Source organism: Lucilia sericata, unplaced genomic scaffold, assembly GCF_015586225.1.
Source record: "Lucilia sericata isolate MDLA Ls3-8-SP2 unplaced genomic scaffold, ASM1558622v1 Contig000720F_arrow, whole genome shotgun sequence".
Taxonomy (NCBI): Eukaryota; Metazoa; Arthropoda; class Insecta; order Diptera; family Calliphoridae; genus Lucilia; species Lucilia sericata.
In genome coordinates, this window is record NW_023994721.1 from 51,623 (window position 1) to 195,801 (window position 144,179).

The 144,179-nt window shown below is 31.7% G+C and overlaps 6 protein-coding genes and 2 non-coding genes across 8 annotated transcripts in view; 5 read left to right on the plus strand and 3 right to left on the minus strand.

Annotated features, from left to right (window-relative positions):
- Positions 1 to 13,887, plus strand: part of LOC119607624 (protein real-time) — a 41,037-nt gene extending 27,150 nt beyond the window's left edge. Inside the window, 7 exon segments of the mRNA XM_037961621.1 lie at positions 3,197 to 4,156; positions 4,223 to 4,301; positions 4,304 to 4,480; positions 4,550 to 4,671; positions 12,261 to 12,564; positions 12,635 to 12,735; positions 12,792 to 13,887. Coding sequence (XP_037817549.1) covers positions 3,197 to 4,156; positions 4,223 to 4,301; positions 4,304 to 4,480; positions 4,550 to 4,671; positions 12,261 to 12,564; positions 12,635 to 12,735; positions 12,792 to 12,983 — 1,935 coding nt within the window. The 3' untranslated portion in view covers positions 12,984 to 13,887.
- Positions 13,888 to 16,385: 2,498 nt separating this feature from the next.
- On the plus strand, positions 16,386 to 23,954 carry LOC119607623 (peroxisomal acyl-coenzyme A oxidase 3). Its single transcript, XM_037961620.1, is given in 6 exon segments — positions 16,386 to 16,712; positions 21,362 to 21,990; positions 22,059 to 22,815; positions 23,120 to 23,557; positions 23,627 to 23,650; positions 23,653 to 23,954. Coding segments are annotated over 6 exon segments (2,214 nt in total). The 5' UTR covers positions 16,386 to 16,433; the 3' UTR covers positions 23,740 to 23,954.
- On the minus strand, positions 19,378 to 19,505 carry LOC119607636. The gene has a single exon (XR_005231746.1). It is a non-coding gene; the product is annotated as a U5 spliceosomal RNA (small nuclear RNA).
- On the plus strand, positions 20,359 to 20,555 carry LOC119607635. The gene has a single exon (XR_005231745.1). It is a non-coding gene; the product is annotated as a U2 spliceosomal RNA (small nuclear RNA).
- Positions 23,955 to 25,469: 1,515 nt separating the features above from the next.
- On the minus strand, positions 25,470 to 29,057 carry LOC119607630 (protein adenylyltransferase Fic). The gene is made up of 5 exons (XM_037961627.1): positions 27,975 to 29,057; positions 26,812 to 27,158; positions 26,539 to 26,742; positions 26,325 to 26,462; positions 25,470 to 26,271 (listed from the first exon to the last, which is right to left on the minus strand). The coding sequence occupies exons 1-5, from the start codon at positions 28,566 to 28,568 to the stop codon at positions 25,956 to 25,958; spliced, it is 1,599 nt and encodes a 532-aa protein (XP_037817555.1). The 5' UTR covers positions 28,569 to 29,057; the 3' UTR covers positions 25,470 to 25,955.
- A 15,242-nt stretch (positions 29,058 to 44,299) lies between these two features.
- LOC119607627 (tiggrin) lies at positions 44,300 to 62,764 on the plus strand. The gene is made up of 5 exons (XM_037961624.1): positions 44,300 to 44,522; positions 55,282 to 55,673; positions 55,743 to 57,880; positions 57,947 to 62,299; positions 62,374 to 62,764. Exons 2-5 carry the CDS (start codon positions 55,328 to 55,330, stop codon positions 62,443 to 62,445), a joined length of 6,909 nt encoding a protein of 2,302 aa, XP_037817552.1. The 5' UTR covers positions 44,300 to 44,522; positions 55,282 to 55,327; the 3' UTR covers positions 62,446 to 62,764.
- Positions 62,765 to 66,553: 3,789 nt separating this feature from the next.
- LOC119607633 lies at positions 66,554 to 94,132 on the minus strand. The gene is made up of 4 exons (XM_037961630.1): positions 93,115 to 94,132; positions 74,306 to 74,408; positions 74,167 to 74,252; positions 66,554 to 68,303 (listed from the first exon to the last, which is right to left on the minus strand). Exons 1-4 carry the CDS (start codon positions 93,201 to 93,203, stop codon positions 67,523 to 67,525), a joined length of 1,059 nt encoding a protein of 352 aa, XP_037817558.1. The 5' UTR covers positions 93,204 to 94,132; the 3' UTR covers positions 66,554 to 67,522.
- A 34,198-nt stretch (positions 94,133 to 128,330) lies between these two features.
- Positions 128,331 to 131,938, plus strand: LOC119607634 (putative uncharacterized protein DDB_G0291786). Its single transcript, XM_037961632.1, has 2 exons — positions 128,331 to 128,597; positions 131,588 to 131,938. The coding sequence occupies exons 1-2, from the start codon at positions 128,460 to 128,462 to the stop codon at positions 131,705 to 131,707; spliced, it is 258 nt and encodes an 85-aa protein (XP_037817560.1). The 5' UTR covers positions 128,331 to 128,459; the 3' UTR covers positions 131,708 to 131,938.
- Positions 131,939 to 144,179: the final 12,241 nt, after the last annotated feature.

Genomic DNA, 144,179 nt, shown 5'->3' on the forward strand with positions numbered 1-144,179 from the left:
CGAGCGAGCGAGCAGCGAGCGAGCGAGAGCGAGCGAGCGAGCGAGCGAGCGAGCGAGCGAGCGGAGCGAGCGAGCGAGCGAGCGAGCGAGCGAGCGAGCGAGCGAGCGAGCGAGCGAGCGAGCGAGCGAGCGAGCGAGCGAGCGAGCGAGCGAGCAGCGAGCGAGCGAGCGAGCGAGCGAGCGAGCGAGGAGCGAGCGAGCGAGCGAGCGAGCGAGCGAGCGAGCAGCGAGCGAGCGAGCGAGCGAGCGAGCGAGCGAGCGAGCGAGCGAGCGAGCGAGCGAGCGAGCGAGCGAGGCGAGCGAGCGAGCGAGCGAGCGAGCGAGCGAGCCGAGAGCAGCGAGCGAGCGAGCGAGCGAGCGAGCGAGCAGCGAGCGAGCGAGCGAGCTGAGCGAGCGGAGCGGAGCGAGCGAGCGAGCGGAGCGAGCGAGCGAGCGAGCGAGGAGCGAGGAGCGAGCGAGCGAGCGAGCGAGCGAGCGAGCGAGCGAGCGAGGAGCGAGCGAGGAGCGAGCGAGCGGAGCGAGCGAGCGAGCGAGCGAGCGAGCTAGCGAGCGAGCGAGCAGCGAGCGAGCGAGCGAGCTGAGCGAGCGAGCGAGCGAGCGAGCGAGCGAGCGAGTAGCGAGCGAGCTGAGCGAGCGAGCTAGCGAGCGAGCGAGCGAGCGAGCGAGCGAGCGAGCGAGGCGAGCGAGCGAGCGAGCGAGCGAGCGAGCGAGCGAGCGAGCGAGCGAGCGAGCGAGCGAGGGCGAGCGAGCGAGCGAGCGAGCGATGCGAGCGAGCGAGCGAGCGAGCGAGGTAGCGAGCGAGAGCGAGCGAGAGAGCGAGCGAGCGAGCGAGCGAGCGAGCGAGCGAGCGAGCGAGGAGCGAGCGAGCGAGCGAGCAGGAGCGAGCTGAGCGAGCGAGCGAGCGAGCGAGCGAGAGGCGAGCGAGCGAAGCGAGCGAGCGAGCGAGCGAGCGAGCGAGCGAGCGAGCGAGCGAGCGAGCGAGCGAGCGAGCGAGGAGCGGCGAGCGAGCGAGGAGCGAGCGAGCGAGCGAGCGAGCGAGCGAGCGAGCGAGCGAGCGAGCGAGCGAGGAGCGAGCGAGCGAGCGAGCGAGCGAGCGAGCGAGCGAGGAGCGAGCGAGCGAGCGAGCGAGCGAGCGAGCGAGCGAGCGAGCGAGCGAGCGAGCGAGCGAGCGAGCGAGCGAGCGAGCGAGCGAGCGAGCGAGAGAGAGAGCGAGCGAGCGAGCGAGCGAGCAGCGAGCGAGCGAGCGAGCGAGCGAGCGAGCGAGCGAGGGCGAGCGAGCGAGCGAGCGAGAGAGCGAGCGAGCGAGCGAGCGAGCGAGCGAGCGAGCGAGAGCGAGCGAGCGAGCGAGCAGCGAGAGAGCGAGCGAGCGAGCGAGCGAGCGACGACGAGCGAGCGATCTGATCTACTAGCAGCTAGCGATAGCTAGCGAGCTAGCTATCGAGCGAGCTATCTAGCTAGCTATCTATCGATCTATCTATCTATCTATCTATCTATCTATCTATCTATCTATCTATCTATCTATCTATCGATCTAGTCTATCTATCTATCTGATCTATCTATCTATCTATCTATCTATCTATCTATCTATCTATCATCTATCTATCTATCTATCCCACAACCACAACACTAACAGACTACCAACTAGCCCTACGGGTTACCCAACTTCATTCCATTTCTTCTGAAACTTTGAAATAAATCTTCTTTTAAAATTCCTATTTTTTATTATATATATTTTTTCTATGTTTTATGACATTTTCTCAAGAACAAGTAGCTGTGGTTAGTCGCCGTCTTTGCTGTTGAATTTATTTTGAAAAAGTGAAAAATAAATTATGAAAATGTCCTTCACCTAACCCTGTAGGAGCTTTTTCTTCAATGGCATTAAATAAGACTTATCACATTACTTTAAGTGGAAAACAATAATGGAAAGTATATCGAATAAATAAAATTACACTTAAAAATGGGGCTGAACTGAGTAAATAATACAAATGGTAATAGGGTGGAAACATAGGAGGTGATTTCAAAAAATCTCCATAAAAATTTTCGACAGATAGAGTATACGTCCGTAAACTAGATCGTTTTACGACCGATATTTCAAAAAAATTCTTAAAGCTTTTCATATTCAAATCTTCTATTTGCGTGCAGATAACTAAATATTATACATACTTTTTCACTACCCTTTTGGAATTTTAAACAATTCTTTTCAATGTTATTTTATTTTCAATATAAACAAATACATGATTCTATTTTAGAATTAAGCAAGTCATTCTAAAAATATTGAATAATGAAAAATTCAATTTCATACAATTTACACAGTCATTCTAATATACAAACAGTGGGCCGTAACATATAAAAAAATCGTAATTTTAAGTTCAGACCGCAGATTATAGTCTGTACTATTGTCTGAACAGTTTAAAGAAAAAGCTATAGACTAGACTATAGTCCAGATTATAGACTAGACTATAGTCCAGATTATAGACTAGACTATAGTCCAGAATATTAACCAGACTATGGACTAGACTATAATCCAGACCTTTAGTCTGGATTATAGTTGGACTGTAGTCCAGACTATAGACTAGACAACAGTCCAGACTAAGGACTAGACTATAGTCCAGAATATAGACTAGACTATAGTCCAGAATATAAACTAGACTATGGACTAGACTATAATCCAGACTAAAGATTAGACTGTAGTCCAGACTGTAGACCAGACTACAGTCCAGACTAAGGACTAGACTACAGTCCAGACAAGACTATACTGCAGTCCAGACTAGACTATACTCCAGACTATAGAATAGACTATAGTCCAGAATATAGAACAGATTATAGTCCAGACTATAAGTCAGGCTATGGACTAGACTATAATCCACACTACAAACTATTGACAAGCCTACAGACTAGGCTTTAGAAACCGAGCTTTTACTTTATATAGTCTTTAGAGGCTAGACCATAGTCCTGACTATGGTCCAGACTATAGTCCAAGCTATAGTCCAGAGTATAGTCCAAGCTATAGTCAAGACTATAGACTATAATCCAGACTATGGACAAAACTATAATATACACTACAGACTATTGACAAGCCTACAGTCTAGGCTATAGAAATCCAGCTGTTACTTTATATATGAAGATCTCTTAATATTTTACTTCAAAATTTTCAAGAAAATTTTACTTAATGACCTATTTTCCCCCTTTTTTACAGGCCTATGAAAAACGTTTTCCCACCTGCCCTCAAATGCCCATAGTTCTCGATTGTGAAATAACAAAAGATGAAATTTTAGAAAATGGCGCTAAACGTAATACCAGCAGACGTTGCAAACTAGCCGTAGATGCTCCCTATATTTTCAAGAAATTAATAGGCGTGGATGTGGTCTATTTTATACAACATAATTATCTGGATTTGGCCAATCGTACGTTAAGTATCGAGGCTACAAATGAAAGTTTTTCTTCACGCATTGAGATTTTTGAAAGATGTCGTTACTATGCCCATCCGGATAATCCGGATTGGACGTGTTTTGATCAAACTGCCACTTTAGATATAAAGAATTTTTTCGGTTTTGAACATTCCATGGAGAAAATGGGCATGAAACAATATACCCAAACAACCCTCAAAGGTAAAGAGATTATAGAGTTTTTCATAGAACAACTAAAGGAGGAGGGTGTTACTGAAGTAGAAAGATGGCAGCCGCCACCCGATGCTCCTTTATCGCCCAAATCGCGTGAAGAGGAGGAAAAAGAGCAAATGGATAAAAATAATTCTTCACATGATATATTATTAGATGGCGATTTTATTGCTAAACATTTGGGTCAATTGACACCCATGCAGGAATCTAAACTATTGGAACTGAGAAAATTGCTAGATGAAATCGAAGATTTAGAAAAAATGCCAAATTATCAGACAATTTTGAGATTCCTGAGAGCCCGTGATTGGCATGTTAATCAAGCTTTTAATATGTTGAGGGATTCTTTGAAATGGCGACAGGAAAATAATATAGATTCTCTGTTAAAGGATTATAAAACGCCCTCAGTGGTAACGGAACATTTTCCAGGTGGTTGGCATCATTATGATAAGGACGGCAGACCTATTTATATTTTGCGTTTGGGTCACATGGATGTTAAGGGTTTGTTAAAGGCAATAGGCTCGGAAGGTTTATTAAAATTGGTGAGTTAAACATCTGATTGAGTGTCATGTTAAATCATTTCCTTTATTTCCAAATTTTTTCTTAAGGCCCTACACATTTGCGAGGAGGGCATAGAGAAAATCAATGAATCGGCTGAAAATTTGGGTAAACCCATTTTGGACTGGTGTTATTAGTGGATTTGGAAGGTCTTTCTATGAGACATTTATGGCGTCCTGGTGTTAAAGCTTTACTTAATATAATCGAAAATGTTGAACGTAATTATCCCGAAACTATGGGTCGTGTGTTGGTGGTCAGAGCCCCTAGAGTTTTCCCCATAGCCTGGACTATAGTATCCGCTTTTATAGGTTTGTTTTAACTCTAAACTTGACTCTTTTGTAAAGAAAAATTTAAACTATTTCCGTTTTCCTAAACAGACGAAAATACCCGCTCGAAATTTCTTTTCTATGGCGGTCCCGATTGTTTACACATGCCCGATGGTCTAGAACAATATATAGATAAAGACATCATACCCGAGTTCTTGGGTGGCTCTTGCAAGGTAAGTTTTATTAATAAACTCCTCTTAAAATTGTAAATATTTTTTTTTTGTAATTCTTCTTAAAATTATGTAAATAATTTCTTTTAATTAAAACTAATTTTCTTTATTCCCACTTTATTTGGTATCCGAAATTAAACTTGAAATAAAAGACAACTCTGTTTCCATTGTTGTATGTGGATCAGATAAATCCTAAATATTTTATATATTGCTATTTAGCTAAATGCGATTGTGTAAGAAGGCTATTAGAAATGATTTTAATTGTTTTTTGTTTGTTAAATGTTGATTTTGTAAAGTTATGTATAATTTGTGAAATCGGTAAATTAGAATAATACTAGAACTAAACATTAAGTTTTATTTTTCTTTATGTCTATTTAGAAAGATCATTTCACATCAGGTTTATGTCGCAATTTGTCTCAATATTGTCTTTTTTCTCGAATCGAATTTCAATTCGAAAATGTGTGGTGTTTCAAACAAAACCTTTTAAAGGTCCACTCACATAAAAATTGTAAAAGTTGTATCGAAACTTTTAGAAAAACAATAAAGAGCTTTTGTTGTTTTAGTCCAAATTTCCACTATTGCTTTTGCTCACGATATAACTAGAACTAGAATAGAACAGAACAAAACAGAACTAGAACAGAACTAGAACAGAACTAGAACAGAACTAGAACAGAACTAGAACAGAACTAGAACAGAACTAGAACAGAACTAGAACAGAACTACAACAGAACTAGAACAGAACTAGAACAGAACTAGAACAGAACTAGAATAGAACTAGAACAGAACTAGAACAGAACTAGAAAGAACTAGAACAGAAACTAGAAAAGAACTAGAACAGAACTAGAACAGAACTAGAACAGAACTAGAACGAAAGAACTAGAACAGAACTAGAACAGAACTAGAACAGAACTAGAAACAGAACTAGAACAGAACTGAACAGAACTGGAACAGAACTAGAACAGAACTAGAACAGAACTAGAAACAGAACTAGAGCAGAACTAGAACAGAACTAGAACAGAACTAGAACAGAACTAGAACAGGAACTAGAACAGAACTAGAACAGAACTAGAACAGAACTAGAACAGAACTAGAACAGAACTAGAACAGAACTAGAACAGAACTAGAACAGAACTAGAACAGAACTAGAACAGAACTAGAACAGAACTAGAACAGAACTAGAACTGAACTAGAAAAGAACTAGAACAGAACTAGGAACAGAACTAGAACAGAACTAGAACAGAACTAAAACAGAACTAGGACAGAACTAGAACAGAACTAAAACAGAACTAGAACAGAACTAGAACAGAACTAGAACAGAACTAGAACAGAACTAAACAGAACTAGGACAGAACTAGAACAGAACTAGAACAGAACTAAAACAGAACTAAACAGAACTAGAACAGAACTAGAACAGAACTAGAACAGAACTAGAACATAACTAGTACAGAACTAGAACAGAACTAGAACAGAACTAGAACTAGAACAGAACTAGAACAAAACTAGAACAGAACTAGAACTAGAACAGAACTAGAACAAAACTAGAACAGAACTAGAACAGAACTAGAACAGAACTAGAACAGAACTAGAACAGAACTAAAACAGAACTAGAACAGAACTAGAACAGAACTAGAACAGAACTAGAACAGAACTAGAACAGAACTAGAACAGAACTAGAACAGAACTAGAACTGAACTAGAAAAGAACTAGAACAGAACTAGAACAGAACTAGAACAGAACTAGAACAGAACTAGAACAGAACTAGGACAGAACTAGAACAGAACTAAAACAGAACTAAAACAGAACTAGAACAGAACTAGAACAGAACTAGAACAGAACTAGAACATAACTAGTACAGAACTAGAACAGAACTAGAACAGAACTAGAACTAGAACAGAACTAGAACAGAACTAAAACAGAACTAGGACAGAACTAGAACAGAACTAAAACAGAACTAAAACAGAACTAGAACAGAACTAGAACAGAACTAGAACAGAACTAGAACATAACTAGTACAGAACTAGAACAGAAACTAGAACAGAACTAGAACAAAACTAGAACAGAACTAGAACTAGAACAGAACTAGAACAAAACTAGAACAGAACTAGAACAGAACTAGAACAGAACTAGAACAGAACTAGAACAGAACTAGAACAGAACTAGAACAGAACTAGAACAGAACTAGAACAGAACTAGAACAGAACTAGAACAGAACTAGAACAGAACTAGAACAGAACTAGAACTGAACTAGAAAAGAACTAGAACAGAACTAGAACAGAACTAGAACAGAACTAGAACAGAACTAAAACAGAACTAGGACAGAAACTAGAACAGAACTAAAACAGAACTAAAACAGAACTAGAACAGAACTAGAACAGAACTAGAACAGAACTAGAACATAACTAGTACAGAACTAGAACAGAACTAGAACTAGAACAGAACTAGAACAAAACTAGAACAGAACTAGAACTAGAACAGAACTAGAACAAAACTAGAACAGAACTAGAACAGAACTAGAACAGAACTAGAACAGAACTAGAACAGAACTAGAACAGAACTAGAACAGAACTAAAACAGAACTAGAACAGAACTAGAACAGAACTAGAACAGAACTAGAACAGAACTAGAACAGAACTAGAACAGAACTAGAACAGAACTAGAACTGAACTAGAAAAGAACTAGAACAGAACTAGAACAGAACTAGAACAGAACTAGAACAGAACTAGAACAGAACTAAAACAGAACTAGGACAGAACTAGAACAGAACTAAAACAGAACTAAAACAGAACTAGAACAGAACTAGAACAGAACTAGAACAGAACTAGAACAGAACTAGAACAGAACTAGAACAGAAACTAAAACAGAACTAGAACAGAACTAGAACTGAACAGAACTAGAACAGAACTAGAACAGAACTAGAACTAGAACAGAACTAGAACAGAACTAGAACAGAACTAGAACAGAACTAGAACAGAACTAGAACAGAACGAACAGAACTAGAACAGAACTGGAACAGAACTAGAACAGAACTAGAACAGAACTAGAACAGAACTAGAACAGAGCTAGAACAGAACTAGAACAGAACTAGAACAGAACTAGAACAGAACTAAACAGAACTAGAACAGAACTAGAACAACTAGAACAGAACTAGAACAGAACTAGAACAGAACTAGAACAGAACTAGAACAGAACTAGAACAGAACTAGAACAGAACTAGAACAGAACTAGAACAGAACTAGAACAGAACTAGAACAGAACTACAACAGAACTAGAACAGAACTAGAACAGAACTAGAACAGAACTAGAACGAACTAGAACAGAACTAGAGCAGAACTAGAACAGAACTAGAACAGAACTAGAACAGAACTAGAACAGAACTAGAACAGAACTAGAACAGAACTAGAACAGAACTAGAACAGAACTAGAACAGAACTAGAACAGAACTAGAACAGAACTAGAACAGAACTAGAACAGAACTAGAACAGAACTAGAACAGAACTAGAACAGAACTAGAACAGAACTAGAACAGAACAGAACTAGAACAGAACAGAACTAGAACAGAACTAGAACAGAACTAGAACAGAACTAGAACAGAACTAGAACAGAACTAGAACAGAACTAGAACAGACCTAGAACAGAACTAGAACAGAACTAGAACAGAACTAGAACAGAACTAGAACAGAACTAGAACAGAACTAGAACAGAACTAGAACAGAACTAGAACAGAACTAGAACAGAACTAGAACAGAACTAGAAGAACATAGAACAGAACTAGAACAGAACTAGAACAGAACTAGAACAGAACTAGAGCAGAACTAGAACAGAACTAGAACAGAACTAGAACAGAACTAGAACAGAACTAGAACAGAACTAGAACAGAACTAGAACAGAACTAGAACAGAACTAGAACAGAACTAGAACAGAACTAGAACAGAACTAGAACAGAACTAGAACAGAACTAGAACAGAACTAGAACAGAACTAGAACAGAACTAGAACAGAACTAGAACAGAACTAGAACAGAACTAGAACAGAACTAGAACAGAACTAGAACAGAACTAGAACTGAACTAGAAAGAACTAGAACAGAACTAGAACAGAACTAGAACAGAACTAGAACAGAACTAGAAACAGAACTAGGACAGAACTAGAACAGAACTAAAACAGAACTAAAACAGAACTAGAACAGAACTAGAAACAGAACTAGAACAGAACTAGAACAGAACTAGAACATAACTAGTACAGAACTAGAACAGAACTAGAACAGAACTAGAACTAGAACAGAACTAGAACAAACTAGAACAGAACTAGAACTAGAACAGAACTAGAACAAACTAGAACAGAACTAGAACAGAACTAGAACAGAACTAGAACAGAACTAGAACAGAACTAGAACAGAACTAGAACAGAACTAGAACAGAACTAGAACAGAACTAGAACAGAACTAGAACAGAACTAGAACAGAACTTAGAACAGAACTAGAAACAGGAACTAGAACAGAACTAGAACGAACTAGAAAAGAACTAGAACAGAGCTAGAACAGAACTAGAACAGAACTAGAACAGAACTAAAACAGAACTAGGACAGAACTAGAACAGAACTAAAACAGAAACTAAAACAGAACTAGAACAGAACTAGAACAGAACTAGAACAGAACTAGAACAGAACTAAAACAGAACTAGAACAGAACTAGAAACTGAAACAGAACTAGAACAGAACTAGAACAGAAACTAGAACAGAACTAGAACAGAACTAGGAACAGAACTAGAACAGAACTAGAACAGAACTAGAACAGAACTAGAACAGAACTAGAACAGAACTACTGGACTAAACAGAACTAGAACAGAACTAGAACAGAAACTAGAACAGAACTAGAACAGAGCTAGAACAGAACTAGAACAGAACTAGAACAGAACTAGAACAGAACTAGAACAGAACTAGAACAGAACTAGAACAGAACTAGAACAGAACTAGAACAGAACTAGAACAGAACTAGAACAGAACTAGAACAGAACTAGAACAGAACTAGAACAGAACTAGAACAGAACTAGAACAGAACTAGAACAGAACTAGAACAGAACTAGAACAGAACTAGAACAGAACTAGAACAGAACTAGAACAGAACTAGAACAGAACTAGAACAGAACTAGAACAGAACTAGAACAGAACTAGAACAGAACTAGAACAGAACTAGAACAGAACTAGAACAGAACTAGAACAGAACTAGAACAGAACTAGAACAGAACTAGAACAGAACTAGAACATAACTAGTACAGAACTAGAACAGAACTAGAACAGAAGTAGAACAGAACTAGAACAGAACTAGAACAGAACTAGAACAGAACTAGAACAGAACTAGAACAGAACTAGAACTAGAACAGAACTAGAACAAAACTAGAATAGAACTAGAACAGAACTAGAAAAGAACTAGAACAGAACTAGAGCAGAACTAGAACGGAACTAGAACAGAACTAGAACAAAACTAGAAACAGAACTAGAATAGAACTAGAACAGAAACTAGAACAGAACTAGAACAGAACTAGAACAGAACTAGAACAGAACTAGAACAGAACTAGAACAGAACTAGAACAGAACTAGAACAGAACTAGAACAGAACTAGAACAGAACTAGAATAGAACTAGAACAGAACTAGAACAGAACTAGAACAGAACAGAACTAGAACAGAACTAGAACAGAACTAGAACAGAACTAGAACAGAACTAGAACAGAACTAGAACAGAACTAGAACATAACTAGTACAGAACTAGAACAGAACTAGAACAGAACTAGAACAGAACTAGAACAAAACTAGAACAGAACTAGAACAGAACTAGAACAGAACTAGAACAGAATTAGCACAGAACTAGCACAGAACTAGAACAGACTAGACAGAACTAGAACAGAACTAGAACAGAACTAGAACAGAACTCGAACAGAACTACGAACAGAACTAGAACAGAACTAGAACAGAACTAGAACAGAACTAGAACAGAACTAGAACAGAACTAGAACAGAACTAGAACAGACACTAGAAACAGAACTAGAATAGAACTAGAACAGAACTAGAACAGAACTAAACCAGAACTAAACAGAACTAGAAAAAATTAGAACAGAAACTAGAACAGAACTAGAAACAGAACTAGAACAGAAATAAACAGAACTAGAACAGAACTAGAACAGAACTAGAACATAACTAGAACAGAAACTAGAACAGAACTAGAGCAGAACTAGAACAGAACTAGAACAGAACTAGAACAGAACAGAACTAGAACAGAACTAGAACAGAACTAGAAACAGACTAGAAAGAACTAGAACAGAACTAGAACAGAACTAGCACAGAACTCGAATACAGAACTAGAACAGAACTAGAACAGAACTAGAACAGAACTAGAAGAACTAGAACAGAACTAGAACAGAACTAGAACAGAACTAGAACAGAACTAGAACAGAACTAGAACAGAACTAGAACAGAACTAGAACAGAACTAGAACAGAACTAGAACAGAACTAGAACAGAACTAGAACAGAACTAGAACAGAACTAGAACAGAACTAGAACAGAACTAGAATAGAACTAGAACAGAACTAGAACAGAACTAAAACAGAACTAAAACAGAACTAGAACAGAACTAGAACAGAACTAAAACAGAACTAAAACAGAACTAGAACAGAACTAGAACAGAACTAGAACAGAACTAAAACAGAACTAAAACAGAACTAGAAAAGAATTAGAACAGAACTAGAACAGAACTAGAACAGAACTAGAACAGAACTAGAACAGAACTAGAATAGAACTAGAACAGAACTAGAACATAACTAGAACAGAACTAAAACAGAACTAAAACAGAACTAGAAAAGAATTAGAACAGAACTAGAACAGAACTAGAACAGAACTAGAACAGAACTAAAACAGAACTAGAACAGAACTAGAACATAACTAGAACAGAACTAGAACAGAACTAGAGCAGAACTAGAACAGAACTAGAACAGAACTAGAACAGAACTAGAACAGAACAGAACTAGAACAGAACTAGAACAGAACTAGAACAGAACTAGAACAGAACTAGAACAGAACTAGAACAGAACTAGAACAGAACTAGAACAGAACTAGAACAGAACTAGAACAGAACTAGAACACAACTAGAACAGAACTAGAACAGAACTAGAACAGAACTAGAACAGAACTAGAACAGAACAGAACTAGAACAGAACTAAAACAGAACTAAAACAGAACTAGAACAGAACTAGAACAGAACTAAACAGAACTAAAACAGAACTAGAACAGAACTAGAACAGAACTAGAACAGAACTAGAACAGAACTAGAACAGAACTAGAACAGAACTAAAACAGAACTAAACAGAACTAAAACAGAACTAGAACAGAACAAATGAAACTGAACTAAAGCTGGACTATTTAAACTTGCGAAATGAACTTTGTATTTGTTTGTCTACATTTGTATCGTTTCATTAGATTGTCTGAATAATGTCTAGCTGTAAAAGCTCGTCTTTAGCTAAAGCTTCACTTAGGCAAAGCTCTAATTTAAACTTTTAATAAGTTAAATAAAATCATTAACATTTCTGTTTTTCTTATCCATTTAGACCCTTATCCATGAAGGCAGTTTGGTGCCTAAAACTTTATATAAAATGGGCTCTCTGGAGGAGGAGGATGATCATAATGATGCGGAAGCCAATAGTGCAAAAGGTAGCAATAGTGCTTTAGGCGCAAAACAACATTTACATCAAAATCTTTATAAAACGGTGGAATTGAAAACCGGCTATACACATGAGGTCGTAATAAAGAATAGCGATCCCAAGAGTGTTTTAACTTGGGATTTTGATGTATTGCGCAGTGATTTACATTTCACATTATATCGAGTGACCAAAGATTTGCCCGAGAAGAATGGTAAGTAGAAGAAGGCAAAGGAATAAAGGGAAAAGGACTGGATTGATGGTTTTGTTGTATTTTTTTATAGATTTAGCGGTTTCCTTCTTTGATTCGGGAGATTATCAAGAGGGTGTCAACTATTTCAAAGAAGAACCCAGTTTAATATGTCACAATAAAGAAAGTGTACAGGTAAGGAATTATATTTTGGATAGAAAGATTTGGTTTACAATGTTTGTTTCCACCAGGGCTCCCATGTTATGAATCACAAAGACAATTATGTTTTACACTGGTTCAGTCCCAGCTGCAGCTCTGAGGGTGCAGCCCAACTCAACTATTTCTATGAAGTATTAAGTTCAGCCAATTATCGTGGCTCCATGACCAGTTTACAATCCGGTTTCTCTTCAAATTCAGCGGCCAGTTCTTGCCAAAGTCGATGATATGAGGCTAATGCGGCAAATCAGGATAATGGCGCCTATGATTTAACACAAATGCCAGACGAACATCAGCTCAATTCAGGGACTTTAATAGAAAAAAGTCTGAATTAAGTTTTTATTTTATAATTTTAAGAAATGTGATTTATTTTAAAATGTTTAATTAACAAAACCCAAGCTAAATAAGTTTAAAATTGCCAATAACCCTTAAAACACACAAAAGACCAAAAGCTACACTCACAAAAATCTATAAAAAAAAAAAACAATAAATTGTTAAAAAATAAACATAAAAATTCCATTTGTAAATGGTTGTAAATTGAATTTTAAAAGAACATATTTTTTGTAAAGGTCAATTGTTTAAATAAACAAGCTTTTAAAACAAATTATATAACAATTAAAAAATAAGAAATTATAAAGTTTTTTGCATGGCCTTTTTTTAAAGAAATTACTTTTTTTAAGCTTTTTATAAAAAAATTTTTATATAAAAAATAACAAAACAATTAAAACATTTTAACTAAACTATAGTTTTTCCTTTTAAGTTGCTGATACTTTTAGTAAGTTGCTTTAAATAAACTAAATCTCAATTTCAAATAGATTTTATATAAACTATAAAAAATTATATATAAAATATTTATATAAATTATTACAAAACTTGTATTAACTTATTAAACAAAGCAGTTATTTATAAAACAAAAAAACTCATTTAACTATTAATTATACTTTCTCTAAAATGTTTAAATTATGTACCACATAAGAGTAAACAAAGTTTAGTAAAACAAAAAACATAATTACTATAGCAAATTGATAAACATATAAATAACATTTAAGAAAATTTTAATCAAATGTTTCATGTTAATTAAGTGTATAAGTAATAAATTATAAAAAAAAACCGAATAAAAAACCAAAAAAATTGATGTTTTAATTCAAATACTAGTAAATTGGGAACACTTTTGAGGTAAATAAAGGGTGTTTAATGGAAAACATTGTGTTTCATTTCCATTTTTTATAGGAACGTTGAAATTTTTATTAAAATTTTCACCATATAATTACAAAATGAAACCAATAGCAATATTTCTTGATGATTTTTGGTGAAAATAGGTTAAAATTATTTTGTTTCAATTCCATTTTCATAGGAACGTTAAGAAAAACACTAAATTTTGCTAAATTTTATTACAAAATTCTGTTGATGTTAAATTTCTAATCGTAATTTTAATGAATTGTGGAAAATTTACAATGTTTCAATTCCATTCTCATAGGAACGTTTAGAAAAAAGTAATTTTATTCTCAATTTTATTACATAATTCTATGTAATAATAATTTCTAAATAAAACTTTTATAAAATTTTCAAAATTTAAAATGTTTCAATTCCATTCTCATAAGAATGTTTTGAAAAACATAACATTTGTCAAAAATGTATAAAAAAATTTAATTCCTATTTCTTATCATAATTTCAATTAAATTTCCAAAATGTATAATGTTTCAATTCCATTATCATAGGAATAATCGAATTGTTAGAGGAAATTTTTTTGTTTCATTTCCATTTTGTGTAGGAACTTCAGTATTTTTATTTAATTTTTCTCAATTTAGTACAAATTGAAAATATAACAAGATTCCTTGGCGATTTTTAGTGAAATAAGGTAACAATTACTTTGTTTCAATTCCATTTTCATAGGAATTAAAGTTAATAACAAAAATCCTGAACAATTTTTAGTGGAATATGGTAAAAATTACACTGTTTCAATTCCATTTTCATAGGAACGTTAAAAAATTACTAAATTTTTCCCAATCTTATGACCAAATTTTAATCTTTCTTAATTTCTAAATATAATTTCAATAAAATTTCCAAAATTTAAAATGTTTCAATTCCATTTGCATAGGAACGTTTAGAAAAATATTAATTTTGTCTCAAAATTATTACAAAATTGAGATAAATTTTATATTCTTATGACAATTTTCTATAAAGTTCTATAACTTTATAATGTTTCAGTTCCATTTTCATAGGAACGTTTGGTGAAAATAACATCTAAGAAGATTTTGTTATAAAATTGTATTCAATTCTTATTTCTAATCATAATTTCAATCAAATTTCACAAAATTTATTATGTTTCAATTTCATTTTGATAGGAACGTTTGGTAAAAAATGAATTTTTTATATATTTTATTATTGAATTGAGATCAATTTTAATTTCTAATTATAATTTTTATAAACTTTTCAAAATTTATAATGTTTCAATTCCATTCTTATAGGAATTTCTGGAAAAAATTATTTTTTTTTAAATTTTTATAACAAATTTCAATTAAATTAAAATTTCTAAACATAACTTCGCAAAAACTTAAATGTTTCAATTCCATTTGCATAGGAACATTTAACAAAATTATTAAATTGAAGACTAGACTATAAACTACACTATAGATTAGACTACAGACCGATCTATTGAGTACTATGCGGACTACTTATCACAAATTTATAAGTTTGAAAACGCACCATGCCTATAGTCCATCCTATAGTCTAGTCGGTAGTCTAGTCTATGGTCTAGACGAAAATTAGTTTAGTACTTTAAAACCTTAAAAGTACTATTTTTGTTGTTAGTTCAAAATTTCAATATTCCATCTCTGTGTTACATATAACACATTTGTAAAAATATTTTCAAAATTTCCATAAAATTTTGATTCTAAAGGTTTAAAAATGACCGAGTTATTAATAAAGAAGACAATGGCCGATGTATTTTTAACCACAAATTTGGTTGTAAACCTGCCGCATAATTCTGGCAACTCTAATATGACGTTAAAAATAAATACACTGAGAAACACTGACCAAACAGCTGTTTGAGAGAGCAACTTATAACAAACGAAAGAAAATAACAAAACAAAGCCAACAAATTTAACTAAATTGAACAGGTCAATGAATGAATAATAAATGTTTGAACAAAAAACACTTTATTAAGTTAAAAACTATTAAACAACGTGTAAGATTCAGAAAAATATCTGTCAATATAATTGAAAAATTCAGTTAAGAGTATTATATATCTGACAAAGTTGACGTGTTCTGAAAAAAAACAACAACGATTACTTACCGGTTAAAATAAGTGATATAAAAATTGAAATCCTAATCATAAATAGATTAGATATTGTATTAAATAAATATTAACACTTAATAATAGCAAATTTAACACAGTTTTGTTAAAACCTTTGAAGAAAAAGGTTGTGTTCACTTTTGACCATTTTTTTACTACTATAAACAAAAACTACGAATTGCAATAGAACAGAAATAATGGTCCAATTGAAGGAATTTGAAAAGTAAGTGTTGACAATTTTGCACTTAAAAGCTAAAAAACAAAACAAAGAATTTGCCAGTAAAATGCAATAGAAACAAAAACAAAAAAGCTTTTTGATAACAAAAGTTGTTTTGTTTTCTGCCTGGACTTTGGGTTGTTATAGGAAATTTTGTAATTTAACATGTCTTTACATTGGAAACTTTTAGTGCGTCGACAACTACACACAAATTTCACTAAAATGTCTAATTTAAATATGTTTAAACTTTGGCATGAACAATATTATAATTCTAGTGCTGACACAGAGGTAAAAGATTCCCAGGATGTGCAAAATATTTTGGAAGACAAAGTGATATTTCCCGATTTCAAATCTGGACCTTTGAAAGTGTATCGTGAAAAGGCTTCTTTCTGTTACAAACGTATGAATGTTTTGCTAGAGGGTGAAGAACACATAAGACTAAAGGTAAGTGTTAATTTTTAAAGAAAAGTGAGAAAATTATTTGCTAAAATTTCAAATAAAATGTGTTAAAAGCACAAAGTCCATTTTTATATATTTAAGTTCAATTTTTGCTTATAAAACTTTAATCAGTTTGTCTGGTGTATACAGACGTCTGTTGGTGCTTATCTTTTGGCAATTGTTCCAAGCAAAGTCTAAAGAAAAAGGGAAATTAAAATTTTAATTCAAAAAGTCTAATAACTTTTACTTTATTGATGATTTTTTTAAAAACAATAATCTAGAAAAAGTGATAAATAGTTAAATGTTTATCAAATACTTGTTAATGACAGATAAGAATGAAACTAAAGAGAAGAGAGCAAAACAAAAACAAACTAACCTAATTAACACTAAAAATACCTTGAGGGTTATTTAGGTTGGAGTAAAATATTAAAAATTAATACAAAATAAGATAAATTTAGTAATATGAGAATCACAAAATCTCATTCAAATCAAAATTTTAACAAATTTTCAAAAATGTAAATTTTAATATAATCTCTTGAATATCTTGATCATGATACAATAATATTATTATATTAATATAATTATATTAAATTTTAACAAAATTTTCCTAAACAGAAAACTTTTTCAAAATGTTTCTATTAAAAATGGAAATGAAACATTAAATAATTTCGAAATCTTATTGTAAATTAAATCTTTTTGTTAAAATTGTTATAATATTTAAGAAAAATTCATATAAATTCCAAAATTTCTTAAACATTTCCCCGGGAAATGGAATGAAAACAAATATTTATTTTAGCTTTTTACTCAAAAACAACTCATAAACTTGTTATTTAGTTAAATTTTTTAATAAATCTCCAAAAATACGAAATTTTGTGAAACATTCCTATTAAAAATGGAAATGAAACATTAAATATTTTCAAAATTTTAATTAAAATCAAATCTCTTTGTTAAAATTATTACAATATTAAAGAAAAAATTCTAGTAAACCCAAAAATTTTCTAAGCGTTCCTATGGAAATGGAATATGAAACATTAATTTTTTGAATTTTTAACTCAAAATCAGCATTTAAACTTTTTATAAACAAATCTCCAAAAATAGAAACATTTGTAAAACGTTCCTATTAAAAATGGAAATGAAACATTAAATATTTTCAAAATTTTGATGGAAATCGAATCTCTTTGTATTACAATATTAAAGTAAAATTCTAGGAAACCCAAAAATTTCCAAAACGTTCCTATAAAAACGGAAAGGAAACACTTGAACATTTTAATAAAACTTCAGTTAGAAATAAATTTTACAACAATTTTATAAAAAAAAAATTAGAAAATTTTCATATTTACACAAACGTTCCTATGCCAAATGGAATTGGAAAAAATGAAATTTTAAAAATTTTATGGAAACTAGAGACAGAAGTTGAAACTAAGCACAATTTTATAACAAAACTTACTATACAAAAGTTTCTTTTTTCCCAAGCGTTTCTATGGAAATAGAATTGGAACTAAAAAATGTTTAAAATTATATATTGTTCCCGTAAAAAGGGAATTGTTTTTTTATAAAAAATTCAGATTTTTAGTAAAATCAATTTTCTATTAATAAAATTTGGTTGTGTACTAAAAATACGATTTTGTACTAAATATCTAATTTTGAACTAAAAACGATTTTATACTAAAATTACGAATTTGTTATGATAATCAAATTTTGTACTAAATATTCCATTTTGAGCTTAAAATTGAATTTTGTATTAAAATCTAAATTTGTGCTAAAATCGATTTTGTGCTAAAAATCTGGTTTTCTACAAAAACTACTATATATTTTGTGCTAAAAATCCGATTTTTTCTAAAAAAGTATGATATTGTAGTAAAAATTTTATATTCCACCAAAAAATCTGATTTTGTACTAAAATCTGATTTTGTACTAAAATCTTATTTTGTACTAAAATCTTATTTTGTACTAAAATCTTATTTTGTACTAAAAATTATGTTTTTTTTAAAAAATTTTATTTTGTACTAAAAATTTTTCAAAAATTACTATTTTGTACTTAAAATCTGGTTTTATACTAAAGATTCAATTTAGTACTAAAAATCTTATTTTGTGCTAAAGTTTTTTTTTCAAAAATTATTATTTTAGTACTAAAAGTTCGATTTGATTTTGTCTGGCGCATTAGATTTTCTGATTTTTTACTAAAAATGTTCCTGAAATCACGATTTTTCACAAAAAATTTATATTTTCAGTAAAAATTTATTGGGTTTTTTAATACCCGTTGGTTTTATTAGTGTTAATAATAGTTTTGTCCAACATATAGCAGAATTGAGCATTAAATTGTTTAAATAAACTAAAATTTAAATACATTTTATAGAAGATTCTCCTCGAGTTCATTGACTTAATATAAACATTCAGAGAGAACACGTCATGGGGTTAAAGTCTGTATAAAACAACAAAATTTGTATAAAAATGTTTTGGACTTTGAACTAAATATAAATTATAATTGCATATGTACTAAATTTTAATATGTACTAAAATTTAAAGCATTTAATAGCAAATCAAACAAAATATTAGTAAAATCTTATTATTAAGAAACTCCTAAAAACTGTTTGAATAATCGATTTTTTGAAACCCCGATTCTGGTATTCTCCAACAAAGTTTTTTTTCTGAAATTTATTATTTACCGCCCAAAAACCCCAAGGGGATTTCAGGCTTCACAAAAAATTCTATTTTAGACTCATTAGAGTGCTCCTCTCCACGGAAATCTTTAGTAAAAGGCGAAAGATTTATTCGACAACTGAAGAGAAGCCAGAGTGATTTTAACGGCAAAAAATGAAACAGTTATACTATTTTCAAAACAAACTAAATGGGAATTCCAAGAAATAATAAAGTGTAAATAGAAAACTAAAGGAATGTTAAACCAAAACCAAATGGCTACCTGATACATATAAAAGAAAGTAAACATAAATTAGAGGGTAGTTTAATAGGGTTTCTGCTAGGATAGTAAGGGAATTTGTATGAAATGTTTGGGGGCTGTAACGGTAACTTAAATGATATTAGTTTCGGTTTTTTAATAAAACTACTTGAAATCTATTAAAATCGTTAAAAAATTTCTATTAAGTTTTAGTTTCTTAGAAATCGAAATTTAATAATAAACGTCTACTTTTCACATTTACTGTAGTTGTGCTTAGTACATTTGCACTTTGAATTTATTAAGTATTTGTGTAGTAATACTTTAAGATTATAGCAAATTGATTAGATTAACTAAACCACCTACAGTTTAAAAACTATAAATAAACTAAAACAATTAACAATATATAATAATTTCCTGCTTAAATGGGTATTATTTTAAAAACCAAACGATTAACCCTACAAAAACAGCTATGTATTAACTAAACTCACACTTAAATATGTACCCGCAACAACGAATGACAGCATTAAAGCAAACATCAACAAAAACAATAACAAATGCTTTACTAAACATTTAAATGCCAATGAAAGGGGTGGTTGACAACTAAAACATATGACTGAAAAAAGTAAAAGCAAGCAACAAGTAGTTTCAAATTTTTTCTTTTTTATTTTGTTTTGCTAACATTTCTTTTACTTTATAATTCCCATTGGGTTTATATACTTTTAGAGATAAGTATTTTAGTTTTAGCGTTGTTTAGTTATCGCTTCTCGGCCTTATGGCTAAGATCAAAGTGTAGTATCTGTTCTTATCAGCTTAACATCTGATAGATCCTCCATCGGAGGACAACAAATGTTAAACTGATTTTTGGAAATAGACGGAGTGTTTAGGGGCTTGCTCCACCTCTGTCACGGGTTGGCCCGGTATTGCAGTACCGCCGGGATTTCGGCCCAAATATTTAAATCAATTTCGTTGACGTTGTTTTGGCGAATGGCGGCAGTTTTTTTTGTATAGATAGATAGATAGATGGATAGATGACTTGTATCCATCTATCTATCTATCTATCTATCTATCTATCGATCTATCTATCTATCTATCTATCTATCTATCTATCTATCTATCTATCTATCTATCTATCTATCTATCTATCTATCTATCTATCTATCTATCTATCTATCTATCTATCTATCTATCTATCAATCTATCTATCTATCTATCTATCTATCTATCTATCTATCTATCTATCTATCTATCTATCTATCTATCTATCTATCTATCTATCTATCTATCTATCTATCTATCTATCTATCTATCTATCTATCATCTATCTATCTATCTATCTATCTATCTATCTATCTATCTATCTATCTATCTATCTATCTATCTATCTATCTATCTATCTATCTATCTATCTATCTATCTATCTATCTATCTATCTATCTATCTATCTATCTATCTATCTATCTATCTATCTATCTATCTATCTATCTATCTATCTATCTATCTATCTATCTATCTATCTATCTATCTATCTATCTATCTATCTATCTATCTATCTATCTATCTATCTATCTATCTATCTATCTATCTATCTATCTATCTATCTATCTATCGATCTATCGATCTATCTATCTATCTATCTATCTATCTATCTATCTATCTATCTATCTATCTATCTTAACTCTGTCCATCTATCTCTATATAAATTCTACAACTCTGTAAGAGATTTCTAATCAAATTCGTTTTTTCCTTCCTTTCTTTCCAGCACCGTATTTGGAACTTTATGGAAAAACATGCCGACTTCCAACGTGAACCTGAAACTCCCTCGTTGGAGCGTCAGCGTCAATTGGCCAACAAACGTATGCATTTACTGTACAGCCAACAGTTTTACGGTTTAAATGAATACCTCTCCACTCCTCATCTCTCGTTGGCCGTTGCCCAGGCTATGTTTAGCTATGAATTTAGTTTCTCTGTTAAGTACTCCCTATCGAATGGTATGTTCCCCAGTACCATCCTGCAATTGGGTACAGAACGTTTGAGTAAATATGCGGGTAAAATTGCCAGGGGAGAAATTGTTGGTGCTTTTGCTTTGACAGAAATAGCTCATGGTACTAATGCTCGTGGTATGCGTACCCGGGCTACATATGATAATAAGACTCAGGAATTTATAATACATACACCCGATTTTGAGGCGGCCAAATGTTGGGTGGGTAATTTGGGTAAGACTTGTACGCATGCTGTGGTATATGCTCAGCTTTATGTGCCGGATGATACTTATGTGGGTTTAAGTGCCTTTTTGGTGCCCATAAGAGATGATCGTACTTTATTGGCCTATCCCGGTGTCACAGTGGGTGATTTGGGTGAGAAAGTGGGCTTGAATGGTATTGATAATGGGTAAGTTTTTGTGTGTTTTCTTTGTATGAAGTCCACAGGTTAATAATCTTTTTTTTTTTTTTTCAAAGATTTGTCATGTTTAACAATTACCGCATTCCTAAGGAGAACCTTTTGTCCAAGACTGGTGATATTGATGAACAGGGCAACTACAACAGTCCTATCAAGGACAGCCGCAAACGTTTGGGTGCTTCCTTGGGTGCCTTATCTGCTGGACGTGTTAATATTTGTAATTTGGGTTATGTGGCTCTAAGCAAAGCCATGGTTATAGCCACCCGTTACTCAGCAGCGCGTCGTCAATTTGGTCCCGATGAAAGTGTAGAAGAATGGCCTGTTATTGAATATCAATCCCAGCAGTATCGTCTCTTCCCCCATTTAGCCACCACCTATGCTTTGCGCATCTTCAGCATGTGGTTGGGCCTGAAGAATGTTGATATGACCATACGCTCTATGATGGGTGAAGATATGTCGAGTATAGGCATGGAATTGCATGCCTTATCCTCAGCCGCTAAACCGGTATGCACTTGGGCGGCCCGTGATGGTATTCAGGAGTGTCGTGAAGCCTGTGGTGGTCATGGTTATTTGAAGGCAACCGGCATTGGTGATTTGCGCAATGACAACGATGCCAATTGTACTTATGAGGGTGAAAATAATACCTTAATACAACAGGCTTCCAATTGGTTGGTTAGTCTGAGACGTGGTGGTGCTAAGTATGAGGAAGTTTCCCCTATGGAATCGGTAACATTCCTAAAAGATATGGATCAGATTTTGAAGTACAAGGGTGAAGAGAAGACACCTCTGGAAGCGGTTTGTCATCATAGTAAGTGGATTTTGTTGTTTTGTACAATTTTCTATAGTAAATCAAAAGCTCTTTAAGAGAGCTTACAATTTTCTATAGAAAATCAAAAGCTCTCTAAGAGAGCTTACAATTTTTAAAAGAAAATTACAAGTTTTTGAAAAAATTTAGATTTTTTTTAGAAAATTAAAAGCTTTTTAGCAAAGCTTACAATTTTTCTATAGTAAATTAAAAGCTTTTTATGAAAACTGGAAATTTTCAATAGAAAATCAAAAATATTTAAACTTTTTTATAAAAAAATTAATTAAATCTTCCTCTTTTTTCCTGCAGGTCTACTTAAAAGCTCTCAACTGGCTGATGGCCTATCAATTGGATGTCACCGTTAAGCGTGTAGAGGCCCTTAAACGTCAAGGTCTCGATGCCTTCGAAACACGCAACAATATGCAAGTCTTCAATGCCCAACCATTGGCTATTATCTATGGCCAACGCTCTATCTATTATGTTTTCTATAAGTTTGTTATGAACTTACCTCAGTCCAATGAAAAGCATGTTTTACTTAAACTTTTAAGCATGTTTGGTGCTCATCTAGTGACCAAACATGTGGGCATATTCTATCAGGGAGGATATTTCCGCAACAATGAACAGATAGAGTTATATCAACAGGCCATTTTGCAGTTATTGCCAGCGTTGAAAAATGAGGCCATTTCTTTGGTGGATGCCATAGCACCAACAGATTTCATTTTAAATTCACCCCTGGGCATGAGTGATGGCAATGTAAGTGAAATTTTTTGAAAAATTTTATTAGAAAAATGGTAATTTTTTCAAATTATTTTTTATGTTTAGATCTACTTACACTTGCAAACGTGCCGTTTTAATCGGCTCCTGGAGTTTTCGAACGTCCCGAATGGTGGCGTGAGGTTACCTACAAGGAATACATACCCAAGGCTAAAATGTAAACATGTGCTGAAGTTGAAAATTTTGTTTAAAAGCTATTGAACTTGACATTTTCTTGAAGAAAATTTTGTTTTTTTTTGTTAAAATTAAAATTATGTATATTAATTTTAAGTGGTGATTGTTGGTATTAAGCTTTAAGTTTTAAATTAGGTCGTATTTTTTTATAAGTATATTGTACAAATATAAAACAAAACTTAGAATAAAACACTTTTTTACAATTATAGAAGAGCTTTTTTAAATTTTGGGAACTTTTAATGGTGTTTCTTTAAGATTTTTGATAGAAAAACAAAAAGCTTTTTTAAAAAGGCTTCAAAAAAGTACTATAAAAAAGCAATAAATAGCTTTATACGAGAGTTTTAAATTTTGTATATAAAATCAAAAGCTTTTTCAGAAAGCTTTAAATTTTGTATAAAAAAGTAAAATCTCTTAAAATTTTCTATAGAAAATCAAAAGCTCTTTAAGAAAGCTTACAATTTATTTTAAAAAAATCAAAAGTTTTTTAAGAGAGCTTTTCATTTTTTCGAGAAAATCAAAAGCTTATTAAGAAATTTTACAATTGTCTACAGAAAATCAAATTTTGTTCAAGAGAACTTTTAATTTTCAATAAAAAAATCGAAGGCTTTTTAAGAAAGCTTTTCATTTTCAATAGAAAAATCAAAAGCTTTTTTAAAAAGCTTACAAAACAAAAGCGTTTTTAGAACGCTTACAATTTTGTATAGAAAATCGAAAGCTTTTACAGTTTTCTCTGGAAAATCAAAAGCTCTTTAAGAAAGCTTACAATTTATTTAAAAAAATCAAAAGTTTTTTTAAGAGAGCTTTTCATTTTTTCGAGAAAATCAAAAGATTATTAAGAAATCTTACAATTGTCTACAGAAAATCAAATTTTGTTCAAGAGAACTTTTAATTTTCAATAAAAAAAATGGAAGGCTTTTTAAGAAAGCTTTTCATTTTCAATAGAAAAAAGCGTTTTTAGAACGCTTACAATTTTGTATAGAAAATCGAAAGCTTTTACAGTTTTCTCTGGAAAATCAAAAACTCTTTACGAGAGCTTAAAATTTTTTTATAGAAATTCAAAAAATTTTTTAAATAAACTTAATTTTTTATAGAAAATTTATGGCTCTGTAAGAAAGTTTTCGATTTTCTGTAGAAAATCTTCGAGAGCATGTAATTTTCTAAATAGCTCTTTAAGAAAGCTTACAATTTATTACAAAAAATCAAAAGTTTTTTAAGAAAGTTTAATATTTTACAAAAAAAATCTATGGCTCTGAAATAGAGCTTTTGATTTTCAGTAGAAAATCTATGATTATCTAAGAGAAATTTTCATTTCCAATAAAAAGTCACAAAAGCTTTATATTTTCTATAGAAAATCTATGTTTATTTAACAAAGCTCTCGATTTTTTTATAGAGAATCTATAGCTCTCTAATAGAGCTCCATTTTTTATAGAAAGCTTTAGATTTTTTATACAGAATAGTTGACTCTCTAGGAGAGCTTTTGATGCTCTATAGAAAATCGATGATTCATTAAGAAAGCTTTAGATTTTCTATACAAAATATATGACTCTCTAAGAAAGCTTTTGTTTATCGTTAGAAAATTAACTATTCTATACGGAGATTTTCGATTTTCTATACAAAATCAAAAGCTTTCGATATTTTAAACAAAATATATAAAAGCTCTCTTAGAGAGTTATAGATTTTCCTAGAAATTGAACTTTTATTTGTATTTGGCGTAAGAGAAATCTTTTATTTATAAAATTCTGTTTTAAATTTTAAAAATTTTCTTAACTTTTTACTTTTTTAAACTAGAAAAAGATTCTTCAAGGCTTTTACAAATAAAGAAGTTGTTAAATTACTTGATGTATTATGACGCTTTTATATTATTTTCATAAATAAATAATTAAATTAGTTTTTTTGTAAATATGTTTTTGGTTTAACAATTTCGTTATTTACAGTTTAGTATGTTATACATGGTTTTAGGTTTAATTAATTAAAAAATAATAATCACAGTCATATAAAATAATAATAAAAGGAAAAACAACATTATCTAAAGCACCTTTAAGTTTTGAACAGCAAATGAATATAGAAAACACTTTTAGTTGTTTTAAAGTAAAACATTTAAAACACCTAATAGTAGGCAATATAATAAAGTTAAAATAAAAGTTGTAATTCCTAAAAGTATTATTAAGATTTTTTGTAGCATTAGCTTAACATTAGGCCAATGCTAGGAAATGTCACCAGAACCAGATTCGGGTGCAAAATAGTCTTCTTCCTCTATGGTAACCTGATCTTTCGTAGAAGTCTGTGCTGCAGCTGTGGCTGGTGAATTGTGCTTTTGTGTTGTGCTAGTGGGTGTTACTAATTTATCGATATTAGCTAAAGTGTGTTCAGTTTGTTCTAACATGGGTATTTGTTGTGGTAAATCACTGGTAGCCCATAGATATAAATCTAAAGTTTTCTCCGTACAGTCTGCTATAAAGCGTACAAAGGGACGTATATCGCCATCATTGGCCAATTGCAGATATTGATAGTATTTGTGTCTGAAATTAAAATTCTTCAGTACAATTCCCGTTTTTTCCTAAACAAAACCTACCTTTGTTGTTTGGGTATAATGACTGGTGGATAGCCAGCTCTCATTAGTAAAGTATTCATTAATAATCTGGAAGTTCTTCCATTACCATCAATAAAGGGGTGTATGTGGACCAGTTTGTAATGAGCCAAGGCGGCATGTCTAAACAAGAGAAATAAAAATTGGTTTTTAATTAATCTAATTTTCCACAGAGAACTCTGTAAAAACTTGAACTCACTTTATTGGATGCAACGACAAAACCTGTTCCGAATTTAACCAATTTTCAAAATGTCTCATCAATATAGACAAATCTCCCGGTCCAGGAGGTACGTGACCGCCCACATAAACCTGAGTACGTCTAAATTCTCCTCCCTCTATAGGATCTACATGACCCAAAACACGCCGGTGTATATCCAAAATATCCTTCAAAGTTATTTCCATTCTAAAAAAGAAAAACAAAACAAATATAACATTATATTCCCATTAAAAAAATCATCCATCCTCCTCTTACTTATTCACCAAACTGGCATTGATATATTTCATGGCTAAATCTAAACCCAAAATTTCATTATGTTCATCGATGGATTTGCCATCGACAGCGGTACGTGTTTCCAATATAGATCTAGTTTGAGCCAAAGTCATGGTATTGCCTTCTATACCCACAGAGTGATAGATATGCTGGAAATAAGCTTCTTTCTTGGCTCTTCTTAAAGCTGCATTCGATTCGTGTATACCCGAAAGAGCATCACGTTTACGATCTAATTCCATAAGACGTCTTTCGTCTATGGTTTGTACTATACCGGCGGTACGTTGACGGTTGGCCAACGCTTCGGAATAACTTGGATTTATGGTTAAAGCCTGTGAGAAATTAAAGGGTTTACGGTTTTAAGGTTAATTTGGCAATATTTTGCATGTTCTAAAAAGATGTAGTTCAATTATAGTTCGGTCCTAGTTCAGTTCTGGTTCAGTTCTCTTTCAGTTCTAGTTCAGTTTTAGTTCAGTTCTAGTTCAGTTCTAGTTCAGTTGTAGTTCAGTTCTAGTTCAGTTCTAGTTCAGTTCTAGTTCAGTTCTAGTTCAGTTCTAGTTCAGTTCTAGTTCAGTTCTAGTTCAGTTTCTAGTTCAGTTCTAGTTCAGTTCTAGTTCAGTTCTAGTTCAGTTCTAGTTCAGTTCTAGTTCAGTTCTAGTTCAGTTCTAGTTCAGTTCTAGTTCAGTTCTAGTTCAGTTCTCAGTTCTAGTTCAGTTCTAGTTCAGTTCTAGTTCAGTTCTAGTTCAGTTCTAGTTCAGTTCTAGTTCAGTTCTAGTTCAGTTCTAGTTCAGTTCTAGTTCAGTTCTAGTTCAGTTCTAGTTCAGTTCTAGTTCAGTTCTAGTTCAGTTCTAGTTCAGTTCTAGTTCAGTTCTAGTTCAGTTCTAGTTCAGTTCTAGTTTAGTTCTAGTTCAGTTTTAGTTCAGTTCTATTTCTTTTTTTGTTCTGTTCTAGTTAAGTTCTAGTTCAGTTCCAGCTTAGTTCTAGTTGAGTTCGAGTTCAGCCATATTTTAGTTAATTTCAAGATCTGATGAGGAGACTAGTCTATAGTCTCCTCTGTAGTCTAAAGCTTAAATTTTAATCTAGATTCTAGGCATAGTCTGGTTAGGGTCCTTTTTATAGTCTAAATTACATATATTATTCATTATCACCTGAAAATAATATTGATCCGCCAGCACAACATCGCTCTGCGAATGTTCCAAAAACTCGCCATAACGCAACAACACCTCCGGATGCTTAGGAGCCAAAGCAAAAGCATGTTCAAACAATTTCTGGGCCTTATCCATTTTCCCCGCCTTATACATATCCAGAGCTAGTTTTAAAGAGCCCAGGGCTTCCTTAACATTAGTATCTTCTTTGGGTAAATTAGCGACTGCGGCACCACTTTCCCCATAAAATTCCCTTAAAGCTTGCTGCTGATCAACATTTTCTACAACCTCAGCATAGATGGCAAAATCATCTCTTATTTGCAGATAATGATCGGCGGGTAAATGTTGCAATTGTCTATTGCTGATGCGATACCAGGGATAGTGATAATAAACACATATGGCTAATATACCGGAGAGGAAAAATACCAAATGATAATAGGATAGTTTCAAGACCAATTCCTTTTTGGGTTCTTTTATGAGAAAGGCATTCATTTCGACAGCATAAGAGGGGCGTTTGTCTGATGAAATAAGAGCTGCTTCTTTACTGGCATTGCTGCCTGTGGATTCACGATGAGAGTGTCTACGTTGTTTTGTCATGTTGGCTAAGGGAATTTTTCAGTTTGGGCTTCCGTGTTTCAATAGTTTTTGGGGTAATATGTATTTTTATTCACTTGTTTTCGGGTTTTTATTGATTGTTAACGAGCATTATAACTTTTACTTTAATAATTTATGATTTTATTTTAAATTTAACCATTTTAATTGTAAATTTATTTAATATTTTGCAAATTTACTTCAACTATTTTACAAACAAATACTGACGTGTATTATTTGTTGTTAGTGCTGTGGAAGAAAGTGTGTGTTTTGTTGTTGTTAATGGGTAAGAAAGAGCGAGAAGATTTTTTTTACAAAACAGCTGTTTTTTGTTATCATTATGTATTTTGTTGTTGCTTAGAGATGTTATTACTTTAAGGGAGAGAGAATTAATCGATTGCTTAGAGATGCCGTATGGTTAAACAGCTTGTTTATAGGGATTATTTAGCTATTTTCAATTCAAACCATAAATTTAAATAAAAACAAATGGCAACGCTGAGGGAATCTTTATTTTAGAAAGTAAACATAAAGAAATAAAATAACGGTTTCATTAAGAAAAGGTAAACAAACATAAAAAAGTGATCACAACTTCCCGTTTTAAGGAAAGTTAACAGTTTTTTTTTCTTAGGAGCATTTACAATAAAAAATTAAGATTATTTAAAAAAATATATATTAAAAACAAAAATTGATTACGTCAACAAAAGGCTGATTAATATTATAGGTTCATTTCTTTTAAAATACAAAATAATTTTGTGGAAATATATAAATTCCTTAGTGTTGTCAACTTTTTAACCACGTTTTCAATAAAACTATTAAACTATTTATATATTTTTATAAAATTAAACTTATTTTAATAGTTTATTCTACGTTTAACTATTTCAAATGTTAATTTAATGTAAACAATTTCTATACCGCTTTAACATTTTACATATCATCTATCAATCAAACCTCAAGTAACTGATGCTTTTTAAAATAATGATGTCAGTTTTAAGAGTTCCCAGTATATGAGTTAATTTATAAATAATCCGGTTCAAACAAAATGACAACTAATAATTTAAGCACGTCTTGAAAAAATTTTTTTATATAAATTTAAAAAAAATCATAAAAAATATAATAAATATAGAAAACAGGTCTAAATAATGATCTAAAAGATTTATCACAAAATAATAACAAATGTTATAAAATTTGCACCAAGAAAAAACATTTAAATGAATCACTAGCCGGTTGAAAAATAACAATAAAAAAATATTAAACAAAAAACCTCTAAAAATTTTGGGGACTGCCGTTTGTTTCTGAATTAATGAATGAATACAAAATGTTTTAATTCAAAATAAAATTCAAATAATAATTTGCAAACAAAAAAATTAAAACAAGAGTATGAATAATAAATATATATATTTATTAGAAATATACGAGTACATATTTTAAATTTTGATGACCTTAAATTATATACGAATTCTTAGTTGAGAGAGAGAGAAGGGTGTGACACATCGTCCGTCAATTAAAGCAGTTATAGTTAAAACCCATGATGTCAAAAAACGTCACTGCTTTAAGCCGCAAAACTTGTTTTAGTAAATAAAACTGTCACTTTGTTGTTGTTTTTTTGCTACACTAATTGTTTATTAAACATTATTTGTTAGTTTTTTAAGAATGTATAGAGTTTTTGTTTACTTTGTAAAAATCCGTTTTAGTTTATTAATTTCTTTGTATAAATTTAGAATTATTACGTTTATTTGATTACTACACTAAATGCAAAGGTAATATTTGGAGCAGAAGAATAATGTAACCAACCAGATTATAGACAAAACTATTGTCCAGAATATAGACTATACTGTAGATAAGATTACTGTAAAAACAGTCTATAGTACAGACTATGGACTAGACTATAGACAAAACTATAACCTAGGTTATAGGCTTGACTATAGACTAGACTATAGAAAAAACTATAACCTAAGTTATAGACTTGACTATAGACTAGACTATAGACTAGACTATAGACTTGACTATAGACTAGACTATAGACTAGACTATAGACTAGACTATAGACTAGACTATAGACTTGACTATAGACTAGACTATAGACTAGACTATAGACTAGACTATAGACTAGACTATAGACTAGACTATAGACTAGACTATAGACTAGACTATAGACTATAGACTAGAGACTAGACTATAGACTAGACTATAGACTAGACTATAGACTAGACTATAGACTAGACTATAGACTAGACTATAGACTAGACTATAGACTAGACTATAGACTAGACTATAGACTAGACTATAGACTAGACTATAGACTAGACTATAACTAGACTATAACTAGACTATAGACTAGTCTATAGACTACTATACTAACTATATACTAGACTATAGACTAGACTATAGACTAGACTATAGACTAGACTATAGACTAGACTATAGAATAGACTATAGACTAGACTATAGACTAGACTATAGACTAGACTATAGTATAGACTAGACTATAGACTAGACTATAGACTAGACTATAGACTAGACTATAGACTAGACTATAGACTAGACTATAGACTAGACTATAGACTAGACTATAGACTAGACTATAGACTAGACTATAGACTAGACTATAGACTAGGACTATAGACTAGACTATAGACTAGACTATAGACTAGACTATAGACTAGACTATAGACTAGACTATAGACTAGACTATAGACTAGACTATAGACTAGACTATAGACTAGACTATAGACTAGACTATAGACTAGACTATAGACTAGACTATAGACTAGACTATAGACTAGACTATAGACTAGACTATAGACTAGACTATAGACTAGACTATAGACTAGACTATAGACTAGACTATAGACTAGACTATAGACTAGACTATAGACTAGACTATAGACTAGACTATAGACGACTAGACTAATAGACTAGACTATAGACTAGACTATAGACTAGACTATAGACTAGACTATAGACTAGACTATAGACTAGACTATAGACTAGACTATAGACTAGACTATAGACTAGACTATAGACTAGACTATAGACTAGACTATAGACTAGACTATAGACTAGACTATAGACTAGACTATAGACTAGACTATAGACTAGACTATAGACTAGACTATAGACTAGACTATAGACTAGACTATAGACTAGACTATAGACTAGAACTATAGACTAGACTATAGACTAGACTATAGACTAGACTATAGACTAGACTATAGACTAGACTATAGACCTAGACTAGACTAGACTATAGACTAAGACTATAGACTAGACTATAGACTAGACTATAGACTAGACTATAGACTAGACTATAGACTAGACTATAGACTAGACTATAGACTAGACTATAGACTAGACTATAGACTACTATAGACTAACTAGACTAGACTATAGACTAGACTATAGACTAGACTATAGACTAGACTATAGACTAGACTATAGACTAGACTATAGACTAGACTATAGACTAGACTATAGACTAGACTATAGACTAGACTATAGACTAGACTATAGACTAGACTATAGACTAGACTATAGACTAGACTATAGTTTAGTCCATAGGCTTGTCTATAGTCCAGACTGTAGGTTAAACAATAGTCCAGGTTATTCCAGATTTTAAACTTTAAATCAAGTTATGGAGCAAACTGCTTTCCAGTCTATTGTTTTCTGACGCATCTATTGTCTTATTGCCTTTAACTACTGTAGGGTATATCTTTTATTTGATTTTAATTGTTTTCTTTGATTCTTTTTTATTATTTCTATAGAAAACAAAAAATTGCTTTATTTATTTTTGTTTTTCTTTTGCCTCAATTATTATCTCACTTTATTTTTGATCTTTACAATAAATTTTAATTTATGTATTCACATTTATTGTTACACCTTTTGTTTTAATTTTTTACACCATAGCCAAGTAGATTTAATAATTTTTTTTAAATAAATCTAAACAAGTGGTAAAAATTTGCAAAAAAGGGATTAGAAAATCATTTTGATAATTCTGAGATTGTACGGATTGTGTATTAGCGAATTTTAATAGAATGGAAATGGTGTCATTGTATTTTGTCATTATTAAGAAGCTTTCAATTATAATGAGTTTTTATTTGATTTTTAATTGTATTTATTTTATTTTTTGTTTGTTCAAATGTTGAAATAATTATCACTTTCTTTTTGCTTGTTCTTTCTCTTAGCAGACCTTGTCACCTTTTTCTGTGTATTCGATTTTTTTGAAATTTATTTTTAAGTATATGTTTAAAACATAATTTTAATGAGATTTTAAGAATATTTCTTTTTGTTTAAAAGAAGAATATTTTTTATAATGATTCTTAAGAAGTGATAAGGGATCTTGAAAACGAAAGTGATTGAGTTTTTTTTTTTTTAAGTGAAAGTGTATTTTGGGAGATAAGTAAAATTTTGAAAAAAATTATGTTTAAATTTAAATAGTTCGTGTTAAAAAACATGATTAAAATAATGTTCAATTTGTTCTATTTAATCTGGAGCATAAAACAATAATAAAGTTTTTCAGAAAATATCAGTAAACTTACGGATTAATGTTGAAAAATTTAGAATTTTTGGAAATTTGATAAAAAATTTCACAAGAAATTTAGAAAAATAAGTATAAACACTAAACTCTACATTAATCCAGATAATAGAATAGACCATAGACCCTATTATCTATAAGATTACAGTTCAATCTATAGATCCAATATAAAACGAATTATAGTTCAGTTGGACCGATGTCCATGACAATCTATTTCATAAAAATATTTACAAAATTTCAATCCTTTTCATCCCCTCCAGATGCGCAAATTATTTACCTCTCTGTTTTTTTTTTTTTTAACAAACTGACAAATTTTTTGCCAAAAATACTATATCGGCTTTTAAACGTTTGATTAATGGCAAATGTGACAAGTTTAGTGGAAAATTATATACAGTGGTGGCTACGATTTTAGCACACTTGGTATATGTTGCCTATAACATGAAATATTTCCTATAGTTCTTAACTTTTTTAACAAATTCTTTTTTATGCGTAACACATGTCCTTCGAGGATCACGACACATTACATTTTGTTCCACTACTTTGTTGCATATAGATTTTTTTCTTTCCAAAGTACATCTACCCCCAAAAAAATCTGGACATAAGTTTAGCACAAAATTAAAAAATCATTAAAAAATTAAAAATAAAACAAAACAACCGGCTATATTTATCTTATTGCATTTAAAATTTTATATTTTGTGGAATAGTTGCAGATTTTGATAATATCATTCTTCCTCCTGGACATAATCTTCACCAGAACCCTCTAGAAATTTCATGACATAAATATTAACTTTCAGCCCATAAATTGGAAAAATTCTTGGTGATTTCTGCTTTTATTTGTTGGTCCATATCATGTTATATGTTCTCTATTGAATTGGAATCGAGAAAATATACTGGGCACTGCAAACATGACAATCCCGCTCGCTTCCAAGCAGCTCATATCAGCACTTTTAGCATATTTACGGTCGATGTCGACCAAAAAACGCCATCTTTGTCCTCCGATATTTTTAATAAAGTAATTAAAATCCTATTTTGATAGTCATACGGATCCATTTCTGCATCCAACATCAATATAGGACCAACAGCACGCCAAGAAAATGCAATGAATACCATGAAATTTCCCCCCATTGTGATATATGATTTCTCTGGAACACTTTAGCTTTATCTGCATGATTGGAGGATACTAGTTGAAGATTAATAGGATCAAATTTGATGGAAAAATGTAATTATGCTGTACTCCAAACATGCAGCAACAACCAAAGTGTACATTTAAAACCATAAAACACAATGGGTGAAATATGACGAATTCGGAGGCGTTTTCCGGGCGTAGTGGAGGTTCTATACGCAAGGTGGATGCACAAATGGATCAGTATGACTATCAAAATAGACTCTTAAATATTTTAGTAAAAAAATTAGTGGACAAAAGTTCAGTTAAATGGCGTTTTTTGGTCGACAATGACCCAAAATATGTTAAAAGTATAGAGAGGAGCTTCTTGGAAGCGAGCGAGATTGACATGTTTGCAGCGCCCAGAATAATTTCTAGATCCCAATCCAATAAGGAACATATTAAACGAAATGGTGCAACAAATAAAACACAAATTCCTAAGAATTTTGCCTAATTATGGGCTGAAAGTTAAAATTTATGTCATGAAATTTCTAATGGGTTCTGATGAAGATTATGTCCAGGAGAAGAAATTATATTATCAAAATGTGCAACTATTCTACAAAATATAAAATTTTAAGTGAAATTACATAAATTTATCCGGTTTCTTTGCTTTATTTTTAATTTTTTAATGATTTTTTTATTTTGTGCTAAACTTATGTCCAGATTTTTTTGGGGGTAGATGTACTTTGGAAAGAAAAAAATCTATATGCAACAAAGTAGTGGAACAAAATGTAATGTGTCGTGATCCTCGAAGGACATGTGTTACGCATAAAAAAGAATTTGTTAAAAAAGTTAAGAACTATAGGAAATATTTGATTTTATATTTAACAGATACCAAATGTGCTAACCTCATGGCCGCCACTGTAGATATAGTATTTTACACAAAATAATATAGATAAATAAATTTTATTTTAGAAAACTTATTAACTTGTAGATTAGTCACACGTGCCACAATTATAAAAATAGACAAAGTGTTTTTAGATGAAAATTTAAAATTTGTATTTTTTGATTTATAAACAACTAAGATGACAAATTAAATAGAATTAAGTCTACAGTCCGGACTATATATTAGTCTATAGTCTGGTCTATACAGTAGTCCATAGTCTGGACTATATGCTAGTCTATAGTCTGGACTGTACACTAGTCTGTAGTGTGCACTAGTGACTAGTCCATAGTCTCGATTATGTACTAGTCTACAGCCTGGACTATATGCTAGTCTATAGTCAAGATTATACACTAGTATATAGTCTTTACTATAACTAGTTTATAGTCTGGACTATACAATAGTCTATAGACTGGACTATACAATAGTCTATAGACTGGACTATACACTAGTCTATAGACTGGACTATACACTAGTCTATAGCCTGGACTATACCCTAGTCTATAGTCTGAACTACACACTACACTGGACTATATACTAGTCTATAATGTGGACTATATACTAGTCTATAGACTGGACTATATGCTAGTCTATATTCAGGACTATACACAAGTCTGGACTATTCACTACTCTATAGTGTGGATTATTCATTAGTCTATAGTTTGGATTGTGCACTAGTCTAAAGTCTGGAATATAGTCAAAGTTGTAGCCTATAGTGTGTACTATAGTGTGGACTACACACGAGTATATAGTCTATAGTCGGCACTATACACTAGTCTAAAGTCAGTTTGTTTTCTGTACTACAGTCAAGTTTATAGCCTGGTCTAGTCTTTAATCTAGTCTATAGTCTAGTCTATAGTCTAGTCTATAGTCTAGTCTATAGTCTAGTCTATAGTCTAGTCTATAGTCTAGTCTATAGTCTAGTCTATAGTCTAGTCTATAGTCTAGTCTATAGTCTAGTCTATAGTCTAGTCTATAGTCTAGTCTATAGTCTAGTCTATAGTCTAGTCTATAGTCTAGTCTATAGTCTAGTCTATAGTCTAGTCTATAGTCTAGTCTATAGTCTAGTCTATAGTCTAGTCTATAGTCTAGTCTATATTCTAGTCTATAGTCTAGTCTATAGTCTAGTCTATAGTCTAGTCTATAGTCTAGTCTATAGTCTAGTCTATAGTCTAGTCTATAGTCTAGTCTATAGTCTAGTCTATAGTCTAGTCTATAGTCAGTCTATGTCTAGTCTATAGTCTAGTCTATAGTCTAGTCTATAGTCTAGTCTATAGTCTAGTCTATAGTCTAGTCTATAGTCTAGTCTATAGTCTAGTCTATAGTCTAGTCTATAGTCTAGTCTATAGTCTAGTCTATAGTCTAGTCTATAGTCTAGTCTAGTCTATAGTCTAGTCTAGTCTATAGTCTAGTCTATAGTCTAGTCTATAGTCTAGTCTAGTCTAGTCTATAGTCTAGTCTATAGTCTAGTCTATAGTCTAGTCTATAGTCTAGTCTATAGTCTAGTCTATAGTCTAGTCTATAGTCTAGTCTATAGTCTAGTCTATAGTCTAGTCTATAGTCTAGTCTATAGTCTAGTCTATAGTCTAGTCTATAGTCTAGTCTATAGTCTAGTCTATAGTCTAGTCTATAGTCTAGTCTATAGTCTAGTCTATAGTCTAGTCTATAGTCTAGTCTATAGTCTAGTCTATAGTCTAGTCTATAGTCTAGTCTATAGTCTAGTCTATAGTCTAGTCTATAGTCTAGTCTATAGTCTAGTCTATAGTCTAGTCTATAGTCTAGTCTATAGTCTAGTCTATAGTCTAGTCTATAGTCTAGTCTATAGTCTAGTCTATAGTCTAGTCTATAGTCTAGTCTATAGTCTAGTCTATAGTCTAGTCTATAGTCTAGTCTATAGTCTAGTCTATAGTCTAGTCTATAGTCTAGTCTATAGTGTAGTCTATAGTCTAGTCTATAGTCTAGTCTATAGTCTAGTCTATAGTCTAGTCTATAGTCTAGTCTATAGTCTAGTCTATAGTCTAGTCTATAGTCTAGTCTATAGTCTAGTCTATAGTCTAGTCTATAGTCTAGTCTATAGTCTAGTCTATAGTCTACTCTATAGTCTACTCTATAGTCTAGTCTAGTCTATAGTCTAGTTTATAGTCTAGTCTATAGTCTAGTCTATAGTCTAGTCTATAGTCTAGTCTATAGTCTAATCTATAGTCTAGTCTATAGTCTAGTCTATAGTCTAGTCTATAGTCTAGTCTATAGTCTAGTCTATAGTCTAGTCTATAGTCTAGTCTATAGTCTAGTCTATAGTCTAGTCTATAGTCTAGTCTATAGTCTAGTCTATGTCTAGTCTATATTCTAGTCTATAGTCTAGTCTATAGTCTAGTCTATATTCTAGTCTATAGTCTAATCTATAGTCTAGTCTATATTCTAGTCTATAGTCTAGTCTATAGTCTAGTCTATAGTCTAGTCTATAGTCTAGTCTATATTCTAGTCTATAGTCTAGTCTATAGTCTAGTCTATATTCTAGTCTATAGTCTAGTCTATATTCTAGTCTATAGTCTAGTCTATAGTCTAGTCTATAGTCTAGTCTATAGTCTAGTCTATATTCTAGTCTATAGTCTAGTCTATAGTCTAGTCTATAGTCTAGTCTATAGTCTAGTCTATAGTCTAGTCTATAGTCTAGTCTATAGTCTAGTCTATAGTCTAGTCTATAGTCTAGTCTATAGTCTAGTCTATAGTCTAGTCTATAGTCTAGTCTATAGTCTAGTCTATAGTCTAGTCTATAGTCTAGTCTATAGTCTAGTCTATAGTCTAGTCTATAGTCTAGTCTATAGTCTAGTCTATAGTCTAGTCTATAGTCTAGTCTATAGTCTAGTCTATAGTCTAGTCTATAGTCTAGTCTATAGTCTAGTCTATAGTCTAGTCTATAGTCTAGTCTATAGTCTAGTCTATAGTCTAGTCTATAGTCTAGTCTATAGTCTAGTCTATAGTCTAGTCTATAGTCTAGTCTATAGTCTAGTCTATAGTCTAGTCTATAGTCTAGTCTATAGTCTAGTCTATAGTCTAGTCTATAGTCTAGTCTATAGTCTAGTCTATAGTCTAGTCTATAGTCTAGTCTATAGTCTAGTCTATAGTCTAGTCTATAGTCTAGTCTATAGTCTAGTCTATAGTCTAGTCTATAGTCTAGTCTATAGTCTAGTCTATAGTCTAGTCTATAGTCTAGTCTATAGTCTAGTCTATAGTCTAGTCTATAGTCTAGTCTATAGTCTAGTCTATAGTCTAGTCTATAGTCTAGTCTATAGTCTAGTCTATAGTCTAGTCTATAGTCTAGTCTATAGTCTAGTCTATAGTCTAGTCTATAGTCTAGTCTATAGTCTAGTCTATAGTCTAGTCTATAGTCTAGTCTATAGTCTAGTCTATAGTCTAGTCTATAGTCTAGTCTATAGTCTAGTCTATAGTCTAGTCTATAGTCTAGTCTATAGTCTAGTCTATAGTCTATAGTCTAGTCTATTAGTCTAGTCTATAGTCTAGTCTATAGTCTAGTCTATAGTCCTAGTCTATAGTCTAGTCTATAGTCTAGTCTATAGGGGTCTAGTCTATAGTCTAGTCTATAGTCTAGTCTATAGTCTAGTCTATAGTCTAGTCTATAGTCTAGTCTATAGTCTAGTCTATAGTCTAGTCTATAGTCTAGTCTATAGTCTAGTCTATAGTCTAGTCTATAGTCTAGTCTATAGTCTAGTCTATAGTCTAGTCTATAGTCTAGTCTATAGTCTAGTCTATAGTCTAGTCTATAGTCTAGTCTATAGTCTAGTCTATAGTCTAGTCTATAGTCTAGTCTATAGTCTAGTCTATAAGTCTAGTCTATAGTCTAGTCTATAGTCTAGTCTATAGTCTAGTCTATAGTCTAGTCTATAGTCTAGTCTATAGTCTAGTCTATAGTCTAGTCTATAGTCTAGTCTATAGTCTAGTCTATAGTCTAGTCTATAGTCTAGTCTATAGTCTAGTCTATAGTCTAGTCTAGTCTATAGTCTAGTCTAGTCTAGTCTATAGTCTAGTCTATAGTCTAGTCTATAGTCTAGTCTATAGTCTAGTCTAAAGTCTAGTCTATAGTCTAGTCTATAGTCTAGTCTATAGTCTAGTCTATAGGTCTAGTCTATAGTCTAGTCTATAGTCCTAGTCTATAGTCTAGTTTGTAGTTTGGACTAGTCTATGGTCTGAACTTTAACTCTATTCTGTAGTCCATAGCCTGTATTTTAGATTATAGTCTTGTTTAAATCTATTCTCTAGTCCATAGTCTGTTGTTTGGACTATAGTCTGGACTGTAATCTACATTTTAGCCATCACAAACTGTTTAGTTGATAGTCTGGACTATAGTGTAATTTATAGCCTGGACTGTGGTGTAGTTAATAGCCTGGATTATTGTTTAGTCTCTGAACTATACTGCAGTCAGTAGTGAGGACTATATTCTAGTCTTTGGTTTGTACTATATTCTAGTCTAGAGTCCAGTCTATAGTTTGTTTTATAGTCGTGACTATAGTCTGTATTATGGAATACATATGAATGTATGTAGATATATACTGCAATCTGAAAACGTTGTGATTTGAATAATGCTCTATTACGAATACACAGCTATAGTTTAAATATTTGTAATGTCTACTAAAAATAACCACATTCGCAGTTTTAGCGCCGGCTTTTGCAAAATTTTACATATAAGTAATTGTTTACTTTTACTAATAACTATTCTTAATAACTAATTCTTATTATTATATATTTGTTGTAAGTCTTCCGCATTTAGAAATTAAAAAAATTCCTCAATTTCCGTTTAACACTTCAAGAAGTTTTTTTTTTTAGAGTTTTGTATAAAATAATAACGAGTTTTTAATTATATTAACAGTGATGACATGATTCATACATATTCCCCCTGTTTTCAAATACTTATGCATAGTGTGTTAGATCCGTTTGAAAAGCTCGGTTTAAATGTCGTCCATCAAAGTGAAGTGAAATGACAATTACTGAGTAACCAACCAAGATTTCCAACACGGCAATTATTAGCTCATATTTTAAAATGTGAGGAATTGTAATCATAATAATGAGCAGTCGTTGTTTGAAATTATTTTAAAAGACAATGAATGAATATTGATGTTTAGCAGGGAACGGCAGGAAGAGATTATGACTTAAACTTGTTAACTTGTAAACTGAGAGTCGTGTATAGGGAATTTTATAAAGTTCATTGATATTAGAGTTGTTTATAAGTGAATCATTAGTTTTTTTGCGGCCCCTATTGCTTATGCCAGCCGTTCTCTGCTGTCTGTGCATCATTTAATTACTCCTACACTTGAAAAAATTATTAAATCAAATTACAATAGTTGAAAATATGTAAAATAAAGTGTAATAAAAAAGAAAATTTTATTTTTAACATCAAAAGTGGGAGTTCAACTGAAGCTAGACTAATGATGTTATAAGAAAATATATGAATCAGTTTGTTTTTCAATATTTTTTGAAAACTATATCTAAACATATCAATTCTTTAGGTTTCATTTTTAAAACTTAAAATTCTAAATAATTAGTCATTAGTTTTTTTTATTGTTTTATTTTATTAGTTCTTTTTTTTGTTAATATTTATTTCTCTTGTTTAAATTTATATTTTTCTTAATTTATGTCAATAATTTGATTTTATTGAGTTTTATTGTCATTTTTTTCAAATATTTGTTTGTCATTTTGAAACTGGTCTTTTTTTTCAAAAAAAAAGTTTATTTGTTTTATTATATTAATAAACATTTATTTATGCATAATTCATATATATATTTTTTTTTTCTCAACAAACAAACTCTAGTCTTTTAAAGATTTATTTATAAATTTCTTAATATTTTTTTTCTACAATTCGTAGAATTTTTAAACTTAAATGTCTAAATCCATATGAGAACAAAGTTCTTTAATGAATAAATTTTAAATTTAATAATTTATGCCTAAAGTTTAGATCATTTGTGGTTAAATGTTGAAAAAAACATTAACATTAGAATCAAATTTGAATATTACACAAAATTCCCCGGTTTGCCTTAAAATTTCCGAAAATTTTGCTAAAAGCTATAAATTTCTTTAATAAGCCCAATATATATGTTCCAATATTTAATTTTCTTCTTATTTAATATTTTATATATTTGTGGTAAAAAGTAATTTTTACTATAAGTGTCAATATCATAATAATTTATGCTAATATTCTTTCAAATCTAATGTTGTTTTTATTGAATTAGAAAAAAATTATAATTGAAATTATTGATCGGCAACTTTTTAAAGCAATTATTTAAATCACTTAATGGGTATTTACGCTAGATTACACTATAAGTAAACAGATGTTAAAATAATTACTTAAATAAATAAGTAGTTTTTTAAAAAAATAAAACGATCTTTATAAAACTGAAATCATAACGACTGCACAACAGACAATGGTTGAGACAAAAGACTACACTATAGTCCAGAATCTAGAATAAACTAGCCCAGAATGCAGTTCAGACTAAAGACTATACTATAGTTAAGACTAAAAACTAGGCTGGACTATAGACTAAAATATACTGCAGACTGTAGACTAGATAATAGTCCACACTATTGTACAGGCCATCGGTTCGACTATAGTTTAGAATATAGTTTAGACTATAGTTTAAACTAAAATCCAGACTATATACTAAATTATACACTAGACCATAGTCCATACTATAGACTAGCATATAGTGTAGACTATAGTTTAAACTATAGACTGGACTACACTTTAGACTAGACTCTATTTTAGACTATAAACTAGACAACAGGTTAGAATATAGACTGGACAATAGTTTAGAATATAGACTAGACTATAGCCCAGAATATAGTCAAAACTATAGATTAAGCTATAGGCCAGAATATGGCCTAGAATATAGTACAGACTATAGAGTAAAGTAGAATATAGAACAGACTGAAGACTAGACTATAGTAAAGTCTTTAGACTACATTATAGTGTAGACTATAGATGAAACTATAGACTAGATTATAGTTCAGACTATAGACCAGACTATAGACTTGACTATAGTCCAGAATATAGTTTTGATTATAGTCCAGACTGTACACTTGACAATAGCCTATACTATAGATTTGACTATAGTCCAGTCTACATATTAGACTACAGTCCAGACTATAGACACGAGTATAGTCCATACTATAGACTAGACTACAGTCCAGACTATATGATAAGTTAAAGTCCAGACTTTAGACTATTCTTTAGTCAAGACTTTAGACTATTCTTAAGTCTAGACTAGAGACTATTCTAGACTATTCTATTCTATAGTCCAGACTATAGACTATTCTATAGTCCACACTATAGATTATTCTACAGTTCGGATTATAGAGAATTCTAGAGTCCAGACTTAAGACTATTCTATAGTCCAGACTATAGACGATTCTATAGTCCACACTATAGACTATTCTATAGTCCAAACTATAGACTATTCTTTAGTCCAGACTATAGACTAGACCATAGTTCAGACTATACCCTAGGCTATAGTCCAAACTATAGACTAGACTACAGTCCAGACTATAGATTAAAATAAAGTCAAGACTATAGACTAGACTATAGACTACACTATAGTCCAAGCTATTGACTAGACTATAGTCCAGACTATAGACTAGACTATAGTCCAGACTATAGATTAGACTATAGTCCATACTATGGACTAGACTATAGTCCAGACTATATACTATTCTATAGTCCAGACTATAGACTATTCTACAGTTCAGACTATAGACTATTCTATAGTCCAGACTATAGACTATTCTATAGTCCAGACTATAGAGTATTCTATAGTCCAGACTATAGAGTATTCTATAGTCCAGACTATAGAGTATTCTATAGTCCAAACTATAGAGTATTCTACAGTCCAGACTATAGAGTATTCTATAGTCCAGACTATAGAGTATTTTATAGTCCAGACTATAGAGTATTCTATAGTCCAGACTATAGAGTATTCTATAGTCCAGACTATAGAGTATTCTATAGTCCAGACTGTAGACTATTCTATAGTCCAGACTATAGACTATTCTATAGTCCAGACTATAGACTATTCTATAGTCCAGACTATAGACTATTCTATAGTCCCGTCGGTATAGTCGGTACTATAGACTAGTCTATAGTGCCGACTATAGACTAATCTATAGTCCACACTTTAGACTAATCTATAGTCCATTCTATAGTCTAGTATATAGACTTTTCTCTAGTCCAGACTATAGACTATTCTTTAAATTTAACCATAGACTTCTATAGTTCAGACTATTTTATATTGCAGAGTATCGACTATAAATTAAGTTTAAAACTCCAAAAAGGTCATCATCCTTACAGTTGTGTTATAACTGAGATTCGAATTTTAGACAAGAGGTGATTTCCCTTTAACATTTTGTTAAAAAAAAATATTCTTTAAAAATAGTAAAATCCGTTTTTGTGGTTTTCCTAGGAAATTTAAGACAAAATTTTTTAGTTTTCTTATTAATCTCAAAAATTAAAAATAAAAAAATAAGTTTATTTTTTATTAAACCAAAATTCTCACGTCTAAAAAAAAAACCCTTAATAAATTCTGAAAAAAAAATTGTACAAGGTCGGCTATTTAGCAAAATAAACCAACCGCAATTATAAGACTCAATCAAGCATTATCAATTTAAATAAAAACACAGTTTTTGCACACTTTTTAAAAAAAAATATTTAAAAAAAAAAATTAAGAAAACAAAATTATTCTCAGAATTTATTGGTCAAAAGTACAACACAATCATTACTACTGAATGAAATTCAAGTTGAGAACAAAAAATTTACTAAAGAACTGATAACCGGTAAACAACAATTTACAAACTTAACTGATAATGCAGAGAATTAAAGCTTAAACGATCACTCTCAGTTGTTTTATTTAAAACTTGCTATGGATCTTTATAGCTAGATTTGTATTATCACTAGAATTAATTGTTTATACAATAATAAAGATGTCTCTGAATTGATCTTGCTGAGGAGAGTAAGTACTACATGATGATCTTTAAGTAGAATTCTCTTTTAGTTGGTGGGTGAGAATCTATGTGTTTGTGTTTTTGTTTATTGGTTTGAATTTAGTTGTTGTATTCGATTTATTTTGAGACAAAATTTTCATTTATATTACGATCGCATTTATGCTGCATTGTATTAGTTGAGCTTTTGCTCTGATCGCGTACGCACGTTTAAAGAATTATAAATATTATTAAAATACCATTCCCGGTGCGTTGGTATTAGTGTTAAATAAATATCCTGCAGTTTCTGTATGTGAAACTGTTATAAGGATCCTTATCCTAAATTGTGTAAAAAGAAAATTTTTAATGGAATAAAATTTAATTGAGAGATTTATTACAAAACAAGTGAGTGAAAGAGAAAATTAAAGAAAAACTTGAAAATAATAAAATTTTAAGAAAATGTACTTTAAATAATAAGATTTTGAAAAAAAAAAATATCTATAGAAATATTGAAATTATTAGACTTTTTAATAAAAAAATGGTGGAAAAAGTTTTAAATTTAAGATGAAATTTAATTTGAAATTTTGAAAATATTGTAAAAATTAATTTTAATAAAAAAATGAAATAAATTTAACATTTTTAAAAAGCAGACAGAGTGACCTATCTTGTGATATAAAATACTTATATCTTTTCAATACAAATGGACGGCAAATTTTACATTGCACTGTAAAACTGCAATTGATAACTTTTCTTAAGTGTTTTTAAGTTTTCTTGATAATTTTTTAAAAATTAAACAACAACCTATTGAAATTTTTAAATAAAGTTTATATTTATGAAAAGTAGACACTATGACCTTTCATTTGATATAAAATACTTATACCTTTCCGATAGAATATGTCTTAAAAATGGCCGTCAATTTTACATAGCGTTGTAAAACTGCAATTCATAATTCTACATGATTTTTTTAAAATTAATAACAAAACATATTAACATTTTGATATAAAATTGACATTTATAAAAAGTAGACACCATGACCTTTCATTTGATATAAAATACTTAAAACTTTTCAATCCACTATGTTTTAAAAATGGTTGTCAAATTTACATTGCACTGTAAAACTGCAGTAGTTAAATTTTCTTAATGTTTTTTAACTTTTGTTGATACTTTTTAAAAATTAAACAACAACATATTGACATTTTTAAATAAAATTTATATTTTTGAAAAGAAGATATTAAGACCTTTCATTTGATACAAAATACTTATACTTTTTCGATACAATATGTCTTAAAAATGGCCGTCAATTTTACATAACACTGTAAAACTGCAATTAATAACTTTACAAGATTTTTTTAGAATTAATAATAAAATATATTAAAATTTTGATATAAAATTAACATTTTTGAAATATAGGCACTATAACCTTTCATTTGATATAAAATACTTATAACTTTTCATTCCAATATCACTTAAAAACGCGTGTCAATTTTGCATTGCACTGTAAAACTTTAGTAGATAATTTTTGTTAAAAACTCTTGTCTCTTTTTAAAAATAAAACAACAACATATTGATATTTTTAAATAAAATTTATATTTTTGAAAAGTAGATACCATGACCTTTCATTTGATATAAAATAATTATACTTTTTCTATCCAATATGTCTTTAAAATGGCCGTCAATTTAACATAACACTGTAAAACTGCAATTAATAACTTTACAAATTTTTTTTAGAATTAATAACAAAATATATTAAAATTTTGAAATAAAATTAACATTTTCAAAAAGTAGACACTATGACCTTTCATTTGATATAAAATACTTATAACTTTTCATACCAATATAACTTAAAAATGCGTGTCAATTTTGCATTGCACTGTAAAACTTTAGTAGATAACTTTTCTTAAAAACTTTTGTCTCTTTTTAAAAATAAAACAACAACATATTGACATTTTTAAATAAAATTTATATTTTTGAAAAGTATATACCATGACCTTTCATTTGATATAAAATACATATACTTTTTCGATACAATATGTCTTAAAAATGGCCGTCAATTTTACATAGCACTGTAAAACTGCAATTAATAACTACATGATTTTTTTTTTTTTAAATTAATAACAAAACATATTAAAATTTTGATATAAAGTTAACATTTTCAAAAAGTAGACACTATGACCTTTCATTTGATATAAAATACTTATAACATTTCATTCCAATATAACTTAAAAACGCGTGTCAATTTTGCATTGCACTGTAAAACTTTAGTAGATAACTTTTCTTAAAAACTTTTGTCTCTTTTTAAAAGTAAAACAACAACATATTGACATTTTTAAATAAAATTTATATTTTTGAAAAGTAGATACCATGACCTTCCATTTGGTATAAAATAATTATACTTTTTCGATCCAATATGTCTTAAAAATGGCCTTCAATTTTACATTGCACAGTAAAACTGCAATTAATACCTTTACAAGATTTTTTTAAATTAATAACAAAATATGTCGAAATATTGATATAAAATTAACATTTTCGAAAAGTAGACACTATAACCTTTCATTTGATATAAAATACTTATTGTTATTGCACCAAATAACTTTAAAAATGAACACCAATTTAGGGTTTTACTCGAAAATTACAATTGCAAAGATTTTCTTATTATTTGTTAATTTAAAGAAATACGTATTAAATTTAGCATACATATATATATATATTAATGGAAAGCTGTTATCATTAGCTTTCCATTGATATATAATATGTATAACTTATCTGTTCTTAGTAGCTAATAAATAGTCTCAAACTTTATCACTCTGCAGAAAATTGTTTGAAAAATTTTGACAATATCTATTCAAAACTTTTAAAATTTTACAGAATTGATATTGGAACCTCTATTAATAAGTTTTCTATGTGAAAATCTTACAATTTTTGAACAAAGTTTTTTAAGAAAATTTGATATTATAAAAGAATTTAAGAATTTTAGAACTTTTTTAAAATATTAAACAGTATAAGCTTTTTGTGCATTAACATAGTTTTGTTTACTAAATTGTTTATAAAACTAATTGTTATTCAATAATATTTTTAATAATGTTTTGTTTCAAATTTTTTATAAAAATAAGTTATTCAATTTAAACTTCCCAACACTAACCCATAAAAAATTTAAATCAAGGTAAACTCAAACTCAAGTAGTTCCTGTGTTGCCATTTATGGGTTTGTTTATAATAATTTTTATTTAAATACCATATTAAAAGCTTATTATTCTTTTATATTTAAACAAAAAAAAAAAATAGTTTAAATATTCAAAACTATTTTTAACATAAATATTAAAAGTTTCTCTATAAATTCAAAAATGTTTATGTTTGTTTTACTGCAGATTTCTCTAAGCTAGAATATCTGAATTTTTTAGCTACTATTCTGAAAGCTTAAGTTCTTCTCTATTACTTTTCGAAGCTTAAATTTTATACTTAAAGAAATACTAAAGAATTTATAAATTTTAAGAAAAAGTTTTTCCTGGCAAAAGTGTTTATGTTTAGCCCACTGTAGCTCTGCTGTTACTGGAACTTTAGCCTATACCTATTAGTATTCTGAAAGCTCAACTCTTTATCTACTTAAAGTTTTATTAGGATTGAAGATGTTGTTTAGATATTATGTTTAAACAAATTCCCTTAAACTTTTCTTTAATTTAAGGATTTGGTTTTCCTAAGTGTTAAACTTTAGCACACTGTAACTCACTTATAGTTAAAGCTTTAGACTTATATAAAAGCAATTCTAAAAGCTTAACATTTGAATTATAAATTCCCCAAGTTTTGATTAGATTTATATGTAAAGAAGTTTGAAATTTGGAATTAAACAAATTCTATAGAATTCTCAATTTGCTTTTCAAAGTTTAAAATGGTTAAGAAAAAGCTTTTAAGTCCAGTATACATTTTTTAGATACCTTAAAGCTTTCAAAAGCTCGTTGTTACTATTTTCGACTAACTGTGAAAGCTTTTCCTGCAAATTTGATTTCTCTACAATATCTAATTAACATTTTATTGAACTTTATAAGTTTTCTAATTGAAATGGCGGCTGAAATTTTTTTTGCAGCAATTTAATTAACCTCAATTTTATACCGTGTGATTGAAAGTTTATTGAAATTTTATTTTTTGTTTTATCAAAATCCTTCAATCTTAATTGAAAACTAGCATCTCCGTTCAATAACAATTTAAGCACGCATTCAAAAGTGACAAATTATATTTGCTGCTAATTGAAATTATTTGTTTGGACAATTGTTCAATTATCAATTGTAATTAATTATGACAAAAAAAAAAAATTTAAACAATTTAAATATGACAATAAACTTGACATTTTTTTTAAATAGAGGAATTATAAAATTTAAGATGAAATATGTCTGTTTGAATCGAGAAGTTTAAATTGGAAATGAAATGAGATTATAAATAGTTTGTTATTAAGAACTTACAACACACCTTTTTGCTTTAAACAGGGATGGAAAATTGAAACTTCTAAATACAACAACAACAAAAATAGCACCGTTTAGGTTTTTAAGTACTAAATTCAATTTCCATTAGACAATAGACAAGACTGTAAACCGGACTACAGACTGGATAGCAGACTAAACTATAGACTATCTAGTCTATAGTCTAGTCTATAGTCTAGTCTATAGTCTAGTCTATAGTCTAGTCTATAGTCTAGTCTATAGTCTAGTCTATAGTCTAGTCTATAGTCTAGTCTATAGTCTAGTCTATAGTCTAGTCTATAGTCTAGTCTATAGTCTAGTCTATAGTCTAGTCTATAGTCTAGTCTATAGTCTAGTCTATAGTCTAGTCTATAGTCTAGTCTATAGTCTAGTCTATAGTCTAGTCTATAGTCTAGTCTATAGTCTAGTCTATAGTCTAGTCTATAGTCTAGTCTATAGTCTAGTCTATAGTCTAGTCTATAGTCTAGTCTATAGTCTAGTCTATAGTCTAGTCTATAGTCTAGTCTATAGTCTAGTCTATAGTCTAGTCTATAGTCTAGTCTATAGTCTAGTCTATAGTCTAGTCTATAGTCTAGTCTATAGTCTATAGTCTAGTCTATAGTCTAGTCTATAGTCTAGTCTATAGTCTAGTCTATAGTCTAGTCTATAGTCTAGTCTATAGTCTAGTCTATAGTCTAGTCTATAGTCTAGTCTATAGTCTAGTCTATAGTCTAGTCTATAGTCTAGTCTATAGTCTAGTCTATAGTCTAGTCTATAGTCTAGTCTATAGTCTAGTCTATAGTCTAGTCTATAGTCTAGTCTATAGTCTAGTCTATAGTCTAGTCTATAGTCTAGTCTATAGTCTAGTCTATAGTCTAGTCTATAGTCTAGTCTATAGTCTAGTCTATAGTCTAGTCTATAGTCTAGTCTATAGTCTAGTCTATAGTCTAGTCTATAGTCTAGTCTAGTCTAGTCTATAGCCTAGTCTATAGTCTAGTCTATAGTCTAGTCTATAGTCTAGTCTATAGTCTAGTCTATAGTCTAGTCTATAGTCTAGTCTATAGTCTAGTCTATAGTCTAGTCTATAGTCTAGTCTATAGTCTAGTCTATAGTCTAGTCTATAGTCTAGTCTATAGTCTAGTCTATAGTCTAGTATAGTCTAGTCTATAGTCTAGTCTATAGTCTAGTCTAAGTCTAGTCTATAGTCTAGTCTATAGTCTAGTCTATAGTCTAGTCTATAGTCTAGTCTATAGTCTAGTCTATAGTCTAGTCTATAGTCTAGTCTATAGTCTAGTCTATAGTCTAGTCTATAGTCTAGTCTATAGTCTAGTCTATAGTCTAGTCTATAGTCTAGTCTATAGTCTAGTCTATAGTCTAGTCTATAGTCTAGTCTATAGTCTAGTCTATAGTCTAGTCTATAGTCTAGTCTATAGTCTAGTCTATAGTCTAGTCTATAGTCTAGTCTATAGTCTAGTCTATAGTCTAGTCTATAGTCTAGTCTATAGTCTAGTCTATAGTCTAGTCTATAGTCTAGTCTATAGTCTAGTCTATAGTCTAGTCTATAGTCTAGTCTATAGTCTAGTCTATAGTCTAGTCTATAGTCTAGTCTATAGTCTAGTCTATAGTCTAGTCTATAGTCTAGTCTATAGTCTAGTCTATAGTCTAGTATAGTCTAGTCTATAGTCTAGTATAGTCTAGTCTATAGTCTAGTCTATAGTCTAGTCTATAGTCTAGTCTATAGTCTAGTCTATAGTCTAGTCTATAGTCTAGTCTATAGTCTAGTCTAGTCTAGTCTATAGTCTAGTCTAGTCTAGTCTAGTCTAGTCTAGTCTAGTCTAGTCTAGTCTAGTCTAGTCTAGTCTAGTCTAGTCTAGTCTAGTCTAGTCTAGTCTAGTCTAGTCTAGTCTAGTCTATAGTCTAGTCTAGTCTAGTAGTCTAGTCTAGTCTAGTCTAGTCTAGTCTAGTCTAGTCTAGTCTAGTCTATAGTCTAGTCTAGTCTAGTCTAGTCTAGTCTATAGTCTAGTCTATAGTCTAGTTTATAGTCCTGTTCAGTTCTAGTTCGGTTCTAGTTCAGTTCTAGTTCAGTTCTAGTTTAGTTCTAGTTCAGTTCTAGTTCAGTTCTAGTTCAGTTCTAGTTCAGTTCTAGTTCAGTTCTAGTTCAGTTCTAGTTCAGTTCTAGTTCAGTTCTAGTTCAGTTCTAGTTCAGTTCTAGTTCAGTTCTAGTTCAGTTCTAGTTCAGTTCTAGTTCAGTTCTAGTTCAGTTCTAGTTCAGTTCTAGTTCAGTTCTAGTTCAGTTCTAGTTCAGTTCTAGTTCAGTTCTAGTTCAGTTCTAGTTCAGTTCTAGTTCAGTTCTAGTTCAGTTCTAGTTCAGTTCTAGTTCAGTTCTAGTTCAGTTCTAGTTCAGTTCTAGTTCAGTTCTAGTTCAGTTCTAGTTCAGTTCTAGTTCAGTTCTAGTTCAGTTCTAGTTCAGTTCTAGTTCAGTTCTAGTTCAGTTCTAGTTCAGTTCTAGTTCAGTTCTAGTTCAGTTCTAGTTCAGTTTCTAGTTCAGTTCTAGTTCAGTTCTAGTTCAGTTCTAGTTCAGTTCTAGTTCAGTTCTAGTTCAGTTCTAGTTCAGTTCAGTTCTAGTCAGTTCTAGTTCAGTTCTAGTTCAGTTCTAGTTCAGTTCTAGTTCAGTTCTAGTTCAGTCAAGTTCTAGTTCAGTTCTAGTTCAGTTCTAGTTCAGTTCTAGTTCAGTTCTAGTTCAGTTTTAGTTCAGTTCTAGTTCAGTTCAGAAATTGTCGTGGGGATTTTTCGTTGTCAAAAAGTACTAATGTACTATATATTCCATGCCTGGTTCTAAACATTTTCAAAATTTGTTTGACACATGTTAATTTTATTGATGCATTTTTTTGTTGTGGTTGTTGTTTTTTGTGTAATGCATTTTTTATTTAAACCGATGACAACAGAATGCTCTAATCTGAATGTGTGTGTGCGAGTGAGTGCAGTGATGACGGTGGGAGGTTTTCGTATTTTCAAAACTCACCAACTGACAAATCTCTATATTTAACAAAAGCAAGAGTGATGTCATTAGAAATTTACATAAAATCTAAAACATATTGTAATTTCTTCGAAGACTACAAATTGTTTAGAGTTTTTGACAAACTATTGACCTCATTTTTTTTTTTTTTCAAAATTCGGGGAGGGGAGTTTTAAATAAAGGAACTAAAAATAGTTTGTTTTAAAAATACATTCTTAAAAGTAAATATTTAAAAATAGCATTGAAAATTTAATTGAAAATCTTTTTGGACACATACATTTTTTGTTTAATGTTTTCTTTTAATTCTTTATCACCTGATTATTTCCAATTAAGTTCCTTGGCCTTAATTTTTTTCTAGTCTTTTTACCGGATATCACCCCAATTATTTCTTTAAAATTGCTTTTTGTCTTAATTTCTCTCATTAAACACATGACATAATTTTTTATTAAATTTTTTATAATTTTTTTTCTTAAATTTATTAAGAAAATGTGTTGTTTTTTTTTCTATATATTTAACAAAGATTTATAGAAAAACACCTTTTGAACTTTTGAAGACGTATTTCAACTGATAATTTTTGTGTATAATAAATCTTTTTATTGTTTTTTCTTTTTTTCAATATTTCAACACAAAATCGCAAAGTATTATAGTAATTCAGAAAAAAATTATTATAAAGAAATATTATTCTTATCGTTTTTTTATGAAGAAAATAAAAGTGATTTTTACGATTTAATATAAATTAGAGATTAGAGCAAAAAAAAAAAAAAAAAATTGGAACAAAATTTGTTAAAAATATTTAATGAATTCAGTATTAAATCAATTTCCGAAATAAAACTCTAACTGTATTTAACTTCGTCTATTTCTCTCTTAAACTAAAAATGTTCTCGGATCTCATCCATTCCCAAACTACCTTAATACTTTCGTGATAGTACTTTCCCAATAGGTTCACGATCACCACCGCTAACAATTTGTCTCAACTATGGATTAGCCTATAGACTAGATTATAGACTAGACTATAGACTAGAATATAGACTAGACTATAGACTAGACTCTAGACTAGACTATAGACTAGACTATAGACTAGACTATAGACTAGACTATAGACTAGACTATAGACTAGACTAGACTATAGACTAGACTATAGACTAGACTATAGACTAGACTATAGACTAGACTATAGACTAGACTATAGACTAGACTATAGACTAGACTATAGACTAGACTATAGACTAGACTATAGACTAGACTATAGACTAGACTATAGACTAGACTATAGACTAGACTATAGACTAGACTATAGACTAGACTATAGAGTAGACTATAGACTAGACTATAGACTAGACTATAGACTAGACTATAGACTAGACTATAGACTAGACTATAGACTAGACTATAGACTAGACTATAGACTAGACTATAGACTAGACTATAGACTAGACTATAGACTAGACTATAGACTAGACTATAAACTAGACTATAGACTAGACTATAGACTAGACTATAGACTAGACTATAGACTAGACTATAGACTAGACTATAGACTAGACTATAGACTATACTATAGACTAGACTATAGACTAGACTATAGACTAGACTATAGACTAGACTATAGACTAGACTATAGACTAGACTATAGACTAGACTATAGACTAGACTATAGACTAGACTATAGACTAGACTATAGACTAGACTATAGACTAGACTATAGACTAGACTATAGACTAGACTATAGACTAGACTATAGACTAGACGATAGACTAGACTATAGACTAGACTATAGACTAGACGATAGACTAGACGATAGACTAGACTAGATAGACTATAGACGACTATAGACTAGACTATAGACTAGACTATAGACTAGACTATAGACTAGACTATAGACTAGACTATAGACTAGACTATAGACTAGACTATAGACTAGACTATAGACTAGACTATAGACTAGACTATAGACTAGACTATAGACTAGACTATAGACTAGACTATAGACTAGACTATAGACTAGACTATAGACTAGACTATAGACTAGACTATAGACTAGACTATAGACTAGACTATAGACTAGACTATAGACTAGACTATAGGCTAGACTATAGACTAGACTATAGACTAGACTATAGACTAGACTAGACTAGACTATAGACTAGATTATAGACTAGACTATAGACTAGACTAAGGACTAGACTATAGACTAGACTATAGACTAGACTATAGACTAGACTATAGACTAGACTATAGACTAGACTATAGACTAGACTATAGACTAGACTATAGACTAGACTATAGACTAGACTATAGACTAGATATAGACTAGACTATAGACTAGGACTATAGACTAGACTATAGACTAGACTATAGACTAACTATAGACTAGACTATAGACTAGACTATAGACTAGACTATAGACTAGACTATAGACTAGACTATAGACTAGACTATAGACTAGACTATAGACTAGACTATAGACTAACTATAGACTAGACTATAGACTAGACTATGACTAGACTATAGACTAGACTATAGACTAGACTATAGACTAGACTATAGACTAGACTATAGACTAGACTATAGACTAGACTAGATAGACTATAGACTAGACTATAGACTAGACTATAGACTAGACTATAGACTAGACTATAGATAGACTATAGACTAGACTATAGACTAGACTATAGACTAGACTATAGACTAGACTATAGACTAGACTATAGACTAGACTATAGACTAGACTATAGACTAGACTATAGACTAGACTATAGACTAGACTATAGACTAGACTATAGACTAGACTATAGACTAGACAATAGACTAGACTATAGACTAGACTATAGACTAGACGAGACTAGACTATAGACTAGACTATAGACTAGACGATAGACTAGACTATAGACTAGACTATAGACTAGACGATAGACTAGACTATAGACTAGACTATAGACTAGACGATAGACTAGACTATAGACTAGACTATAGACTAGACTATAGACTAGACTATAGACTAGACTATAGACTAGACTATAGACTAGACTATAGACTAGACTATAGACTAGACTATAGACTAGACTATAGACTAGACTATAGACTAGACTATAGACTAGACTATAGACTAGACTATAGACTAGACTATAGACTAGACTATAGACTAGACTATAGACTAGACTATAGACTAGACTATAGACTAGACTATAGACTAGACTATAGACTAGACTATAGACTAGACTATAGACTAGACTATAGACTAGACTATAGACTAGACTATAGACTAGACTATAGACTAGACTATAGACTAGACTATAGACTAGACTATAGACTAGACTATAGACTAGACTATAGACTAGACTATAGACTAGACTATAGACTAGACTATAGACTAGACTATAGACAATAGACTAGACTATAGACTACACTGGCACTTATAACACTGGCAGACTAGACTATAGACTAGACTATAGACTCTATAGACTAGACTATACTAGACTAGACTATAGACTAGACTATAGACTAGACTATAGACTAGACTATAGACTAGACTATAGACTAGACTATGAACTACACTATAGATTAGACTACGAACTAGGCTATAGACTAGAATATAGACTATACACTGGACTAAAGACTAGACTTTCTAAACATTTAAAAGATCTCTGAACATTATAATTGTATTTTTATTTACCTAATTTTTGATCTTTCTTTTCTTCCAGCATTTCCGAAAACTTTCCATTAGAAACACAAATTTAAATCCTAAAAATGAGAGGCCTTAGCCTAATAATAGTGCTAGTGGCATTGGTACAATGGAGTTGCGGTTACAGTGCCTACAATAGACGTGCTGCTGACTGTGGTTCCTATGGTGCCTGCCCCTATACTCCCGGCAGTAGTGCTCAATACACTTCTTCCTACTCACAATCATCTTCCTCATCCTCGGCATCTTCCTCGTCTTCATCCTATGGTTATGGCTCATGCTGTAGTCTTAACAGCTGGGCTTATGCTCACATCGATGATATTAGACAATTTGCCAATCGTCTAAGACAAGAATATAATAGCATGTCTTCCGGTTCTACCTCAGGTTATAGCACTAGCTATACTCCATGGTCGGGTAAGTTTTGAATGGAAATCTTCGGACTGTATGGTTTAATATTAATTTTTGGTTGTCTTTTCCTTTTAGAGAGCATTATCAGCTTGACTGGTAAAACTTCTGGGGAATTGGATGCCATTTGCCGTTTCCAAAGTGAACAATTGGTTAATGACATGCGTAATGGTTTGGTCTCTTACACCGTTATTGGTCAACCCAATTTCTTTGAATGGAAATCTTCGGATATTTTGCAAAAATATGCCGTAGCTGGTGTTGATTATGGTCAACAGCAATCTTTAAATTTGGACTTGTCCAATTTCGATGATGTTAAAACCTACAATTATCCCGCTGAGGTTAAGGTTGTCGATGGTAAGACCATTGTGGTGCACAGAAATGTTACCGAAGCCCATAAGAGCGGTGGAGAAGGCACTTTTGAAAATCCCTACATCACCGTGGTTAAGAGAAATCGTACCGTTGTTACCACTAATACGGTACCAGTTTACACTGGCTCTTATAACACTGGCAGTTCCTATGGTTCCTCCAATGCTGGCTATACAACTGGCGGTCAGGTTTATGTTCCCGGCGGCAGTACTGTTGTTACCCGCAAGAAGACCGTTTACGATTGGGTTAATCAAAATATGGAACCCAGTGTAGTGGGTTATAGTCCAGTGGTTAATGTTGATTCCCATTGGGGTACCAGTTCCAATTTGTACAAACCTCCTGTACATATACCCGTAGATACTTCTGCTAAGTCCGAAGTTGAAACTTTCGGTACTGGATCTCATGTTTATCAGCCTAGCTATAGTCCCGGCTCTACTGTGACTGTTAGACGTTACAATAAGACTATTATTACCAATGCTGATGGTACCGTTGTCTCTGGTTCCGAGAGCCACAAGAAATGGGTTGATGGTAAATTGGTGTATGACACTGAACGTCCCTTTGGTGAGTGGACCGTGCCACGTGATGAGGAGTGGAAACGCGAGGAACGTGAACGTTTCTTCTGGTTCCTGACCTCGGGCAATATTACCCCTCAAAGTTTGGAAGCTTGGCAAAGACAACAGGAAGAAAGACTTTTGGCTTTGGCTGAACGTTATCACTGCACCGTTGAAGAAATCCAGGATTGGCATCGCAAAGAATTGGAACGTTATCGTGTGTTGTTGGGTCAATATCGTGCCCAAACTAATGATGACACCACCTGGAAACGCATGGAACGTGGTCGCCTTGATTGGTTGATCCATCAGAACAGTGTTACTCGCGATGAATTGGAGAGATGGCAAAAGGAAAATGCCGATAAATTGGCTCAATTGGCCCGTCAATATAGAATCACTGTAGATGAATTGAAGACCTGGCAAATTGAGGAATTAGATCGTTTGTACGTTTTCTTCAATGATCAAAACAATTCTATGATTTCCCGCCCCAATACCGAATCTCTAACACGCACCAGTGAACAAGAACGTTTAGAGGAATTGATTAGACAACACAATGCTACCATTGATCAGTTGCAAAATTCCATTAAAATGGATCAACAAAAACTCTCCGATCTCTCCCTGAAATATCGCGGTAATGTAGGCGATTTGGAAAAATGGCTTAAAGGAGAATTGTCCCGCTTGGGTGGCATCATTACCGAACAACGCAATGAAATGACACGCATCACCGAATGGCAAAAGTCGGAACGTGATCGTTTGGAGAATATTGTCAAGAATCATCGCGGTTCTGTGGGTAATATTGATGAACAAATGGCTAAGGATCGCATTTACTTGCAAACATTGGCCAATAAATATCATGTCAGTATTGAGGAGGTGGAGAAATGGCAAAGACAAGAATTGGAACGTTTGCAAAAGGAGGGTCAATTGCAAATTGAAATGGGCATTAAGGAATGGCAAATGAGAGAACATGAAAATCTCAAGAAACTCATAGCCCAAAACGATCTTACCGTAGAGGAATTCCAAACACAAATCGTCAATGATCGTCAGAAATTGCAAAACTTGGCCAGCACCTATAATGTGCAGGTTAACGAGATTCAAGAATGGTTGAGAAAGGAAATACATGAATTGAAGAATGAGGGCTTCCTCAATGAGGTCAAGAAAGAATTGGCCGAATGGCAGCAACAGGAAAGACAACGTCTATTGCTCATTGTCCAACAAAGTCAGGCCACTGTGCAGGATTTGGAGCTTAAGATCAAGACCGATCAAAGTCATTTGAATCAATTGGCTGCCAACTATAATGTGCAAGTAAGTTTTTTGGTGGTAATATGTAAAAAAGAAATATTTCTTATAATTTTTGTAAAAATTTCGTAGGTTTCCGAAATCGAAGAATGGCTTAAGAAGGAACTTATGCGTCTACAATCCCAAGGCTTGGTTAAGGCTGAAGATCTTAAGGATTGGCAAAAGGCCGAAAGAGAACAAATGCTTATTTTGTTGCAAAACAATCAACTAACCATTGAAGAATTCGAACGCAAGCTGTTGTCTGATCGTCAAAAATTAGCCGACTTGGCTAAGATGTACAATGTCAAGACCACCGAAATTGAAACCTGGATTAAGAAGGAAGGTGAACGTTTACAAACCATGGGCTTGTTGCAACTGCAAGAACAATTGAACAACTGGCAGAAGATTGAACGTGAGCGTATCATGAATTTGGTGCAACAAAATAATCTTTCCATCAAGGAATTGGAGGAGAAGATCAAGAATGATCAAACCCATTTGTATAGCACAGCTCACCAACATCAAGTGCGTGTTGAAGAGATTGAAGAATGGATCAAGAAGGAAATACAAAGATTGCAAGCCGAAGGTTTAGTTGAATTGGAGAAATTGAAGGACTGGCAAAACGAATGGAGAGGCAACTTGACCAACATGGTTAAGGAACGTGACTTTACCGTAGAAGAATTCCACAAATGGTTGTTGGAAGATCGTTCCCGCTTGCAAGCCTTGGCCATGCAACACAATGTCAAGATTGAGGAAATCGAAACTTGGGTTAAGAATGAAGAACAAAGATTTGTAGCCATGGGTTTGTTGAAGCCCAATGAGAAGCTTACCAACTGGCAGGAGGTAGAAAGACGCTACTTGGAACGTATTACCCAAGAACAATACCAATCTACCGAACAATTGGAACAAAGATTAAGACAAGATCGTGAATTGCTAGAGAAATTGGCTAGAGATTATCAAATCCAAGTAGAAGAGATCGAATCATGGATGAAGAAAGAATTGGCTAGATTACGTGATGAGGGACAATTGCAAATCGATAACTTGACTTCCTGGCAAATAGCCGAAAGAGAACGTTTAGATGCTCTCCTAAAACAAAACAAACAATGGTCGGTGGAAGAATTTGAACAAGTCTTGAGACAAGATAGAGATCATATGCAAAAGACTGCCTTCCAATATCACACCTCTGTGGAGGAAATTGAGAAATGGATTCAAAGTGAGGTCAACCGTTTGCAACAACAAGGTAAATTGAACATTGAAAAAATGACACAATGGCAAAAGGAACAACAACAACGTATACTCAATCTCTTGCAACAACAGTCCAGCATTACTGTGGAAGAATTCCAGGTAAAGATACAAAAGGATAGAACTTTCCTCATGAACTTGGCCAGACAATATCATGTCAATGTCAACGAAGTGGAAGAATATGTACAGAAGGTCATACAAGATTTGAAGGAGAAGGGCAAGTTCGAATTGGAACAATTGAAGGGCTGGCAAATAGCCGAACGTGATTATATACTCAATCTTATTAAGCAACACAAGAACGAATGGACTACCAAGGAGTATGAAGATAAATTAAAGAGCGATCGCGATCATTTGACCCAATTGGCCGATTACTATCGCGTAAATGTTAAGGAAGTGGAAGAATGGATGATCCGTGAACTTTTGCGCTTGAGAAAGGAAACCAGTGAACAAATTGCCAAGCTGTCCGCCTGGCAAGTAGCCGAATTGGAAAGACTTAAGCAAATGATTAGAGAAAATAATCGCTTAAACTATGTACAATTCGAAGTTGAATTGAAGAAGCAAAAGGATCATTTACTACAACTATCCCAACAATATTCCGTTAGTGTTACCGAAATTGAACAATGGCTGAGAGAACAATTGTTGAACTTGAAGACCACCGGTGAGGTTCAAGTGGAAAATCTAACTAAATGGCAGGAAGATGAACAGAAACGTTTGATTGCCTTGTGTTTGCAACAGCAAAGAGAAATCACCAATGAGGAGTTCGAGCAACAATTGAGAAGAGATAGAGAGAGATTGCAAAAACTTGCCAACGAATACAATGTCTCGGTGCAACAAATCGAACAATGGATGAAGGATGAACTGCAAAGATTGAAGAATTCCGGTTTGGTGCAGGTGGAACAATTGTCATACTGGCAAAAGATTGAAAGAGAGCGTTTACAAGATTGGTTGAAGCAACAGAACAAGGCTGCCACCACCGAACAATTAGATGCTTTCATCAAACGTGACAAGGCCAGATTACAACGCATTGCCCAAGATTATCATGTTACCGTGGAAGAAATCGAATCCTGGGTAGAACAAGAAGGTGCTAGACTCCAATTATTGGGTATGGTTAAGGGACCCACTGATAAGATCTCCGACTGGGAATTCACTGAATCCTGGACTAGCAAACATCCCCAAAACAACTGGAATAGCCAAGGTATGTTCACCAACGAAGAGATCTGGAAAGAACAAACCAAAGCCCATTTGCAAGCTGTGGCCCAAGTTAAACCTATGTCTTGGCAAGAATTCGAACAATATTTGAAGAATGAACGCATGCGCTGGGAACAGTTCGCCAGACAATACAATGTCACCGTTGAAGAAATCGAAACCTGGTTGAGACAGGCTGCTCAAGAATTGGTTCCCCAAGGTTTTATCTATGGCAAGGTGATCGTTGAAGAATGGGAAACCCATGAACAAAATCACCTACAACAATTGATCAACGATAAAATGCGCAAACAACAGCAGTGGTCTATTGAAGAATTGGAAAGACAATTGATCAATGATCGTGAATACTTGCAGCGTTTGGCCCAACAGTATCACTTGACTGTAGAGCAAATCATTGAATGGTATAAATTGGAATTGCAAAAGTTATTGAACCAAAGAAAAATTGTTACCGAAAACCTAACTGAATGGCAAAAGGGCGAAAAGGATCGTCTTTACAATTTGATCTCACGCAATCCCTACCGCACCCAAGAACAATGGGAACAGGAAATTTTGAAAGATCAAACCACTCTTAATCGCATCTGTGATCAATATCATGTAACCATTGAAGAAGTAGAGATTTGGATTAGAAACGAAATCAAACGTTTGGGAGTATTGGGTTTGATTAAGGGCTACGATCAACATTCTGGTTCTGGCGTCCAATACAGTGGCTGGCAGGAGCAGGAAAGACAAAGATTGAGAGCTATTGCTGCTGAATTGTCCATAACCGAAGAAGAGTTCTTGGAATTTATTGCCCAAGATGATTACTTCCAAAAACAATTGACCCAAATGTATGGCTGTTCTTTGGAGGAGTTAGTGCCCTTCCAAAAGGTGGTAATTGCCAATATGAATAGAGAAGGTTTGTTGGATAGAACTGTTTTGCTTAAGGTGGAACCTTGGCAAAAGACCGAAAGAGATCGTTTGTACAGTTTCATCAAGGATAAGAGCTACAATTTGGAGAACTTGCAAAACTGGCAGAAACAAGAAATGTTATTCAATGGTTTGGCCGCCAATATTGGCATAACCGCCCAAGAATTGAAGGACTGGCAATTGCAAGAATTCGAGCGCATACAAAAATTGGCTCAATACTATCAAATGAACCTCAATCAATTGCAAGATTTCCGTGAAAAGGAATTGCGTTTCATTACCTATATCATGCACAAGAAAACCGCCTCGGAACCCGTGCGTGTACAATGGGGAGCCAACGAAAGCAGACGTTATGGTGTATTGCAACGTAAGACCGGTTTGCAAGGAGAAGAACTAGTACAATGGCGCCGCAAATTGTATCTTCTAAGTCAAGCTCGTTTGCCCTTCAGTTATGGCGGCTATGGTGGTTGGGAAAATGGTCCTGGCACCACAAATCGCACTGCCTCAAACAAGCCTTTCATCTCCAAGGATCGTGGAGATCAACCCCCCAATGTGTTCGATGAAAACATTGACAACGATGAACCCGGTGTAATGGGTTCTAAATATGTTTTGCCCTCCCCTCCTAGTGCTCAAATGAAAATGGAACCTAACCAACAATCAGGTGGCTATGGAGGTTCTCACTCTATGTCCGGCAGCTATTCCTACAGCCATGGAGCTGGACAAAATCAAATGGGTTCTCAAGCCTTGACTGCCGATGACTATGGTCAACAACAAGTGCAGATGGAAGATGAATTTGGCCAGCAAGTTCAGGTGGAAGATTTACAAGGAACCTTTGGTGGATCTGCTTCGGCTTCTTCCTCCTCTTCCTCTTATACTCAGGGAGGTTATGGCGGTCATGGTTATGGACATAACCGCGGTCATGGTTATGGTCATGGGCAAGGTCATGGTCATGCCTATGGTCACTCTCAAGGTCATGGTTATGGTCACGGACAAGGTCATGCCTATGGTCAACAACAACAACAAGTTGAAGTAGAAGACTTAACTGGCACCTTCACCCATCAACAACCCATGCAGAGTGAAAAGCAAATCGATCAAACTGGAGTAAGTATTTGAACTCTAACCTTTAAAGTTTACCAATTTATTAACACTATCTGTTTCTCTCCCTCCCTTTCTAGCAACTCGAAGTTCAAGCTGAAGCTGAAAAACCCGGTCTCCTCTCCAGATGGAAAAACAAAATCTTCGGTTAATTTAAAAATACTCTTTAAGTCTTTGTATAAAAACTTTTTTTTCGTTGTTGTCGTAGCAGCTAAAAACATAAAAATGCCATGTTTCGTTAAATTTAAGTTAAATTTGCCATTTATTTTAATGTTTTCGTTTTTTATTTAATTTTGTTTTTCGTATTTTTTAGTTTGTTTAAAATGTAGTTTTAAGAATTTATATTTTTTTGGAAATTAAGCCACAACGAACGAAATTTTTGTATGAAAAATAATAACTAAATATATATTATTAATAAATTAATATTAAATAAAGTTAAAAGTTAACTTAAATAAATATATACTAAAAAAAATAAAAGAATGTATGTGTCTATTTCAAAAACTAAAACAGAATTAGAAAAAAAAGTAGAACTAGAAAGGACTAAGAACAGAACTAGAATAGAACTAGAACAGAACAGAACAGAACAGAACAGAACTAGAACAGAACTAGAACAGAACTAGAACAGAACTAGAACAGAACTAGAACAGAACTAGAACAGAACTACAACAGAACTAGAACAGAACTAGAACAGAACTAGAACAGAACTAGAACAGAGTTAGAACAGAACTAGAACAGAACTAGAACAGAACTAGAACAGAACTAGAACAGAACTAGAACAGAACTAGAACAGAACTAGAACAGAACTAGAACAGAACTAGAACAGAACTAGAACAGAACTAGAACAGAACTAGAACAGAACTAGAACAGAACTAGAACAGAACTAGAACAGAACTAGAACAGAACTAGAACAGAACTAGAACAGAACTAGAACAGAACTAGAACAGAACTAGAACAGAACTAGAACAGAACTAGAACAGAACTAGAACAGAACTAGAACAGAACTAGAACAGAACTAGAACAGAACTAGAACAAAACTAGAACAGAACTAGAACAGAACTAGAACAGAACTAGAACAGAACTAGAACAGAACTAGAACAGAACTAGAACAGAACTAGAAAAGAACTAGAAAAGAACTAGAAAAAGAACTAGAACAGAACTAGAACAGAACTAGAACTAGAACTAGACAGAACTAGAACTAGAACAGAACTAGAACAGAACTAGAACAGAACTAGAACAGAACTAGAACAGAACTAGAACTAGAACTAGAACAGAACTAGAACAGAACTAGAACAGAAAAACTAGAACAGAACTAGAACAGAACAAACAGAACTAGAACAGAACTAGAACAGAACTAGAACTAGAACAGAACTAGAACAGAACTAGAACAGAACTAGAACAGAACTAGAACTAGAACAGAACTAGAACAGAACTAGAACTAGAACAGAACTAGAACTAGAACAGAACAGAACTAGAACAGAACTAGAACAGAACTAAAAGAACAGAACTAGAACAGAACTAGAACAGAACTAGAACAGAACTAAACAGAACTAGAACAGAACTAGAACAGAACTAGAACAGAACTAGAAACAGAACTAGAACAGAACTAGAACAGAACTAGAACAGAACTAGAACAGAACTAGAACAGAAACTAGAACAGAACTAGAACAGAACTAGAACAGAACTAGAACAGAACTAGAACAGAACTAGAACAGAACTAGAACAGAACTAGAACAGAACTAGAACAGAACTAGAACAGAACTAGAACAGAACTACAACAGAACTAGAACAGAACTAGAACAGAACTAGAACAGAACTAGAACAGAACTAGAACAGAACTAGAACAGAACTAGAACAGAACTAGAACAGAACTAGAACAGAACTAGAACAGAACTAGAACAGAACTAGAACAGAACTAGAACAGAACTAGAACAGAACTAGAACAGAACTAGAACAGAACTAGAACAGAACTAGAACAGAACTAGAACAGAGCTAGAACAGAACTAGAACAGAACTAGAACAGAACTAGAACAGAACTAGAACAGAACTAGAACAGAACTAGAACAGAACTAGAACAGAACTAGAACTAGAACAGAACTAGAACAGAACTAGAACAGAACTAGAACAGAACTAGAACACAACTAGAACAGAACTAGAACAGAACTAGAACACAACTAGAACAGAACTAGAACAGAACTAGAACAGAACTAGAATAGAACTAGAACTGAACTAGAACAGAACTAGAACGGAACTAGAACAGAACTAGAACAGAACTAGAACAGAACTAGAACAGAACTAGAACAGAACTAGAACAGAGCTAGAACAGAGCTAGAACAGACTAGAACAGAACTAGAACAGAACTAGAACAGAACTAGAACAGAACTAGAACAGAACTAGAACAGAACTAGAACAGAACTAGAACAGAACTAGAACAGAACTAGAACAGAATAGAACAGAACTAGAACTAGAACAGAACTATAAAAGAACTAGAACAGAACTAGAACAGAGCTAGAACAGAACTAGAACAGAGCTAGAACAGAACTAGAACAGAAGTAGAACAGAACTAGAACAGAACTAGAACAGAACTAGAACAGAACTAGAACAGAACTAGAACAGAACTAGAACAGAACTAGAACAGAACTAGAACAGAATTAGAACAGAACTAGAACAGAACTAGAACAGAACTATAAAAGAACTAGAGCAGAACTAGAACAGAACTAGAACACAACTAGAACACAACTAGAACACAACTAGAACAGAACTGGAACAGAACTAGAACAGAACTAGAACAGAACTAGAACAGAACTAGAACAGAACTAGAACAGAACTAGAACAGAACTAGAACAGAACTAGAACAGAACTAGAACAGAACTAGAACAGAACTAGAACAGAACTAGAACAGAACTAGAACAGAACTAGAACAGAACTAGAACAGAACTAGAACAGAACTAGAACAGAACTAGAACAGAACTAGAACAGAACTAGAACAGAACTAGAACGAACAGAACTACAACAGAACTAGAATAGAACTAGAATAGAACTAGAACAGAACTAGAACAGAACTAGAACAGAACTAGAACAGAACTAGAACAGAACTAGAACAGAACTAGAACAGAACTAGAACAGAACTAGAACAGAACTAGAACAGAACTAGAACAGAACTAGAACAGAACTAGAACAGAACTAGAACACAACTAGAACAGAACTAGAACAGAACTAGAACAGAACTAGAATAGAACTAGAACTGAACTAGAACAGAACTAGAACGGAACTAGAACAGAACTAGAACAGAACTAGAACAGAACTAGAACAGAACTAGAACAGAACTAGAACAGAGCTAGAACAGAGCTAGAACAGAACTAGAACAGAACTAGAACAGAACTAGAACAGAACTAGAACAGAACTAGAACAGAACTAGAACAGAACTAGAACAGAACTAGAACAGAACTAGAACAGAACTAGAACAGAACTAGAACAGAACTAGAACAGAACTAGAACAGAACTAGAACTAGAACAGAACTAGAACAGAACTAGAACAGAACTAGAACACAACTAGAACACAACTAGAACACAACTAGAACACAACTAGAACAGAACTAGAACAGAACTAGAACATAACTAGAACATAACTAGAACATAACTAGAACAGAACTAGAACACAACTAGAACACAACTAGAACACAACTAGAACAGAACTAGAACAGAACTAGAACAGAACTAGAACAGAACTAGAACAGAACTAGAACAGAACTAGAACAGAACTAGAACAGAACTAGAACAGAACTAGAACATAACTAGAACAGAACTAGAACAGAACTAGAACAGAACTAGAACAGAACTAGAACAGAACTAGAACAGAACTAGAACAGAACTAGAACAGAACTAGAACAGAACTAGAACAGAACTAGAACAGAACTAGAACAGAACTAGAACAGAACTAGAACAGAACTAGAACAGAACTAGAACAGAACTAAGAACAGAACTAGAACAGAACTACAACAGAACTACAACAGAACTAGAATAGAACTAGAATAGAACTAGAACAGAACTAGAACAGAACTAGAGCAGAAGTAGAACTATAATGATAACTTTTTAAGATTACCATTATTTCAAACCTTTCGCCATTTTGTTAAAATAAAACTCTGGTACTATTTAACCTAAAATATTTATATTTATATTTATATATTTTTTAATAATTCTTTTCTTTTCATAAATAATTTCTATATGTATATATAAACAATTTATGTTTTAAATTTAGTTTCACTTACATTTTCAATAATTTACAATTTATAATTACAATATCATTTGACAATTTTCTCTTATTTTGTGGTGTTGTCGATTTTTGTTTAGTTATAGAAATTTCCAGTTCTTATGGTCGTCGATTCAAAAAAAAGGAAATCACATTTTTGGTTAGATTTTAAGGGAAAAAGGTACTTTTTGTGAAAAGCTCCTTAGGTAGTTTTACATAATTGTGATTTTTGGTTTTTAAAAAATTTTTTTCGTTTTCTTTAGAGAAGGGATATGTGAAGTGTATAAATTATATTTTATGAAAAAAGTAAAAATTTTATTAGAAAACTAAATTACAAAATTTATTACTTATGTAAAATATATAGATTAAAATAGAGAGAGAGAGGGAGAGCTTTAAAGAGAGTTAAAAACCCTTTATAGCAAATTTTGTTTACAATTAGTTGCTTTGACTAAAGTTTGTTAGGTCAACTAAATATTTGCTTGAACTTTAAAATAATCATAATTTTAAGGAAAACTATACTTGATATAAATATTTGTATAAGTATTAGATAAAATTCATAGAAATTTCTTCATAAAATAACATAATTTTGAAACTTTAATTAAAAAAAAATAAATTCTCTTGAAAGATTTTTTTGTTATCTGGAACGAGGCACTTGTATATGTATATTGTCAAAAGAAAATTTCAGAAATCTTAAAGGAATTTTGCCTTAAACGCCTTATAAGTTTTCCTTCTTGGTATATAAAGTCTTATAAAGTCAGATATCTGAAATCCTCTTTTGGTTTTGTTTTATTTAAGGGGGAATTTATCATTTTCTTTAGTTCATTTGACTTCGTTTAATTGTAACAATGATATATGTATGTAATATTTCCGTAATAGTTTAGTTTTCATAAGTTAAAATTTTTCTTTTTTTTTCTCAAATTGAAATTACATTTTGTTAGAAAAATTCAAATTAAATTTCCATTCTCTTCATCTAAATCTAGTAATCAACTATAATTGCCATTTTCACCATCACTATCACCCAATTGAAAACAATTTGTTCGATTAAATGATCCTGTAGCATTAGTATTTGTTGCCCTAATACCATTACCCACATAATCGTAGTCTCCATTATCTAAAATATCATATAAACCTTCGCCGGTTTCATATAAAACTCTATTTTTCAATTGTTCTATTTGATGTAATAATTTTAAGGTTTCATGATCTAAATTATCATCTTCCATTTTTAATTGCTGCTGCTGATCCTCATCGATATCCCATTCCAGAGACTCGGGGGTCGAAATATGCGACCATGAGTTATGTGAGGAGTTACGTGTTATGGAACCAGTTCTTAACATTACCCGACTATTGGATTTTAAGAGACTACGCTTCTCATTATAACGCTCTTTATTCTTGTTCGTTGCATTCAGCGCATCAGGTACAGCTGCTAGAGAACTTAACGAAGCCATAGACTGATCCTCATCTTGGTTCATATACTGCCACGATTCATCTGCTGATGTTTCATCTTTGGTAGTACAGCCGCCCACCATCATCATAGTCAATTGGCTGTAGTTCTGTTGTGGCTGCGTTTGAGATTTCTGCTTAAGCAGCTGCTGGTTAAAGTGACGTATTTGACTATATTCATGTTCCCATTCTAGATCGAGCGAAGAACTAGCTCGTGAGCTGGGCACACGACTGGGTAGATAGTTAACTGCAGTTTCTTTGGTGTGGCCGGAGGTTATGAGCAGATTGTTAACGTCCAGATTTTGTAGTTGTATGTCGGAGTAACTGGAAGCAAAAATAGTAAAAGTAAGACTAATGTCTAAAATCTCATTTGTAAAACAACTAGAACAGAACAAGAACTAGAACAGAACTAGAACAGAGCTAGAACAAAACTAGAACAGTACTAGAACTCTAGTTTAGCCACATTGGTAGTAAATATAAGTGATCAGAGATTTTCATCCTTTAGGCCCCAGCTCTTCTAGTTTAGCCAGAAAATGGACTTTTATGTTTTCACTCAAAAACTGGATTTTTGGTGGGAAATATAAGTGATCACAGATTTTCATTATTTAGGCCCTAGCTTTTCTAGTTTAGCCAGAAATTGGACTTTTTGTTTTCACTCAAAAACTGGATTTTTGGTGGGAAATATAAGTGATCACAGATTTTCATCCTCTAGGCCCTAGCTCTTCTAGTTTAGCCAGAAAATGGACTTTTATGTTTTTACTCAAAAACTGGATTTTTGGTAGAAAATATAAGTGATCACAGATTTTCATCCTTTAGGCACTAGCTCTTCTACTTTAGCCAGAAAATGGACTTTTATGTTTTCACTCAAAAACTGGATTTTTGGTAGAAAATATAAGTGATCACAGATTATCATTATTTTGGCCCTAGCTCTTCTAGTTTAGCCAGAAAATGGACTTTTATGTGTTCACTCAAAAACTGAATTTTTGGTAGGAAATATAAGTGATCACAGATTATCATTATTTTGGCCCTAGCTCTTCTAGTTTAGCCAAAAAATGGACTTTTATGTTTTTACTCAAAAACTGGATTTTGGTAGGAAATATAAGTGAAATATAAGTGATCACAGATTTTCATTACTTTGGCCCTAGCTCTTCTAGTTTAGCCAGAAAATGGACTTTTATGTTTTCACTCAAAAACTGGATTTTTGGTAGGAAATATAAGTGATCACAGATTTTCATTATTTTGGCCCTAGCTCTTCTAGTTTAGCCAGAAAATGGACTTTTATGTTTTTACTCAAAAACTGGATTTTGGTAGGAAATATAAGTGAAATATAAGTGATCACAGATTTTCATTACTTTGGCCCTAGCTCTTCTAGTTTAGCCAGAAAATGGACTTTTATGTTTTCACTCAAAAACTGGATTTTTGGTAGGAAATATAAGTGATCACAGATTTTCATTCTTTAGGCCCTAGCTCTTCTAGTTTAGCCAGAAAATGGACTTTTATGTTTTCACTCAAAAAATGGATTTTTGGTAGGAAATATAAGTGATCACAGATTTTCATCCTTTAGGCCCTAGCTCTTCTAGTTTAGCCAGAAATTGGACTTTTTGTTTTCACTCAAAAACTGGATTTTTGGTGGGAAATAAAAGTGATCATAGATTTTCATCCTTTAGGCCCTAGCTCTTCTAGTTTAGCCAGAAAATGGACTTTTATGTTTTCACTCAAAAACTGGATTTTTGGTGGGAAATATAAGTGATCACAGATTATCATTAGTTTAGCCAGAAAATGGACTTTTATGTTTCACTCCAAAACTGAATTTTTGGTATGAAATATAAGTGATCACAGATTATCATTATTTTGGCCCTAGCTGTTCTAATTTAGCCTGAAAATGGACTTTTATGTTTTCACTCAAAAACTGGATTTTTGGTAGGAAATATAAGTGATCAGAGATTTTCATCCTTTAGGCCCTAGCTCTTCTAGTTTAGCCAGAAAATGGACTTTTATGTTTTTACTCAAAAACTGGATTTTTGGTGGGAAATATAAGTGATCACAGATTTTCATCCTTTAGGCCCTAGCTCTTCGAGTTAGCCAGAAATTGGACTTTTATGTTTTCACTCAAAAAATGGATTTTTGGTAGGAAATATAAGTGATCACAGATTTTCATCCTTTAGGCCCTAGCTCTTCTAGTTTAGCCAGAAAATGGACTTTTATGTTTTCACTCAAAAAATGGATTTTTGGTAGAAAATATATGTGATCACAGATTATCATTATTTTGGCCCTAGCTCTTCTAGTTTAGCCAGAAAATGGACTTTTATGTTTTCACTCAAAAAATGGATTTTTGGTAGGAAACATAAGTGATCACAGATTTTCATCCTTTAGGCCCTAGCTCTTCTAGTTTAGCCAGAAAATGCACTTTTATGTTTTTACTCAAAAACTTGATTTTTGGTAGGAAATATGGATTTTTGGTAGAAAATATAAGTGATCACAGATTTTCATATTTTAGGCTCTAGCTCTTCTAGTTTAGCCAGAAAATGGACTTTTATGCTTTCACTCAAAAACTGGATTTTTTTTAGGAAATATAAGTGATCACAGATTTTCATCCTTTAGGCCCTAGATCACAGATTATCATTATTTTGGTCCTAGCTCTTCTAGTTTAGCCAGAAAATGGACTTTTATGTTTTCACTCAAAAAATGGATTTTTGGTAGGAAATATATGTGATCACAGATTATCATTATTTTGGCCCTAGCTCTTCTAGTTTGGCCAGAAAATGGTCTTTTATGTTTTTACTCAAAAACTGGATTTTTGGTAGGAAATATAAGTGATCACAGATTTTCATTATTTTGGCCCTATCTCTTCTAGTTCAGCCAAAAAATGGACTTTTATGTTTTCACTCAAAAAATGGATTTTTGGTAGGAAATATAAGTGATCACAGATTTTCATTATTTTGGCCCTAGCTCTTCTAGTTTAGCCAGAAAATGGACTTTTATGTTTTCACTCAACAAATGGATTTTTGGTATAAAATATAAGTGATCACAGATTTTCATTATTTTGGCCCTAGCTCTTCTAGTTTAGCCAGAAAATGGACTTTTATGTTTTCACTCAAAAACTGGATTTTTGGTAGGAAATATAAGTGATCACAGATTATCATTATTTTGGCCCTAGCTGTTCTAATTTAGCCTGAAAATGGACTTTTATGTTTTCACTCAAAAACTGGATTTTTGGTAGGAAATATAAGTGATGAGAGATTTTCATCCTTTAGGCCCTAGCTCTTCTAGTTTAGCCAGAAATTGGACTTTTATGTTTTCACTCAAAAACTGGATTTTTGGTGGGAAATATAAGTGATCACAGATTTTCATCCTTTAGGCCCTAGCTCTTCGAGTTAGCCAGAAAATGGACTTTTATGTGTTCACTCAAAAACTGGATTTTTGGTAGGAAATATAAGTGATCACAGATTTTCATCCTTTAGGCCCTAGCTCTTCTAGTTAGCCAGAAAATGGACTTCTATGAGTTCACTCAAAAACTGGATTTTTTGTGGGAAATATATGTAAGTGATCACAGATTTTTATGTGTTCAGAAATTGGACTTTTATGTTTTCACTCAAAAACTGGATTTTTGGTGGGAAATATAAGTGATCACAGATTTTCATCCTTTAGGCCCTAGCTCTTCGAGTTAGCCAGAAAATGGACTTTTATGTTTTCACTCAAAAAATGGATTTTTGGTAGGAAATATAAGTGATCACAGATTTTCATCCTTTAGGCCCTAGCTCTTCTAGTTTAGCCAAAAAATGGACTTTTATGTTATCACTCAAAAACTGGATTTTTGGTAGAAAATATATGTGATCACAGATTATCATTATTTTGGCCCTAGCCCTTCTAGTTTAGCCAGAAAATGGACTTTTATGTTTTCACTCAAAAAATGGATTTTTGGTAGGAAACATAAGTGATCACAGATTTTCATCCTTTAGGCCCTAGCTCTTCTAGTTTAGCCAGAAAATGGACTTTTATGTTTTTACTCAAAAACTTGATTTTTGGTAGGAAATATGGATTTTTGGTAGAAAATATAAGTGATCACAGATTTTCATATTTTAGGCCCTAGCTCTTCTAGTTTAGCCAGAAAATGGACTTTTATGTTTTCACTCAAAAAATGGATTTTTGGTAGGAAATATAAGTGATCACAGATTATCATTATTTTGGTCCTAGCTCTTCTAGTTTAGCCAGAAAATGGACTTTTATGTTTTCACTCAAAAAATGGATTTTTGGTAGGAAATATAAGTGATCACAGATTATCATTATTTTAATCCTAGCTCTTCTAGTTTAGCCAGAAAATGGACTTTTATGTTTTTACTCAAAAACTGGATTTTTGGTAGAAAATATAAGTGATCACAGATTATCATTATTTTGGTCCTAGCTCTTCTAGTTTAGTCAGAAAATGGACTTTTATGTTTTCACTCAAAAAATGGATTTTTGGTAGGAAATATATGTGATCACAGATTATCATTATTTTGGCCCTAGCTCTTCTAGTTTAGCCAGAAAATGGTCTTTTATGTTTTTACTCAAAAACTGGATTTTTGGTAGGAAATATAAGTGATCACAGATTTTCATCCTTTAGGCCCTAGCTCTTCTAGTTTAGCCAGAAAATGGACTTTTATGTTTTCACTCAAAAAATGGATTTTTGGTAGAAAATATAAGTGATCACAGATTTTCATCCTTTAGGCCCTAGCTCTTCTAGGTTAGCCAGAAAATGAACTTTTATGTTTTCACTCAAAAACTGGATTTTTGTTAGGAAATATAAGTGATCACAAATTTTCATCCTTTAGGCCCTAGCTCTTCTAGTTTAGCCAGAAAATGGACTTTTATGTGTTCACTCAAAAATTGGATTTTTGGTAGGAAATATAAGTGATCACAGATTATCATTATTTTGGCCCTAGCTCTTCTAGTTTAGCCAGAAAATGGACTTTTATGTTTTCACTCAAAAAATGGATTTTTGGTAGAAAATATATGTGATCACAGATTATCATTATTTTGGCCCTAGCTCTTCTAGTTTAGCCAGAAAATGGACTTTTATGTTTTTACTCAAAAACTGGATTTTTGGTAGGAAATATATGTGATCACAGATTATCATTATTTTGGCCCTAGCTCTTCTAGTTTAGCCAGAAAATGGACTTTTATGTTTTTACTCAAAAACTGGATTTTTGGTAGGAAATATAAGTGATCACAGATTATCATTATCTTGGCCCTAGCTCTAGTTTAACCAGCAAATGGACTTTTATGTTTTCACTCAAAAAATGGATTTTTGGTAGAAAATATAAGTGATCACAGATTATCATTATTTTGGCCCTAGCTCTTCTAGTTTAGCCAGAAAATGCACTTTTATGTTTTCACTCAAAAACTGGATTTTTGGTAGAAAATATAAGTGATCACAGATTTTCATCCTTTAGGCCCTAGCTCTTCTAGTTTAGCCAGAAAATGGACTTTTATGTTTTCAATCAAAAACTGGATTTTTGGTAGGAAATATATGTGATCACAGATTTTCATTATTTTGGCCCTAGCTCTTCTAGTTTAGCCAGAAAATGGACTTTTATGTTTTCAAACAAAAACTGGATTTTTGGTGGGAAATATAAGTGATCACAGATTTTCATTATTTTGGCCCTAGCTCTTCTAGTTTAGCCAGAAAATGGTCTTTTATGTTTTTACTCAAAAACTGGATTTTTGGTAGGAAATATAAGTGATCACAGATTTTCATTATTTTGGCCCTATCTCTTCTAGTTCAGCCAAAAAATGGACTTTTATGTTTTCACTCAAAAAATGGATTTTTGGTAGGAAATATAAGTGATCACAGATTTTCATTATTTTGGCCCTAGCTCTTCTAGTTTAGCCAGAAAATGGACTTTTATGTTTTCACTCAAAAAATGGATTTTTGGTAGGAAATATAAGTGATCACAGATTTTCATTATTTTGGCCCTATCTCTTCTAGTTCAGCCAAAAAATGGACTTTTATGTTTTCACTCAAAAACTGCATTTTTGTTAAGAAATATAAGTGATCACAGATGTTCATCGTTTAAGCCCTATCTCTTCTAGTTTAGACATAAAATGGACTTTTATGTTTTCACACAAAAACTGGATTTTTGGACTTTGATGTTTTCCTCATTTCACTTTATTTAATGCCCCTTTTTCCATTTTGTTACCAACTCACCTTTCCACTTGATTTCCATTATTTAATTTGGCATAATTGGTATCCTGATGCTGCCAAAATTTATCCAAATAGTGTGAGGATTTTTTCTAAAAAAAAAAAACATTAAAATCCAAAGCCAACATTCATCCAAAGAACATACCTTTCGTTTAAAATTCCATATACGAAATATAATATTGTGTTTTCTATAGGAATCACTTAAATTTGAAACTAAATCCAAATCCTGATCATCTGTTGATTGACGCCTAAAAGTAGAGCATACATATTGAAAGGTTAATAAAATATTAAGGAAATAACAAAAAGACAGAATGAGCTTAAGCAGAAAAGAAAAAATAAGCATTTTCTATTTACTCAAACAACATTGACAAAACAAAGAAAAGAACATTGTGCAACCTGCATATTAGTAAAGATGTTTTTGCATGTGTGTAACGTATGTTAAATAAACAAAACTAAATTATTTATTGTATTTTGTTTTCTTTTATTGTTGTTGTTGTATACCCTAGACATTTGCACTTTTTTCTTCTTTATTTCAAAGAAAACAGAAAAACAGCAGCAGCTATAGCTTAAAGGAAAGTAAAATGTGTGAATGCAAAAAAAAGTCAGCATACTTTTAGGCTATTGACCTCACATTTCTGTGTTGCTTTGTGTTTAAGTATACTTTATGTACTTATTTCTCAGTTGCATGTGTTTGTAGTGATTTATCTTTTAGCAAAAATTTTATGATTTTATTGTCGTTTTTTTTCTTCCATTTCAAAACTAATTTTTGCAAAGCATACATGTTGGTTATTAAACTTGTCGTAAGTTTGTGGTAAAAAACAACATGGTGAATGTAAGGCTCAAAGAGGGTAGCTGAGAGGAGGTTGTGAAACTTAAAAAGTTAAGGTTTCAAAAACAATATTTAAACTAACTCTAGTTCTGTTCTAGTTCTGTTCTATTCTGTTAGTTCTGTTATAGTTTCGTTCTAGTTCTGTTCTAGTTCTGTTCTGTTCTAGTTCTAGTTCTGTTCTAGTTCTGTTCTAGTTCTGTTCTAGTTCTGTTCTAGTTCTGTTCTAGTTCTGTTCTAGTTCTGTTTCTAGTTCTGTTCTAGTTCTGTTCTAGTTCTGTTCTAGTTCTGTTCTAGTTCTGTTCTAGTTCTGTTCTAGTTCTGTTCTAGTTCTGTTCTAGTTCTGTTCTAGTTCTGTTCTAGTTCTGTTCTAGTTCTGTTCTAGTTTTTTCTAGTTCTGTTTTGTTATGTTCTAGTTATGTTCTGTTTGTCTAGTTCTGTTATAGTTCTGTTCTAGTTCTGTTCTAGTTCTGTTCTAGTTCTGTTCTAGTTCTGTTCTAGTTCTGTTCTAGTTCTGTAGTTCTGTTCTAGTTCTGTTCTAGTTCTGTTCTAGTTCTGTTCTAGTTCTGTTTCTAGTTCTGTTAGTTCTGTTCTAGTTCTGTTTTCTAGTTCTGTTTAGTTCTGTTCTAGTTGTTCTAGTTCTGTTCTAGTTTGTTCTAGTTGTTCTAGTTCTGTTCTAGTTCTGTTCTAGTTCTGTTCTAGTTCTGTTCTAGTTCTGTTCTAGTTCTGTTCTAGTTCTGTTCTAGTTCTGTTCTAGTTCTGTTCTAGTTCTGTTCTAGTTCGTTCTAGTTCTGTTCTAGTTCTGTTTTAGTTCTGTTCTAGTTCTGTTCTAGTTCTGTTCTAGTTCTGTTCTAGTTCTGTTTCTAGTTCTGTTCTAGTTCTGTTCTAGTTCTGTTCTAGTTCTGTTCTAGTTCTGTTCTAGTTCTGTTATAGTTCGTTCGTCGTTCTAGTTCTGTTCTAGTTCTGTTCTAGTTCTGTTCTGTTCTAGTTCTGTTCTAGTTCTGTTCTAGTTCTGTTCTAGTTCTGTTCTAGTTCTGTTCTAGTTCTGTTCTAGTTCTGTTCTAGTTCTGTTCTAGTTCTGTTCTAGTTCTGTTCTAGTTCTGTTCTAGTTCTGTTCTAGTCTGTTCTAGTTCTGTTCTAGTTCTGTTCTTGTCTAGTTCTGTTTTGTTCTAGTTCTGTTCTAGTTGTTCTTTGTTCTAGTTCTGTTCTAGTTCTGTTCTAGTCTGTTTGTTCTGTTCTAGTTCTGTTCTAGTTCTGTTCTAGTTCTGTTCTAGTTCTGTTCTAGTTCTGTTCTGTTCTGTTCTAGTTCTGTTCTAGTTCGTTCTAGTTCTGTTCTGTTCTAGTTCTGTTCTAGTTTGTTATAGTTCTGTTCTAGTTCTGTTCTAGTTCTGTTCTAGTTCTGTTCTAGTTCTGTTCTAGTTTGTTCTAGTTCTGTTCTAGTTCTGTTCTAGTTCTGTTCTAGTTCTGTTCTAGTTCTGTTCTAGTTCTGTTCTAGTTCTGTTCTAGTTCTGTTCTAGTTCTGTTCTAGTTCTGTTCTAGTTCTGTTCTAGTTCTGTTCTAGTTCTGTTCTAGTTCTGTACTAGTTCTGTTCTATTTCTGTTCTAGTTCAGTTCTAGTTCAGTTCTAGTTCAGTTCTAGTTCAGTTCTAGTTGTGTTATCGAAATTATCCGAAATGATTGCTCTGCCTCTGTTTACTTTTTCTATTCATAATTTTTCTAATCCTAATCATAGATGTGTTATTTTATGTCAATAGAGTTTAGAAACGTTAAAAGCTTTCATTGAAAAATGTAGGCGTGATTTGACTATTATTTCAACTATTAAATGACTACGAAGTAGTTGTACATCCTGTGCTACTAGCAGCACCAGCACGAAAACTTCCACTATAAGTTTGCATTAATAAAACGGAAATTATATTTGCTTATATTTATATTTTCTGTATGCAATTAGGCTAAAAGCCAAAATCAGTTTTAAGAACACATTCACACGCTTCGTTGAACACCAAAATAAACTCAAAATGCGTTTATGTAGAATATGCTGTTTGTGAAGGAAAGTTGAAGGAGACAGGCGTAGGAAGACCCAAGATTATAACTAGTTACAGTTTGTGTTCAGCACAAGTAGTACGTGTATTCCATGAAGATTTCTTACTTTCTTTTTAATGGTTCAAGTTTGGTTTGACCTAATTTATTGGTAGATCTTTGGCATTTAATGTAGTTGCTGCTGGTGTTTTTACTCAGCTCCAGCAGAATTATGAGTGTATTATTTAAGATTTCCAAGAGATGATGTAGTGTAATGCAATACAATACCCTTCCAAAATAAGAAATCAAAAGAGAAAATAGCTTAAGCATACTTTAAGGATTAAAGCAGCTAAATTAATGAATGAGAAACTTTTATATTGGTGGTATGTTTTAGGCAGCAGGCGATACTCTTAGCAAATTGTTATGGGAAAAAACAAATAAGACATAATACAAAAATAAACTGAAAAGGATTTCTTTGCTTTTATTGTTATTATTCAACAACGCCTAAAATGTATGCTGCTGTTCTGTACTTTCTTTAATTAGCTGAGTAGTATGCTTTAAAAATAGACAATGGTTGCTGGGATAGAAAAGCAAGGATGAAAGCCTCTAAGTGGGCAAATAATAGCAAGAATTTACAATTAGTGGTAAATTTTTTCTGCCCAACAAAACAATTTATATTACTTGTGTAAATGCCTTAAAGTAGGCAATAGTTTTTAATTAGTTTAAAACTTGTGTAGTTTTGACATTTTCGTAATGGATGTACGATATTGTTGGGCGAAAAGTTAAATGAAAATTAAATTGAGTTAAAGGGCATTTTGGAGAGGTAGAGGATACAATTTCAAAATAATATTTATAGTTGTAACACATTAAGTAGAAAGAAACTTATGACATACTTGGAACTAGAACAAAACTAGAACATAATTAGAATAGAGCTAGACAGAACTAGAATAGAACTGAACAGTACTAGAACAGTACTAGAACAGAACTAGAACAAAACTAGAAAAGAATAGAACAGAACTAAAAGAACTTAGAACAGAACTGAACAGAACTAGAACAGAACTAGAACAGAACTAGAACAGAACTAGAACAGAACTAGAACAGAAACTAGAACAGAACTAGAACAGAACTAGAAAACGAATAGAACAGAACTAGAACAGAACTACAACAGAACTAGAACAGAACTAGAACAGAACTAGAACAGAACTAGAACAGAACTAGAACAGAACTAGAACAGAACTACAACAGAACTAGAACAGAACTAGAATAGAACTAGAACAGAACTAGAACAGAACTAGAACAGAACTAGAACAGAACTAGAACAGAACTAGAACAGAACTACAACAGAACTACAACAGAACTAGAACAGAACTAGAACAGAACTAGAAACAGAGAACTAGAACAGAACTAGAACAGAACTAGAACAGAACTAGAACAGAACTAGAACAGAACTAGAACAGAACTAGAACAGAACTAGAACAGAACTAGAACAGAACTAGAACAGAACTAGAACAGAACTAGAACAGAACTAGAACAGAACTAGAACAGAACTAGAACAGAACTAGAACAGAACTAGAACAGAACTAGAACAGAACTAGAACAGAACTAGAACAGAACTAGAACAGAACTAGAACAGAACTAGAACAGAACTAGAACAGAACTAGAACAGAACTAGAACAGAACTAGAACAGAACTAGAACAGAACTAGAACAGAACTAGAACAGAACTAGAACAGAACTAGAACAGAACTAGAACAGAACTAGAATAGAACTAGAACAGAACTGGAACAGTCCTAGAACAGAACTAGAACAGAAGTAGACAGAACTAGAACAGAACTAGAACAGAACTAGAACAGAACTAGAACAGAACTAGAACAGAACTAGAACAGAACTAGAACAGAACTAGAACAGAACTAGAACAGAACTAGAACAAACTAGAACAGAACTAGAACAGAACTAGAACAGAACTAGAACAGAACTAGAACAGAACTAGAAAAGAACTAGAACAGAACTAGAACAGAACTAGAACAGAACTAGAACAGAACTAGAACAGAACTAGAACAGAACTAGAACAGAACTAGAACAGAACTAGAACAGAACTAGAACAGAACTAGAACAGAACTAGAATAGAACTAGAACAGAACTAGAACAGAACTAGAACAGAACTAGAACAGAACTAGAACAGAACTAGAACAGAACTAGAACAGAACTAGAACAGAACTAGAACAAAACTAGAACAGAACTAGAACAGAACTAGAACAGAACTAGAACAGAACTAGAACAGAACTAGAACAGAACTAGAACAGAACTAGAACAGAACTAGAACAGAACTAGAACAGAACTAGAACAGAACTAGAACAGAACTAGAACAGAACTAGAACAGAACTAGAACAGAACTAGAACAGAACTAGAACAGAACTAGAACAGAACTAGAACAGAACTAGAACAGAACTAGAACAGAACTAGAACAGAACTAGAACAGAACTAGAAACAGAACTAGAACAGAACTAGAACAGAACTAGAACAGAACTAGAACAGAACTAGAACAGGACTAGAACAGAACTAGAACAGAACAGAACTAGAACAGAACTAGAACAGAACTAGAACAGAACTAGAACAGAACTAGAACAGAACTAGAACAAACTAGAACAGAACTAGAACAGAACTAGAACAGAACTAGAACAGAACTAACAGAACTAGAACAGAACTAGAACAGAACTAGAACAGAACTAGAACAGAACTAGAACAGAACTAGAACAGAACTAGAACAGAACTAGAACAGAACTAGAACAGAACTAGAACAGAACTAAACAGAACTAGAACAGAACTAGAACAGAACTAGAACAGAACTAGAACAGAACTAGAACAGAACTAGAACAGAACTAGAACAGAACTAGAACAGAACTACAACAGAACTAGAACAGAACTAGAACAGAACTAGAACAGAACTACAACAGAACTAGAACAGAACTAGAACAGAACTACAACAGAACTAGAACAGAACTAGAACAGAACTAGAACAGAACTACAACAGAACTAGAACAGAACTAGAACAGAACTACAACAGAACTAGAACAGAACTAGAACAGAACTAGAACAGAACTAGAACAGAACTAGAACAGAACTAGAACAGAACTAGAACAAACTAGAACAGAACTAGAACAGAACTAGAACAGAACTAGAACAGAACTAGAACAGAACTAGAACAGAACTAGAACAGAACTAGAACAGAACTAGAACAGAACTAGAACAGAACTAGAACAGAACTAGAACAGAACTAGAACAGAACTAGAACAGAACTAGAACAGAACTAGAACAGAACTAGAACAGAACTAGAACAGAACTAGAACAGAACTAGAACAGAACTAGAACAGAACTAGAACAGAACTAGAACAGAACTAGAACAGAACTAGAACAGAACTAGAACAGAACTAGACAGAACTAGAACAGAACTAGAACAGAACTAGAACAGAACTAAATAGAACAGAACTAGAACAGAACTAGAACAGAACTAGAACAGAACTAGAACAGAAACTAGAACAGAACTAGAACAGAACTAGAACAGAACTAGAACAGAACTAGAACAGAACTAGAACACAACTAGAACAGAACTAGAACAGAACTAGAGCAGAACTAGAACAGAACTAGAACAGAACTAGAACTAGAACAGAACTAGACAACTAGACAGAACTAGAACAGAACTAGAACAGAACTAGAACAGAACTAGAAGAACTAGAACAGACTAGAACAGAACTAGAACAGAACTAGAACAGAACTAGAACAGAACTAGAACAGAACTAGAACAGAACTAGAAACAGAAACTAGAACAGAACTAGAACAGAACTGGAAAGAACTAGAACAGAACTAGTAACACTAATAAATTTATATCCTTATTTTTTCATTAAAATGAACTTTAAATCTTTACGTACATTTCCTTTCCACTCCCTTTTCTGGTATTATTAAAAGAGCATTGCATACATAAAGGAGTAAATAATTTCTCATAACGAGGGTATATGACTTAAACTAAAAAAATTAAATAATTTCTCAATTACAATTTTTATTAAAATTCATAAATTTTTCTCCTTATTTTATTTCATTTAATTTTACACAAAACCTTTGTGGCCTAGTTTTAGGCGTTAATTAAAACATTATTTTTTCGTATGTGCCTTTTTACGAACACATTGTTTGCAGCCTTCAAGCGTTTTTTTTTTCTAATTTATGATGACCAGTTTTTTATTTAACTCTTGCATATTATTTTATATGGTCACCATTCCATGCTTTCGTTATTCAAAACAACTGTTGCATACTTATAGCATTTTGTGGTTTTACAAATGTACTTACAAACAACGAAAAACACAGCATACTTTACGGCACAAAAAATGCATTTATAGTTTAAAGTTTTTTTTTTTTTATTCATTGTTGTTCGTTTTAACAATTATGTGAATGTTGGCTTCTTTATTAAACATGTAGCATATTGTTCAACCAACCATTTATTTGGCATACATTCGTACTTTCATTTATATTTCTGATGCCTTTAATGTTTTTAAAGCTGCCTGCTTATGCTGTTTTTTTCATGCAATTAAATTGTTTGCCTACATTTAGGGACAAAATGGAAAATATAATAAAAGGAGTTTTTTTCTGTAAAATGTACATTTATTTCTTTATTTAAATTTGCTGGCAAACAAAATCATAAATTTGTTTTTTTCCTGTTTATGTTTCTGTGCTGGAATGGCTTGAAATCCATAAACAACTGGCATTTTGTTTTACATTCTTTAAAAAAATTGGTGGTTCTCGGCAAACTATCTCGTCTATAAATCACTAGATAAAAAGTAATATAAATTATGAGTTTAAAACAGGACAGTAGGGCTAAAAATAAACAGTAGAAACACATTTCATAATGGCAACAGATAATTAATATTGATAAAAACAAGACAGAACAAGTAAGAGTGTTATATTCGGCTATGCCGAATCTTATATGCCCACCATCAAATCACTGCCATATAAAAAAACTTTGATATTTTGAATATTTTATTATTATATATCGATATTAATGAGAACATCAGGGTAATATTTGAAAGAGGTCCATTAATGGGGGTTTAACTATAGACAGTGCTCTTTCGAATTAAATATGATAATTTATATAGGGAGTAGGGTTTTATATACATATATGGGACAATTCTCATACAAGTAGGAAGGAAGATTTCAGTTCCTTATTTATTTCAAATTTCATAGATCTACTTGTATGGTAGAGAGATTTTAGCATAAAATTAGTTTATGTCGAATTGTATTGCGGTATTCGTATTTTTCTCGTTGTAGGCATTTTCTGAGGGGGATTTATATGTTGTGGGGTTATAATGGACTGATCCGCATACAAATTGGTAGAGAGATTTCGGTTCCTATAGAACTTATCAGTGTCGAATTTCATCGATGTACTCCCATTTTTAAGCCAGCAATGAGCGTTTAAGTGATTTTCTAATGGGGACCTTAAATGAAGGGTAGGGTCAATTATGGACCGATCCCCACAAAATTTTGTAGAGAGATGTTAGCTCATACAAAACTATATCGGGTAGAGAGATTTTGGCTCGTATTAAACTTCTGTGAAATTTATCGCTATACTCTTATATTTAAGCCAGTAATGAGCGTTAAAGTAATTTTATGGAGAAGACCTTATATAGGGAGTAGGGTCAATTATGGACCAATCGACATAAAATCTACTGGAAAGGTTTTGGCTCCTGAGAAACTTACTTATGTAAAATTTCTTCGCTATACTTGTATTTTTAAGTGATAAAGTCATTTTCTGAAGGGGACCTTATATAGGCGGGTAGGGCCAATTATGGACCGATCCACATAAAATTTGGTAGAGAGATTTCGGCTCATATATCGCTATTCTCGTATTTTTAATCCAGTAATGAGCGTTCAAGTAATTTTATGAAGGGGACCTTATATGGGGGATAGGGTCAATTATGGACCGATCCACATAAAATTTCACTCGTATAAAACTTATTTATGTCAAATTTCATCGCTATACTCGTATTTTACGCCAATAATGAGCGTTAAAGTCATTTTCTGAAGGGGGCCTTATATTGGGGGTGGGGTCAATTATGGACCGATCCACATATAGTTTGGTGGAGAGATATTGACTTGCATGAAACCTATGTGTGTCAAATTTCATCGCTATATTCGTATGTTTAAGCCAGTAATCAGCATTATAGTCATTTTCAAAAGGGGACCTTATATAGGGGGTAGGACCAATTATGGACCGATCCACATAAAATTTGGTAGAGAGATTTTGACTCATATAAAACTTACTTCTGTGTAATTTCATCGCTATACTCGTATTTTCAAGCCAGTAATGAGCGTTAAAGTAATTTTGTGGAGGGGACCTTATAAGGTCAATTATGGACCGATCCATATCAAGTTTGTTGGATAGATTTTCACTCGTATAAAACTTACTTATGTCAAACTTCATCGCTATAGTCGTATTTTTACGCGAAAAATTAGCGTTAAAGTAATTTTCTGAAGGGGACCTTATATGGGGGGTAGGGCCAATTGTGGCCCTATGTCCGCCATAATTCAGAATTATATTTCGGAAGTAAAAAACTGACCTATGCGAAATTTTGTGCCATTTGCTTCATAAACAACGAATTTGTGAATGTTTGAAGCTTTTTACACAATATTCCGGGGGGTACATTTGTATGGGGGCTATGTGAAATCGTTGACCGATTTTGCCCATTTTCAATACCAAACATTTCTGATCAATAAAAAATATTTTGGAAAAATTTCATCTCAATATCTCTTTTTTTTTTGTGGACGCTATCGTGCCAATAACAGACAGACGGACAGACGGACGGACGGACATAGCTAGATCGTCTTAGAATCTTACGAGGTCCCAGAATATATATACTTTATGGGGTCTGTGAACAATATTTCGATGTGTTACACACGGAATGACAAAATCAATATACCCCCCATCTTTTTTAATGGTGGGTATAAAAAGGCAAAGTAAATAAATAAATTGCAATATATTGCGAGAAAAAGTTGTAATTTAAAGCATACTTTTAGGCGATAACGATACAAATTAAAGCAGTTCTGTTCTGTTCTAGTTCAGTTCAGTTCTAGTTCTAGTTCTGTTCTAGTTCTAGTTCTGTTCTAGTTCTGCTCTAGTTCTTTTCTAGTTCTTTCTAGTTCTGTTCTAGTTCTGTTCTAGTTCTGTTCTAGTTCTGTTCTAGTTCTGTTCTAGTTCTGTTCTAGTTCTGTTCTAGTTCTGTTCTAGTTCTGTTCTAGTTCTGTTCTAGTTCTGTTCTAGTTCTGTTCTAGTTCTGTTCTAGTTCTGTTCTAGTTCTGTTCTAGTTCTGTTCTAGTTCTGTTCTAGTTCTGTTCTAGTTCTGTTCTAGTTCTGTTCTAGTTCTGTTCAAGTTCTGTTCAAGTTCTGTTCTAGTTCTGTTCTAGTTCTGTTCTAGTTCTCTTCTAGTTCTGTTCTAGTTCTGTTCTAGTTTTGTTCTAGTTCTGTTCTAGTTCTGTTCTAGTTCTGTTCTAGTTCTGTTTCTAGTTTCTGTTCTAGTTCTGTTCTAGTTCTGTTCTAGTTCTGTTCTAGTTCTGTCCTAGTTCTGTTTCTAGTTCTGTTCTAGTTCTGTTCTAGTTCTGTTCTAGTTCTGTTCTAGTTCTGTTCTAGTTCTACTGTTCTAGTTCTGTTCTAGTTCTGTTCTAGTTCTGTTCTAGTTCTGTTCTAGTTCTGTTCTAGTTCTGTTCTAGTTCTGTTCTAGTTCTGTTCTAGTTCTGTTCTAGTTCTGTTCTAGTTCTGTTCTAGTTCTGTTCTAGTTCTGTTCTAGTTCTGTTCTAGTTCTGTTCTAGTTCTGTTCAAGTATTTTTCATAGTGATCTTAAAACACTTCCTATAACAACACCTCGTCTATGAAAATTCTATACTAAGAGCTTTTCTTCACCAAGTTATTCATTTCCGGCTTTGAGTTTTAAAATTTCACTCATATATTTCTTGTGGCTTTCACTTAATCCATTTTATATTCAATATTTTTTTATGAAAATTGTTGCATACTTTTTGGGTTATGACTACTTATAAGCCAAAAGTACAAACGGTGAAGTAGGAGTATTAAAAAAAAAAAAAAAACAAAATAAATTTTAGATTTCTTTAGCATTTTGTTGTTTTTGTTATGAATTGTATTTAACAATTGTTTTATTCATAGAAAAAAGAGAGTGAAGAAAAAACATATAAAATTCAAACAAATATATATGTAGCTATATGACTAAAGAAAATTCTTGTTGTAACACGGCAACATAATTTAGGTTGTATTTTTTAAAAATAAAATCCCTTGGCATATGCTAGAATATTTAAAAGTGGTAAAGAGAAATTCTTTTTGTTTTTGTTACATTTTATGCAAAGTCGCAAGAAATTCACAAAGTTGTTTAGCATACAAACATACTTTTAGGAGAATTTAAATATTTATATAAAAAATATTTTAACAATGTTTAAGAAAACATAATGAAAAGTTTGTTTTAGTTAAACATGGAATATTTGCTTTAGTTTAGGCATTGAAAATTTCGTTAAAAAATAAATAAAATTTAAAACTTGAAATTAAATTTATTTTGTAACATTGTTTAACGTTTGCAACATTGTTTTTGTCAATTTCTTTATAGCCTACTTTAAGGTTATTTTTTACTTATTACGGGTCTTACAAACATACATTTGTTTTCAATATTGTGGTTTGCTTTTGGTCACATTTGTTGCATTGTATATATTTTTTCTAACAGCTTTTTTTGCTTTGCATTCTATTTTTGTAGCATATTTCAAGGGGTTGTTATAGAATTTTTTTCCGTTTGTATATATTGCTGCAGCTTTGCATGCTCAGCTTGAGGTTTGAAATTCCTTAAAGTTGTGAAAATACTTGAAATTATGAGAGAAAGCAACAACAGAAAACTACTACCACTACAAGTAAGTACTTTTAGAATTGAAACAAAACACCAGCAATAACAACATAAAAAACAAACTTATAAGAGTTTACAATACAACTAATTTGTAACAAACTGCTAACTGCTTTTAGGGGTTGAGTTGGAGTTAGTTTCGCAATAAATTCATGAATTTATTAAATAAAACCCACATTAAGTAAATCTTAGCTCAATTTAGGTATTCTTTAAGCAATTTAATCCCTTAACAATAGAAATCCTAATAAAATTTCTCCACACAATATATAATTTGTCTATAACATCTTTTGTATGCTTAAATTTTAATTAAAACTGTAGCATATTTTAAGTAGAAATGTCATTCAAATCTGTCAAATCATTTGAACATGAAGTCGCATAACATTTGTATTCTTCTCAAACAAACATAAAGTTTTGTTATATAAATTATACATAACAAACTGAAAATAATAAAGAATTTGTTTTTTTTTTCTGCAAATTCATCAAATTTTTATTATAAATGCCTACTTCAAGGGTTTGGTTCTTAAATGTGAAGAAACAAAAAGAATACAAAATTCCCATTTAAAGAAAAATAATATTTATTTTAATAATGATTTTTTATTATATCAATACTCATTGAACAAGTTTTTTTACATTTAGGTATTAGTATGTATATATTTAGGCTCTTTGTTATATAAACAAATTTAAAGCATACTTTTAGGGAAACAATTGAATTGTTGGCAAATACGATTTATTATCAAAAGACTGTATGCTTGAGTGAGTTCAAATAGAATTTAATTTATTTAGTTTTTAAAGAAAGTAAGGCATATTTTAGGAAAAAACCATAAAGATAATAAACCTTATTGACCGCTGGCACTACTAAAGACGTTAAACATGTCAGTTATAGATCTAATTCAGTTCCAGTTCAGTTCTAGTTCAGTTTTAGTTCAGTTCTAGTTCAGTTCTAGTTCAGTTCTAGTTCAGTTCTAGTTCAGTTCTAGTTCAGTTCTAGTTCAGTTCTAGTTCAGTTCTAGTTCAGTTCTAGTTCAGTTCTAGTTCAGTTCTAGTTCAGTTCTAGTTCAGTTCAGTTCAGTAGTCAGTTCTAGTTCAGTTCTAGTTCAGTTCTAGTTCAGTTCTAGTTCAGTTCTAGTTCAGTTCTAGTTCAGTTCTAGTTCAGTTCTAGTTCAGTTCTAGTTCAGTTCTAGTTCAGTCTAGTTCAGTTCTAATTCAGTTCTAGTTCAGTTCTAGTTCAGTTCTAGTTCAGTTCTAGTTCAATTCTAGTTCAGTTCTAGTTCAGTTCTAGTTCAGTCTAGTTCAGTTCTAGTTCAGTTCTAGTTCAGTTTTAGTTCAGTTCTAGTTCAGTTCTAGTTCAGTTCTAGTTCAGTTCTAGTTCAGTTCTAGTTCAGTTCTAGTTCAGTTTTAGTTCAGTTCTAGTTCAGTAGTTCAGTTTCTAGTTCAGTTCTAGTTCAGTTCTAGTTCAGTTCTAGTTCAGTTCTAGTTCAGTTCTAGTTCAGTTCTAGTTCAGTTCTAGTTCAGTTAGTTCAGTTCTAGTTCAGTTCTAGTTCAGTTCTAGTCAGTTCTAGTTCAGTTCTAGTTCAGTTCTAGTTCAGTTCTAGTTCAGTTCTAGTTCAGTTCTAGTTCAGTTCTAGTTCAGTTCTAGTTCAGTCTAGTTCAGTTCTAGTTCAGTTCTAGTTCAGTTCTAGTTCAGTTCTAGTTCAGTTCTAGTTCAGTTCTAGTTCAGTTCTAGTTCAGTTCTAGTTCAGTTCTAGTTCAGTTCTAGTTCAGGTCTAGTTCAGTTCTAGTTCAGTTCTAGTTCAGTTCTAGTTCAGTTCTAGTTCAGGTCTAGTTCAGGTCTTGTTCAGTTCTAGTTCAGTTCTAGTTCAGTTCTAGTTCAGTTCTAGTTCAGTTCTAGTCAGTTTAGTTCAGTTCTAGTTCAGTTCTAGTTCAGTTCTAGTTCAGTTCTAGTTCAGTTCTAGTTCAGTTCTAGTTCAGTTCTAGTTCAGTTCTAGTTCAGTTCTAGTTCAGTTCTAGTTCAGTTCTAGTTCAGTTCTAGTTCAGTTCTAGTTCAGTTCTAGTTCAGTTCTAGTTCAGTTCTAGTTCAGTTCTAGTTCAGTTCTAGTTCAGTTCTAGTTCAGTTCTAGTTCAGTTCTAGTTCAATTCTAGTTCAGTTCTAGTTCAATTCTAGTTCAGTTCTAGTTCAGTTCTAGTTCAGTTCTAGTTCAGTTCTAGTTCAGTTCTAGTTCAGTTCTAGTTCAGTTCTAGTTCAGTTCTAGTTCAGTTCTAGTTCAGTTCTAGTTCAGTTCTAGTTCAGTTCTAGTTCAGTTCTAGTTCAGTTCTAGTTCAGTTCTAGTTCAGTCTAGTTCAGTCTAGTTCAGTTCTAGTTCAGTTCTAGTTCAGTTCTAGTTCAGTCTAGTTCAGGTCTAGTTCAGTTCTAGTTCAGTTCTAGTTCAGTTCTAGTTCAGTTCTAGTTCAGTTCTAGTTCAGTTCTAGTTCAGTTCTAGTTCAGTTCTAGTTCAGTTCTAGTTCAGTTCTAGTTCAGTTCTAGTTCAGTTCTAGTTCAGTTCTAGTTCAGTTCTAGTTCAGTTCTAGTTCAGTTCTAGTTCAGTTCTAGTTCAGTTCTAGTTCAGTTCTAGTTCAGTTCTAGTTCAGTTCTAGTTCAGTTCTAGTTCAGTTCTAGTTCAGTTCTAGTTCAGTTCTAGTTCAGTTCTAGTTCAGTTCTAGTTCAGTTCTAGTTCAGTTCTAGTTCAGTTCTAGTTCAGTTCTAGTTCAGTTCTAGTTCAGTTCGTTCGAGTTCAGTTCTAGTTCAGTTCTGAGTTCAGTTCTCGTTCAGTTCTAGTTTCAGTTCTAGTTCAGTTCTCATTTAAGTTCAAGTTCTAGTTATTCTAGTTCAGATTTAGTTCAGTTCTAGTTCAGTTCTAGTTCAGTTCTAGTTCAGTTCTAGTTCAGGTCTAGTTCCTAGTTCTAGTCATTAAGTTCAGTTCTAGTTCGTTCCTAGTTCAATTCTAGTTCAGTTCTATGTTCCGTTCTAGTTCAGTTCTAGTTCAGTTCTAGTTCAGTTCTCGTTCAGTTCTAGTTCAGTTCTAGTTCAGTTCTCGTTTCAGTTCTAGTTCAAGTTCTAGTTCAGTTCTAGTTCAGTTCTAGTTCAGTTCTAGTTCAGTTCTAGTTCAGTTCTAGTTCAGTTCTAGTTCAGTTCTAGTTCAGTTCTAGTTCAGTTCTAGTTCAGTTCTAGTTCAGTTCTCGTTCAGTTCTAGTTCAGTCTAGTTCTGTTCAGTGCGTTCTAGTTTCGTTCTAGTTCAGTTCTAGTTCAGTTCAGTCAGTTCTAGTTCAGTTCTAGTTCAGTTCTAGTTCAGTTTTTTTTACAGAATGTTATTTTACATTGGTATAGAACTTATCATATTTTTTGAGTTCAAAATTATTATACTGTGCATCTTATATTTTAATTTAAAAACTAATTAATTAATTTAATGATTGATTGATAGCTATGGCAGATTTTAGTATTAATCTGTTCTAAGTTCACTAAACTTATTTGTAACCTTTTGCAGGGGCTTATGCCTCGTTTGCTTAATTTACATGTACTGCTCACCCTGGCCATCTAAAAGTATGCTTCATACTTTTTAGCTAAAACATTTATATGTTTTAAATGTATTAAATTCAATGACTTTCTCATTGCTCTCTGCTTTTGTATTTGTTATTGCTGCTATATTTTTTATATATTTCTTGGGGATGTTCATTTAAACTACACTTAATTTAATTAAATGTAAAATAAAAACTAAATTAGAAATGCTTTTATTGTATGACCCTCATTCCGAAAACCCCTTTGAGCAGAACACACAAACATAGAGACATAAATACTGCATACTTATACAGACACACACGCCCCCGAACTCCCACTATAGTTTGTTTAGCAAATATAAAGCAAAATATAAAATAGCAAAAATACTTAAATGTTTATCAATATGTGAATGGCAATAGTGGCTGTAGAATTGTATACAAATTGAGACAAGTCTCAAAAGGTTTTTCCCCTCGTTAGCTTATGGAAGGGTGAATCACAAAGTGATTGACTCAAAAGTAATATTAAACAAATGGCAACAACAAATTCGAGAACACATAATAATAACAAAAAAAAAAAAAAAGATAAAATTGGCAAAGCAGCCAAACTAACTAAATCTGTATTTAGTCTAAGCAGACTCACAGACTGACAGACAGTCGAGTGTTGATAAAAATAGATTTTTGGAAAATTGTGTTAAGGATTAAGGCGGGGAATCAATTATAAACAGATTGATTTCAGGCTATTCAAAGAGTAGTAAAGGGAGACTTCAACGAGGGAGCTTAGAAATGGATTTATTATGTTAATACCAGAGGAAAAGCGTGAGATAATTGAAAATAATCGCAATCAAATGTTTAGCAAAATAGATAAAAATATATAAGAAGATATGTACCGACTTTTTGTCATTCCAAGTAGTTCTAAAACTGTTTTAGTTTTTTTTTTTTGTAGTTCTGTTCTAGTTGTGTACTGGTTGAGTATTAGTTGAGCTCTAGTTGAGTTTACAGTTGTGTTTTAATTGAGTTCTAGTTCAGATACAGCTCAGTTTTAGTTGAATTCTAGTTCAATTCATCTTAGTTAAGGTATAGTTCAGTTCTAGTTGAGTTCTAGTTGTGTTGTAGTTATTTTCTAGTTCTGTTCTAGTTGAGTTCTAGTTCTGTTCTAGTTGAGTTCTAATTATGTACTAGCTGAGTTTTAGTTGAGTTCTAGGTCAGTTCTAGTTCAGTTCTATATAGTTGAGTTCGAGTTGAATTCTAGTTGATTTCTAGTTGAGTTACCGTTCAGTTCTAGTTGAGTTCTAATTGGGTTCTAGTTGCGTACTAGTTGAGTGCTATTTCAGTTCAAGTTGAGTTCTACGTCAGTTCCAGTTCAGTTCTAGTTGAGTTCTAGTAAGACATCTAATTGAGTTCTACATCAGTTTCATTTCAGTTCTAGATAAGTTCAAGCTGAGTTTTAGTGTCTTCGAGTTCAGTTACAGTTCAGTTCTTATTAGATGACTTTTAGTTCAGTTTTCAGTTCAACTCTAGTTGAGTTCCAGTTGACTTCTAGATCAGTTCTACTTGAGTTCTAGTTCTAGTTCAGTTCTAGTTCTGTTCAAGTTGAGTTCTACTTGAGTTTTATTCCAGTTCAGGTTCTAGTTGAGTGAGTTCTAGTAACATTGTAGTCTGTTCTAGTTCTGTTCAGTTCTGTTCTAGTCTGTTTAGTTATGTTCTAGTTCTGTTTAGTTCTGTTCTAGTTATGTTCTAGTTCTGTTATAGTTATCTTCTAGTTCTGTTAGTTCTGCTCTAGTTCTGTCTAGTTCTGTTCTAGTTCTGTTCTAGTTCTGTTCTAGTTCTGTTCTAGTTCTGTTATCTAGGTTCTGTTCTAGTTCTGTTCTAGTTCTGTTCTATTCTGTTCTAGTTCTGTTCTAGTTCTGTTCTAGTTCTGTTTCTAGTTCTGTTCTAGTTCCTGTTCTAGTTCCTGTTTCTAGTTCTGTTCTAGTTCTGTTCTAGTTCTGTTCTAGTTCTGTTCTAGTTCTGTCTAGTCTGTTCTAGTTCTGTTCTAGTTCTGTTCTAGTTCTGTTCTAGTTCTGTTTCTAGTTCTGTTTCTAGTTCTGTTCTAGTTCTGTTCTAGTTCTGTTCTAGTTCTGTTCTAGTTCTGTTCTAGTTCGTTCTATGTTCTGTTCTAGTTCTGTTCTAGTTCTGTTCTAGTTCTGTCTAGTTCTGTTCTAGTTCTGTTCTAGTTCTGTTCTAGTTCTGTTCTAGTTCTGTTCTAGTTCTGTTCTAGTTCTGTTCTAGTTTTCTAGTTCTGTTCTAGTTCTGTTCTAGTTCTGTTCTAGTTCTGTTCTAGTTCTGTTGCTAGTTCTGTTCTAGTTCTGTTCTAGTTCTGTTCTAGTTCTGTTCTAGTTCTGTTCTAGTTCTGTTCTAGTTCTGTTCTAGTTCTGTTCTAGTTCTGTTCTAGTTCTGTTCTAGTTCTGTTCTAGTTTCTGTTCTAGTTCTGTTCTAGTTCTGTTCTAGTTCTGTTCTAGTTCTGTTCTAGTTCTGTTCTAGTTCTGTTCTAGTTCTGTTCTAGTTCTGTTCTAGTTCTGTTCTAGTTCTGTTCTAGTTCTGTTCTAGTTCTGTTCTAGTTCTGTTCTAGTTCTGTTCTAGTTCTGTTCTAGTCTGTTCTAGTTCTGTTCTAGTCTGTTCTAGTTTCTGTTCTAGTTCTGTTCTAGTTCTGTTCTAGTTCTGTTCTAGTTCTGTTCTAGTTCTGTTCTAGTTCTGTTCTAGTTCTGTTCTAGTTCTGTTCTAGTTCTGTTCTAGTTCTGTTCTAGTTCTGTTCTAGTTCTGTTCTAGTTCTGTCTAGTTCTGTTCTAGTTCTGTTCTAGTCTAGTTCTGTTCTAGTTCTGTTCTAGTTCTGTTCTAGTTCTGTTCTAGTTCTGTTCTAGTTCTGTTCTAGTTCTGTTCTAGTTCTGTTCTAGTTCTGTTCTAGTTTCTGTTCTAGTTCTGTTCTAGTTCTGTTCTGTTCGTTCTAGTTCTGTTCTAGATTCTGTTCTAGTTCTGTTCTAGTTCTGTTCTAGTTCGTTTCTAGTTCTGTTCTAGTTCTGTTTCTATTTTTCTGTTCTAGGTCTGTTCTAAGTTCTGTTCTAGTTCTGTTCTAGTTCTGTCTGTTCTGTGTATAGTTCTGTTCTAGTTCTGTTCTAGTTCTGTTCTAGTCTGTTCTAGTTCTGCTGTCTAAGTTCTGTTCTAGTTCTGTCTAGTTCTGTTCTAGTTCTGTTCTAGTTCTGTTTTAGTTCTGGTTTTAGTTCTGTTTCTAGTTCTAGTTCTAGTTTCTGTTCTAGTTCTGTTCTAGTTCTGTTCTAGTTATGTTTCTAGTTCTGTTCTAATCTGTTCTAGTTCTGTTCTCGTTCTGTTCTAGCTCGGTTTTAGTTCGTGTTTCTAGTTCTGTTCTAGTTCTGTTTCTAGTTCTCTGCTCTAGTTCGGTTACTAGTTTCTGTTCTAGTTCTGTTATAGATCTCTTCTAGTTCTGTTCGAGTTCTGTTATAGATCTGTTCTAGTTCTGTTCTGTTTTAGTTCTGTTCCAGTTGTATTCTACTTTTGTTTTAATTCGAAAATTACAAAAACGTCTGTAAATCAAGACTCTATATCCGAACTATTAAAAATCATTGCAATATGTTTGTTTTTGTTATAATAATTTCACTTACCCCAAACATGATGACACCAAACTCGATGTACTCTTATTTGAATTGAGTTTGTTTGAAGAGTTTCTACCCAGACAGGAACCCATAATCATAAAGTTTTATTTTATATTTTTCCTTTGTTTTTTTTCCTTTTATGCCAACGAGCTCATAAATAACATTTATATACTAAACATATGAAAGGAAAACATATTTTTTATATTTTTGCTGAGTTGTTGTCACTCTAATGAACTTGTCTATGAACCCACACACGCCGCGACGATACACATTTGTAAAACGATTTTTTCGCATAACTTTGTCTAATCAAAATCCTTTGAACCATAAAACATGTTCATGAAGGGCCAAAACAAACTTTTTTTCATATATATTTTTTTGCAGTTTAACCTTGATTTTTTGCCGAAATGTACAAATTGAATGACTAAAAAAAATACTTCAATTGACAAAGGAAGGCATATACAAAAAAAAAAAAAAAAAAACAACAATACACAAATTACAACACTACCATACAAAGGAGTACAGCAGGAACAACAAACTAAAAACACCCCACAATAGGTCAAGGATTTTTTCGTATAACAAGAAGAAGGAGAAAAAACTTTAAAGTTCTTCAAGTTTTGCATTCAAACTTTCACTTTTCAACACAAATTTACAACTTTACTATTTGTGTAAATTTTTTTCACACGTTTTATAAACTTTAATTTTCTTAATTTTCATTTAAGGTTTTACCATTTTCAATGATTTTTTTAACATTACTTTGTATAAATCACTATTTTTGTAGGCTGTTCCTTTGTTTACTTGTGCGAGTAAATTTATTTGCATGTCCACTTTCCATTTACATATATTTTTTTTCTCAATTTCCTATAATTTTTTCCTTTTATGTTGAAAATTGTATTTGTAAGTTTTACAATATTTCCCGTTTCGCTTTGTGTTCATATGGAAGTCAATGACGTATGATGATTTTTCTATGACTCCTGTCTAAACTATGGCGGTTGTTTGTACTTATACTCGTTTATGCACTTGTTCAACATATCCATCGTAATACAACTAACAACTGCTCATTTTGTCTGCCACTCTTTTTACTATTATAGTTCAGCTGTCAAAAATTCAGCAAACAGCTGATTGTCAAATTTCAAAGTTTGTTATTTCATTTTTCGTTTTTCTTTTCAACTCTAATTCTCTGATAGGGGTTATTTTTCGATAACTTTAGTTAATTAAATTGCAACACTTTTCGCTCCTGCTAAAAGCTTCTAAGTTCAAAGCTTTCAAAACCCATTTTTGCAAAAAAGCTTTACAATTTCTTTAAAACGCAATGATAGCAAGTATTTCAACCATTTAAGCTATACGGCTATTTTAAAAGCTTTAAAGTTTTATAGCAATACTTATAATTATTTCCAATTTGTTATAGAAAAACCTATTACGATAAAGACATAAAATCAAATTAAATTAGAACTGGATCAGAGCAGAACACATCTAAAACAGAATTTGAACAGAACTAGAACAGGAAACTAGAATAGGACTAGAATAGAACTAGACAGAACTAGAACAGAACTAGAACAGAAACTAGAACAGAACTAGAACAGAACTAGAACAGAACTAGAACAGAACCTTGGACAGAACTAGGACAGAACTAGGACAGAACTAGAACAGAACTAGAACAGAACTAAAACAGAACTAGAAACAGAACAAGAACAGAACAGAACAGAACTAGAACAGAACTAGAACAGAACTAGTAGAACAGAACTAGAAACCCCAGAACTAGAACAGAACTAGAACACGAACTAGAACAGAACTAGGAACAGAACTAGAACAGAAACTAGAACAGAACTAGACAACAGAACTCGAACAGAACTAGAACAGAACTAGAACAGAACTAGACAGAACTGAACAGAACTAGAACTAGAACAGAACTAGAACAGAACTAGAACAGAACTAGAACAGCACTAGAACAGAACTAGAATGAACAGAACTAGAAACAGAACTAGAACAGAACTGAACAGAAACTAGAACCGAACTAGACAGAACTAGAACAGAACTAGAACTAGAACAGAACTAGAAGAACTAGACAGAACTAGAACAGAACTAGAACAGAACTAGAACAGAACTAGAACAGAAACTAGAACAGAACTAAGAACAGAACTAGAAACAGAACTAGACAGAACTTGAACAGAACTAGAACGAACTAGAACAGAACTAGAACAGAAACTAGCACAGAACTAGAACAGAACTAGAACGAATGAACAGAACTAGAACAGAACTAGAACAGAACTAGAACAGAACTAGAACAGAACTAGAACAGAACTAGAACAGAAACTAGAACAGAAATAGACAGAACTAGAACAGAACTAGAACGAACAGAACTAGAACAGAACTAGAACAGAACTAGAACAGAACTAGAACAGAACTAGAACAGAACTAGAACAGAACTAGAACAACAGAACTAGAACTAGAACAGAACTAGAAACTAGAACAGAACTAGAACAGAACTAGAACAGAACTAGACAGAACTAGAACAGAACTAGAACAGAACTAGAACAGACTAGAACAGAACTAGAACAGAACTGAACAGAACTAGAACAGAACTAGAACAGAACTAGAAACAGAACTAGAACACGAACTAGAAACCGAACTAGAACAGAACTAGAACAGAACTAGAACAGAACTAGAAACAGAACTAGAACAGAACTAGAACAGAACTAGAACAGAACTAGAACAGAACTAGAACAGAACTAGAACAGAACTAGAACAGAACTAGAACAGAACTAGAACAGAACTAGAACAGAACTAGAACAGAACTAGAACAGAACTAGAACAGAACTAGACCAGAACTAGAACAGAACTAGAACAGAACTAGAAACAGAACTAGAACAGAACTAGAACAGAACTAGAACAGAACTAGAACAGAACTAGAACAGAACTAGAACAGAACTAGAACCGAACTAGGAACAGAACTAGAACAGAACTAGAACAGAAACTAGAACAGAACTAGAACAGAACTAGAACAGAACTAGAACAGAACTAGAACAGAACTAGAACAGAACTAGAACAGAACTAGAACAGAACTAGAACAGAACTAGAACAGAACTAGAACAGAACTAGAACAGAACTAGAACAGAACTAGAACAGAACTTAACTAGAAACTTCAATAACTTTCTTACAACCCTCGTAACTTCCGTTTTAATGATGAATTTGTGAAAAGCCTCTGCCCACAGACATTTCTTGATAATTTTTTTTTTTGGTAATTTATCTTTACCAATTTATACCTGTACTTGTACTCAATTAAAGCTTTTGAAGCTGCATGTACTTTTTCAGTTTTAAATTGCCTTTGTATTATATTTTTCATTTCTATATTTAAGATTTCTTAACAAACATTACACAAATATCTACATAAATACTTACGTCCATAAATGTGTATGTAAGTACATAGATAAAGACAAATTCACTTAAACTAAGTACAACCTACACAATTCAAAACTTATTGGGGTGTTTCTTTTCTAAAGTCTTTGAAATGAAATCAAAAAGTCATACATGCGCCTTCTTTAGCCACAGGATGTGGGTTTGTTTAGTTTATGCATTTCATCTTTTTTTTTATAATTTTTGACTTTGAAAAAAAGCTTTTAGATTTATTTTCTTTTTTGTTCTCTCCTTACAAAGTTAGCAAATAAATGTAACAAAAACACAATAAAGATAAAACCAAGCCCACCGTTGATTGGTTGCAAGATTTATATTTTACACTAAATTGTATTTGCTTTCCTTTTTTATAAAGAAATAAAAAGTTAAGCTTTTTTCCTCTGTTTTGTAAATTACATTAGTGTGTGTGGAAATATTCAGATGTCCTGATATGAAAAAATGAAGGGAGGCATAGGACTTATTCAAACACATACTAACAGAGGCGACTTTATGACAAAAACAACAATATTTTATATTATGAGAAAGTGATGTCAAATGAAAAAGCTTTATTTACACAGATTAGTATAAACATTATAAACAAATATTAGTGCTTTGTTAACAGTAAAGGGAAGTATTGGTGGAATAATTGCCAACCAGGAGAGCAAGAGAGTGTGCTTTAAAGTATTATTAATGAATAACGAGAGATTTTTATTATTTTCATAAAAATAAGCTTAGAGCTTAGGATTGTGTAAGAAAGCTTTAAAAAATATTGGGTATTTTATGTGTTTCGTTAAATAATCATATATTCTTGGGAAACGTTAATTTAAAAAAAGTTTTTATATCCGTTCACCTTCGTGAGAAGAGTATATATAAGTTTGTCATTCAGTTTGTAATAGATATCATAGTTGATTTAGCCATGTCCTTCTGTTTGTCTGTCTGTTCGTCTGTGTGTATTTTGAAATCAATTTTCTAAAGACCTCAGATGTCCTCTGGATCCAAATCTTCAATATTTATATCAGACATGCTTTCGAGAAGTGTCCTATTTAAAACCAACAACCTCTGTAAAATTCATATAAGATTCGGCAAAGCGATAATTTAAATCTTACTTGTTTATTCTAGATGTGTTCTAGTTGTGTTCTAGTTCTGTTCTAGTTGTGTTCTAGTTGTGTTCTAGTTGTGTTCTAGTTCTGTTCTAGTTCTGCTCTAGTTCTGTTCTAGTTCTGTTCTAGTTCTGTTCTAGTTCTGTTCTAGTTCTGTTCTAGTTCTGTTCTAGTTCTGTTCTAGTTCTGTTCTAGTTCTGTTCTAGTTCTGTTCTAGTTCTGTTCTAGTTCTGTTCTAGTTCTGTTCTAGTTCTGTTCTAGTTCTGTTCTAGTTCTGTTCTAGTTCTGTTCTAGTTCTGTTCTAGTTCTGTTCTAGTTCTGTTCTAGTTCTGTTCTAGTTCTGTTCTAGTTCTGTTCTAGTTCTGTTCTAGTTCTGTTCTAGTTCTGTTCTAGTTCTGTTCTAGTTCTGTTCTAGTTCTGTTCTAGTTCTGTTCTAGTTCTGTTCTAGTTCTGTTCTAGTTCTGTTCTAGTTCTGTTCTAGTTCTGTTCTAGTTCTGTTCTAGTCTGTTCTAGTTCTGTTCTAGTTCTGTTCTAGTTCTGTTCTAGTTCTGTTCTAGTTCTGTTCTAGTTCTGTTCTAGTTCTGTTGTAGTTCTGTTGTAGTTCTGTTGTAGTTCTGTTGTAGTTCTGTTCTAGTTCTGTTCTAGTTCTGTTCTAGTTCTGTTCTAGTTCTGTTCTAGTTCTGTTCTAGTTCTGTTCTAGTTCTGTTCTAGTTCTGTTCTAGTTCTGTTCTAGTTCTGTTCTAGTTCTGTTCTAGTTCTGTTCTAGTTCTGTTCTAGTTCTGTTCTAGTTCTGTTCTAGTTCTGTTCTAGTTCTGTTCTAGTTCTGTTCTAGTTCTGTTCTAGTTCTGTTCTAGTTCTGTTCTAGTTCTGTTCTAGTTCTGTTCTAGTTCTGTTCTAGTTCTGTTCTAGTTCTGTTCTAGTTCTGTTCTAGTTCTGTTCTAGTTCTGTTCTAGTTCTGTTCTAGTTCTGTTCTAGTTCTGTTCTAGTTCTGTTCTAGTTCTGTTCTAGTTCTTCTGTTCTAGTTCTGTTCTAGTTCTGTTCTAGTTCTGTTCTAGTTCTGTTCTAGTTCTGTTCTAGTTCTGTTCTAGTTCTGTTCTAGTTCTGTTCTAGTTCTGTTCTAGTTCTGTTCTAGTTCTGTTCTAGTTCTGTTCTAGTTCTGTTCTAGTTCTGTTCTAGTTCTGTTCTAGTTCTGTTCTAATTCTGTTCTAGTTCTGTTCTAGTTCTGTTCTAGTTCTATTCTAGTTCTGTTCTAGTTCTGTTCTAGTTCTGTTCTAGTTCTGTTCTAGTTCTGTTGTAGATCTTTTCTAGTTCTATTCAGGTTATGTTCTAGTTGTTTTCTAGTTGTGTTGTAGTTTAAGTCCTATTAAGTTCCAAAATCCAATCCATTAGGCGATTCCATTTATGTAAATTTTAATGAACCGCAAAGTATGCTAGACAACCAAGAAATAGAAACACATTAATTAAATTAACCGTTACATTCTACAATCTCTTCATATTATGCATAATTATTTGCATTTTAACATAATAATTTAATAAAACTCTTGCTGTTACTTTAAGAGTAAAATCATGCTCTTAATTTCTAGTAATATTTTTAAACAACAACAGTTTATTACTGTGAAAAACACGTGCTTATTCAAGCAATAGGCGGCATTTTACAAAAATTTCTTAAACATTCTGTTTTATGTAGCTCTCGCTCACATTCTCCTGTGCAGTTTTTCTAAACAAAAACAAACTATTATAACAAACAGAGAGAACTACTGTTAGAAACAAGTAACCGTATTTGGGAGAGTACTATAACAGTACTGTTATAGTATTTTTTGATGTTTTGATTGTTGGTCCATGCTGCTGATGGTAGTATGTTGTTTTTGTTGCTGTAATTTGATATTTGCAGTTATTTTTTTTACATTTAACATCTGATGTTAATAATGACAATGTGGCTTGTTAAGAATGAAAGAAAAAAAGAAATTGTCTGCAAGTAAATATTTGTTTGTTTGAGAGTGTTGTGTGTCTCACGGTTTGTAACTGTATATTTTTGCTACATTGTAGACTAGGACGACGATGTTGATAATGATGACGATGAAGACAAAGACTTCCTCTGATGGCAAATAAAAAACATTTCAGTAATAAAACGAACGTTGGCGAACGTGGTTGTTTCAAAACGGATAAATAAGTTTTCTAATGAAAACAGGAAACGGAAGTGTTTGTGTGTGTTGGATTTTTTTAATTTGAAATTAAACTAAACAAGATGTTTGTTTTTAGTGTCATTTTTAAATGGGCTAATAAGGAAAATAAACCAAATTTTTAAAAAAAATTATTATAAATCAACAAAATGATTAAAAAGTTAAAGAAATATTTAGAATAAAAAGTTATTAATAGAAAAATTAAATAAAATATTTAATAAAAATTTTAATTAAATACTAATATTAAAAAAATTTAACCAATAATATAAAAATAATTATATAAAAATTTAAATAGAAAATTTAATATAAATAACGTATTAAAAATTGTTCGTTTCAAAAATTTGTGAGTGTTTAAATAGTGTTAGTTTTTAAGATTTAAGTAAAATCAATCTATGTGTTTTCGAAATCTTTTTTTGGATTATTAAAGGTGGGTTTGAGAAAATTTAGAAAAACTGATATACGAGACCTCAAAAAATTGTTTACAATTTTTAAAGACTTAACAATTTGAATTATAATATTTTTTTAGAACTAGTTCTGAGGTTGATGATTTGAAACAAAATTTATCTAGTTCAGTTCTAGTTTAGTTCTTGTTCAGTTCTAGTTCAATTCAAGTTCAGTTCTAGTTCAGTTCTAGTTCAGTTCTAGTTCAGTTCTAGTTCAGTTCTAGTTCAGTTCTAGTTCAGTTCTAGTTCAGTTCTAGTTCAGTTCTTGTTCAGTTCTAGTTCAGTTCTAGTTCAGTTCTAGTTCAGTTCTAGTTCAGTTCTAGTTCAGTTTTAGTTCAGTTCTAGTTCAGTTCTAGTTCAGTTCTAGTTCAGTTCTAGTTCAGTTCCAGTTCAGTTCTAGTTCAGTTCTAGTTCAGTTCTAGTTCTAGTTCTAGTTCAGTTCTATATAATAGTTCATACAAAAAAACAACATATAAGAAAAGATCAAATAATCCGTGGATTAGTGAAAACTTAATTAAATATTGCGAAATACGGGATAAACTTTTCAAAAAATGGAAAAATAATAAAAATAATAAAACAATCGAAACGGAATATAAACATTTTAGAAACCTGTTAAATAAAAAAATAATAAATGCAAAAAATAACTACTATCGCCAAAAATTTATAGAAAACAGAAGTGATATGCGCGTTACGTGGGAAATAATAAATGAACTTATCGGGAAAAAATCAACAAATATTGATGACACGATCGTAAAAAACTTTAAAAGTGGTACTTTATATAACACTGCAAACTGTTTTGCAAACAAGTTTAATGAAAATGTAATAAATCTTGTTCATAAATGTAACATTAAAACATTAAACAATGTAGAGAATATTCAACAAAACTCAATATATTTATCAAATACTAATGAAAATGAGATATATAAGATTTTGTGTACATTAAATATTAAAAAAGGAGCTGGAATTGATCAAATCAGACCTAAAGATTTAAAAACTAATGCTGACGTTATTACACCAATTATTACAAAACTAATAAACTCTAGTCTAGAAAACGCAACGGTACCAGACATTTTAAAGACGTCCATTATTAGACCAATCTACAAGACCGGATGCAAGTCGGATTGTAATAATTATAGGCCAATAGCTATTTTACCAGTTGTTGAAAAAATATTAGAAGAAATCGTTGTCAGAAGACTAACTCAATTTTTAGAACGATATAATATCATAAACTCAAACCAGTATGGATTTCAAAAGGGAAAAAGTATTAACAAACTACTGGGAAACTTTGCTAACCATATTAACTCCTGCTTAAGCAGAAATGAACATTGCTTAGTATTATACATAGATTTCAGCAAAGCATTCGACACTTTATCTCATGAAAAACTACTACAAACACTAGAAAGAAGTGGGATCAGAGGAATTGCCCTCGATTGGTTCAAAAGTTATCTAAGTTACAGAACATATCGTGTTAAAATAAATAATACCTTAAGCGATGAAACGCATGTAAAGTTTGGAGTACCTCAGGGGTCAAAATTAGGACCAATTTTATACATTATTTATTCAAACGATATGTTAAAAGCTTTAGATAGCCAAACTTTTGCCTATGCCGATGATACCGCAATCGTTGTATCAAATAAAAATATAAACGTAGCAGCAGCGAATATGCAAAAACAACTAGACATAGCAGTAAAATGGTGCCATGACAATGGTCTGGTTATTAACGCTACAAAAACTAAATTAATGCATATTAAACCTCGCCATCTAAATGACTTTCCTATTGATATAACATTCCATAGTACTGATTGTCTCCATAACAAAACTTCAAGTCCAAACAGCAACAACGACACATGTACAACAAAAATTGAAATAGTACAATCATACAAGTATTTAGGTGTATACGTCGACAGTAATTTTAAATGGAAAATGCACATTGAAGAAGTAAGAAAAAAGCTTCGTAAATCTGCCTATATACTCTACCATCTAAGTAACTGTGCGCCATACAGTGTACTTAGACAGGCCTACTTTTCTCTAGCAGAATCGTATATAAGGCATGGAATAACAGCATGGGGTAGCGCTACGTACTGCAATTCTCTGCAAAACACACAAAACCAAATACTGAAAATACTTTGGAAGAACTACCGATTTTCTACAAACACAACCGTTAACACCAACACTGTTGAAAACCAAATCCACCGTTTTGCTACAAATACTTACACATCTACAAACAACACATTTTCATCCACAAACAATAACACAAACAACAACACATTTTTATCCCTAAGTAACAATACATTTTTATCCACAAACAACAACACATTTACCTCCACAAATAACAACACAACCACCCATCTATTCTTTACCAACGCAAACAACAACACGTATTTTGATCCTCATCATGATAATACGTACATTTACAACAACACACTGACTCAAAATACTACCAACACTACCTTATCGAGCAACACTTACTACAACATAACTAGCAATATAAACACTGATGGATATCACAACGATATAATTAACCATCGAATATTCACAAATAACAACAACACAGCCACATACAACAACACATTCACAAATATACATTATGACAACACAACCACTCATTTATTCTTCACAAACAATTACACAACCATATCAACAAACACGTCAGCCTGCACTAACACGCCGTCCCCAAATAATATCACATACAACAACTCCACACTTAACAATAATCATCAAAACATCAGCAACATAAACATCAGCCACAACGAAAGCAACACACAAAATACAAATCACCTTACAAACAACCGCAACAGAACAACACACTACAAAAACATCCCTAATTTAGCAAAGGAATTAAATATACTTAATATCTACAGCATATACAGTACAACACTAATAAATGACTTTTTTAACAATAGTCAATACCTTCACGAAATAGACCACAACCACAACACAAGAAGAAGAGCGCAAGGAAGATACAAAGTGGACCGATTTTACAATGGATATGGAAGAAATACATTAGGTGTTGCCCTGCCAAACATATTGAACACACTCCCAATTAGTATCATCAACACAAGAAATGAACACAGAAGAAAAAAACTAATTAAACACTTTTTTATCAATTCGCAATGAATTTAAAATTATAAATTTTTTATACTTATGTATTAAATATACCTTTTTCCTGCTGTCAAGCCATATGGCTTAGCGGGTTTAATATTAAGTACATTTTGTAACACTATACATATTACTTGAATAAAATACTATTATTAAAAAAAAAAAAAAAAAAAAGTTCTAGTTCAGTTCTAGTTCAGTTCTAGTTCAGTTCTAGTTCAGTTCTAGTTCAGTTCTAGTTCAGTTCTAGTTCAGTTCTAGTTCAGTTCTAGTTCAGTTCTAGTTCAGTTCTAGTTCAGTTCTAGTTCAGTTCTAGTTCAGTTCTAGTTCAGTTCTAGTTCAGTTCTAGTTCAGTTCTAGTTCAGTTCTAGTTCAGTTCTAGTTCAGTTCTAGTTCAGTTCTAGTTCAGTTCTAGTTCAGTTCTAGTTCAGTTCTAGTTCAGTTCTAGTTCAGTTCTAGTTCAGTTCTAGTTCAGTTCTAGTTCAGTTCTAGTTCAGTTCTAGTTCAGTTCTAGTTCAGTTCTAGTTCAGTTCTAGTTCAGTTCTAGTTCAGTTCTAGTTCAGTTCTAGTTCAGTTCTAGTTCAGTTCTAGTTCAGTTCTAGTTCAGTTCTAGTTCAGTTCTAGTTCAGTTCTAGTTCAGTTCTAGTTCTAGTTCAGTTCTAGTTCAGTTCTAGTTCAGTTCTAGTTCAGTTCTAGTTCAGTTCTAGTTCAGTTCTAGTTCAGTTCTAGTTCAGTTCTAGTTCAGTTCTAGTTCAGTTCTAGTTCAGTTCTAGTTCAGTTCTAGTTCAGTTCTAGTTCAGTTCTAGTTCAGTTCTAGTTCAGTTCTAGTTCTAGTTCAGTTCTAGTTCAGTTCTAGTTCAGTTCTAGTTCAGTTCTAGTTCAGTTCTAGTTCAGTTCTAGTTCAGTTCTAGTTCAGTTCTAGTTCAGTTCTAGTTCAGTTCTAGTTCAGTTCTAGTTCAGTTCTAGTTCAGTTCTAGTTCAGTTCTAGTTCAGTTCTAGTTCAGTTCTAGTTCAGTTCTAGTTCAGTTCTAGTTCAGTTCTAGTTCAGTTCTAGTTCAGTTCTAGTTCAGTTCTAGTTCAGTTGTAGTTCAGTTCTAGTTCAGTTGTAGTTCAGTTCTAGTTCAGTTCTAGTTCAGTTCTAGTTCAGTTCTAGTTCAGTTCTAGTTCAGTTCTAGTTCAGTTCTAGTTCAGTTCTAGTTCAGTTCTAGTTCAGTTCTAGTTCAGTTCTAGTTCAGTTCTAGTTCAGTTCTAGTTCAGTTCTAGTTCAGTTCTAGTTCAGTTCTAGTTCAGTTCTAGTTCAGTTCTAGTTCGGTTCAAGTTCAGTTCTAGTTCAGTTCTACTTTAGATCTATTTCAGTTGTATTTTCTTCTTAAAATTCGACCTAAAATAATGTTTTAATACTGCCATTCCAAACAATTCTAAAATTCACAATTTTTTTTTAATAAAATTTAATTTGAATTATTCAAATCGTAAAGATATTGCGAAAATTATGAGTGAAAATGTAAATAAACATAAAATTAATGTTAATCATACGCACTGTAGTATAATTTATTAACATTTTTTATAGCAACCAGAAATTGGAATATTTTAATTTAATTTTTGTTTAAATTATAAATAATTAAAATTTCAATCGAGTTCATAGTTGATTTAAGTATCATTAAGTTCGTATCAAAATTTAAAAAATTTATAAAAAAAATAGTTAGGTTATGGTGGGTCAAATGTGTGTGTAAATTTTGATTCCTTTCGTCAGTATAAAAAGAAAGATAAATAAGAATGTGAGGTTTCGAACAAAACAGAGTTTTTAGAGGATCCGTCCTAGTTCCAAAACTAGTAGACTGTAATTTTTAAATAATGGATTTAGGAGATTTGGATCAGAGATTATTGTAGTGTTAAATGTTCTTTCCTGTTAGGGGTAAGTTTGATCCCTTGCTTGCAAGTTCTTCCACTACATCATTACCCTGTACTGAGGACACTTTAATGAACTCTTAAAAAACACATCCTTACTGTAAACTATAACAATGTATCGTAGGTCACGTACCAATATATAATGTGCAGCCTCACTGTCACAACAAATCCTAGAGCGATGTGTTTTTGTCTTAATTCCGTTGCTTTTCACATCACTAGGATATCCGCTTGGAAAGCTCTGCACATTCGTCTGAAAGTCTCAAGGACATTTTTATATTCATTCAGAAATGCAAACACCAGTAGCCAAGCCATTGTATATCTTGTACTTGTCAGTAAATGGTATTTAAGTTAAACGTTAATATTTCGATTTTTAATAAAAATACCTTTTTTTTTGTGGAAAAATTCATATATTTTCTTGACATTTTTCTAAAACACGTTTCAAACTTATTTGCTTGAAGGGATTTCTATTGGTTTCTTAAGTTTTTCTTTTTGAATTTCTTATAAATTTCTAGTTTTATAGGTTTAAAATAAATTGTCCAACTGTACGTATGATTAATATTAATTCTGACTTTATTTACATTTTGACTTATTATTCGTGGTGTTTTTTTCAATGATTTTAAAAATTTATATGGATTTAAATTAACAACACTTTATATTATTAGACAAGATATAAATATTAGTAAAATAGTTTTATTTTTAATGAAAAATTGCTGATTACTTGGAAATTTTTTGTCAGACAATGTATATAGTTAGTGTTTATAATACCTGTAACAAGTTATTATGGTTTTATGGTTATGATTGTTATTTATAGAAATACTTATCTCTCTTTGAATTGCCTGCTTCTACTTAGGATCATTTGCTAAAACGATTAACTGATTTCTTGCTATTCGTTTGTCCGTCCATCTGTCAGTGCAAACTTTATGATCTAACTACAGCAAGTCATACTTATTAAAAGAAATTTGGAATGTGATGTCTGTTGTGGCATAAATATAGAAACACTGATTTTGTTTTAAATTATGTCCTTTGGCTTAGAACCACTTTTTGGAATCATTTAATAATTTAGCAGAGATTGATCATCCATCTGTCCGTCCGTTTATCCGTCCATCAGCATGTAATTTCTAATCTTACAAGAACTGTTATTTTAAAAATATTTAAAAGAAATTTGTTATATAGCTTAATATCATTTGGTAATATGATTTAATAATGTCTGTCTATCCAACTAGGTTTCCTTTTTGCTAAATTTCAAACGATTGAGCGATGATTAAGGTCCGTCTGTCTGTATGTCCGTCCGTCCATCAGTTTATACTTTGTAAACATACAATAGCTGTTAATTTTAAAAATAACTAAGAGAAATTTGCTTTATATCTGCTGCAGAAGCAAATATATAACTATTGGCTTAAGATCATTTGATAATATGATTAAGTGATGTCCATCTGTCTGTCCGTCCGTCCATTCAAGTACACATTTTAATTCAATTAGAGGTAGCAATTTTGCAGTAAATTTAAACAAATTTGTTATGCCATCTACTATTGGAATAAAAATGAAGTCAACTGGTTAAAGTTACTATCCTTTTTTACAGTTTTTGATCAATATTTTACGCCTTAAGCTTTCATTAAAACTTTTTTAACAAAAACGATTTAATTGGCCTGTTAGCAGGCAATACATTGATTTTCTTGTATTTTATCTGTTTGAATTTCTGTTAACTTTTTCCGCTTCCTACTTCCTTTGTTTCCTTTTCATTTTCCCTTTTACTATAAACTTATTCCTTTTGTTTCAATAATTGCAAATATATCTGCTCAACACTTTAATTGTTTTTCTTTCATTAAGATGTAAAACAGAATTTTTAAAAATAAAATAAAAATACATTTTTTTTTAAAAATCTCTGTACTACAGAGAATTTACAATGAAAATAAATATAAAAAACTGCTACACAACTTAATTGTATGTGTGTTGGTATACATGTTACATTACATTTTGTAAGTGCTAGTACATATGTATGTATGTATGTTTGTTTGCTTGGCTGTATGTGAGAGTTATTAAAAACCCTAGAGAATTCACTCAGTAATGCAACAACAACAACTAATATAACAGTAATAATTCGTATGAGTGCACCACTCACTGAAGTGCGTGACTTTCGTGGTTTTAAACAAAGTCGTATATGCGTACGAATAGTTGAAGTAAAATAGCAACAATAACAAAAACTTAGCAGTAATGTTTAAACTCCCTCTGGAGGAGAATGAGTAGAACATTTTGAAATGAAACAACATAACTTCTTGTTGTTGTCGAAGCTATTTGTTAAGTTTGTTTAATGAAATTTCCTTAGAGTATTTTTTCATTATATATAGTTATGTTTGTTGTATTAACAGTCTGTATTTGTTGTAAGTAAGTTGTTCATAATATGCGCCGACTACTTGCTAAAACTGTTTTGATTTGTTTAACCATTTCTGTATTTCCATACCATTCACACTATCACTCTAGGTTGCTCTGAAACTGTAGTATTGTTTTGATTCTCTATCACTTCTATACTCTAGTCTTTGAAACAGAAGTGCACTAATGTTTTTCAATCGTTTTGATTTTTTTGTATATTATACTTTAACTACCACTAAGCTAAATCATACAAGAGCTGGCAACTTTAGTTTAGTTCTTAAACCAAAAAAAAAAAAAAAACTGTTATTAATAAAATGTCATTTGATTTATTCTAATCCTAAAGAAATTGCCTCAACTATAAGTGAATATGTAAATAAACTTAAAATTAATATTAATCATACGCTCTAGAGTCTAAATAAATAAAATTTTTATCATAACAAGAAAATGGAATATTTTAAACCAAATTTTTGTTTATCGTTATAAAGTGTTAACTAAGATTAATCATACGTTCCGTAATTCAAGTCATTTAAGAGTTCAAAATGTTGTTTTCATTACAACTAAGTTCAAACATAGAAGGAATGGAAAATTTAGATTCCAACCTAAGTAGTCCTTAGACTGGGGCAGCAAGTAGTTATTAAACTAGTCTATTGACTAATCAATAGACTAGTCCATAGACAAGCCAATAATCTACTCCATAGACTAGTTAATAGACTAGTCCATAGAATGATCAATAGACTGCTTAATGACTAGCCCATAGACTGGCAATAGACTAGTCCATACAGTGGTCAGTAAAGTGGTCCATAGACTGCTCAATAGACTAGTGCATATAGTAGTCGATGGACTAGACCATAGTTAGACTTGTCAATAGACTAGTCCATGGACTAGTCAATAGACTAGACCATTAAATAGTCAATTGACTAGTACATTGACTAGTCAATAGAACAGTCCAAAAACTTGTCAATAGACTACTCCATAGACTGATCAATAGACTGGTCAATAGAGTAGTGCATAGAGTAGTCGATTTACTAGTTCATAGCTGGTCTATTGACTAGTCCATAGAAGTTAATAGATTAGTGAATAGACCAGTTCATTGACAAATCAATAGACTAGCTCATAGCCAATAGACTAGTCCATAGACTATTCAATGTATTAGTCCATAGAGTAGTCGATAGAATTGTCCGTAGACTAGACTATTCCATAAACTAGTCAATAGACTGTTTCATAGATTAGTCAATATACTATTTCATAGACCTGTTCATAGACTAGTCCATAGACTATTTAGTAGACTAGTCCAAAGACTAGCCAGTAGACGACTCCACAGACTAGTTAATGGATTAGTCCATAATGTGGTCAATAGACTAGTCCATAGATTTGTCAATAGTATGGTCAATAGAGGGGTTCATAGACTGGTCAATTGACTAGTGCACGGAGTAGCGGATTGACTGGTCCATAGTTAGATTAGTCAACAGACTAGTGTTTAGAATAGGAAATAGACCAGTCAAAAGACTAGTCAATAGAGTACTCCATAGACTGGTCAATAGAATAGTCCATAGACTAATCATTAGACTAGACAACAGACTAGAAATAGTCTAGTTCATAGACTAATCCATAGACTAGTAATAGTCTAGTTCATAGACTACTCCATAGACTAGTCCATAGACAAGTCCATAGACTAGTCCATGGACTAGGCCATAGACTACTCCATAGACTAGTCCATAGACTAGTCCATAGACTAGTCCATAGACTAGTCCATAGACTAGTCCATAGACTAGTCCATAGACTAGTCCATAGACTAGTCCATAGACGAGTCCATAGACTAGACCATAGACTAGACCATAGACTAGTCCATAGACTAGACCATAGACTAGACCATAGACTAGTCCATAGACAAGTCCATAGACTAGTCCATAGACTAGACCATAGACTAGTCCATAGACTAGACCATAGACTAGTCCATAGACTAGTCCAAATACTAGTCCATAGACTAGTCCAAATACTAGTCCATACCCTTGTTCATAGACTAGTCTGTAGACTAGTCCATACCCTTGTTCATAGACCAGTCTGTAGACTAGTCCATAGACTAGTCCATTGACTAGTCCATAGACTAGTCCATTGACTAGTCCATTGACTAGTCGATAGACTAGTCCGTAGACTAGTCCATAGACTAGTCCGTAGACTAGTCCATAGACTAGTCCGTAGACTAGTCCATAGACTAGTCCGTAGACTAGTCCATAGACTAGTCCGTAGACTAGTCCATAGATTAGTCCAAAGACTAATCGATAGACTTGTCCCTATAATAGTCTTTACACTAGTCAATAGACTAGTCAATAGTCTAGTTCCTAGACTAGTCCATAGTCTAGTTCCTAGAGTAGTCAGGAGACTAATCTATAGATAATTTTAGATTCATAAAAATACTCTTTTCTTTCTCGTTTCACTTTTTCACTTTTCCATACCTGAATCATTATAATGTTTGTATAGTTCTTTGTTTTTGTTTTGCTCAAACTACATTTATAGTTCTTTTTGTTTTCCTTCTCTTCTATCTACTTTTGTTTTTCTTTTAATCAGTTAGTGTGTTTGTATATTTAATGGGTTTAATTAATGATTGATTGATTAGTTCGAGTATGAAAAGTTATTTTTTTTATTCTCGCGATGTTGTTTGCTTTTGTACTTTATGCTGTTTAGTTTGAGAGTTGGGTTTTTGTTTTTGTTTATGGCTAAAGTATATTTATGAGAGAGTTTTTTGTTTGAGGTAAGAGAAAAATATTTAGTTTATTTGAGAAATGGTTAAGGGGGGGGGGTATTTTTTCTATATTAATTATAATAAAAATGAAAAAAAGTGTTTGTATTGATAACGAAAATTGTAATAAGTTATGTTTTATATATTGAGAAAAAGAATGCAATTGAAAGATATTAGTGGCAATGGAAAAAAAGTAGTAAATTTTGGGTATAAGAAGGGACAATTGAATATTCAACATGGTGACTTTTGTTTGGTAAAGTTTACATGAACTTGTGAATATTAAATAAAATTTACAAATTTAAAGTTCAAAATGCAAAGTATTAAATAACCTTGATTTTTGGGCAAAGTTTTGCAATTCTTCCTTTTACCTTCTTGTTGTTTATTTAATTTGATTGATTTTTTTTATTACCTTGTTTATTACTTTTTTTGTGTTTCTTTAAAAACAAAATCAATATTCATTATTTTATGGTTTTTACTTGAAAAAAAAAATTGCCACAAAAACCTTGATACTAAATTTAAGTTTACAGAGGTAGTTATAATTATGATAAATATTTGAAAAAAAAAAACTGCTGAAATTATAGTTTTTCTTTTTCTTTCTTTTAATAAATAAAATCAAAAAAATCATGCACTTCATTGCAGTTTTTTTTTCATTTTTCACCAATTGATTAAAAAATCTAAAGTGGAAAGTAATAATGATTTGAAATTAAAAAGTAAAAAACAGTAATTAATAAAGAAAATAAAGTTGAGGTAAGATTGTTTTAAAGAAAAAAAGGCTGAAAAACTACTTAAATGGGAAGTAGAGGGAATTTAAAACTAAACTTTAAGAATTTGAAAATTTATTTTTTATTTATATTTTTGTCAAAAAGTTGTTTTAGCTTTCAAAAGTTAAATATGTTTTTTTGAAAAGCCTAAAGTGTTTTTAATATAAATCCGTTAAAATTTTCCAAATCGAGTAGAAATTAAGAAAGTTATGGCTGAAAATGTAAATTAAGTCGAATTAAATATCACTCATACGTATAGGAGGGCAAAATATTAAAAATTCTTTAAAATTAACAAATATACAAAGAAAATCTTTACGAAAGCAAGAATTTTAGAAGGAATTTAATTAGAAATCCATTGAAATTTTCAAAATTCGGACTAAACTAATTTAAATATGAGAGAAAATAGAAAATTTTTAAAAATTTCTTTTTTATTCAAATTTTTGTCAAAAAGTTGTTTTAGCTTTCAAAAGTTAAATATATTTTTAAAAAGCCTAAAGTGTTTTTAATATAAATCCGTTAAAATTTTTAAAATTGAGTATAAATTAAGATAGTTATGGCTGAAAATTTAAATTAAGTCAAATTAAATATCACTCATACGTATAGGGGCATAAAATATTAAAAAAATCTTTAAAATTAAGAAAATTGCTAAGAAAACCTTTACAAAATCAAGTGTTTAAGAAGGAATTTAATTAGAAATCCTTTGAAATTTTCAAAATTTGGAATAAACTAAAGTAAATATGACAGAAAACAGAAAAAATCAAAAATTTCTTATTTAATTTAAATATTTGGCAAAAAGTTGTTTTAGCTTTTAAAAGTTAAATTTGTTTTTTAAAAGTCTTAAATGTTTTTAATAGAAATCTGTTAAAATTTTCAAAATCGAGTAGAAATTATGATAGTTTTGGCTGAAAATGTAAATTAAGACGAATTAAATATCAATCATACGTATAGGAGGGCAAAATATTAAAAATTCTTTAAAATTAACAAATATACAAAGAAAATCTTTAAGAAAGCAAGAATTTTAGAAGGAATTTAATTAGAAATCCATTGAAATTTTCAAAATTCGGACTAAACTAAGGTAAATATGAGAGAAAATATAAAAAATTTTAAATTTAAATTTTAATAAAAATTTTTGGCAAATATTTGTTTAAGCTTTCAAAAGTTAAGTCTATTATTGAAAGGACTGAAGTGTTTTTAATATAAATCCGTTAAAATTTTCAAAATCAAGTAGAAATTAAGATAGTTATGGCTGAAAATGTAAATTAAGTCGAATTAAATATCACTCATACGTATAGGAGGGCAAAATATTAAAAATTCTTTAAAATTAACAAATATACAAAGAAAATCTTTACGAAAGCAAGAATTTTAAAAGGCATTTAATTAGAAATCCATTGAAATTTTCAAAATTCGGACTAAACTAATTTAAATATGAGAGAAAATAGAAAAGTTTTTAAAATTTCTTTTTTATTCAAATTTTTGTCAAAAAGTTGTTTTAGCTTTCAAAAGTTAAATCTGTTTTTTAAAAGTCTTGAGTGTTTTTAATAGAAATATGTTAAAATTTTCAAAATCGACTAGAAATTAAGATAGTTATGGCTGAAAATGTAAACTAAGACGAATTAAATATCAATCATACGTATGGGAGCACAAAATATTACAAATTCTTTAAAATTAACAAAAATGCAAGGAATATCTTTAAGAAAGCAAGAGTTTAAGGAGGAATTTAATAAGAAATCCATTGAAATTTTCAAAATTCGGACTAAACTAAGGTAAATATGAGAGAAAATATAAAAAATTTTAAATTTAAATTTTAATAAAAATTTTTGGCAAATATTTGTTTAAGCTTCAAAAGTTAAGTCTATTATTGAAAGGCCTGATGTGTTTTTAATATAAATCCGTTAAAATTTTCAAAATCAAGTAGAAATTAAAATAGTTATGGCTGAAAATGTCAATTAATTCGAATTAAATATCAATCATACGTATAGGGGCACAAAATATTAAAAAATCTTTAAAATTAACAAAAATGCAAGGAAAATCTTTAAAAAAGCAAGAGTTTAAGAAGGAATTTAATTAGAAATCCATTGAAATTTTCAAAATTCGAACTAAACTAATTTAAATATGAGAGAAAATAGAAAATGTTTAAAAATTAATTTTTTAATTAAAATTTTTGGCAAAAGGTTGTTTTAGCTTTTAAAAGTTAAATCGGTTTTTTAAAAGTCTTGAGTGTTTTTAATAGAAACCCGTTTAAATTTTTAAAATTGAGTAGAAAATAGCATAATTATGGTTGAAAAGGAAAATTAAGTCAAATTAAATATTTCTCATACGTACTTGAAAAATATTATTAAATATTAAATAAAAAATCTATAGAAATTAAAACTTTTCATTCATTTCATTATTAAAGCTAATTTAAACCTACAACTCTCTAAATTTTTGTACCAAAAAGAAACCTACGTTTTATTCTTATTTTCATAACAAATCTGCCAAAGCATTTGTTACACCTAATATCACAATTTTCCAGCACTTAACTCAAAAAACTTTTGCGTTTTTTTTTGTTCATTTTATTATTTCTATAGTTTTTAAATAATTCAGTATTATAACTTTTAACCTTTTTTTTGCTATTATTCATATAAATTTCTAAACTTTTTTTTGTTCGCCCACACACTCTCATACTTAAACTAATTTCAATGTATATAGAAATAATTATCTTTTTATCATGCTAAAAAATATAATAAAATTAAATGAAACAGTTGCCAACAAATACAAACTAGACTTTAGGTGGGAGTATAGAAAATAGAGATAAATATAATATAATTTCTATAAATAGCTAACAGAGAAGAAAATGAGGTAAATAGTTAAATGCATTATAAAATAGTTAAATATGTATTATGGAAAAAGGTAGACCCACCTAAAATGAAAAGTATGGAAAAATTTAAAATATTTTTTATGTGGTAGATTTTTAAAGAAATTTCCTACAACAGCAAATCTAAAGATCTAAGATTTTTAAAAGATTTACAAGACTGAAATGTTTTCAATAGAAATCCGTTTAAATTTTTAAAATCAAAAAGAAAATAAGCAAATTATAAGCAAATACGTAAATTAACTCATAATTAATAATACTCATACGCAACGTAGACCAAAATTTTAAAAATTAAAAAAAGTCCCTTAAATTATTATAAAGTAATTAAAAAAGTTATGAAAATAGAATAAATACTTAAACAATTTCAATAAAATTCTATTTAAATTTTCCAAAAAGTTTGCAAATTAATAAGAAACCCTTTAAACTTTAACTTATATTTTTTTTAATAAGAAATCATTTAACTTAATTCTTTTTAAGTTAAATTAAACATTTCCCTTACATTTCTTCTCATGATAGACATACAAAAAACAATTCTAAAAAAAACAATTAATTTAAAACCAACAATGAGTTTGAAAAAATGTTGAAAAGAAAGAAATTTCTACATTTTTCTTTTTATTTAAAACATTTAAATTTTCTCTCATTATTAACCACACAATAAGTATCTATGTATATGTAAATTATACATTGTATTTATATACATATACGAGAATATTTGCCAATGTAAGGGTGAGACTAACTGTGTAATTGTTCAGCAAATATTCAATTAATTGACCATAAAATTTTTTTGTGTTAGTAATTATTGCTCTATGTCATCTCCTCTGACATTGCAAATAGAAAATGAAAATCATAATATTTTGTAAGCATGAGAGTTCTCTATACATTATACGGAAAGCAGCAAGAGTTTTATCGACAGAGCAGTTTGAAGAGACGACAGTGGGGAAAGGGTGATGGTAAAGAGTTAACTTTTGATTTTAATAGAAAAGTATATTTACATTTCTATATGCATACATACATACATAAACATACATAATAATACAGACAATTAGTTAAAAAAACACAAAGTTTGTTTAAGTCTATAACAGGGATGGAAAAGCTGAACTAGAACCAAATTAGAAAAGAACTAGAACAGAGCTAGAACAGAACTAGAACAGAACTAGAACAGAACTAGAACAGAACTATAACAGAACTAGAACAGAACTAGAACAGAACTAGAACAGAACTAGAACAGAACTAGAACAGAACTAGAACAGAACTAGAACAGAACTAGAACAGAACTAGAACAGAACTAGAACAGAACTAGAACAGAACTAGAATAGAACTAGAACTAGAACTAGAACAGAACTAGAACAGAACTAGAACAGAACTAGAACAGAACTAGAACAGAACTAGAACAGAACTAGAACAGAACTAGAACAGAACTAGAACAGAACTAGAACAGAACTAGAACAGAACTAGAACAGAACTAGAACAGAACTAGAACAGAACTAGAACAGAACTAGAACTAGAACAGAACTAGAACAGAACTAGAACAGAACTAGAACTAGAACTAGAACAGAACAGAACTAGAACAGAACTAGAACAGAACTAGAACAGAACTAGAACAGAACTAGAACAGAACTAGAACAGAACTAGAACAGAACTAGAACAGAACTAGAACAGAACTAGAACAGAACTAGAACAGAACTAGAACAGAACTAGAACAGAACTAGAACAGAACTAGAACAGAACTAGAACAGAACTAGAACAGAACTAGAACAGAACTAGAACAGAACTAGAACAGAACTAGAACAGAACTACAGAACTAGAACAGAACTAGAACAGAACTAGAACAGAACTAGAACAGAACTAGAACAGAACTAGAACAGAACTAGAACAGAACTAGAACAGAACTAGAACAGAACTAGAACAGAACTAGAACAGAACTAGAACAGAACTAGAACAGAACTAGAACAGAACTAGAACAGAACTAGAACAGAACTAGAACAGAACTAGAACAGAACTAGAACAGAACTAGAACAGAACTAGAACAGAACTAGAACAGAACTAGAACAGAACTAGAACAGAACTAGAACAGAACTAGAACAGAACTAGAACAGAACTAGAACAGAACTAGAACAGAACTAGAACAGAACTAGAACAGAACTAGAACAGAACTAGAACAGAACTAGAACAGAACTAGAACAGAACTAGAACAGAACTAGAACAGAACTAGAACAGAACTAGAACAGAACTAGAACAGAACTAGAACAGAACTAGAACAGAACTAGAACAGAACTAGAACAGAACTAGAACAGAACTAGAACAGAACTAGAACAGAACTAGAACAGAACTAGAACAGAACAGAACTAGAACAGAACTAGAACAGAACTAGAACAGAACTAGAACAGAACTAGAACAGAACTAGAACAGAACTAGAACAGAACTAGAACAACTAGAACAGAACTAGAACAGAACTAGAACAGAACTAGAACAGAACTAGAACAGAACTAGAACAGAACTAGAACAGAACGAACAGAACTAGAACAGAACTAGAACAGAACTAGAACAGAACTAGAACAGAACTAGAACAGAACTAGAACAGAACTAGAACAGAACTAGAACAGAACTAGAACAGAACTAGAACAGAACTAGAACAGAACTAGAACAGAACTAGAACAGAACTAGAACAGAACTAGAACAGAACTAGAACAGAACTAGAACAGAACTAGTACAGAACTAGTACAGAACTGGAACAAAACTAATTAAAGCGACCATCCCTGCTTAATAGATTGACCCCCTTGCCCTCTACCTAAAACTGGTAAATCCTCCTGCTCTTTAGTTATCACAATCCAGTATTGGCCCAACCACTTTTCCTTTAACTCTTAGACCTTTATTAAGATAACAATAACTTTTATTTTGTCTCTTTGTCTTAGTATGAGTGTGTATACTGTAATTTTCTTTACAATTATATATGAACAATATTTTTTGTTATCATTAGACATTGTTATTTTTATAGTTGTTTTTTTTTTCTCTGTGTCTTTTATACATTTATATTTGTGTGTGTGATAGCTTAAATTTCCTTGATGAATTTGTTTATATCCTTTTCTACATTTTTTCTTCATCATCTACTCAATCTTTTTTACATTGTTTGCTTTAGTTTTTTTGCAACAGTAAAAAATTCAACTAAACTTAACTTTATATACGCCTCAAAGACTTTTTATAAAAGAAGAAAAAAGTCAACGGTTAATGTTGTAGTTTGTAGTTGTTGTAAAATAGAAAAATTTTATTAACACAAATAGAAAAAATATTATAAAACTAAGTAACATTGTTGTTGCAAGTAAAGGTTGAGATTCATCTCCTCCAACTTGTTTGCTTTTGTAACAAGAGTGCTCAAGGTTATTAAATTGTTTTTTCTCTTTCTCTTTTTTTTACGTTTCCGTTTCTAGTTGTTGTCATTGTTCTGTTAAACATAAAGTTAACAAGAATTAATTTAATTATTGTTAAAGCTTTAGTGGTTAACTGGAAAGAAGAAAGAAATAAAGAATTATGAAAGAGATTTATTGTTGTTAATAGTTAATGCAAGTTGAAAATGTAAAATTTTTCATAAATAATTTTCTTTAAAGGAAATTAAAAGAAAGTAAACGTTTTTGGAAGGATCTTTAAAAGAATAATAGAAGATTACAAGGTTAAATATAAAATAATTTTAAACAAACAATTTTTCTAATTTTTATGAAATTAGAAAAAATTTTAAATATTTGTTGTTTCTAATATTTCCCCCCAAAATTTTCTTTCTGGGATTTTCTAAAACTTTTTGGGAATTCAGAATTTCTTAAATATATATATATAATTTGTTATCTTTGTTAGAAATAACTTTAATTAGTGATTCTTAAGGTTTCCCCACAAAATTTTCTTTCTGGGATTTTTTAAAACTTTTTGGGAATTTAAAATTTGTTAAGAAAAATGTTTTGAACTTCTTATTTTTGTTTGAAATAACATTATTTACAGGTTTTTAATGTTTCCCTGCAAAATTTTCTTTCTGGGATTATGCAAAACTTTTTGGGAATTTTAAATATTTTAGGGTAATTGTTTAGAAATAGTTATTTTTATTAGAAATAACATTATTAAGTGATTTTTTCGCAAAAATTTCCATCTGGGATTTTGTAAAACTTTTTGGGAATTCATATTTTTTTAAGAAAAATGTTAAGAGGTTGTTATCCATGTTAAAAATAACATTATTTACAGGTTTTTAATGTTTCCCCTCAAAATTTTCATTGTGGGATTTTTCAAAACTTTTTGGGAATTTAAATTTTCATTCTGAGATTTTTCAAATCTTTTCAGAATCAGTTTAGAAAAATGTTTTGACGATGTTATCCTTATTATATATGTTAACCTTATATATATTTCCCCTGAGAATTTTCTTTCTGGGATTTTGCAAAACTTTTTGGGAATTCAAAATTTTTTTAAGAAAAATGCTTTTTTAGTTTTTATCTTTGTTAGAAATAACATTTTTTGGTGAATTTAAATGTTTTCCCGGGAAAATTTTCTTTCTAGGGTTTTTTCAAAACTTTTGGGGATTTCAAAATTTGTCAAGAAAGTTTATAAATAACATTATTTAGTGATTTTTAAAGTTTCGCCAACAAATTTTTTAGTGATTTTTTTGTGAATTTTAAAGTTTCCACAAGAAAGTTTTCTTTATGGGATTTTTCAAAACTTTTTGGGAATTCTAAATTTGTTAAAAAAAAAAACAGTTTAGAGGCTGTTATTTTAACATTATTTACAGTTTTTCAATATTTCCCCGCTAAATTTTCTTTGTGGGATTTTTCAAAACTTTTTAGGAATTAAAACTTTCATTCTGGGATTTTTCAAATCTTTTAAGAATCAGTTAAAAAATAAGTTATGACAAAGTTATCTTAATTAGTAATTATAATAGTTCGTGATTTTAATGTTTCCCCGTAAAATTTTCTTTTTGGGATTTTGCAATACTTTTTGGGAATTCAAAATTTGTTATGAAAAAATGTTTTGAAGTTCTTATCTTTATTAAAAATAATACTGTTTACAGTTTTTTAAGTTTCCCCGCAAAATGTTCTCTCTGGGATTTGGCAAAACTTTTTTGGGAATTCAAAATTTTTTAAGGAAAATGTTTAGAAGTTGTTATTTTGATTATAAATAGTATTATTCACAGGTTTTTAATGTTTCCCCGCAAAATTTTCTTTATGGGATTTTTCGAAATATATTGGGAATTCAAATTTTTCTGCTAAAAACCTTTAAAAACATTCGAAATAAATTGAAATTGCTTAAAAATTTATGTTTTCAATCTTAGCAATAACATGCAATAACAATTTTGTGCATGTCTTCCAATTTTCTATTGGTTTTTTCTTACAACTTTTGTAAATTTATGTTGTTGTTGTTGTTTTTTTTCTTCGTTTAGCTGGTGAAAACAAATTTTTTTTAAATATTTTTTATGCAAAATTTGGCATTCAAGTTGTTTAGATTTTTTTTTTACAATTTTAGTTTAGTGTAGTTTCCCCATATTGAAATAAATTGTTAAGAGTATTATAGAGTTTAAGGTAGTAGTTGTAGTAGTAAATGTGCCATGAATTATGTTTGTGGTTTTTTATTTCATATGGTTGCAGTTTAGTTGTTGTTGTTACCATTCCTTGTTTTTCCAATTTTAATATTTTTGCATTTTGTATATTATTTTTCTGTTTTTTGGTTGTTTTTTTTTTTTGGCATACATTGCTGGTATGTCGAGTTGTTTTGGCTACAAATTTTATAAAGTCAAGGTTATATGTTTCGAAAGGTTGCTATTTGTTGGCCTGGAAGTGTTTAGAGAAAATTTTTGCTTGAGGTTATAGATTTTGTTAAACAATTAAAGAAATTGTTTTAAAATTTTAATATAAACTTTTAAAAGCTTTAAACATTATTCATTTCCGTTCTATTTTTCTTATATTAAATCAAGTTTTTTTCTTGTTATTATTATCTCTGTATCTTTATCTCTTTAATAACTTGTTGTAAAAATATTAAAGCATACTACTAGGCTTTTACTAAACCAACACTGTAGACTAGTTTATTTACTCTAGTTTATTCTAATGTAATGTCATTGTTTCTTTACTTACAACTTTTCTTTGTACCTATAAAAAACTGCATTAACTCGGTTTTAGTGCTTTAAACCATGGCCTGCCTTTTCCCTCCCCCCTCCATAACACACTCTACAAACCTTGTTGTTAGTATTATTGTTGTTAAATTTACTTTTTACGTATACATGAGAGTAGTTTATAAACCTGAGGCTTTCTAAATATTGTTGTTGTTGTTATTTTTACTATGTCAAAAGACATTTGTCATCATAACTTTAGGTATGAATGTATGTATGTGTACAAATGAAAAATGTTATGTTTGTGTATCACCACAGACTGACTTTTACTCTGTTTTAGAGTTTAACAACAGTGATGGGGACTTTACTATATAAAACCGTAAAACGAACCAACTTTCTGCTGCTTTATAAACATTCTCGAAATTATTTAAATTATGTAAAGATGGCAACTTTTTAAAGGAAACTACAAATTTTCAAAAATTTTAAATTCCCAAAAAGTTTTGCAAAATCCCAGAAAGAAAATTTTAAGGGGAAAACTTTTAAAATCACTAAATTATACTATTTCTAACAAAGTTAAGATATTTTACACATTTTCCTTAAGAAATTTTGAATTCCCAAAAAGTTTTGCAAAATCCCAAAAAGAAAATTTTTGCCGCTAAACTTTAAAAATCTCTAAATAATGTTATTTCTAACAAATATATTCATCTCAAAACATTTTTCTTAATTAATTTTGAATTCCCAAAAAATTTTGTAAAATCTCAGAAGAAAAATTTTTGCGGGGAAACTTTAAAAATCTGTAATTAAGGTTATTTCTAAGAATGAAAAAAATTTCTAAACATTTAAAATCACTTAATAACAATATTTCTAATACTTTTCCTAAGGGAATTTTGAATTCCTAAAAAATTCTGCAAAATCCCAAAAGGAAAACTTTTGTGGGGAAACATTAAAAACCCAAAAAGTTTTGCAAAATCCCAGAATTATCTAGAATTATTTCCAACAAAGATGAGATGTTCTAAATATTTCCTTAACAAAATTTGAATTCCCAAAAAGTTTTGAAAAATCCCAGAGAGAAAAATTTGCGGGGAAACATTAAAAACCTGTAAATAATGCTATTTGTAACAAATGACATAATCTCAAAACTAGTTTTTTATAAATTTTGAGTTCCCAAAAAGTTTTGCAAAATCCCACAAAGAAAATTTTGAGGGGAAACTTTAAAAATCTCTAAATAATATTATCTAACAAACTTTTAAGCATTATTGTAAATAAATTTTAAATTCCCAAAGAGTGTTTCAAAATCCCAGAAAGAAAATTTCAAGGAAGCTTTATCTCTAAATAATGTAATTTCTAACAAAGATACAATTTTCTAAACATTTTCTTAAGAAATTTAAAATTCCCAAAAAGTTTTTCAAAATCCCAGAAAGAAAAATTTTGTGGGGAAACTTTAAACATCTGTAAAAAATGCTATTTCGAATAAAGATAAGATATTCTAAACATTTTTCTTAACAAAATTTTAATTCCCAAAAAGTTTTGCAAAATCCCAGAAAGAAAAATTTAAGGGGAAACTTAAAAAACCTGTAAATAATGTTATTTCTAACAAAGATAAGATGTTTTAAACATGTTTCTTAACTAAATTTGAATTCCCAAAAAGTTTAGCAAAATCCCAGAAAGAAAATTTGTAAAGGGATATGTTTAGAACTTTTTAATATTGTTTCTTCTAAGGAAGAAATGATTGTCAAACTTTTTTTTTTACAAATTTCGAATTCCCAAAAAGTTTTGAAAAATCCCAGAAAAAAAATTTGGCGGGGAAGTATTTTAAACTGCTAAATATTCATATTTGTTATAACATTTCCAATTTGGTATAAATTTTTTTTTCCAAAATTTGAATTTAGGGAAAAATCCCAGAAAATTTTATTTCCGGGGAAGTTTAAAAAATGTAAAATTCCTTTACTTTTAAAGGTTAACTTTTTCGCCATTACTGTTTTACAGCAATTTACCCTGCTCTAGTTTATCTCTTGAGTTTTCTAGCTTCCACAAACAACTATCACATTCATATGGGTGTGAAAAACTAATGTACAAAACTTTAGTTTAAAGTCATGAATTATGCGACTTTGTGGTTTTATTACCAACATTGTTCCCATATAGAAAGAAAAAGTATTGTAACGAAAAATTTACAATAATAATACATGCAACTGAACTCCCTGAACTCTTTGATGTTTGAAATGTTTTCGTGTGCAGAGTTCAAAAAAATACGACTAAAAGCAGCTTACATGCTGTTAAAACTGATGGCAGTTTTTAAAGTAAAAATGGTCGTAAAAAACTTCACGGAAAATTGTTATAGTTTTTTTTTTGTTGAGTTTCAGAGAATTTAAAATTCAAATTTTGAGTATAAAAAAGTACCAAATTTTGTTTCCACAAAATAACCCCTTTTTCCCCAAATCTTCATCCCCTTGCCACATCAATCCTCAATTTTTTATTAGAAATAATTTGTTATCAAATTTTAAAATGTCTTCTAAAATCTCTCATAAAAACTTTAATCCAAAAAATCATATAATTTCATTTTCAGATTTTCTCGCCCTCTCTAAAAACAAATATAAAATAAACTAAATATAAATGTTTGCAAAAATAGTTGTCATCATGAATTCTACATAAAAAAATAAATAAATAAAAAACATATAGAAGGTCATAAAAGTTTGTAAAAAAAATAACACTTAACTCATGTCTATATGTAATAGTAGATTTATTGTAAATGTGTAATATTGCATAACGATTTACACAAATCTAGTGTTTTGTAGAAAAAACAACCTAAATAAAAATATTTGAAATAAAAATCAAATTGTAAGCAATAACAAATAAACATGATTGTTTTGACACACAAACTTTAGATTTTTATTCTGTTACAATTTTGTTTACGGGTTTTTTGTCAATGTCATGATAAATTTATAAATAAAAAAATAAACACAAGTTTATTTTTACAATTGTAAATTCTGTTAACAACAATTTTCCTTAAGTGCTAGTTGTTCTAGTTTGTTCTAGTTCTGTTCTAGTTCTGTTCTAGTTCTGTTCTAGTTCTGTTCTAGTTCTGTTCTAGTTCTGTTCTAGTTCTGTTCTAGTTCTGTTCTAGTTCTGTTCTAGTTCTGTTCTAGTTCTGTTCTAGTTCTGTTCTAGTTCTGTTCTAGTTCTGTTCTAGTTCTGTTCTAGTTCTGTTCTAGTTCTGTTCTAGTTCTGTTCTAGTTCTGTTCTAGTTCTGTTCTAGTTCTGTTCTAGTTCTGTTCTAGTTCTGTTCTAGTTTTCTGTTCTAGTTCTGTTCTAGTTCTGTTCTAGTTCTGTTCTAGTTCTGTTCTAGTTCTGTTCTAGTTCTGTTCTAGTTCTGTTCTAGTTCTGTTCTAGTTCTGTTCTAGTTCTGTTCTAGTTCTGTTCTAGTTCTGTTCTAGTTCTGTTCTAGTTCTGTTCTAGTTCTGTTCTAGTTCTGTTCTAGTTCTGTTCTAGTTCTGTTCTAGTTCTGTTCTAGTTCTGTTCTAGTTCTGTTCTAGTTCTGTTCTAGTTCTGTTCTAGTTCTGTTCTAGTTCTGTTCTAGTTCTGTTCTAGTTCTGTTCTAGTTCTGTTCTAGTTCTGTTCTAGTTCTGTTCTAGTTCTGTTCTAGTTCTGTTCTAGTTCTGTTCTAGTTCTGTTCTAGTTCTGTTCTAGTTCTGTTCTAGTTCTGTTCTAGTTCTGTTCTAGTTCTGTTCTAGTTCTGTTCTAGTTCTGTTCTAGTTCTGTTCTAGTTCTGTTCTAGTTCTGTTCTAGTTCTGTTCTAGTTCTGTTCTAGTTCTGTTCTAGTTCTGTTCTAGTTCTATTCTAGTTCTGTTCTAGTTCTGTTCTAGTTCTGTTCTAGTTCTGTTCTAGTTCTGTTCTAGTTCTGTTCTAGTTCTGTTCTAGTTTCTAGTCTGTTCTAGTTCTGTTCTAGTTCTGTTCTAGTTCTGTTCTAGTTCTGTTCTAGTTCTGTTTAGTTCTGTTTTAGTTCTGTTCTAGTTCTGTTCTAGTTCTGTTCTAGTTCTGTTCTAGTTCTGTTCTAGTTCTGTTCTAGTTTTGTTCTAGTTCTGTTCTAGTTCTGTTCTAGTTCTGTTCTAGTTCTAGTTCTGTTCTAGTTCTGTTCTAGTTTTGTTCTAGTTTTGTTCTAGTTCTGTTCTAGTTCTGTTCTAAATAAATGAATTGGGAAATTATAACATTTCAACGTCCATTTAAAAATATCATACCGCTGGCTGTTTCCATCACAGATAGAAAAGTTGTTAAAATTTCATGTCAGATATTTGAAATTTCCATTTAGCTCAAATTTTTCGTATAACTGCTCCATCTATTACAACTAAAACTTTGAACTTATTAATTTACTTATAATATAATATTTGTGTGTTAGTTCATGGGAAAATGTTCCGGAAAAATACCATGTTTTTTTGTTAATTTTAATGCTTTCATTGTTGCTTTATTTATAAATAAATTGTAAGCTTATTAGCGATTTTAATCAATAGTAAGAACATTGTGTACAACGTATTTTGTTTATGAATATTTATGTATATATTGCGCCACATGGGCGTATAATTGTTGTGGAAATCAAATGATTGTTCATCATACGCGATGTGGGTATTAAAAATTAAGTATACGTCTTGGTACATGGGAATTAAAACTATAAATGAAAATTAAAATTTACAATAAAATTTTTCGAATTAATATTTTACTATTGAACAAATTTAACATCAAAGAGTGGCTTCAAACGCAGAAAGAATAATTATAACAAGTTATTCAAGTTCAGTTCTAGTTAAGTTCTAGTTAAGTTCTAGTTCAGTTCTAGTTTAGTTCTAGTTCAGTTGTAGTTCAGTTCTAGATCAGTTCTAGTTCAGTTCTAGTTCAGTTCTAGTTCAGTTCTAGTTCAGTTCTAGTTCAGTTCTAGTTCAGTTCTAGTTCAGTTCTAGTTCAGTTCTAGTTCAGTTCTAGTTCAGTTCTAGTTCAGTTCTAGTTCAGTTCTAGTTCAGTTCTAGTTCAGTTCTAGTTCAGTTCTAGTTCAGTTCTCAGTTCTAGTTCAGTTCTAGTTCAGTTCTAGTTCAGTTCTAGTTCAGTTCTAGTTCAGTTCTAGTTCAGTTCTAGTTCAGTTCTAGTTCAGTTCTAGTTCAGTTCTAGTTCAGTTCTAGTTCAGTTCTAGTTCAGTTCTAGTTCAGTTCTAGTTCAGTTCTAGTTCAGTTCTAGTTCAGTTCTAGTTCAGTTCTAGTTCAGTTCTAGTTCAGTTCTAGTTCAGTTCTAGTTCAGTTCTAGTTCAGTTCTAGTTCAGTTCTAGTTCTTCTAGTTTCTAGTTCAGTTCTAGTTCAGTTCTAGTTCAGTTCTAGTTCAGTTCTAGTTCAGTTCTAGTTCAGTTCTAGTTCAGTTCTAGTTCAGTTCTAGTTCAGTTCTAGTTCAGTTCTAGTTCAGTTCTAGTTCAGTTCTAGTTCAGTTCTAGTTCAGTTCTAGTTCAGTTCTAGTTCAGTTCTAGTTCAGTTCTAGTTCAGTTCTAGTTCAGTTCTAGTTCAGCTCTAGTTCAGTTCTAGTTCAGTTCTAGTTCAGTTCTAGTTCAGTTCTAGTTCAGTTCTAGTTCAGTTCTAGTTCAGTTCTAGTTTAGTTCTAGTTCAGTTCTAGTTCAGTTCTAGTTCAGTTCTAGTTCAGTTCTAGTTCAGTTCTAGTTCAGTTCTAGTTCAGTTCTAGTTCAGTTCTAGTTCAGTTCTAGTTCAGTTCTAGTTCAGTTCTAGTTCAGTTCTAGTTCAGTTCTAGTTCAGTTCTAGTTCAGTTCTAGTTCAGTTCTAGTTCAGTTCTAGTTCAGTTCTAGTTCAGTTCTAGTTCAGTTCTAGTTCAGTTCTAGTTCAGTTCTAGTTCAGTTCTAGTTCAGTTCTAGTTCAGTCAGTTCTAGTTCAGTTCTAGTTCAGTTCTAGTTCAGTTCTAGTTCAGCTCTAGTTCAGTTCAGTTCTAGTTCAGTTCTAGTTTCGTTGCGAACATATACGGACGTGTTTTAAACCGTGCTGGCTAAATTGTGAGAAAAAACAAGTAAAATTGTCCAAAAAATCCTTTTAAAAATATCAAACAAACTCAATAGTGTTTCCAAAATCAAAAGAAAAAATAAAATAATACAAAAGTGTTAATATTTAAACATATAAAAGGAAATATTTTAAATCAAATCTATAAAATAAATATAAATCAACACAAGTAAAATAAAAAGAATAAATACAACAAAATGAGCAGTGTGATATGTAACCAATGTAAAATGCCAATCACAACAACAAACTTTGTGAAATGCTACAATTGCAACTCAACCTATCATTTCTCTCCTTGTTCTCCTTTATCTGAGTCGACATATTCCACCATGACCAGTGAGAAGAGAAAAAATTGGAAGTGTCACGTGTGCAAGCCGCGTAGCAGATCTCCCACAAACCTTTACCAAGTTGTAGTCTTTGACGAAAATAACCAACAACAAAAACAACTACGTCAAGACGATAGTTTCGATGAAAGTGAAGGAGCGAAAAAATATAAAGAGTCGTTATCTCTTGATGCAGTTAATACGAAACTAAACACCTTACAATCAAATATGCAGGAGATAAAGTCCCAAATAGAGATGCTTGTAGCTAGTGTCAATAGCTTACAAGCCCAAATGAAAAATGATGTGCAAATGGCACTAACAACAATAACCAATTCTATCTCCTCATTAGTTGCTCAAGTTAACGAACTAAACGAAAAAGACAAAATAAAAGAAAAACAAATAAATAGCTTAGACACTCGCATCAACAAAATAGAACAACAGATGATAATTCAAAATATAGAAATAAAAAATGTGGAAAATGAAAAAATAATGCCAATAGAAGTGGTGAAAAATATAGCAGCCTCAGTAAATGTCGAAGTCAACGAAAGTCACATAAACAATGCCTTTCGTTTAAAAAACCAAACTTCTAAAATTATAGTCGAGTTCTCTTCTTATAGCAAAAAACTAGAACTTATGGACAAAATAAAAAGACATAGAGTAGACGCCAAAATAATAAACTGTGATGACAATACTAATAGCAACATCAAGTACATTTACATTAACGATGAATTAACGCACTACTACCGTCGATTGCTATGGATTGCGAAAGCAAAAGCCCGTGAAACCAATTGGAAATATGTCTGGGTCCGAAATGGCAAAATATTTGCCAGAAGATCCGAAAATTGTCCATCCATATTAATTAACAACGCCACAGATATAGAGTCAATAACACCCACAGCTCAAATTTAAATACTTTTTTAATAGACACTTTTCTCGATAAATATAATAAAACAATAAAAAAAGAAAAATCAAAATAAATAAAATGAATAGTAACCAAGAACAAAAACTATTACTTTTTAGTGACATTAATAATGAACACTTAAGTTATCCCGTAACTCTTATTTTTATGAACATCCGATCACTGCGATTGAATTTTAGTTCCTTTCTCGTCAGCATCAACAAAATAATAAACAAAATAAAACTTATAATTTTAGTTGAAACCAATATAAGTGATAGTGAGAATGACATCTACAGTATACCAGGCTTTAACTCCCTATTCCTAAACAGGGAAGGGAAAGGAGGAGGAATAGCAGTATACGTCAAAGAGAGTATTAATTGTACTCAAATCGCTCTAAACACAAATTCTTTTGAAATATTACAAATTGATCTGCATATAAACAATAAAACCATTTCCTTACTCTCTGTTTATCGCCCCCCTGATCATAGTGTAACAGAATTCATAAACGAAATGGAAGCAATAATTACCAGAATAAATAATAAACAAGAGATTATCATTGTAGGAGATATTAATATAGATATACTAAAGCAAAATATAACAACAACAAATTATCTTGATATGCTTTTGGCGAATGGAATGCAATGCATGATAAAAGAAAGTACACGAGAAGATGTAAACAAAAAAACAAGTACCTGCATTGATCACTTGTTTATTAAAAACAATAAAAACACACAAGTAGACGCCGCGATAATAACAACAACAATATCTGATCACTACGCTCTTTTTGGTTGTATAAACAAACAAGAAAATAATCAGGGTACGGAAAATGTAAATGTAATCCAGGGTTCGCAACTAAACAATTTTCTCGTTAATAAAAAAATACAGGAAGTAGATTGGAATATTATAATAAATCAATATCAAAACACTAACGATATTTATAATAAAATATATGAAAAATTTTGTGAAATATATAACAGTTCTTACAGAAAAAAAACCATTATATAAGAAAAGATCTAGTAATCCGTGGATTAGTGAAAACTTGATTAAATATTGTGAAATACGGGATAAACTTTTTAAGAAATGGAAAAATAACAAAAATAACAAAACTTTCGAAAAAGAATATAAACAATTCAGAAACCAAGTAAATAAACAAATAATAAATGCAAAAAACAATTATTACCGTCAAAAATTTATAGAAAATAGAAATGATATGCGCATTACATGGCAAATTATAAACGAAATTATCGGGAAAAAATCAACAAATATTGATGACATGATAATTAAAAACTTTAATGAGGTGTCATTGCATAATATTACAAACTCTTTTGCAAAAAGCTTTGATGAAAATGTGAGTAGTCTTGTTCATAATTGTAATATAAAAACACTAAATAATACAGCTAATACTCAACAAAACTCAATATATTTGTCACATACCAACGAATGCGAAATATATAATATTTTGAATACATTAAATACCAAAAAAGGAGCCGGTATTGATCAAATTAGACCCCGAGATCTAAAATATAACGCCACTATAATCACTCCAGTCATCACAAAGCTCATTAATTCTAGCCTAGAAAATTCAACAGTACCAAATCTACTAAAAACATCCATAATAAGACCAATTTACAAAACTGGATCCAAATCGGAATGCAACAATTATAGGCCAATATCAATATTACCTATAATTGAAAAAATATTAGAAGAAATTGTTGTAAGACGCCTGACTCAATTTTTAACAAGGTATAATATAATAAATAATAACCAGTATGGATTTCAAAAAGGGAAGAGTATTAACAAACTGCTAGGAAACTTTGCAAATTACATTAACTCATGCCTAAGCAGAAATCAACATTGTTTAGTGCTTTTCATTGATTTTAGCAAAGCGTTTGACACATTATCTCACGAAAAGTTATTACAAATCCTAGAAAGAAATGGTATTAGAGGAAACACGCTCAACTGGTTCAAAAGTTATCTCAGCTTCAGATCATATCGAGTTAAAATCAATAATACTTTAAGCGAAGAAACGCATATAAAATATGGAGTACCTCAAGGGTCAAAATTAGGACCAATCCTGTATATTATTTATGCAAATGATATGATTAAAGCTATAGAGAGTCAAACTTTTGCATATGCAGATGATACTGCAATTGTTGTATCAAATAAAAACATACACGAAGCTACTGAAACTATGCAAAAACAACTAGACATTGCAGCAAAATGGTGCCATGACAATGGTCTAGTCATTAATGCCTCAAAAACAAAAATAATGCATATTAAACCACGTCACCTAAATGATTTCCCTATTAATATAAAATTCCATAGCACTGAATGTCTACACGAGAAAACAACAAATCCAAATAACAATAACGATACATGTACAACAAACATTGAAATAGTACAATCATACAAATACTTAGGTGTTTATGTTGACCACGACTTCAAATGGAAAATACACATTGAAGATGTACGAAAAAAACTGCGCAAATCAGCCTATATATTATACCATCTAAGTAACTGCGCAACGTATAGTGTACTTAGACAGGCCTACTTTTCTCTTGCAGAATCGTATATTAGGCACGGAATTACAGCATGGGGTAGCGCTACCTACTGCAAAACCTTACAAAGAACACAAAATCAAATATTGAAAATACTGTGGAAGAACCAACGCTTCTCCACGAATATCATCACAACAGCATACACATCTACTTATACCAATACGCCTGCAGATGTATCCAACGACACACTTACCCAACGATTCTCAACAAACAATACAAGACATAATACGAACACAGCCATAAACAACAACACGTCAACAGTCGTAAATCAAAACAACACACTTCCTCATCGATTATCCATAAACACATATACTGATCTATATCACAACAACACACTCAGCCAAGCAAACTTACCTTTCCATAATATCTCAAACACTTTCTCAGCAGAACACGTAATAAATAACACATACAACAACACTACACTACATAACATTCATCAAAACAACCCATCAATAAACACCATCCACAACAACATTCAACTCTATCAACGAAATATCACCTTCACCCACAACAACACAAACCACAACGAAAACTTCACAAATTCGACGCTAATCAATAACCGAACAACTCACCAAAACAACATCAGTAACTTAGCCAAGGAATTAAAAATACTTAATGTCCATAGTATATATTGTACAACACTTTCGAGCGACTTCTTCAATGATAATCGCTTCCTACATGAAATAGACCATAGGTATAACACGAGAAGCCGAGCACAAGGAAGGTATAAAGTAGAAAGATTCTCTAATGAGTATGGAAGAAACACACTAGGTGTCGCCTTGCCAAATACACTGAACAAAATTCCAGTCAACATTATAAATACAAGAAATGAACATACAAGAAAAAAACTAATGAAATATTTTTTTATAAGTTCGCAATGAACAACACATTTAATTTATTATGAACAAATTGTTAAATTTATTATTAATTAATATGTAAATGATTCTAATTTTATATATTTATTTACCTTATCCTGCTGTCAAGCCAATTGGCTTAGCGGGTTTAATTTTAAGCACATATTGTAATACAAATATTTGAGATAAATAAAATGAAAATGAAAAAAAAAAAAAAAAAAAAAAAAAAAAAAAAAGTTCTAGTTCAGTTCTAGTTCAGTTCTAGTTCAGTTCAGTTCTAGTTCAGTTCTAGTTCAGTTCTAGTTCAGTTCTAGTGCAGTTCTAGTTCAGTTCTAGTTCAGTTCTAGTTCAGTTCTAGTTCAGTTCTAGTTCAGTTCTAGTTCAGTTCTAGTTCAGTTCTAGTTCAGTTCTGGTTCAGTTCTAGTTCAGTTCTGGTTCAGTTCTAGTTCAGTTCTAGTTCAGTTCTAGTTCAGTTCTAGTTCAGTTCTAGTTCAGTTCTAGTTCAGTTCTAGTTCAGTTCTAGTTCAGTTCTAGTTCAGTTCTAGTTCAGTTCTAGTTCAGTTCTAGTTCAGTTCTAGTTCAGTTCTAGTTCAGTTCTAGTTCAGTTCTAGTTCAGTTCTAGTTCAGTTCTAGTTCAGTTCTAGTTCAGTTCTAGTTCAGTTCTAGTTCAGTTCTAGTTCAGTTCTAGTTCAGTTCTAGTTCAGTTCTAGTTCATTTCTCGTTCAGTTTTTGTTCAGTTCCTTTTAATTAAATTATGTAGTCATTAAATTTTTTAAAAAATATGTTCACTTGCAGAAGTGTTTCTTCATGTATCGTGGCTGCAACAATCTCTGGCTCTTTTTGTGTTGTTTTGTGCAACCACATAATTATTTCATTATTAAATAATTATAATAATATTAAATTAACTTTTTCACATTTCGTTACAGATTAATGACAACAATAATAACAACAAAAGAACAGGCAGTAATAAAAACAACAAAGAGCACAACATAAGCGACATCAAACAAACAAATGGTTTGTGGCAGATGGTGTTGTTTGAACAATGACTGAATGTATGAATAAATGACGCAGCAGGCAGCAATGTCACAAAATGGCTACAAAAATAAAATGAAATGAATGAATGAGTGAATGGACCGTTACTGATACGCTAGTCATTTATGGCAATTATAAATGATATTAAATTGACAAATATTATTTTGGTGCAGTTTTAATAAAAAGAAAATAAATTGAAAAAATTTATAAAAAATATTCACATTTATATTAAAAAACACACAAACACGCGCGTTAAACAAAGTTGAAAATAAAAAAAGTGTTAATTAATTGATAAATATTTTAAAACAAAAAAATTTTTATTAAAAATAATTATTGCATAAAAAAACAATAAAGTACAATACTAAAAGAGCAATGTGTTAAAATGACACAATTGGTCATTGTGCAATAAGTGGTTAAAAAACGGAAAAATCGTGTAATAAAAAAATTGAAAAATTAATTAAAAATAATATAAAATTTTGAGAAAAAACTGAAAAGTATTTTGTTTTGTTTTTTAAATTAATAACAAACACTTGAAAAGCACAACTATTAGTTGCAGCATTAAAAACATTAATTAAAACCTGTGTAGTGCAGTAGCATAGTTGTTTTGTTTTTACTTAATTTCCGCTTCCGTTATAAGCAATACCAGAGGGATTTTATATAGAAAAAAGTTATATTTTTTCTTAAATATAATTTAATTTTTCAAACGTTTAATTTAAATTCCCCTAAAGCATTTAATTAATTTGCTAAAATTCTTTGCTTTGTAACGAAATCGGTGGAATTTATAGGAAAAATTTAGTTTTAGAAAAACAAAAAAAAAAAAAAAAAAAAATAGCAAAATGTATATAAATTTAAAAAATCGTGTAAATTCAAATTTAACCATGTGGACTAGTTGTTTTGTGTATCACATATTTATTGTGTTAAGTTGGTCGCTGATGGTGTTGTGGCATACTACTTATATACAGGGTGTGGCTGCGGGTGGTTCAACATCTTCTGCTTCAAGTTCGGTTAATAATGGTAAGTAGAAGTTTTATCAAAAAAACAATTATGAAAAAAAAACTTATGAAAACTTAAGGTATCTACCTTAAAACAAGATCAAATAAATAAAACTTTTTTTTTTTGTTCGAAAATCTAAGAAAACCTAAAAAGATTGTAACTTCACTCAAATGTATTTAAATTGAAAAAACAGTTTTTTATAAAATCTCCTGCTGAAAAAAAAACTTCTTTTGCAATGACCGAAAAAAGAGCTTATCTTGTAATCACTCATATTTTCTCTTAGACAATATAGTTTACATCGAAAACCTTGCTCAGTTCTAGTTCTGTTTTAGTTCTGTTCTAGTTCTGTTCTAGTTTTGTTCTAGTTCTGTTCTAGTTCTGTTCTAGTTCTGTTCTAGTTCTGTTCTAGTTCTGGTCTAGTTCTGTTCTAGTTCTGTTCTAGTTCTGTTCTAGTTCTGTTCTAGGTCTGTTCTAGTTCTGTTCTAGTTCTGTTCTAGTTCTGTTCTAGGTCGTTCTAGTTCTGGCTAGTTCTGTTCTAGTTCTGTTCTAGTTCTGTTCTAGTTCTGTTCTAGTTCTGTTCTAGTTCTGTTCTAGTTCTGTTCAGTTCTGTTCTAGGTCTGTTCTAGTTCTGTTCTAGTTCTGTTCTAGTTCTGTTCTAGTTCTGTTCTAGTTCTGTTCTAGTTTTGTTCTGTTCTAGTTCTGTTCTAGTTCTGTTCTAGTTCTGTTACTAGTTCCGGTTCTAGTTCTGTTCTAGTTCTGTTCTAGTCGTTCTAGTTCTGTTCTAGTTCTGTTCTAGTTCTGTTCTAGTTCTGTTCTAGTTCTGTTCTAGTTCTGTTCTAGTTCTGTTGTTCTAGTTCTGTTCTAGTTCTGTTCTAGTTCTGTTCTAGTTCTGTCTAGTTCTGTTCTAGTTCTGTTCTAGTTCTGTTCTAGTTCTGTTCTAGTTCTGTTCTAGTTCTGTTCTAGTTCTGTTCTAGTTCTGTTCTAGTTCTGTTCTAGTTCTGTTCTAGTTCTGTTCTAGTTCTGTTCTAGTTCTGTTCTAGTTCTGTTCTAGTTCTGTTCTAGTTCTGTTCTAGTTCTGTTCTAGTTCTGTTCTACTGTTCTAGTTCTGTTCTAGTTCTGTTCTAGTTCTGTTCTTCTGTCTAGTTCTGTTCTAGTTCTGTTCTAGTTCTGTTCTAGTTCTGTTCTAGTTCTGTTCTAGTTCTGTTCTAGTTCTGTTCTAGTTCTGTTCTAGTTCTGTTCTAGTTCTGTTCTAGTTCCGTTCTAGTTCTGTTCTAGTTCTGTTCTAGTTCTGTTCTAGTTCTGTTCTAGTTCTGTTCTAGTTCTTCTAGTTCTGTTCTAGTTCTGTTCTAGTTCTGTTCTAGTTCTGTTCTAGTTCTGTTCTAGTTCTGTTCTAGTTCTGTTCTAGTTCTGTTCTAGTTCTGTTCTAGTTCTGTTCTAGTTCTGTTCTAGTTCTGTTCTAGTTCTGTTCTAGTTCTGTTCCAGTTCTGTTCTAGTTCTGTTCTAGTTCTGTTCTGTTCTAGTTCTGTTCTAGTTCTGTTCTAGTTCTGTTCTAGTTCTGTTCTAGTTCTGTTCTAGTTCTGTTCTAGTTCTGTTCTAGTTCTGTTCTAGTTCTGTTCTAGTTCTGTTCTAGTTCTGTTCTAGTTCAGTTCTAGTTCAGTTCTAGTTCTGTTTAGTTCTGTTCTAGTTCTGTTCTAGTTCTGTTCTAGTTCTGTTCTAGTTCTGTTCTAGTTCTGTTCTAGTTCTGTTCTAGTTCTGTTCTAGTTCTGTTCTAGTTCTGTTCTAGTTCTGTTCTAGTTCTGTTCTAGTTCAGTTCTAGTTCAGTTCTAGTTCAGTTCTAGTTCAGTTCTAGTTCAGTTCTAGTTCAGTTCTAGTTCAGTTCTAGTTCTGTTCTAGTTCTGTTCTAGTTCTGTTCTAGTTCTGTTCTAGTTCTGTTCTAGTTCTGTTCTAGTTCTGTTCTAGTTCTGTTCTAGTTCTGTTCTAGTTCTGTTCTAGTTCTGTTTCTAGTTCTGTTCTAGTTCTGTTCTAGTTCTGTTCTAGTTCTGTTCTAGTTCTGTTTCTAGTTCTGTTCTAGTTCTGTTCTAGTTCTGTTCTAGTTCTGTTCTAGTTCTGTTCTAGTTCTGTTCTAGTTCTGTTCTAGTTCTGTTCTAGTTCTGTTCTAGTTCTGTTCTAGTTCTGTTCTAGTTCTGTTCTAGTTCTGTTCTAGTTCTGTTCTAGTTCTGTTCTAGTTCTGTTTAGTTCTGTTCTAGTTCTGTTCTAGTTCTGTTCTAGTTCTGTTCTAGTTCTGTTCTAGTTCTGTTCTAGTTCTGTTCTAGTTCTGTTCTAGTTCTGTTCTAGTTCTGTTCTAGTTCTGTTCTAGTTCTGTTCTAGTTCTGTTCTAGTTCTTCTAGTTCGTTCTAGTTCTGTTCTAGTTCTGTTCTAGTTCTGTTCTAGTTCTGTTCTAGTTCTGTTCTAGTTCTGTTCTAGTTCTGTTCTAGTTCTGTTTAGTTCTGTTCTAGTTCTGTTCTAGTTCTGTTCTAGTTCTGTTCTAGTTCTGTTCTAGTTCTGTTCTAGTTCTGTTCTAGTTCTGTTCTAGTTCTGTTCTAGTTCTGTTCTAGTTCTGTTCTAGTTCTGTTCTAGTTCTGTTCTAGCTCTGTTCTAGCTCTGTTCTAGTTCTGTTTTAGTTCTGTTCTAGTTCTGTTCTAGTTCTGTTCTAGTTATGTTCTAGTTCTGTTCTAGTTCTGTTCTTGTTCTGTTCTAGTTCTGTTCTAGTTCTGTTCTAGTTCTGTCTAGTTCTGTTCTAGTTCTGTTCTAGTTCTGTTCTAGTTCTGTTCTAGTTCTGTTCTAGTTCTGTTCTAGTTATGTTCTAGTTCTGTTCTAGTTATGTTCTAGTTCTGTTCTAGTTCTGTTCTAGTTCTGTTCTAGTTCTGTTCTAGTTCTGTTCTAGTTCTGTTCTAGTTCTGTTCTAGTTCTGTTCTAGTTCTGTTCTAGTTCTGTCTAGTTCTGTTCTAGTTCTGTTCTAGTTCTGTTCTAGTTCTGTTCTAGTTCTGTTCTAGTTCTGTTCTAGTTCTGTTCTAGTTCTGTTCTAGTTCTGTTCTAGTTCTGTTCTAGTTCTGTTCTAGTTCTGTTCTAGTTCTGTTCTAGTTCTGTTCTAGTTCTGTTCTAGTTCTGTTCTAGTTCTGTTCTAGTTCTGTTCTAGTTCTGTTCTAGTTCTGTTCTAGTTCTGTTCTAGTTCTGTTCTAGTTCTGTTCTAGTTCTGTTCTAGTTCTGTTCTAGTTCTGTTCTAGTTCTGTTCTAGTTCTGTTCTAGTTTGTTCTAGTTCTGTTCTAGTTCTGTTCTAGTTCTGTTCTAGTTCTGTTCTAGTTCTGTTCTAGTTCTGTTCTAGTTCTGTTCTAGTTCTGTTCTAGTTCTGTTCTAGTTCTGTTCTAGTTCTGTTCTTGTTCTTAGTTCTGCTTTAGTTCTGTTCTTGTTCTAACCTATATAATCTATACCCAGTTCTTGTTTCTACCATATTTTGCATTCTTCTGTATAAAAGAGTCCCTAATATAACACTTTTTGTCCCTAGTCCCATTCTCTGCTTGTCTTACACAAAATGCCAACAATATATAATACATATTGTTTGACATAATTATTTGCTAATGATATTTAACACTTGTTTAAGTATAAACACTAAAACAAAAGAGCAAAATACAAACCCCTTAAAACAAATACCAAAACCCAAAAACACTTAGCCAGCCATACGTTTATAACGTATTTATGTTAATAAACACAAATATTATTTGGCATACAACCTTCAAATACATAAACAAAACCATAAAAATGTTTCCGTTTCCGGCTGACGCTCAAACAGACCTTTTTGTTTCAAACGTAGAAACAAAAAAAAAAAAAAAAAAAAAAGAGAAATAAATAAAAGAACAATGAACAGATTTTTCATGTTAAGTGTCAGTTTTTGGTATGTAAAGCATCATGTTGTACATATATTTACACACTACCGCACACATTTACACTTGGAAAAACACTTGAAAAAGTGAGAAAAAACACAAACACTTGTAAACTTAATATTCGCTCATTTCTATACTCTCTTAAACATACAGACATTTTGACTCTGTCTGCTTTGAAAAATGTTAGTGTGTTGTTTTGTCTGTCTGTCTATCTGTGTGTTTTTGTATTAAAACACTCATGTGCCAAATTAAGTGTAATTTTTATTATATTTACAACCATTTTTTTCAGCTTGTTTCGTGCCTTTTGTAAAATTATACAAATATTTTTTTATATTTTGATAAATGTCAAGTGTTGTTGGTGTTATAACTTTGCGCTCTTGTTATTATTGTTGTTATTGTTATTATTATTATAGTTGCTGTTGCTTTATTGTTGTTCGAGTACAGATTTGTGAATTGGGTGTCGTAGGGAGGGAGTTATTTCAAAATTTATGAAAAGGCCATGTAAATAGTGTTGTTTTTCATAATGTAAAACAATGATGCCTGGGCAAATTTAGGTATTGTTTTTATGGAAAAACAAAACGCATTATAATTAAGGGGAATCACAGTTTAGGCGGAGAGAACATTCAAAATATTAAGTTTTCAGTTCAGTTCTAGTTTAGTTCTAGTTCAGTTCTAGTTCAGTTCTAGTTCAGTTCTAGTTCAGTTCTAGTTCAGTTCTAGTTCAGTTCTAGTTCAGTTCTAGTTCAGTTCTAGTTCAGTTCTAGTTAAGTTCTAGTTCAGTTTCTAGTTCAGTTCTTGTTCAGTTCTAGTTCAGTTCTAGTTCAGTTCTAGTTCAGTTCTAGTTCAGTTTCTAGTTCAGTTCTAGTTCAGTTCTAGTTCAGTTCTAGTTCAGTTCTAGTTCAGTTCTAGTTCAGTTCTAGTTCAGTTCTAGTTCAGTTCTAGTTCAGTTCTAGTTCAGTTCTAGTTCAGTTCTAGTTCAGTTCTAGTTCAGTTCTAGTTCAGTTCTAGTTCAGTTCTAGTTCAGTTCTAGTTCAGTTCTAGTTCAGTTCTAGTTCAGTTCTAGTTCAGTTCTAGTTCAGTTCTAGTTCAGTTCTAGTTCAGTTCTAGTTCAGTTCTAGTTCAGTTCTAGTTCAGTTCTAGTTCAGTTCTAGTTCAGTTCTAGTTCAGTTCTAGTTCAGTTCTAGTTCAGTTCTAGTTCAGTTCTAGTTCAGTTCTAGTTCAGTTCTAGTTCAGTTCTAGTTCAGTTCTAGTTCAGTTCTAGTTCAGTTCTAGTTCAGTTCTAGTTCAGTTCTAGTTCAGTTCTAGTTCAGTTCTAGTTCAGTTCTAGTTCAGTTCTAGTTCAGTTCTAGTTCAGTTCTAGTTCAGTTCTAGTTCAGTTCTAGTTCAGTTCTAGTTCAGTTCTAGTTCAGTTCTAGTTCAGTTCTAGTTCAGTTCTAGTTCAGTTCTAGTTCAGTTCTAGTTCAGTTCTAGTTCAGTTCTAGTTCAGTTCTAGTTCAGTTCTAGTTCAGTTCTAGTTCAGTTCTAGTTCAGTTCTAGTTCAGTTCAGTTCAGTAGTTCAGTTCTAGTTCAGTTCTAGTTCAGTTCTAAGTTCTAGTTCAGTCTAGTTCAGTAGTTAGTTCTAGTTCAGTTCTAGTTCAGTTCTAGTTCAGTTCTAGTTCAGTTCTAGTTCAGTTCTAGTTCAGTTCTAGTTCAGTTCTAGTTCAGTTCTAGTTCAGTTCTAGTTCAGTTCTAGTTCAGTTCTAGTTCAGTTCTAGTTCAGTTCTAGTTCAGTTCTAGTTCAGTTCTAGTTCAGTCTAGTTCAGTTCTAGTTCAGTTCTAGTTCAGTTCTAGTTCAGTTAGCTAGTTCAGTTCAGTAGTTCATTCTAGTCAGTTCTAGTTCAAGTTCTAGTTCAGTTCTAGTTCAGTTCTAGTTCAGTTCTAGTTCAGTTCTAGTTCAGTTCTAGTTCAGTTCTAGTTCAGTTCTAGTTTCAGTTCTCAGTTCTAGTTCAGTTCTAGTTCAGTTCTAGTTCAGTTCTAGTTCAGTTCTGTTCAGTTCTCGTTCAGTTTCTAGTTCAGTTCTAGTTCAGTTCTAGTTCAGTTCTAGTTCAGTTCTTATGTTCAGTCTAGTTCAGTTCCTAGTGTCCAGTTCTAGGTTCAGTTCTAGTTCAGTTCTTAGTTCAGTTCTAGTTCAGTTCGAGGTTCTAGTTCAGTTCTAGTTCGGTTCTAGTTCAGTTCTAATTCAGTTCTAGTTCAGTTCTAGTTCAGTTCTAGTTCAGTTCTAGTTCAGTTCTAGTTCAGTTCTAGTTCAGTTGTAGGTCAATTCTAGTTCAGTTCTAGTTCAGGTTGTAGTTCAGTCGAGTTTAGTTCTAGTTGAGTTCTGTTCTTGTTACAAAATCTGAGATATCCCTAATTTTCTTCTTTTTTACAAATTCCTAAAGATTTGCTTTGTTTTTCTTTATTTTCATAGAAAGGGAGCATAAATTAGTTTTAAAACAAAAATTGTATGAATAATTTATAAGATAGAATCAAATATGACTGGCAACAGGACAAACAAGGAGGAGTTAACGAATATAAATAAATTTTTAATGATCTGTAATATAATGCCTAAAGGTCGCCAGATACACAATTATATACAATTAATTGATAAATAATATGAGTAGCAGAGTATCTTATGGGCGAAACTAGGAAAATACCGTAGAAAAGTTAAATCGGAGTGAAATGTGTGAAAACAAAAAGATTGTAAATTTTTAGTTTAAAATCTGAGTCTATTTTGTCCTAGTCTTTTAACTTTAACTTTAAAATTTTCCATTCAAAGATTTTAATTTAAACGAGCTGAATTCAAAAAAGAAAATTTATTGTTGTTTTTCAGCCTAAAGTGTTATTATATTAACTTTAATTATTACCATAACAATAAATTGTGTAAACACAGGTACGCAAACAAATATCCTATATCTTACTGCAGTCAACAAACGGCCTTAAATTTCCAGGCCTTATAAATGGACTGGTTATAGATTTCTTTTGGTTATTTTAATATTTTTGTAGAGCCTTTGAAGAATTTTGGAAACATTTTTAACGATCTACTCAAAACATTCAGTTTTATTTATATTTCTTTAAAGCCTTATGAAAGGCCACCGATTTTTCATACTCGTTTTAGTTTCTTTGTAAAAGTGATTTTGGAAAAATATTGATCCAAATTAATATCTACAAGATAGAAAAGAGAAATTCTACAACTTCTGTATAAGGCCTGTTAACTAAGTACTTCTAGAAATAAGTCTTATGCCTCATGTGCTTGCACAGTAACCCACAAGCATAAATATAACTTACATACATATATACTCGCATTTACATTCAAAAGATTACATTTTCATATTAAAATCGACATCATAAGTAAACAATATTTAATTGCGTACGTTTTATGAAATAATTTATAAATAAAACGAATTTTCGAATAAATGCATAAAGATATCAGGACATAGTCTACACATACAAACATCAACATGTTCAATTATTAAGGCTACCAGCTAAGAGCGAAAAGAATTAAAGTAGACAGGTGGATAAATCTTTAAAAAATTAAAATTCTAGAAAATAAAATATAAAATTTTAGATTTGTAAAAATTGTAAATTTTTGATAATATTTAAATAGAACATATGAAATTTTAATAAAAATTACTTAGTTCAGATCTAGTTCCGTTCTAGTTTGTTCTATTCTAGTTCTGTTTTAGTTCTGTTGTAGTTCTATTCCAGTTCTGTTCTAGTTCTGTTCTAGTTCTGTTCTGGTTCTGTTCTAGTTCTGTCTATTTCTGTTCTAGTTCTGTTCTAGTTCTGTTTTAGTTATGTTCTAGTTCTGTTCTAGTTCTGTTCTAGTTCTGTTCTAGTTCTGTTCTAGTTCTGTTCTAGTTCTGTTCTGTCAGTTCTGTTCTAGTTCTGTTCTAGTTCTGGTCTAGTTCTGTTCTAGTTCTGTTCTAGTTCTGTTCTAGTTCTGTTCTAGTTTCTGTTCTAGTTCTGTTCTAGTTCTGTTCTAGTTCTGTCTAGTTCTGTTCTAGTTCTGTTCTAGTTCTGTTCTAGTTCTGTTCTAGTTCTGTTCTAGTTCTGTTCTAGTTCTGTTCTAGTTCTGTTCTAGTCTGTTCTAGTTCTGTTCTAGTTCTGTTCTAGTTCTTTCTAGTTCTGTTCTAGTTCTGTTCTAGTTCTAGTTCTGTTCTAGTTCGTTCTAGTTCTGTTCTAGTTCTGTTCTAGTTCTGTTCTAGTTCTGTTCTAGTTCTGTTCTAGTTCTGTTCTAGTTCTGTTCTAGTTCTGTTCTGTTCTAGTCTGTCTAGTTCTGTTCTAGTTCTGTTCTAGTTCTGTTCTAGTTCTGTTCTAGTTCTGTTCTAGTTCTGTTCTAGTTCTGTTCTAGTTTGTTAGTTCTGTTCTAGTTCTGTTCTAGTTCTGTTCTAGTTCTGTTCTAGTTCTGTTCTAGTTCTGTTCTAGTTCTGTTCTAGTTCTGTTCTAGTTCTGTTCTAGTTCTGTTCTAGTTCTGTTCTAGTTCTGTTCTAGTTCTGTTCTAGTTCTGTTCTAGTTCTGTTCTAGTTCTGTTCTAGTTCTGTTCTAGTTCTGTTCTAGTTCTGTTCAAGTTCTGCTATTCGTTCTAGTTCTGTTCTAGTTCTGTTCTAGTTCTGTCTAGTTCGTAGGTTCTGTTCTAGTTTCTGTTCTAGTTTCTGTTCTAGTTCTGTTCTAGTTCTGTTCTAGTTCTGTTCTCAGTTCTGTTTGTCTAGTTCTGTTCTAGTTCTGTTCTAGTTCTGTTCTAGTTCTGTTCTAGTTCTGTTCTAGTTCTGTTCTAGTTCTGTTCTAGTTCTTTCTAGTTCTGTTCTAGTTCTGTTCTAGTTCTGTTCTAGTTCTGTTCTAGTTCTGTTCTAGTTCTGTTCTAGTTCTGTTCTAGTTCTGTTCTAGTTCTGTTCTAGTTCTGTTCTAGTTCTGTTCTAGTTCTGTTCTAGTTCTGTTCTAGTTCTGTTCTAGTTCTGTCTAGTTCTGTTCTAGTTCTGTTCTAGTTCTGTTCTAGTTCTGTTCTAGTTCTGTTCTAGTTCTGTTCTAGTTCTGTTCTAGTTCTGTTCTAGTTCTGTTCTAGTTCTGTTCTAGTTCTGTTCTAGTTCTGTTCTAGTTCTGTTCTAGTTCTGTTCTAGTTCTGTTCTAGTTCTGTTCTAGTTCTGTTCTAGTTCTGTTCTAGTTCTGTTCTAGTTCTGTTCTAGTTCTGTTCTAGTTCGTTCTAGTTCTGTTCTAGTTCTGTTCTAGTTCTGTTCTAGTTCTGTTCTAGTTCTGTTCTAGTTCTGTTCTAGTTCTGTTCTAGTTCTGTTCTAGTTCTGTTCTAGTTCTGTTCTAGTTCTGTTCTAGTTCTGTTCGTTCTGTTCTAGTTCTGTTCTAGTTCTGTTCTAGTTCTGTTCTAGTTCTGTTCTAGTTCTGTTCTAGTTCTGTTCTAGTTCTGTTCTAGTTCTGTTCTAGTTCTGTTCTAGTTCTGTTCTAGTTCTGTTCTAGTTCTGTTCTAGTTCTGTTCTAGTTCTGTTCTAGTTCTGTTCTAGTTCTGTACTAGTTCTGTTCTAGTTCTGTTCTAGTTCTGTTCTAGTTCTGTTCTATTTCTGTTCTAGTTCTGTTCTAGTTCTGTTCTAGTTCTGTTCTAGTTCTGTTCGAGTTCTGTTCTAGTTCTGTTCTAGTTCTGTTCTAGTTCTGTTCTAGGTTCTGTTCTAGTTCTGTTCTAGTTCTGTTCTAGTTCTGTTCTAGTTCTGTTCTAGTTCTGTTCTAGTTCTGTTCTAGTTCTGTCTAGTTCTGTACTAGTTCGGTTCTAGTTCTGTTCTAGTTCTGTTCTAGTTCTGTTCTATTTCTGGTTCTAGTTCTCTTTAAGTTCTGTTCCTGTTCTGCTTCAGTTCTGTATCTAGTTTTAGTTGTAGTTTGATTTTCGTTTTCACAAAACTTCGAATCCAATTTTAGGATTATCTCGTATATTGAAAAATCTGTTCATACTCGTTATACATCTATATATCTGTAAGTAATTTAAGCATTTTAACATATGTACGTTTGTATGTAGAACCACAAACATACATATCCTACAATAAGTTTATAATGTCAGACAATATGGTTTAAAGCCATATACTTATTGTACGAGATATAATAATGTAAATGACATAATTTTAAGCATAAAGATTTACAAATAACAAAAGCAAGAGTTAAAATTAACATATGTCCTATATCTTGCTGTGCATAAATTTAACATAGTTGTCAAATAAAGGGGTATAGGAAATAAAGTTTAATAATAAGAGGGGGGCAAGCAAATTTTAAATGTTATAAATTTGATACAAACAAATTTATTGCAATTAGGATGGCAAAATATTGCTTTATTGTACAATAAGTGAAGACCCTTGTGCGTTAGTTTCGAAAATGGGTATCCTGATAGGTCAGTTAATAAATAACCTGACTATTAATACGATTCTTTTTTAATAAAATTCACTAAAACTTTTCTACTTCTCTGTCTGCATATATAAGTGTTTAAATAATCACTTTAAAGAATGAAATGAGATAAAAATTCGATTGTATATATAAAAAATAAAACAAAAAATAAAAAAGATATTATTGTTATTATTATGAAAGCCTACTTTTAATAATTACTTCTTAAATTTTTGTTAATTGTGTGGTTTGTTAATATTTTCTCCGTACTGGGTTTGTTTTTATGGTATTCTGTCTGGTTGTGTGTATGAGATTTTTTTGATTTTACATCCGATATACATATCCTTGGGTTATAATTGTAATATAAATTTTAAAAGAGAAAAACTTAATGATAATATTGAATTTCATGACATTTTAATTGCAAGCAATTATGGAGATTTTTATACAAAAACAGATGATTAATAAGAAAAAAACGGGATTAAAATGGTAAAATATAATAAGACAATATTAAATAACAATTGTTTAAAAGGTCATAAAGGAGGTAAAACATGTTAAAGATATTTGTCTAGAATATGAATACAACTAAACTAGAACTGAACTAGAACTGAACTGAACTAGAACTGAACTAGACTTAACTAGAACTTAAATAGAACTGAAATAGAACTGAACTCGAACTGAACTAGAACTGAACTAGAACTGAACTAGAACAGAACTAGAACTGAACTAGAACTGAACTAGAACTGAATTAGAACTGAACTAGAACTGAACTAGAACTGAACTAGAACTGAACTAGAACTGAACTAGAACTGAACTAGAACTGAACTAGAACTGAACTAGAACTGAACTAGAACTGAACTAAAACTGAACTGAACTAGAACTGAACTAGAACTGAACTAGAACTGAACTAGAACTGAACTAGAACTGAACTAGAACTGAACTAGAACTGAACTAGAACTGAACTAGAACTGAACTAGAACTGAACTAGAACTGAAATAGAACTGAAATAGAACTGAACTAGAACTGAACTAGAACTGAACTAGAACTGAACTAGAACTGAACTAGAACTGAACTAGAACTGAACTAGAACTGAACTAGAACTGAACTAGAACTGAACTAGAACTGAACTAGAACTGAACTAGAACTGAACTAGAACTGAACTAGAACTGAACTAGAACTGAACTAGAACTGAACT

Excerpts from the sequence above, each read along its gene's own strand:
- LOC119607630 (XM_037961627.1), bottom strand. The coding sequence starts at position 28,568 with ATGACAAAACAACGTAGACACTCTCATCGTGAATCCACAGGCAGCAAT. Across the intron at positions 26,743-26,811 it reads AATGCCAGTTTGGTGAATAA|AATGGAAATAACTTTGAAGG; the intron begins GTAAGAGGAGGA and ends TTTCTTTTTTAG. Across the intron at positions 26,463-26,538 it reads TTGTCGTTGCATCCAATAAA|ACATGCCGCCTTGGCTCATT; the intron begins GTGAGTTCAAGT and ends TCTCTTGTTTAG.
- LOC119607627 (XM_037961624.1), top strand. The coding sequence starts at position 55,328 with ATGAGAGGCCTTAGCCTAATAATAGTGCTAGTGGCATTGGTACAATGG. Across the intron at positions 55,674-55,742 it reads TAGCTATACTCCATGGTCGG|AGAGCATTATCAGCTTGACT; the intron begins GTAAGTTTTGAA and ends TTTTCCTTTTAG. Across the intron at positions 62,300-62,373 it reads AGCAAATCGATCAAACTGGA|CAACTCGAAGTTCAAGCTGA; the intron begins GTAAGTATTTGA and ends CTCCCTTTCTAG.
- LOC119607633 (XM_037961630.1), bottom strand. The coding sequence starts at position 93,203 with ATGATTATGGGTTCCTGTCTGGGTAGAAACTCTTCAAACAAACTCAAT. Across the intron at positions 74,253-74,305 it reads TATGGAATTTTAAACGAAAG|AAAAAATCCTCACACTATTT; the intron begins GTATGTTCTTTG and ends TTTTTTTTTTAG. Across the intron at positions 68,304-74,166 it reads AATGGAAATCAAGTGGAAAG|TTACTCCGACATACAACTAC; the intron begins GTGAGTTGGTAA and ends TTTTGCTTCCAG.
- LOC119607634 (XM_037961632.1), top strand. The coding sequence starts at position 128,460 with ATGCGCATTACATGGCAAATTATAAACGAAATTATCGGGAAAAAATCA. Across the intron at positions 128,598-131,587 it reads CAAAAAGCTTTGATGAAAAT|ATTAATGACAACAATAATAA; the intron begins GTGAGTAGTCTT and ends ATTTCGTTACAG.